This window comes from Zea mays, chromosome 3 (genome assembly GCF_902167145.1).
Source record: "Zea mays cultivar B73 chromosome 3, Zm-B73-REFERENCE-NAM-5.0, whole genome shotgun sequence".
NCBI classification, from domain to species: domain Eukaryota; kingdom Viridiplantae; phylum Streptophyta; class Magnoliopsida; order Poales; family Poaceae; genus Zea; species Zea mays.
Window position 1 is genome coordinate 10112587 of NC_050098.1, and position 144179 is coordinate 10256765.

General features: G+C 48.9%; 3 protein-coding genes and 1 non-coding gene across 7 annotated transcripts; 1 reads left to right on the plus strand and 3 right to left on the minus strand.

Moving 5' to 3' along the window:
- Positions 1-8637: 8637 nt before the first annotated feature.
- On the minus strand, positions 8638-11352 carry LOC100272367 (uncharacterized). Its single transcript, NM_001146849.1, is given in 5 exon segments — positions 8638-8941; positions 9045-9293; positions 9374-9596; positions 10759-10872; positions 10963-11352. Coding segments are annotated over 5 exon segments (885 nt in total). The 5' UTR covers positions 11130-11352; the 3' UTR covers positions 8638-8809.
- Positions 11353-15565: 4213 nt separating this feature from the next.
- Positions 15566-15704, minus strand: LOC111591210 (small nucleolar RNA Z247). Its single transcript, XR_004857451.1, has one exon. It is a non-coding gene; the product is annotated as a small nucleolar RNA Z247 (small nucleolar RNA).
- A 32915-nt stretch (positions 15705-48619) lies between these two features.
- On the minus strand, positions 48620-50823 carry LOC103649673 (serine/threonine-protein kinase STY13). Of its 2 annotated transcripts, XM_023301957.1 has the most exons (3): positions 49804-50823; positions 49076-49205; positions 48620-48990 (listed from the first exon to the last, which is right to left on the minus strand). In XM_023301957.1, the coding sequence occupies exons 1-3, from the start codon at positions 50034-50036 to the stop codon at positions 48781-48783; spliced, it is 573 nt and encodes a 190-aa protein (XP_023157725.1). In that variant the 5' UTR covers positions 50037-50823; the 3' UTR covers positions 48620-48780. The 2 variants fall into 2 exon arrangements, 1 of the variants encoding a protein (XP_023157725.1); XR_004857075.1 differs by lacking the exon at positions 49804-50823 and having other exon boundaries at positions 49118-49261.
- Positions 50824-51518: 695 nt separating this feature from the next.
- LOC100193293 (transaminase/ transferase) lies at positions 51519-99254 on the plus strand. Of its 3 annotated transcripts, none has more exons than XM_008673907.4 (10): positions 51519-51911; positions 52038-52153; positions 52251-52298; positions 52427-52555; positions 56106-56165; positions 56383-56539; positions 56821-56927; positions 57001-57059; positions 98085-98193; positions 98338-99253. In XM_008673907.4, the coding sequence occupies exons 2-10, from the start codon at positions 52091-52093 to the stop codon at positions 98788-98790; spliced, it is 1185 nt and encodes a 394-aa protein (XP_008672129.1). In that variant the 5' UTR covers positions 51519-51911; positions 52038-52090; the 3' UTR covers positions 98791-99253. The 3 variants fall into 3 exon arrangements, 2 of the variants coding, with proteins under 2 accessions (XP_008672129.1, NP_001131906.1); XR_563426.4 differs by having other exon boundaries at positions 51676-52153; positions 98338-99006; positions 99070-99254; NM_001138434.1 differs by having other exon boundaries at positions 51794-52153; positions 98338-99168.
- Positions 99255-144179: the final 44925 nt, after the last annotated feature.

The following is a 144179-nucleotide window of genomic DNA, read 5'->3' on the forward strand; positions in this document are numbered from 1 at the left end:
CCTCAACATGGCCGGAGCAGCCCGTTCTAACTCGGCTGTTATCTCTAAAACGCCGATGTTACCTTCAGTCGCTCGGCAGTTACCCCTAACACGCCGACATCGACTTCAGTCGCTCGGCAGTTATCTCTAAAACTCCGACGTCGTCTTCAGTCGCTCGGCAGTTATCTCTAAAACCCCGACATCGTCCTCAAGTCACTCGGCGTTACCTCTAAAACTTCGATGTCGTCCTCAAGTCACTCGGTGTTACCTCTAAAATGTCGACGTCAACTTTAGTCACTCGGCAGTTACCCCTAACACGCCGACATCGACTTCAGTCGCTCGACAGTTATCTCTAAAACTCCGACGTCGTCTTCAGTCGCTCGGCAGTTATCTCTAAAACTCCGACATCGTCCTCAAGTCACTCGACGTTACCTCTAAAACTCCGACGTCGTCCTCAAGTCACTCGGCGTTACCTCTAAAACGCCGACGTCGTCTTTAGTCGCTCGGCAGTTACCTCTAAAACTCCGACGTCGTCTTCAAGTCACTCGGCAGCTACCTCTAAAAGCGTCAATATGATGCCCGAGTTGTTTACTTACTATTCCAAGAGAATCAACTTCACAAATAAAGTGGGCGGAGGAATGATTCAAGAACTCTAAGTTATGCTACAAACATAACGGATAGAGAACATCATGGGCAATGAATATCATGGCAGAAATCAACTGATTACGAAGCAAAACAATCGGCACAGAGAAGGCAACGTCATTCTTCATTAAAGGGAAGTAACATTACTTACAAATCAACTCATTATGAGTTGATACTTCCCTACCACTACTACCACAACAACAACAACAACAACTACTACTACTACTACTACTACTACTACACTATACTACTCTACACTACTAAATACTACACCATTATTCTAACTATACTATACTAACATCTAAGGACTAGTGGCATCTAGCCACTGGCCCTGTTGCTGCCTCTGCCGCTGCCGCCCCTGTTGCTGCCCCTGCTGCTGCCGCCGTCGCCATCCTTGCTGCCGCCCCTGCCGCCGCCGTCACCGTCATCACCGCCGTCACCGTCATTGCCGTCACCGCCTTCGTCGTCGTCGTCGTCGTCGTCGCCATCGCCGCCACCGCCCTCGGACGAGTCCTCCTCGTCCGAGGAGTACTCCGACTCATCCGAGCCCTCGAGCCCGGAGCGCTCGACGGCCCGGATATAAGTCTAGACCTCCGCCGCAAGCCCCTGGGAGTTGTCTGAATCGTCAGACGACTCACGCAGAGGGATGGGAGCCGGAGACCCCTCGGACTCAGAGGAGAACTCCTCCTCTGAGTACTCCGAATCACCGAAGTCCTCTGATGGAGGAGTCGGCTCACGCTTGCGCTTGTTGTTCTTGCCCATGGTGGAAGCGCGAGAAGGAGAAGAAAGCAAGCAGAGGAGAACAGCAAGAGATGTGAAAAAACCAGAGAGGCAAAGACACTATTTATAGAAGAAGAAGGCAACCGCTCACCTCCAACCACGGTCACTGAACAGTCGCGAAGCATTCAATACACACTTCAACCCGTCTGAAGACACGTCAGGCGGCTAACGCCGTTTCACGCAACACAACACCCATTGAGACTCCAGTCAACCGCGCGGGCGATATGATTACACCCGCCGTCACATCACATTACCACTCAGAAGCAGCCGACTAAAACACTCAGCGTACCAAGCCGTCCCTTGCCCACACCCATTGGGGGGGACGTCCAGGAATTATCAGTATATTTTTCAAAACTGTCACATCCGTGCAGGGCATGCAATGAATACCTCAAGACAAAAATGAGATATCAGCAAGGACCAAAGGAAAGCCAAATATAGCCAGCAAAGTACAAAATCTGACCGACAGAAGCAACGTGAAGACTAGCCAGGGGACGTCCATCAAATGTCCAATCAGACGTAGAGCAAATAAATTGCACCACCTAGCAAGATATGGGTGGATCGCGAACTCGGCTGCAAAAGACAAAATACATGCTGACCTCTGAAGCATAATATTGATGACATAATGCTGACCTCTAAAGCATAATGTGGATGGCATCATGCCGACTTCTAAGGCAGAAAGGATAACCTTCAACAAAAAGACACAAAAGGAAGACCTTCGAGTGGATTATCCTCAAAAATCCACTCGAAGCTCGGGGGCTACACCCATTGGGTGCACCTTCGATGCACCCCATGGAATACCATTTCAAGCCAAGATAGTGCTGACTTCTAAGGCATAGAACAAGATTAAAAGACAAGGCTGGCCCTCAACCAAAGTACAAGAGTAAAATAAAAATAATTTCTGATGAAGACCTTCGAGCAGATTGTTTTCCAAAATCTACTCGAAGCTCGAGGGCTACACCCATTGGGTGCACCTCCGGTGCACCCAATGAAGTCCAGGGTCCCACAAAAAGAAATGTCGACCTCTAAGGCACAAACATGAAGCAAGGCTCAAGTCTACGAATGATCTAAGCAGAAGGAGACAGTAAAAAAATCATTTTTACCAGACTGCTTGGAAAGCACCTCTTATCATAAGTAAAGACTGCAAGCTGGACCTAGGATCTTTGGGCTGATTATCTCAAAATCAGCCCGAAGATCGGGGGCTTGTGGGGGACAGATATCCCCTGGGTCCACTGGAAGGGTAAAAGACCTCACGAGAGGCCCAAGGGCCCAATAAATCGTAAGGCCATTCCTTCGTGGGCCTGGGGAGGGACAATCAGTAAAGCAGGTTGAAGTAAGGCCGGATTGGTGCAAGCCCGGACGACCCACAGCGTTGAGCAAGCGACCACAACAAAGATCCGACTTTCCCGCGCTGGAGCCCCATGCAACGGAACCAGGCGAAGATAGGTCGGCAGAACCATAGGAAGATAGACTCAAACAGTTCACTATCTTTTAGGTGCAGATCCACATGTAATGCCCCACGGTCGGATATATAAGGCCTAGGGGGCACCCCTTCAGAACGATCGATCCCATTACTCAGCCACCCACCTTAACTCTCCACGTTCTCACTCTAGAGAGCTACCTTGTAACCCGTTACACAAAGCATACTCACCAGGACGTAGGGTGTTACGCATCTCTAAGCGACCCGAACCTGTAAACACTGTCCATTGTCCCTCGTGCATCTGGCACGAACCATTTTGCTACAGTCGGCGACACCGTCCTGCTCCTAAAAACAACTCGAGGGGCAACCCCGGGTGTGCGGTCGGACCCAAAACACCGAAAGCAGCGGTGCTCGTTGCCGAGGCGACCCGGGGCCACAGGCGTCGCGTCCCGCGTGCGCCCGTGTGGACCGAGGCTTCCCGCATGAATCGAGAAGTCGCGGCGCAATGCTCCGGGGGTACCCTTGCCTTCGGGAGGCAGAGCTCTCGGCCCATCGGACCGCGGCATCCTGCATGAGATTCTTGAGTTCTCCCTGGATACGCCGCCCCTCGGTAGTGGATGGCTCCGGCATCGCTCGAAGTAGTATTGCCGCTGCAGCCAGGTTCTGGTCGACCCCACTGGAAGCCGGGGGCAGCCTTGCCCTGGCATCGTCAGCGATACGGCGCTGGACGTCCTGGGCCTGATGACGCGCTTCTCCGGCAAGTGCTCGGCCTGCCCACTCCTGCTCGATGTTTTGTCGGAGCTGCACAAGTTGTCCTGCTTCCTCGTCGAGCTTGGCCTGCATCTCGCAGATTTGCTCGAGCTGTGTGTCCTGACCCCCCGCAGGGACTGGGACCACAGCTAGCTCCTGCAGGATGTCAACGCGAGGCGTAGGCCCAGGGGGATCATCGTCCTCCGGCATACCATGGTGGTTGCCTTCGTCGTGACCCCCTAGATCGACGTGGAAACATTCGCGACTTGGGCCACAACCTTCATCGTCAAGGCTGTGGCCATCATCGGAGCAATCGGAGAGGCAGTAGTCACATGCGGTCATGAAGTCTCGCATGGCGCTAGGATTACCGAGCCCAGAGAAATCCCAACCAGAGTCGGGCTCGTCGTCTTCCTCGGAGCCTGGGGGCCCGTAGGTCGAGACAGCCGTCAATCGGTCCCAGGTCAACCACATATGGTACCCCGGAAGGTTAGGATATGCCTTTATGAAAGCGCTCACCGAAGCGGGATCGCCTGGCGGATCGAAGCTGAATTTAAAAGGCACAGGGTGGAAAATGGATGGTACCTCTCGATCGATGGGCGGTGACGAAGTCGCATCAGGGACGGACTGCACCGTTATGTCAGGTACGAGGCTAACGCCCGGCAGGCTCTTCGCGAGTGTGCTGGCGTCATCTGTCCGCTTGGGGTTGGCGTGTTGCGGGGAAACGACGCTCGTCGTCGTCTCAGGCGCGAAGTCAACGCCCGACGTGTCCCCTGCTGGGGTGCCGGCGTCGTCGACTCGCTCGACAGCCGATGAGGTGTCGCCTCCTGCTTGGCCACGGTTGCCCCGCCACCTCCTCCTGCGGCGAGGAAGGCGACGGGACAAACCCGGATGCTGCTCTTCTGCCATGGGGGAAGACGTCACTGAGTCCGCCGCCGCCGGGCGGGCTGACGGCCGTCGTTGTCACTGTCGCGCTGCGGAGGAAGGAGTACCATGTCGTAGCTGCCGTCGAGGGACATGAACTCAAGACTCCCGAAATGGAGCAGCGTCCCGGGCTGAAGAGGTTGCTGGAGACTACCCATCTGGAACTTGACGGGAAGTTGTTCGTCAACACGTAGCAGGCCCCTACCTGGCGCGCCAACTGTCGGCGTTTCGACCCCGGGGGGGTCCCTGGACCGACGAGTAAATTGTCGCTGCGTGCCCCAGCCCAGATGGGTTGGCGCGAGACGGGACACGAAGGGGGAGAAAACCGCGGCTCCGTGTTATCCTGCGCCAGAGTGGGTGCGCTTGCAGTAGGGGTTACAAGCGTTCGCGAGGGAGAGAGGGAGTCCCGCGCGACCACCCTCCCGTATGAGGGCCCTGGCCCTTCCTTTTATAGATGCAAGGAGAGGGTCCAGGTGTACAATGGGGGTGTAGCAGTATGCTAACGTGTCCGGCAGAGAGGAGCCGGAGCCTTATGTACATGCCAACGTGGCTGTCGGAGAGGTGCTAAGGCCCTGTGTACGGGGTGTCGTGGCCGTCGGAGGAGCGCTTGAGCCCTGTAGAAGCACAGCTGTCGGGGTTGTCGGGACCTTGTTGATGTCTTCTTGCTTCCGTAAGGGGCTGAGAGCCACCGTCGTCATGGACGCACGCGGGGAGCCATCATTACTTGTTACCGGGGCGAGCCTGGATGGGACGCCGGTCTTGTTCCCCCGTAGCCTAAGCTAGCTAGGGGTAGGGTAATGATGTACCCCTTGCGGCGTGGTGGGTCCGAGTCCAAGGTCGGGCGAGGCAGAGACTCCTCCTGAGGCCGAGGTCGGGGTCGGGCGAGGACGCGATTCCGCCCGAGGTCGAGGTTGAGGCCGGGCCCTAGGGTCGGGCGAGGCGGAGACCACCTTCCGAGGTCGAGGTCGAGGCCGAGCCCTGGGGTCGGGCGAGGCGGAGTTCATCTTCCGAGGTTGAGGTCGAGGCCGAGCCCTGGGGTCGGGCGAGACGGAGTCCATCTTCCGAGGCCGAGGCGGGGGCCGAGCCCTGGGGTCGGGCGAGACGGAGACTTCTCCTGAGGCCGAGGCCCAAGGTCGGGCGAGGCGGAGCTTCCTGTGGCGCCTGAGGCTGGACTCGGCTGCTGTCAGCTTCACCCTGGCGGGTGGCACAACAGTCGGAGCGGGGCAGGCGACGCTGCTTTCCTGTCAGGTCGGTCAATGGAAAGGGCGAAGTGACTGCGGTCACTTCGGCCCTGTCGACTGAGGACCGCGCGTCAGGATAAGGTGTCAGGCGATCCTCGCATTGAATGCTCCTGCGATACAGTCGGTTGGTGAGGCGATCTGGCCAAGGTTGCTTCACTGCGAAGCCTGTCCGAGCTGGGCCTCGGGCGAGTCGAGGGAGTGCCCGTTGCTTGAGGGGGCCCTCGGGCGAGGCGTGAATCCGTCTGGGACTACTGTTCCCGCCCGAGGCTGGGCTCGGGCGAGGCGAGATCGCGTCCCTTGAGTAGACGAAACCTTGACCTGCATTGCGCCCATCAGCCTTTGCAGTTTGCGCTGTTGGTGATTACCAGCCGAGTTTAGGAGTGTTGGGGGTACCCCTAATTATGGTACCCGACAGTCTTATCCCTCATATCATCCAAAACGGATGTAGTTGTCTTCAATATGCTGATGATACTATTTTTCTTATTCAAGATTGTTTGGAAGGAGCCAGAAATCTCAAATTCATTCTGTGTTTGTTTGAAAGTATGTCTGGTTTGAAAATTAATTTTCACAAAAGTGAAATTTATTGTTTTGGAAAAGCCAAGGAAATTGAAGATATGTATGCAGATATTTTTACTTGTCCTATTGGTAATCTTCCCATGAAATATCTTGGTGTGCCAATCGATAATAAGCAAAAGTCTCTGGGTTCCCATGGTGGAGAAATTGGAAAAAGGCTTGCTGGGTGGCAGGGTAGATTTTTAAGTCTGGGTGGTAGACTGACTTTACTAAATAGTTGCCTTTCCAATGTTCCGCTTTATATGCTTTCGATATATCCTATTCCTAAATATGTTATTAGAAAAGTGGATATTTTAAGGAGACATCTTTTATGGCAAGGTGGTCATTAGTCAAAAAAATTTCATCTGGTTGATTGGGCTTTTGTGTGTTCCCCTAAAAATCAGGGAGGTTTAGGGGTTTTGAACCTTGAATTTATGAATGACTCCTTACTGACTAAATGGCTTTGGAATATTGAAAATTCAAAGGGTTTATGGAAAAAAATCATTGCAAGTAAGTATATTAAGGGAAAACCCCTTATTTCTGTCAATCAAAAACAAGGAGACTCTCATTTTTGGAAGAAGATTTTGAGTTTGAGAGATAACTTTTATAAATATTGTAAAAGTCTGGTGGGCAATGTATTGAATACTAGCTTTTGGAAGAGCAACTGGACAGGTAATCTGCCCTTGGCTGTCCAATTTCCTTCTTTATTTGACTTGGCTTATGACAAAGACATTTCTGTTAATAAGGTCTTGGAATCCAATTTTGATGCTCTCTCGTTTAGGAGAAGGATTATTGGTAACCTGAGGGTGTTATTTGAGGATATGTTGAGATGTTGTAACCATTTTTCCCTGTCTGATCAAGATGACAGGATTATTTGGAGTCTTGATAAGAAGGGTTTTTCGGTGAATTCTTTATATAAAAAGAAAGTGATGGATCAAGTTTCTGTTACTTACAAATTCTTGTGGAAATCCAAGTTGCCACAGAAAATCAAGAATTTTATCTGGTTGGTTGTGAGAAACAAAATTCTTACAAAAGATAATTTGAAAAATAGGAACTGGAAAGGTTCTCAAGAGTGTTTTTTCTGTGGTGGTGATGAGTCCATTGATCATTTATTCTTTCACTGTCCCATAGCGAGATACGTGTGGAGAGTGATCCAAGTGGCTTTAAACTTGGTAGAAATTCCAAGAAGTATCAGCAATCTATGTGATAGTTGGTTAAGTAAACCAAAAGATAAGATATCCAATCTTCTTCTGTTTGGCTGTGGTGCGGTATTCTGGGCAATTTGGCGTACAAGAAATGATTGGTGCTTTGGCAATAAAATTATGCTTGATCCTTCTAACGTTATTTTTCTTTGTTGCTTCTGGCTGGATTCCTGGGCTATTCGGCAGAGAGAGAGGGAACAAAAAATGGTGGTCCAAGGAAGCAAGTTAATCAGAAAGATAGCAAGTGAAGCGTTTGGCCGGGCGTATGGGTGGTGTCTGAGGGACAGGCGAATTTCTAGGTGAACAGGGTTGTGGCTCCTTGCGTATGAAAAAGTCTGTACTTTTGGTGTTACGATACACTAGTTTCTTTTGATGCGCCTGGCTATCATGAGTTGGTTTAAGTGGATGTAATAAGAAATACTTATGTTCCTGTTAGCAGGTCGAACTATGTCTTCTATCGCAGGCCTTTTACTTATCTAGGGTGATATTGTAAGGTGTCTGGGTAGAAGTCAGGCCTAGTAAGGGTTCTGTCGGACCGTATGATCGTGATGGTGGTCGATGTAATGAACTCTTTCCTATTTTCTATGAAATAGGGGGCTTCGCCCCCTTTTTAAAAAAACATGTACCATTATTGCCATAATGCACCATTTGTGATTATTCATATGTTTGTTCTTTTACAGCTACTCTCTCCGTTTCTAACTATAAGCAAATTATAAGTCGCTTTGAAATTATCTCTAAATGCATAGCAAAATTGATGTACCAAAAAAAAGTCAAACCGACTTATAAAAATAATTTGGAACAGTCAATGCGACTTGTTGTTATAATTTGGAACGGGGCGAGTAGTTCTTTCCGTTCTTAATCTGACGGGACCATTAGGCTCCAGCCATCTTTACATTATGGACTTGGCAATCATTTTTCCCTTTTATCTAACAGAAATGTATTAAAAAATATTTCACAAATTGATGAGCACCAAGACGATGACAACGAATATGTTCTTTGTAAGGGCACAGAAACAAATACGCTCACAGAGATAACATCACATGCATCACCTCTCCTGCAGTTAGGGAAAACAAGCGACGGAGGCATAGAGCAACGACTTCGAGACATCTTTAAGAGAGACATGAAATTTCTCTATTTTTACAAGATCTCATCTACTGTTGAAAACATTTTTTGTTAAAGGAGAACAATTGTTCATCTTCTGCTAGGTGTTCGAAAATGATTAATGCCACTGCTACACAATCTGCTGTTCTAATTCATCAATCAGGTTTCTCTGTGTCATCTAATGTGGACCTACCATGGCGCACCAATACTCGCCATAGCTAACCTCAGAAAATGTATGTGCAAGCCACCGCAGTAAGAGCAGTTGTCAAGAACACAGAGACTACATTGACCCCGTTGTTATCCAGTATGTTCATCCCTGAAATCCTTGTTACCGTTGGACCATCTACACCCACCACCTAAGCAAAACAAACATGACAGAACAGAGAATCAGCTTTCAAAACCAGAGGGGATAAGGATATGTAGACACTGGCAGATTTCAAACAGTTCAGGTTGTAATACCTTTTTGCGAACACTGCAGAACCCACTATACTGAACTGTTGCGCCCAAGAACGAATCGATCAAACTTCCACATAGGCCAGCAGCTGTAGCCAAGGGTATAGCCAGCAGCTGGTTCCAGAATACATCAGGAGCACACTGAGTGGTGAAGAATCCTATCAGCACAAATGCAAGCCCAATCGAGAATCCAGCTGCTGCTGCTGCCAGAAGCCCATCTATGGTTACACCACCATTGGTACCCTTCCGCACTCTCTGAACAAATCAAAAGTAAACAGTGAAAAATTACATGTTTGCTGATGATTTGTGCAATCAGAAAAAAGCCTTAACAGCACCTTGAATGTTGTGATAATTCGTGGCTCAGCTTTACTGAGAATGCCGAGCTCAGATGACCAAGTATCTCCATTGCAGCAAGCATAATGTCCGATAACACCACCAATAAGAGCAGTAACAAGAGTCGACTCTTTTGAATCCAAACACCTATCTGTCCCTCCGGTAACTGATGCTATCAAAACAACCAAGATACTTGCAATACCGCTATTTGACAAAACTTGCTTCCTGCCAATAAGAGTGGGTTGCACCTGCATTAGAAAGATTCAGAAGGGAACTTTCTGAAATCCAAACATATCCAGCTAAGCAATAATGAAAATATTTTTCAATATTAAAAAGCCCACAAAAACAGGCACAATGGTTGCATCTCATTTAAATCCACTGTCATGTGGGACCAAGTCTACCAGCAATGGCTCACGGCGTAGCGTCGCGCCCATGAACAAGGCTTGGTATAGGAAAAGTGAATTTAGGTTTAGCTTCTTGATTGGTAATCAATTGCAAGTACCGTATATGTAGTTTCCCTCTTTCTATCTCCATCATTACTGGTAGACTTGTTCCACAATCAACATGACATCCAGACCAAGAGCCTTTTATTTTCATAAAATGACTCTAATTCTGAAAAGGATGGATAAATATGGGTGGAGGATAATCTTACATCAAAATAGAAACTGTCCATTGTTTATTATTTTCTGTATTCTAGCAACTCTATGAATAAAAGTGAGCATAATGTAACAACCAATGGCATAGCTACTGAGCTAGAGAAAGTAGGCATGCCGGCAAAAATATTAATTACATCAGTGTACAGAAAGGCATACAGAACATCTTTTATTAGACAGTGGACATGATGTGTCCTTAACAGAAGAAAGGCAATTGAATTCAAATTGAGGGGCCTCATCCTTCCACTTATGAAAAGTTAGCTCATCTAGTCATTTTATGGCTGCACAATGCCATATAAAGCCCTTGGTTTCTCCTCTGACACAAAACTATAGGATCACTACCGGAAATAATCGAACAAAACTCCCACCAGATACTCTGATCTCGTCGAAAATTTCTACTGAGATATAAACTCTATCCCAACAAATCAACTCATTATTCTACTAAATAACCAGAATTGAAGTCATCTGAAGTCTGTAGAGAGCTAATGATGTAAACAATAAAAAAATCTCTAGAGAGCTAACAATGTAGACAATAAGTATAAAAAATCAATAATTATCCGATCTGCAGAACCTCAACCTATAACATCATTCACCAACATACAAAATCAAGTAACTTCAGACATAGTTTTCATGTGTTGCATAGATTTACCCCACCATCATACCCCAAACTGAGAAAAGGTATTCCATATCACTCTTGGTTATAAATTGGTAACAGAGGCAGCGATCTCGCTCACCAGTTACGCTGCCCGCCCTCCTTGAACTCGGGATCGAGAGCACGCTTCCTCGCCTCGCCGACCCTCGTCACCCGCGACGACGTGAAGAAGAACACCAGTAGCAGCCCCGCGAACCTGCACGTCCCAGACTCGAGATCTCGTCACGATTTCATGGGCGAGCCCTTCCACCGGAAAGGGAGAACTGAAAAGAGGCGGCTCTCCAACCTGTACCCGGCGACGGTATGAGCCACCATGGCGGGGACTCCGACGAACACGGCGCTGGAGTCGACAGACTTGCGCCGGACAGCGCGCGCCGCGATGGCGGCTCCCGCCGCCACCGCCACTGCCGCACGGATCCAGATGCCGCTACCGCCGCCGCCGCCGTGATCCATTGTGGCGACCAGGTATCGGGATCTTTTTTGAGTTCCCCACGGATGTCCCGTCCTTCCGTCCTTCGTGCCGGCGCGGCTGCAAGCTGAGGGAGCGAGGTGATCTGTCCGCGGCGTGGAGCAGCAGGACAGGCAGTGGAGAGGGGCGTCGCGAGGACCGATGGCGGCGGGGCGAGGAAGAGTAGTTAGCGGGGAGCAGCTACCGGCGAGCGACCAGAACGGTGGAGGGGACGGAGGCGGCAAAATCTCCGTTCTGTAGCGCTCCTCTGGGTTCTCGCGTGCAGAACACGGAGTCCGAACAAATTCTGTGCAAGGATGTAATCTAGATTCTAGAATTCTACATCCAACATTGTCCGATTTTTTTTATTTTATATTCTACTCTTCCACGTCACTCTCTAAAAGATCAAACTACAAAAACGTGAGAAGGTAAAAATATAAAAACACAAAAACATAAAAAGGATAGAAATACAAGAACGACAACTGTCATTGAATCTACATTGATGTTTTGCATGATTTAATTAGGTGCTTGCACTGAATAAGTAATCGCACCCATTTTGCTTTTTATTAAGCGCATAGTATTGTCTTTCCTGTTAGTTTGGCTCGATGCCTGCCCTTCAAGGGTCTTGTATTCTGTTTATATAGATGTACAGGGTACATAGTATGGTAACCATACAAGAGAATCAAGAAAAGGATCAGAGGCGTAGCTCTTCAGGAGAAAGAAAATCAGAGACGCAGCTCTTCAGGAGAGAGGAAATCTGCCCTTCTATCTATAGAATATATGCTATCATTTAACATCCCCCTCAATCTGGACATGGTGAAGCAATGTTCAGATTGCGTCGACATATACTGAATGGTGTAATGGTCAGGGGTTTAGTCATAACGTCCGCCACCTGATCCTTGGACGAAATGATGCGAACCTCAAGTTGTTTAGTAGCCACTCGTTCTCGGACAAAATGGTAATCTACTTCAACATGCTTTGATCGTCGATGAAATATGGGATTAGCACAGAGGTATGTCGCACCAATGTTATCACACCATAAAGTCGGAGCACGAGGCTGTGGAAGACCAAGTTCCCGGAGAAGGACTTGTAACCATATTACTTCAGCAGTGGCATCAGCAATAGCTTTGTACTCAGCTTCTGTACTAGAACGAGATACTGTTGGTTGTTTCCTAGAACTCCAAGAGATGAGATTTTTGCCAAAAAATATGGCAAAACCATCGGTGCTTCGTCGATCATCAGGATTACCTGCCCAATCAGCATCAGAGAAGGCACTGAGCAATGTTGATGACGACTTTGTAATACACATACCCATTTCAATCGTAGCAGTCAAGTATCGCAGAATTCGCTTAACAGCCATCCAATGTTCGAGTGTCGGTGAGGACATGAATTGGCAAACTCTATTGACGCAGAAAGAGATGTCCGGTCTAGTGAGGGAAAGGTACTGGAGCGCACCAACTACACTCCTGTACCTGGTAGCATCCTCGGGAGATAAGGGTTGACCTCCCACGAGCTTCAACGGTTCCGTCGGAGACATAGGAGTAGAGGTACCCTTACAGTTTCTCATGCCAGTTCGGGTCAGGAGGTCCTTTATGTACTTGCGCTGAGACAAAATAATGCCCTGTGAACTCTGGTTAACCTCTACACCAAGAAAATAACTCAAAGCACCAAGATCTTTCACTGCAAAATCTTGTCGAAGCTGTTGAAGGAGACGATCGGTGGCCACTGAAGACGAACTAATAATGATGATGTCGTCCACATATATGAGCATATATATTTGAATGCCTTGGTGATTAAAAATGAATAAGGATACATCAGCTTTGGATGGAGAAAACCCGAGGTCAATTAATTTGGAGCTGAGGCGTGAAAACCATGCACGCGGTGCTTGTTTGAGACCATAGAGTGCTTTATCCAATTTGCAGAGGTAATCTGGATGAGTGGAATCAATAAAACCGGGAGGTTGCTTCATGTAGACATCCTCATGGAGAACCCCATGGAGGAATGCATTTTGGATGTCAATTTGACAAATAGTCCAATTACGAGAGACTGCTAGAGAGAGCAGAAGCCTGACAATAGTAGGTTTAACAACTGGACTGAAAGTATCGTCATAATCAATACCATGTTGCTGTTTGAACCCTTTGGCAACAAGACGTGCTTTATAACGATCAATAGACCCATCAGATTTCTGTTTAATTCAAAAAACCCATTTACAATCAATAATATTGAGATTAGCATGAGGCGAGACAAGATGCCACGTCTTGTTTTTGATTAAAGCCTGAAATTCATCAATCATAGCCTGACGCCATAGAGGATGCTTCATAGCAGCAATATGTGATGTAGGCTCAATATCAGGGACAGAAACTGCAGAGTAAGTAATTGTTCCATCAGTGCGTACCTTAGGCTTGCATATATTTGACTTGAGCCTGGTGCCATACGGATGAGAGACAGGTGCTACCACTGATGGTTGAGACACAGAATCTGGTGTGATCTATTGTTCTGTATTGTGATCATCAGACAATGCATGTGCCTCAGAACAGAACTCAGTAGAGGGCAAGGATTGTTCGGTTGGCAGGTGAGTTTCATCTTGTATGAGCGATGTCTCCGGCATTCCCAAGACTGGCATAGGCAATAGTGGTGCAGCCGGAGAACCTGACAGGACGGGCGCAGCTGCATTTGGTGTGGGCTCAAAACCTGAAGTGGATGCGACAGGTACAGGTGCTGCTGGAGGAACCGAGTTTGCTGCAACCAGAGAGTTAGCAGGCCAGGATATATGCATATGATCACCTTCTAAAAATGAACTGCCACTATCTAAATGCAATTGACGCAAATTAGAGGAATTGCATGACGTGGGAATAGATGAAATCTGAGCAAAAGGAAATATATTTTCATCAAAGATAACATCTCGAGAAATATATATGCGACCGGAATCAGTGTCAAGGCATTTGTACCCTTTATGAGATGAACTATAACCCAGAAAAACACATTGTTTGGAACGAAAAGAAAGTTTATGTGTATTGTATGGGCGCAAGTGAGGCCAACAGGCACATCCAAAAATGCGAAGAAGGGAATAATTGGGTGGAGTTTTTAAAAGACGCTCTAGAGGACATTTGTGATCAATCACACGAGTTGGAAGTCGATTTATTAGATATGTGGCAGTAAGAAACGCCTCATCCCAAAATTTGATAGGCATATGAGCATGTGCAAGAAGGGCTAATCCAGTTTCCACAATGTGACGGTGTTTTCTTTCAGCGGAGCCATTTTGCTGGTGTGTGTGAGGACAAGAGACACGATGTGCAATGCCTAAGGATCGAAAAAAGGTGTTATGAATTCTTTGATATTCACCACCCCAATCATAGTGCACGCATTTGATTTTAGTGTCTAAAAGACGTTCTACATGAGCCTGAAATTGCAAAAAAAATGCGGGATGCATCAGATCTGTCATGCATAAGATAGATCCATGAAAATTTACTGAAATCATCAATGAAACTAATGTAATATTTATATCCACCAACAGATGTTGGAGCAGGGCCCCAAACATCAGAGAATACAAGTTCTAATGGAGATTCTGATCGATGGATAGCAGAAGTATATGGTAATTGGTGACTTTTGGCAAGCTGACATGCATTACAGACTTGCGAAACAGACTCTTTGGACCTCGGGATTTTATTGTGGTGGAGAATCGACTGCACTACTTGACTAGAGGGGTGACCTAGTCTTGCATGCCATTGTGTGGTGGTGGTGGCTCGACTCACTAAAGCCTGTTTGAGAACATCTGCATCTGATGGTGTGAGAGGGTAAAGGCCTCCCTCACAACGTCCGTCCAGAAGATGTTGCCGTGTCTTGCGATCCTTTATAGAAAAATGCCATGGATGATATTCAAAAAAGACATCATTATCACGAGAGAATTTGTGGACAGACAGTAGATTTTTAGCAATTTGAGGTACATGCAAAACGTTACGCAATGCAAGAGAACGAGTGGCAGTATTAATAGAAGAGTGACCAATGTGCAAAATAGGCAAACCTGCACCGTTGCCCACTTGAACTTGTTCACCACCATGATAACGTTCACGAAGAGCAAGCCGGTCAAGATCACTTGTAATATGATTCGTGGCGCCGGTATCACTGTACCAATTGGGATCAATCTTGTAGGAAGATGTGGCTGCCAACGCTGCAGAAGGGGGATCTTCATTATAGGATGCGTCCATGCGGTACCAGCAACGCACGGCAGTGTGTCCCTCTTTGCCACAAATCTGGCATGGAGGACGAGAGGGATTGCGACGATCACCTCTGGTGTCACCCGAACGGGGAAAGGGGCCACCGCGAGATCGACCGCGACCGCGGTCAGGACGACCACGAGAATGCGAGGAACCACCACGACCAGCATAATTAACAGAGGATCCAGTATGCAGCTGCATCTCAGCCTGATGCTGAGATTGACGGGCTTCAAAAACCATTAGGTATGCATAAACATCATCAAGAGATAGGGTCTCACACTTTGTGGTCATTGATGTAACAAAGGCATCATAGTCAGCACCAAGACCAGCAAGGAGATAGGCAATCACCTCATCGTCACGCAATGGAGCATCAGCAGCAGCCATCTCGATGGCAAGATTCTTGATTTTCGAAAATAATCAGCAGCAGACAAGCCATGCTTCTTGGTTGTGGCGAGTTCAACACGGATTTGAACCGTACGAGCTCTAGTGGATGAAGAGAACATCCGTTGAAGAATATCCCAGGCTTCTTTGGAGGTGTTGGCAGAGATCACGTCACGCAGAACGTCTTCAGTCATTGTTGAGAGAAGACCACTTAGAAGATGCTGATCTTGATCGCACCAACGGCCATAGTCTGGATTAGGAACTTGGTCAGCACCGGTCGCCGTCGAGGAGGCAATCATCTGGGCCGGTGCAGATGTGGATCCGTCGATGAAGCCAATGAGCTTCGCGCTTTGAAGATAGGGCATGAGTTGAGCACGCCAGAGAAGATAATTGCTCTTCGTGAGCCGAATCGTGACAGCATGGTGTAGCGGAATCAGTGCAGGGGAAGAAGTAGATAGCGTGGAGGACATGGTGGCTGGGGAGGAGGAGGAAGGAAGAGCAGCTGTTGTGGTTGACGTCTAAAATTTCGCTGGCTGAGATACCATGTTAGTTTGGCTCGATGCCTGCCCTGCAAGGGGCTTGTATTCTGTTTATATAGATGTACAGGGTACATGAGTATGGTAACCATACTAGAGAATCAAGGAAAGGATCAGAGGCGTAGCTCTTCAGGAGAAAGAAAATCAGAGACGCAACTCTTTAGGAGAGAGGAAATCTGCCCTTCTATCTATAGAATATATGCTATCATTTAACATTTCCAACCCTCCTGTAACAGTTCGGCCCACAATGCATTGACTTGCATTTTTATATGCAAAATCTCAGAAATAAGATGCAACCGAATATTGTGTACAATACATCAACATACTCTCTCAGACCCAAAATAGCACTCCATTGGTTCCAAAATAGTATTCGTTTTAACTATTAATTTTTATTCTATATTCAAATAAGTGATGATGAATTTAGAGACGTATATAAAACATATACATCAAATATTGCATGAATCCATTGATTATCTAAAACAAAATTTAATTTAGGACAAATGAAGTATTCGTTTTTTATGTGTACACATTCAAATAAAATAATGATAAATGTAGGCACATATATAAAATATATTGTTGACGTCGATCTGGCCGCCAAACAACAGAGGTGTACCGTCTGGCGATGCTCTCTGCGGAGACGCGAACGGTCCACGACACAGCGCTGGATGGTCCACGACCTAAACGAAGGAGCGAATCCTCCTATGCACGCTTCAGTACGGTCCGTGTCTAGGACTGGACTGTCCACGATGACGCAGAGGGTCTTCTTCAGTTGCGTCCCTGAGGGTGGGGCGGAGAGGCCACCGCCCCGGGCCCCCAATTACATAGGGTCCCGAACCTAGTTATACATTCAGTAATTACACTATCAGACACAATAGCTTAATAGTGAAACGTCGAATAATTAGTAGCCACAAAGCGTTCACAACCCGGTCGTATTTAAACATGTTAAAAGAACTTTTAAGATAATACTATAATATGTATCTTTTATTTATTTGTTGCTTGGTATAAATATTTTTAGATGTATCTTGAGCTTATATATTAGTACTATTTTTATATAACAATAGTTTGATGGGTCTCTATTTAAAATTTTCCCTGAGCCCATAAAACCTCCGGTCCGCCGCTGGTCTTCTTCTATGTGAAGAGCCTAGAACTCGACAGACCCACTGAAGCTGAATGTGCTCATCAAACGTTCAGCATCTGAACTGCCCGCCCAACCATGGAAAACATCCGCCCCCACCCTGAAAAACACCATAGTGACACTGAAATCAACATCCTGACGCTAGCGTTGGCATAATTCTAGAAAGGGGCGCATCATCACAACAGAGAATCGGGGGACTAACATGCATATCTTCTAGATTCAGTTGTTCCTCCAGCTGCCTCGCCGCGGCAAGTGTCATCATGCATATTGCATGCACATTGCTTTCTGCAGCAGACTGTCTTCAGGCATAGCCTGCAACATTTTCTGCAATAGCTTCCAATTATAAGTTGGAATACGTTATAATTTAAAACGGAGGGAGTAATATTCACTTACCGCGTGATTGGTTGATCACACGAGCCAGGCCACTCTCGCATCCAACCAATCATACCCTTACTCATTTCTCACACTCCCAGAGCTTAATGTTAAGCTACTCTCTGTTCTCCAGCTCCAATGGCATTGGTACTCGGAACTGTCTCTGTACACCTAATGTGCAGAAAAGGTGCCATTCAACAGCAGGAATTAGAGGCAGAAGCAGAAGAAGGTCCACTGAGAATGTGTTCAGCGGTTACCCCTAAATTTCTCCTCCTATATCCCACTCACGTGCCACGTCAGCGTTCTCTTCCCCCTATATCTCCACCCTGTACAGCGGTTCCCCCTAAATCCTGTGACACCCCAGTGTCACCTAGGGTTTCTCTCAAAGTGCTAACCCATGAACCATCATCTTATGTGAACCAAATTTAAGTATGAACATCAATTTGACTTAAGAATAAAGGATCCACCAAGCCTATACTTAGAAGTATCATGTTCAAAACAATTGGTTTTTTTCAAAAAGGCAAAATGTGCAACCCCAACAAAAACCCTAATTGAGCCCTCTGAGCAAAATCCAAGAGAATGGGGAAAGGGTATGAAAAATTTAAAATCATGGCTTGGGCCAATTATAAACATTGAAGTATATTTAATAAGCAACAATAAAGATTGAAGAAGCTTGGCCAAAATAATTCAAATAAAACCCCAAGCAAGCTTCTCATGTGGGGACTCAATAGGAAATTCTGAATTTTAGAATTCTGAATTTCAGACCTTGAGTCAAAGATCAAGCGTGTTCACCTTGATCCCTAACTCAAATCCTAATGGCCCCATTAACAAAAATGTGCCTAACTAACCCCTCTGTCGCATGCCAGAAGATGGCATTAGGACGCGAGACCTAGACGCGACAAAACCTTGGATTTGCCTCGGATTTGAGCAGGGAGACAAACCAGATTTCCGGGCTCCATATCTCTGCAATCAGTAGGCAAAATCCTATGACCCCCACACAAGATTGAAAGTTCCCTTTGACCCGGGAACAGGATCTGGATGTCGCCTAGAGGGGGGGGTGAATAGGCGAATAAAACTTATTACTTTAAAACTTAAATTCTTACTCTACTCGAAGACTTAGTACGCAGTGGAGTGAGAAGACTCTTCGAGTAGGTTGCAGCGGAATGGAAGATCATGTCTCAATATGTCCTGCACTTCAGATCAAGCTTATAGCACAAATAAGTATTGAAGTGCTGATATAAAAACGAGTAAGACAGAGAGTCAGGATAGAACAGAGCACACAGACGCAAGGGTTTATCCCGAGGTTCGGCCAAGCCTGAAATGCTTGCCTAGTCCTCGTTGGAGTTAGCCACACCTGGGCTTGGAGTCTATTTCAACTCCTTCCTCCGTTTGCTCAGATCTGTCAATATGACAGATAGAGCCTTTCACTATTGAGTGGGGTTACAACAGAACCGCGGCTGCTTACAAACTTCTTGGCAGCACCTCGGCAGAGTAACGATATGCTCAAGACCTTGCTCTAGCTCTTAGCAGCACTACTCCTCTCTCTAAAGGCTTATAGCTGTGCCTTCTACACAAACTATAGAGTTACACACAAGAGGGAGAGCGAGAATTGATTCGAGTGATGTCTACACTTGTTGGCTGCACTTGTGTATTGCTTGAGGCGCCTAGGGGTCCCTTTTATAGGCACAAGGGGCCTAGGAGCCGTTGGAAGCAAACCAGGAAGGCAAATCTTGTCTTCTGTCGGGTGGCGCACCGGACAGTCCGGTGCCCGATTTCTTTCCTTCTATGGCGAAGCCGACCGTTGCAGATGCGGGAGCCGTTGGCGCACCGGACATGTCCGGTGCACACCGGACAGTCCGGTGCCCCCATTTGACCGTTGGCTCGTCCACGTGTCACGCGCGGATTGCGCGGCCGACCGTTGCCCAAGCCGACCGTTGGCTCACCGGACAGTCCGGTGTACACCGGACAGTCCGGTGAATTATAGCCGATCGTCGCCAGACTTCTCCCGAGAGCGGCTTGTTCACTGGAGTTCAGCCTGGCGCACCGGACACTGTCCGGTGCACCACCGGACACTGTCCGGTGCACCACCGGACAGTCCGGTGTGCCAGACTGAGCTGCCTTGGCTGTACATAGCCAAGCCCTTTGCACCTCTCTTCTTTTCTTCTTCTTTCTGTTTCTAACACTTAGACAAGTATATTAGTCCACAAAACCAATGTACTAAGTATAGAAACATACCTTCTCTTAACCATTAAATCTATAGCATTCCACATGCTTGAGCTTTGATGTTGGACTCATAAATCATCAAGTTGGCTTGACTTGATCTAGATTGACATTTCTTAGCTCCAACATCCTGCAAAGGTCACATAGAACATCTCCAAACATAGGAACCACCCAAACTAAAGATCGACATGAACTTAGCTCTTTTGGGCTGCTTCCAGTTCTGGTTTTGACACTTGTTCTCCTTCTAGTGACCTTGATCTCCTTCTTAGAGCTTGATCTTGAGCCTTATGACTTACACCACATGACTGTAGCTTTTACCTCATTGGTTGTAAGTCACGTCCTTATGTAGTGATCCTTGATGTGTCGTAGCTGTTCTCAACTCGATCACCCTTGACTTTGCAAGCCTTCTTCTTCACCCTTGGCTTTGGGTTCCTCAGTCTCCTTGACCTTCTCCCGTGCACTTGGTACCTCGAAGCTCTTCTTGCCTCAGTCCTTGGCTTGATCAGTTGTCTCCGAGCTACTCACCCGAGTATCACTTTTGCAATGTCCATCTTACTTGTGATGTCCATCATGTATCCATAATCCAGTTCTTGGACCATCACATTTGTTCACTTGTGTTGAACCCTGTCAGCTTTACACTAAGCACCTGTTCAACACTTAACACACTTGTTAGTCCTTTAATTGAGTTGTCATCCAAACACCAAAACCACAAGAGAGCTTTCAAAGATCGATAGCTTGTAGGGAGGAGAAGAGGTTTTGTGCACTGACCAAGGCGAGAGCAGGCTTGGATGAGTGACCACACGCGCCAGAACTTGGGCAGAACGCACGGGCACACGTGTTCGACCCTGGTCGGCATGTCGGCGCTCGCCCAACCAACGCGCGCGCTCGCCCTGGCGTTCGGTCAAGTCCGCCGCACGCCCTTGCCCTCGACCGTGCCTGCCCGCGCCTATAAAGCCTCCCCGGGCGCGCCTCACTTCACCCCACGCTCACCATCACCGGCCAGCCACCCCTCCTTAGCTCCGACGAGCTCTTTTCCGCCCGCCATTACCGCCAGAGCTTCGGCCACAGTGGCCAGCCCACTTCAGTCGCCCTCAAGTCGCGCCAGTGCTTCGGTTAGCTCCGCCATAGGCCCGTGAAGCTCCCCAAGCCCTCGGACCCCGCAGAACTTCACCGGAAGCCCGAGATCACCCTCGCCGGACTTCGGTCGCCCGCCTGCACGCGTGGACCGAGCTCTCCGGTGAGCCATTCTTCAATTCCTCGTGCGCACACCTTCCTTAATCTCTGGTGAAGCTCTTTGACCCATTTGATTGGTCAATTTCGCCCTGGATAGGCCGGACTCCTCGCCGCCGACGAGCTCCCTCGCCTGCGCACGCGGACCGGCCAACTCCGACCACCCCCGACGGCGACCCGCACATCGTTGTGATCCCCGAGACCTCCCCTACGTCCTCGACCACCTCACCGGAGCAATCTCGCCGCCGGTAAGCCCCTCCACCCTTTCTTCCGCCGCGGGCACTGTTTAAGTTAAGAGAAGGACCTCGGGTTAGGATTAGAAGAACCCGGGGGGTTTTCTGCAATGTCAGTGTCTCATGTGAATAGTAGCCCAGGGACTGATTCGTGAGGAAAAACTTGAAACACCCGCCAGGGACCCTAGTGAAAATTAGTTTTCCATTTAATCAATTCTGTTAATCTTTTTAAATAACCAGAGAACTTAGGAAATCCATAACTTGATGAATTCTTATGCAAAAGTTGTCAAACTAATTTTGCTAGACCCTGAATAATATGAGCTATCATTTAAAAATAATGAACCTTATGCCTTCTGTTCTAATTTTTAGAGTTTAAAATTAAAAACATAAACTGACCAAACCTTGTTTAATTAAGGAAAATTAGTTTTTCTTCTGTGCTGAATCTAAGAAAATTTGTGGGTATTCAAACCTCATTTAGACACTGTTTAAAAATAGTAGGAACCCTAGTATTGAAGAATATAGTGTAAATATTCATTAAAAACCATTTCTGCCCAAAACCTAGGAAAATCAGAAAGGCATTAGAAATTAATGAACAGTGAGTGAAATTATTTTTCCTAGTTTGCTTAAGTAACAGAGAACCTAGGAAAAATAAAGAGACCTTTAGTTCAGATCAGTTTTAAAATAAAATGTTTTATTTAGCATTATTCCAACTGGAAATCAATTATTAGAATTACAAAACAGACCCAAAATTGGTAATAAAAATCCAGTGGACTTAAAACCACCAGAACCCCACTGCAAAAATAATGAACACCCTAGCCCATTATTTTAAGTAGGGTAAATAAGTGTAATATGATAATGAGTCATTTTCTAAATAAATCATGAATAACCCATAATAATGCAATAATGGGCAAATAAAATTTTGCTAGGTCAATAATGAGATAGGCCACCAGAGAAAAATGCAAACTCATTAAAAAGATGCAAAATAATACCTATTGCTAATATTTTATAAGAAAGGCCATTTAATCCAATTAATACATACCACCCCTTCCCTTAAGCAAAAAGATGCCAAACTTCAGAATGATTGCTCCTGCACAAAATAGAAGCTAAGAAAAATCAAAAGTCTGTTGTTTGATATTTTTCAAATATAGTAGTAGTAGAAAGCACCCCTTTGGATAGAAACTTGGGAAAACCCTAGTAAAATAACTAATAGGTAATAATGACTAGAAATTTGTGTCAAGTCATGTTATAGCACCTAAAAGCCAGCAAAAATAAGATTTAGAGGATTACCTACTTTTAATTAATAGTTGTAGTTCAAAGCACCCCTTCTGCCCTAAAACTTGGTAATTTTGTCCAGAGAAAACTATTCACTTTCTGATCCCCAAATTTTGAGACAGAGAATTATACACCAGTAATAAGCCACTGTAATTTTTATAGGATTTTTGAAATTTTATTAAAACAACTTGTAGTTCAAACCCACTCCAAAAACTTAAGGAGAATAAAGAAAAAGAAAGAAGAAATAAACCTCACTCCGATAAGTCCAACTTGAATTCTTGTCAAACTCACTAAGGCTAAAAAAAGAAAAAAGAATTTGATGGAACCCCAAAGAAAATAAACCTACCACTTACTTAGCTAAGTTTGACCCAATTTACCAAGTATACCACCCAAAGGTCTCACATAAGTAAGGTTTAACTCTATCTATTTTAAGTAGACCATACACCATCAAAGGTTGAAATTACTAAAGCACATATCATATCATGCATATATCTTACACATTGCATTCATTAGATTGTAATCTCGCCGACGGAGAGTACGTGCTCATCCCCGAGCAAGGATCTGTCCAAGAGGAGGACCAGGAGCAGGCTTCCGAGGCTGCTATCGAGGATCTCCCTCCAGCCCTAGCTGTTGAAGGCAAACCCCAGTTTATATGCATAACCATATTATTATATGCTACTTTACTACACTTAATGCTTGTAGGATTGAAATGTACACTTAAGTGTAGGAGTTGCTTGAAACCTCTAGTTGCATAAACTTAGGATTCCTTTTTGAGATGAATACTAGTATGCTAGGTCGAGTAGCTGCTTGCTAATCAGGATCTCGGTAGAAGTCGAGAGATTTTTCTAGCACTCGCGCGAGGTCAGGAATTGATTGTATTCATCTTGATAACGGGATCTATGTTAGTCTATGGACTTGGATCCAGGGAGGATGCCTTGACCATGAGACGAGAAAAAGAATTAAGGATTAATGTGTGGATACCTGAGTCAAGCTTTTGAACGTACTAAGCACATGCCGGGAAAAATGGTAACCGGTAAACCTAGTACCTGAGTGAAGCCGGGCGCGGACTTTATCCCTCATGTGACCTGAGACTGGATCTCCCATGCTAGCTATGGTGGGTACAAGTGCGGTCACTGCACGGCGGCAGCCGGGGTCAGTGGAGCATTGTATGCCAAGGCGGTGAGGCCTGGACGCGAACGAGGAATCGATGGGGACGGTTGTCATGTGTGGGGTCGGAGTACCCTGACATGCCGTGTGTTTAGGTTTACCTTGCAAGGATAAAACTCGATTCGAATCGTCTGCTTCTCGTAGCTAATGAGACTGCTTGACCCCTTGTACTGCATCGAGTAAGAAGTGAAATGAGGTTACATGAGATAACTTGTTGATTGAACTAAATGATTGTCACAATGAATGCTTAGAAGGAGCAAATCTAGCTAAGTTAATGATGATAGAAATTGAAAAGCTAAAAATTGATTTTAGAAACAGCTAGTGTTTTTGGCAAACCAAACCCCCTCAGCCAAACAGCTGCATAGTCTAGAGGTAGAGGAGTAGACTCCTCACACCGGGTAAGTCTAGCTGAGTATTAGTATACTCAGCCTTGCTTGTGGCATAATTTTTGCAGGTACCATTCAGGAAATGGTTGATGGTGTGACTTGGCCTACCACCCTGCCACCGGGTTGGACGGTCGAGTGGGATGCTGCTCCGGCAGGAGAGGAGCACGAGGAGTAGTGGGCTAGGCCTTGCCCATTTCCTCGATACCGACGACATCGATTATCCGCTGCATTTTATTTCGTGAACTCTTATTTGCTACTCAAAACTCCGATCTATGTAATAATTCAGCACTTAATTTGAGGTTTCCTGTTTTATTGTATTTCTTCTGTGACTCACCTTCGAGTGAGATTGTGGAATTTGATCCTGGTTAAGTGGCTCTATCAGACTAGATCTGAGGGACTGACGGGTTATCCCGATTTAAGTGTGTTACGGCCCCTGAGGCGTGACTTAGGCACTTAAGCTGGAATAATTCGGGTAGTTCCGCCACAGCTGGTATCGTAGCAAATTCCACCACAGAGAAGGACAATAAACCATGAATACCAATTTTCAAAATCTAAAACTTGCCTAGAAACTGCTAAGAATCGTCAGGACTAGACCGCTAGACCTAGGACGAAAGGCCTTAGGCATAGAGGGAGAAATAGGTGGCTAATTGAGCAGGCCTCGTGGGCCAGTACTTAGACTTCTTTTTAGGGATGCCCTAAGAGCACCCTATTGTTTGGAGAGGCAACGTTACTTCCAGCATGCATGCATTATAAACACAAAGAGGAATTAAAAACTTGAGCTAACCCACTTTCTTTAAAACCATCTGGGCTCTCTTTTTCTTTTTCCTTCCACCATAATTTTTACCTTTGATTCCCTTCCGCAGATGAATTCACCCACCCCCGCTAGTGGAGGAGACACTCGTTTCAGTTCTGACTTCCTTTCCCGCGACGGCTTTCCTTCCATCTTGTGGGAAGTGCTTAACTCCGCCGGTTACCCTACGCCCCCTTTGTACACGGTGCAGTTGTATGAGGAGCATCGGGTACCTCGTTGTTGGGTCTGGCTGACTTTGGAGGCTCATCCCCTTTAGCCGGGTTGGCGTTCTCTTGATTCTGAGACGATTGGACTCAGGACGGGCGACACCGTCGAATCAGCAGCCATGAAGACTCTGACAACTTTTTGTGGCTACCATCCCCTGGAGATGGTGATGCACCCCTTGGGACTCTTCCCTGCTGAGAAGAGAGATGATCCCATGTGGTGTAACCGCGTGAGCCATGTGAAGGATGTGTGGGCAATGTATCCTGACTTGGTTGGGAGGGTCACCGTTCAGTGCATGAGTACGTTGTACCGCCTTCAGGCCCTTCAGAGCGATGCTATGGCACACCTTGCTAACATCGCTCAGACCGCCAAGCTCAATCTCGACAGTCGGGAAGATTTTGTGGTCGATTTATCCACCGAGTTGGTAGAGACGGATCTGCAGGTGGAAAGGCTGAGCCAGTGCATTACCACCTTGGAGCAGCAAGTAAAGATCCGAGACAACACCATTGATGTCTTGGAGAACCAGCTTCACGATGTGCAGAGGGAACTCGAAGAAGCGAATGACCACCTGGACATGCACCACTTGGAGATGGAGGCCAATGAAGCCGGAAGCGAGGGAGAAGAGGCTCCTGAGGAGCTAGGACCAGCCCCTGGTGCCAATGGGACTACCTCCGCGATGCCTCCTTCACCCGTATCCAGTGTCGCTTCCACCGCTCAGGGTTAAACAGTCACTTCGACACTTTTAGGCGAATAGAAACCTATGCGAGCTTAGTTGATATCAGATTTTGGACTAGGCTTACGGGTACCTTCCCCTGATTGATGTAACCCTGTGAACTTTTGAAATCTGTGGGATGTTTATCACCATGTTATCTTCATTTCGAACCTAATATTATGACTATGGCATTTTTCCTTCCATATGAGATGATATCTTGTCGTTCGAAACTGTGAGTTGGGATAACAATGGCGGTAATCTCTGTTTTCAGATGGCAGCTAGGCAGCGTCACGGGCATAACGAGCAGGTTCCCCCGCCACCTCCTCCAGCTCCCACAGTGCAGGAGCTGATGGCCCAGCAGAATGAGATTCTACGACAGCTCTTGCAGCGCTAGCCCCACCCTCAGTAGCATGGTGGAGGCCAGCATCAGCGACCTCCGGCAATGGCAACTTACCAGGAGTTTCTGAGCACGCAGCCGCCCTTGTTCACCAAGGCAGAGGATCCGTTGGACGCCGACGTGTGGCTTCGCATCGTCGAGTCCAAGTTTCCCCTCCTCACGGGAGACTGCCCTGATGCTACCAAGACTCGCTTTGCCGTGCAGCAGCTTCGCGGATCTGCTCGGACTTGGTGGGACCACTTCCGTGCTATGCTCCCCGCTGATCGTGAGGTGTCTTAGGAGGAATTCAAGACTGCCTTCAGAGGACACCACATCCCAGCTGGCATTCTTGATCGGAAGCTGAATGAATTTTTGGCCCTTAATCAAGGAGCCCGCACAGTACTGCAGTATGCGCAAGCCTTCAACGACTTATGCCAGTATGCTGGGTACCATGCTGATTCAGATGAGAAGAAGAGAGACCGCTTCCGCAGGGGTCTTAATACCAAGCTGCGGGAACGACTCAACACTGTCCGAGCTGATAGCTTCAATGAGTTGGTCAACATGGCCATCTCCCAGGAGGACTGCATTGTAGCTCATCGGGCAGAGAAGAAGAGAAAGGCACCAATGGCAGCACCATCCGCTCAGACCCAGAGGTTCCGGATTGTTTCTCACAATCAGAGCAGGGGTTTCCAGTAGCAGGCAGGCAGATGGGTGATCAGGCCACCTCAGCAGCAGCAGCCGGCACCCAACCGCTTTCTAGCTCCCGCTCCAAGGAACAATCAGCCTCCGCAACAGCAGCAGTTCCGCCAGGGCAATGGGAACAAGTGTTTCACTTGTGGCAATGTGGGCCACTATACCAAGAATTGTCCCAAGAACCAGCAGAGGCAGATGCCAGCACCAAATCAAGACAAGGGAAGAAAGCAGAAGGTACAAGTCAGGCAAGGGAAGCTCAACTTCACTACTCTGGAGGAAGTACCTGAGGGAGCTCCTATCATGACCGGTATCTTTTCAGTTTATAATCAGCCTGCTTTAATTCTGTTTGATTCTGGTGCATCTCATAGTTTCATTAGCCAGAAGTTCAGTGCTAAATGTGAACTGCCATTCTCTCACTCAAAAGGGTCATTCATGATAGTCACTGAAAGGGAATTAGGCTTACACCTAGTTCCTAAATAATTTTGGTGGTTGAATTGCCCAACACAAATAATTGGACTGACTAGTTTGCCCAAGTGTATAGATTATACAGGTGTAAAAGGTTCACACTCAGCCAATAAAAAGACCAAGTTTTGGATTCAACAAAGGAGCAAAGGGGCAACCGAAGGCACCCCTGGTCTGGCGCACCGGACTGTCCGGTGCACCACCGGACATGTCCGGTGCACCAGGGGGACTCAGACTCAAACTCGCCACCTTCGGGAATTTCCAGAGGCACTCGCGCTATAATTCACCGGACTGTCCGGTGTACACCGGACAGTGTCCGGTGCGCCATGGAGAAGCGGCCTCAGGAACTCGCCAGCTTCGGGAAACTCCAACGGCTAGTCCGCTAAAATTCACCGGACTGTCCGGTGTGCACCGGACTGTCCGGTGCGACTCCAGTGCAACGGCTATCTCCGCGCCAACGGCTCTCTGCCGCGCATTTAATGCGCGCTCTGCGCGCGCAGAAGTCAGGTGCGCCCATACTGGCACACCGGACAGCAAACAGTACCTGTCCGGTGTGCACCGGACACCCAGGCGGGCCCACAAGTCGGAAGCTCCAACGGTCAGAATCCAACGACAGTGATGACGTGGCGGGGGCACCGGACATGTCCGGTGTGCACCGGACTGTCCGGTGCGCCATCGAGCAGACAGCCTCCCAACGGCCACTTTTGGTGGTTGGGGCTATAAATACCCCAACCACCCCACCATTCATTGCATCCAAGTTTTCACCTTCCAACCACCTTACAAGAGCTAGCTTTTATTGCAAGGCACACCAAAAGAGATCAAATCCTCTCCCAACTTCATTCAAAGCCCAAGTGACTAGAGAGAGAGTGATTTGTAGTGTTCATTTGAGCTCTTGCGCTTGGATCGCTTCTTTTTCGCATTCTTTCTTGTGATCAAACACTCACTTGTAATTGAGGCAAGAGACACCAATTGTGTGGTGGTCCTTGCGGGAAGTTTGATTCCCAAGTGATTTGAGAAGAGAAGCTCACTCGGTCCGAGGGACCGTTTGAGAGAGGGAAGGGTTGAAAGAGACTCGGCCTTTGTGGCCTCCTCAACGGGGAGTAGGTTTGAGAGAACCGAACCTCGGTAAAACAAATCCGCGTGTCTCACCTCTTTATTCGCTTGCGATTTGTTTTGCACCCTCTCTCGTGGACTCAATTATATTTCTAACGCTAACCCGGCTTGTAGTTGTGATTATTTTTGAGAATTTCAGCTTCGCCCTATTCACCCCCCCCCTCTAGGCGACTTTCAATTGGTCTCAGAGCCCGGTGCTTCATTAGAGCCTAACCGCTCGAAGTGATGTCGGGAGATCACGCCAAGAAGGAGATGGAGACCGGCGAAAAGCCCACTACAAGCCACGGGAGCACTTCATCGGAAGAGTCCCGCACCAAGAGGAAGGAGAAGAAGAAGATCTCCTCCAACAAAGGGAAGGAGAAGAAATCTTCTTCTCACCACAAAGAGAAGAAGGAAAAATCTTCTTCCCACAAGCCGCGTCGGAGTGGGGACAAGCACAAGAGGATGAGGAAAGTGGTCTACTACGAGACCGACACTTCATCAACATCGACCTCCGACTCCGATGCGCCCTCCGTCACTTCTAAGCGCCAAGAGCGCAAGAAGTATAGTAAGATCCCTCTACGCTACCCTCGCATTTCCAAACATACACCTTTACTTTCCGTCCCATTAGGCAAACCACCAACTTTTGATGGTGAAGATTACGCTAGGTGGAGCGATTTAATGCGATTTCATCTAACCTCGCTCCACAAAGGTATATGGGATGTTGTTGAGTTTGGTGCACAGGTACCGTCGGTAGGGGATGAGAACTATGATGAGGATGAGGTGGCCCAAATCGAGCACTTCAACTCTCAAGCAACAACAATACTCCTCGCCTCTCTAAGTAGAGAGGAGTATAACAAAGTACAAGGGTTGAAGAGCGCCAAGGAGATTTGGGATGTGCTCAAAACCGCGCACGAGGGAGACGAGCTCACTAAGATCACCAAGCGGGAAACGATCGAGGGGGAGCTCGGTCGGTTCCGGCTTCGCAAAGGGGAGGAGCCACAACACATGTACAACCGGCTCAAGACCTTGGTGAATCAAGTGCGCAACCTCGGGAGCGTAAAGTGGGATGACCACGAGATGGTTAAGGTTATTCTAAGATCTCTTATTTTCCTTAATCCTACTCAAGTTCAATTGATTCGTGGTAATCCTAGATATACTAAAATGACCCCCGAGGAAGTTATCGAGAATTTTGTGAGTTTTGAGTGCATGATCGAAGGCTCGAGGAAGATCAACGAGCTTGATGATGCCACCACATCCGAAGCTCAACCCGTTGCATTCAAGGCAACGGAGGAGAAGAAGGAGGAGTCTACACCAAGTCGACAACCAATAGACGCCTCCAAGCTCGACAATGAGGAAATGGCGCTCGTCATCAAGAGCTTCCGCCAAATCCTCAAGCAAAGGAGAGGGAAAGACTACAAGTCCCGCTCCAAGAAGGTTTGCTACAAATGTGGTAAGCCCGGTCACTTTATTGCTAAATGTCCATTATCAAGTGATAGTGACAGGGGCGACGACAAGAAGGGGAGAAGAAAGGAGAAGAAGAGGTACTACAAGAAGAAGGGCGGCGATGCCCATGTTTGTCGGGAGTGGGACTCCGACGAAAGCTCTAGCGACTCCTCCGACGACGAGGACGCCGCCAACATCGCCGTCACCAAGGGACTCCTCTTCCCCAACGTCGGCCACAAGTGCCTCATGGCAAAGGACGGCAAAAGGAAGAAGGTTAAATCCAACTCCTCCACCAAATATGAATCGTCTAGTGATGATAATGCTAGTGGTGAGGAAGATAATTTGCGTATCCTTTTTGCCAATCTTAACATGGAACAAAAAGAAAAATTAAATGAGCTAATTAGTGCCATCCATGAAAAGGATGATCTCTTGGACTCCCAAGAGGACTTCCTAATCAAGGAAAATAAGAAACATGTTAAGGTTAAAAATGCTTACGCTCTACAAGTTGAAAAATGTGAAAAATTGTCTAGTGAGCTAAGCACTTGCCATGAGATGATTGACAACCTTAGAAATGAAAATGCTAGTTTAAATGCTAAGGTTGATTCTCATGTTTGTAATGTTTCAATTCCCAATCCTAGAGATAATAATGATGATTTGCTTGCTAAGATTGAAGAATTAAACATTTCTCTTGCTAGCCTTAGATTAGAGAATGAAAATTTGATTGCTAAGGCTAAAGATTTTGATGTTTGCAAAGTTACAATTGCCGATCTTAGAGATAAAAATGATATACTTCGTGCTAAGAGTGTTGAACTTAATTCTTGCAAACCATCTACATCTACCATTGAGCATGTCACTATTTGTACTAGATGTAGAAATGTTGATATTGATGCTATTCATGATCATATGGCTTTAATTAAACAACAAAATGATCATATAGCAAAACTAGATGCTAAAATTGCCGAGCACAACTTAGAAAATGAGAAATTTAAATTTGCTCGTAGCATGCTTTATAATGGGAGACGCCCTGGCATTAAGGATGGCATTGGCTACCAAAGGGGAGACAATGTCAAACTTAGTGCCCCTCCTAAAAGATTGTCAAATTTTGTTAAGGGCAAGGCTCCCATGCCTCAGGATAACGAGGGTTACATTTTGTACCCTGTCGGTTATCCCGAGAGCAAAATTAGGAGAATTCACTCTAGGAAGTCTCACTCTGGCCCTAATCATGCTTTTATGTATAAGGATGAGACATCTAGCTCTAGGCAACCAACCCGTGCTAAGTTGCCTAAGAAGAAAACTCCTAATGCATCAAATGATCATGTTATTTCATTTAGAACTTTTGATGCTTCATATGTGCTTACTAACAAATCCGGCAAGGTAGTTGCCAAGTTTGTTGGGGGCAAACACAAGGGCTCTAAGACTTGTGTTTGGGTACCCAAAGTTCTTGTGTCTAATGCCAAAGGACCCAAAACCGTTTGGGTACCTAAAGTCAAGAACTAAAATTGTTTTGTAGGTTTATGCATCCGGGGGCTCAAGTTGGATACTCGACAGCGGGTGCACAAACCACATGACAGGGGAGAAGAAGATGTTCTCCTCCTTCGAGAAAAACCAAGATCCCCAACGAGCTATCACATTCGGGGATGGAAAACAAGGTTTGGTCAAAGGATTGGGTAAAATTGCTATATCACCTGACCATACTATTTCCAATGTTTTTCTTGTAGATTCTTTAGATTACAATTTGCTTTCCGTTTCACAATTATGTCAAATGGGCTACAACTGTCTATTTACTGATGTAGGTGTCACTGTCTTTAGAAGAAGTGATGATTCAATAGCATTTAAGGGTGTGTTGGAGGGTCAGCTATACTTGGTAGATTTTGATAGAGCTGAACTCGACACTTGCTTAATCGCTAAGACTAACATGGGTTGGCTCTGGCACCGCCGACTAGCCCATGTTGGAATGAAGAACCTTCATAAGCTTCTAAAGGGAGAACACATTTTAGGATTAACAAATGTTCATTTTGAGAAAGACAGGATTTGTAGCGCATGCCAGGCAGGGAAGCAAGTTGGTACCCATCATCCACACAAAAACATCATGACGACCGACAGGCCACTGGAGCTCCTACACATGGACCTATTCGGCCCGATTGCTTACATAAGCATCGGCGGGAGTAAGTACTGTCTAGTTATTGTGGATGATTATTCTCGCTTCACTTGGGTGTTCTTTTTGCAGGAAAAATCTCATACCCAAGAAACCTTAAAGGGATTCTTGAGACGGGCTCAAAATGAGTTCGGCTTAAGAATCAAGAAAATTAGAAGCGACAATGGGACGGAGTTCAAGAACTCTCAAATTGAAGGCTTCCTTGAGGAGGAGGGAATCAAGCATGAGTTCTCTTCTCCCTACACCCCTCAACAAAATGGTGTAGTGGAGAGGAAGAATCGAACTCTTTTGGACATGGCAAGGACCATGCTTGATGAGTACAAGACTTCGGATCGGTTTTGGGCCGAGGCGGTCAACACCGCTTGCTACGCCATCAACCGGTTATATCTTCACCGAATCCTCAAGAAGACATCCTATGAACTCCTAACCGGTAAAAAGCCCAATATTTCTTATTTTAGAGTCTTTGGTAGCAAATGTTTTATTCTGGTTAAAAGAGGTAGAAAATCTAAATTTGCTCCTAAGACTGTAGAAGGTTTTTTACTTGGTTATGACTCAAACACAAGGGCATATAGAGTCTTTAACAAGTCCACTGGACTAGTTGAAGTCTCATGTGACGTTGTGTTTGATGAGACTAACGGCTCTCAAGTAGAGCAAGTTGATCTTGATGAGATAGGTGAAGAACAGGCTCCATGCATAGCTCTAAGGAACATGTCTATTGGAGATGTGTGTCCTAAGGAATCCGAAGAGCCTCCACATGCACAAGATCAACCATCGTCCTCCACTCAAGCATCTCCACCAACTCAAAATGAGGATGACGCTCAAGTTGATGAAGTAGAAGATCAAGCAAATGAGCCACCTCAAGATGACGGCAATGATCAAGGGGGAGATGCAAATGATCAAGACAAGGAGGATGAAGAGCAAAGGCCGCCACACCCAAGAGTCCACCAAGCAATCCAACGAGATCACCCCGTCGACACCATTCTCGGCGACATTCATAAGGGGGTAACCACTCGATCTCGTGTTGCACATTTTTGTGAACATTACTCGTTTGTTTCCTCTATTGAGCCACACAGGGTGGAGGAAGCACTACAAGATTCGGATTGGGTGGTGGCTATGCAAGAGGAGCTCAACAATTTCACAAGGAACGAGGTATGGCACTTAGTTCCACGTCCTAACCAAAATGTTGTAGGAACCAAATGGGTCTTCCGCAACAAGCAAGATGAGCATGGTGTGGTGACAAGGAACAAAGCTCGACTTGTGGCCAAAGGATACTCCCAAGTCGAAGGTTTGGATTTCGGTGAAACCTATGCACCCGTAGCTAGGCTTGAGTCAATTCGCATATTATTAGCCTATGCTACTTACCATGACTTTAAGCTTTATCAAATGGACGTGAAAAGTGCTTTCCTCAATGGACCAATCAAGGAAGAGGTCTATGTTGAGCAACCTCCCGGCTTTGAAGATAGTAAGTACCCTAACCATGTCTATAAGCTCTCTAAGGCGCTTTATGGGCTCAAGCAAGCCCCAAGAGCATGGTATGAATGCCTTAGAGATTTCCTTATCGCTAATGGCTTCAAAGTCGGCAAGGCGGATCCTACTCTATTCACTAAAACTCTTGACAATGATTTGTTTGTATGCCAAATTTATGTTGATGATATCATATTTGGGTCTACTAACGAATCTACTTGTGAGGAATTTAGTAGGATCATGACACAGAAATTCGAGATGTCGATGATGGGGGAGTTAAAGTATTTCTTGGGATTTCAAGTGAAGCAACTCCAAGAGGGCACCTTCCTTAGCCAAACGAAGTATACTCAAGATATTCTAAGCAAGTTTGGGATGAAGGATGCCAAGCCCATCAAGACACCCATGGGAACCAATGGGCATCTCGACCTCGACACGGGAGGTAAGTCCGTGGATCAAAAGGAATACCGGTCGATGATTGGTTCATTGCTTTATTTATGTGCGTCTCGACCGGACATTATGCTTTCCGTTTGCATGTGTGCAAGATTCCAATCCGACCCTAAGGAATCCCACCTTACGGCCGTAAAACGAATCTTGAGATATTTGGCTTATACTCCTAAGTTTGGGCTTTGGTACCCTCGGGGATCCACTTTTGATTTAATTGGTTATTCGGATGCTGATTGGGCGGGGTGTAAGATTAATAGGAAGAGCACATCGGGGACTTGCCAGTTCTTGGGAAGATCCTTGGTGTCTTGGGCTTCAAAGAAGCAAAATTCGGTCGCTCTTTCCACCGCCGAAGCCGAGTACATTGCCGCAGGTCATTGTTGCGCGCAACTACTTTGGATGAGGCAAACCCTGCGGGACTACGGTTACAAATTAACCAAAGTCCCTTTGCTATGTGATAATGAGAGTGCAATCAAAATGGCCGACAATCCTGTCGAGCATAGCCGCACTAAACACATAGCCATCCGGTATCATTTTCTTAGGGATCACCAACAAAAGGGGGATATCGAGATTTCTTACATCAACACTAAAGATCAATTAGCCGATATCTTTACCAAGCCTCTTGATGAACAAACTTTTACCAAACTTAGGCATGAGCTCAATATTCTTGATTCACGCAACTTCTTTTGCTAGATTGCACACATAGCTCATTTATATACTTTTGATCATATCTCTTTTATATGCTATGACTAATGTGTTTTCAAGTCTATTTCAAACCAAGTCATAGGTATATTGAAAGGGAATTGGAGTCTTCGGCGAAGACAAGGCTTCCACTCCACTCTACTACTCATCCTTCGCCATCGCTCCAAGAAAAGGACCTTGTCTTTGGGGGAGAGAGTAAAAGCCCAAAGCAAAAGGACCGGACTTCGTCTTTGGTATAATCTTAACTCATTTACTTATGACCAAAGGGGAAGATAGTACTTAATGGGCTCTAATGATTCCGTTTTTGGCGATTCATGCCAAAGGGGGAGAAAGTATGAGCCCAAAGCAAAAGGACCGCACCACCACCAATTTCAAAAAAACTTAGTGCTTTCCAAGAGTATTTATCAATTGGTATCTTATTTGTTCAAAAGGAGAAGAAAATCAGTTTTTCAAAAATGTATATCAAAACCCTCTTGAACACTAAGAGGTGGATCTCCTTTAGGGGGAGTTTTGTTAAGTCAAAGGAAAAGCATTTGAAACAGGGGGAGAAAATTTCAAATCTTGAAAATGCTTTGCAAAATCTTACTCATTTACCCTTGACTATTTGCAAAAGAACTTTGAAAAAGATTTACAAAAGAATTTGCAAAACATGTGGTGCAAGCGTGGTCCAAAATGTTATATAAGAAAGAAACAATCCATGCATATCTAGTAAGTATTTATATTGGCTCAATTCCAAGCGACCATTGCACTTACATTGTACAAACTAGTTCAATTATGCATGTCTATACTTGCTTTGGTTTGTGTTGGCATCAATCACCAAAAAGGGGGAGATTGAAAGGGAATTAGGCTTACACCTAGTTCCTAAATAATTTTGGTGGTTGAATTGCCCAACACAAATAATTGGACTGACTAGTTTGCCCAAGTGTATAGATTATACAGGTGTAAAAGGTTCACACTCAGCCAATAAAAAGACCAAGTTTTGGATTCAACAAAGGAGCAAAGGGGCAACCGAAGGCACCCCTGGTCTGGCGCACCGGACTGTCCGGTGCACCACCGGACATGTCCGGTGCACCAGGGGGACTCAGACTCAAACTCGCCACCTTCGGGAATTTCCAGAGGCACTCGCGCTATAATTCCAGAGTGCGCCATGGAGAAGCGGCCTCAGGAACTCGCCAGCTTCGGGAAACTCCAACGGCTAGTCCGCTAAAATTCACCGGACTGTCCGGTGTGCACCGGACTGTCCGGTGCGACTCCAGTGCAACGGCTATCTCCGCGCCAACGGCTCTCTGCCGCGCATTTAATGCGCGCTCTGCGCGCGCAGAAGTCAGGCGCGCCCATACTGGCACACCGGACAGCAAACAGTACCTGTCCGGTGTGCACCGGACACCCAGGCGGGCCCACAAGTCGGAAGCTCCAACGGTTAGAATCCAACGGCAGTGATGACGTGGCGGGGGCACCGGACATGTCCGGTGTGCACCGGACTGTCCGGTGCGCCATCGAGCAGACAGCCTCCCAACGGCCACTTTTGGTGGTTGGGGCTATAAATACCCCAACCACCCCACCATTCATTGCATCCAAGTTTTCACCTTCCAACCACCTTACAAGAGCTAGCTTTTATTGCAAGGCACACCAAAAGAGATCAAATCCTCTCCCAACTTCATTCAAAGCCCAAGTGACTAGAGAGAGAGTGATTTGTAGTGTTCATTTGAGCTATTGCGCTTGGATCGCTTCTTTTTCGCATTCTTTCTTGTGATCAAACACTCACTTGTAATTGAGGCAAGAGACACCAATTGTGTGGTGGTCCTTGCGGGAAGTTTGATTCCCAAGTGATTTGAGAAGAGAAGCTCACTCGGTCCGAGGGACCGTTTGAGAGAGGGAAGGGTTGAAAGAGACCTGGCCTTTGTGGCCTCCTCAACGGGGAGTAGGTTTGAGAGAACCGAACCTCGGTAAAACAAATCCGCGTGTCTCACCTCTTTATTCGCTTGCGATTTGTTTTGCACCCTCTCTCGCGGACTCAATTATATTTCTAACGCTAACCCGGCTTGTAGTTGTGATTATTTTTGAGAATTTCAGCTTCGCCCTATTCACCCCCCCTCTAGGCGACTTTCAGTCACACCTGGGGGTAAAATTTCAACTAATCAATTAAACCAAAGTGTGCCTATTCAACTAGGGAGCCACATTGTCAAAATCACTCTTCTTGTGTTGGGTTTGGAAAATGTGGACATTATTCTGGGAGCTAATTGGATGACCTTGCACCAAGTTGTGCTTGATGTAGCCAACCGTACCGTGGAAGTTAATTCTCCGTTCTGTGGGAACTTCACCATAATTCTGCCCAGTCAGAGTTCTACTCAGTCATGTGCTTTCTCTATGACGGAGTTACCTCTGAAGAAGATCCCAGTGGTCTACGAGTATGCAGATGTCTTTCCTGATGAATTGCCAGGAATGCCACCGGACCGGGATATTGAATTTGCCATCGAGTTGCAACCGGGAACGGCACCAATTTCCAAGAGGCCCTACCGAATGCCACCCGCTGAGTTGGCAGAATTGAAAAAGCAATTGCAAGAGTTGCTGGATAAGGGATTTATTCGCCCAAGTACTTCGCCTTGGGGATGTCTAGCACTATTTGTAAAGAAGAAGGATGAAAGCTTGAGGCTGTGTATAGATTACCGCCCTCTTAATGCGGTAACTATCAAGAACAAGTATCCTTTGCCTCATATTGATGTTCTTTTTGACCAGTTGGTCGGGGCCAAGGTGTTTTCCAAAATAGACCTTCACTCTGTCTACCATCAGATCAAGATACGAGCAAGCGATATTCCGAAGACGGCATTCTCAACCAGATACGGGCTATATGAATTTTTGGTGATGTCATTCGGGCTGACAAATGCACCAGCATATTCCATGTATCTGATGAATTCTGTTTTCATGCCTGAATTGGACAAATTCGTAGTGGTTTTCATCGATGATATCTTGGTGTACTCAAGGAACGAAGAAGAACATGCCGGGCATTTGCATGTAGTGCTTCAACGTCTGCGAGAGCACCACCTTTATGCCAAGTTGTCCAAGTGTGATTTTTGGCTGAAGGAAATCAAATTCTTGGGTCACACTATCTCTCAGGCAGGAATAGCTGTTGATCCTGATAAAGTGCAAGAGGTGATGAACTGGAAGCCACCAACGACTGTCCGTCAGATTCGGAGTTTTCTGGGATTAGCTGGTTATTACCGAAGATTTATTCCGGATTTCTCTCGAATTGCGAAGCCTATAACTGAGTTGCTGAAGAAAGAAGCCAAGTTCGTTTGGAGTCAGAAGTGCGAAGATGCCTTCCATGCATTAAGGCAGCATCTGACCACAGCACCAGTGTTAGCGCAACCCGACAACAGCAAGCCTTTTGATGTATATTGTGATGCCTCTGGCACTGGACTAGGTTGTGTATTAATGCAAGACAACCGAGTCATTGCTTACGCCTCAAGAGCACTCAGGCCTCATGAGCAAAATTATCCCACTCATGACCTCGAGTTGGCAGCAATGGTTCATGCATTAAAAATGTGGAGGCACTATTTAATGGGGACCCACTGCAACATCTTCACTGATCATAAGAGCCTTAAGTACATCTTTACTCAGGCTGATCTCAACATGAGGCAGAGAAGATGGCTAGAGCTGATCAAGGATTATGACCTAGAGGTACATTATCACCTAGGAAAGGCCAATGTGGTAGCAGATACCTTGAGTCGGAAGTTGCAATGCAATTGTATTCTGATGGATTCTCGCATTAACACCTTGTGTGATGAGTTGAGCAAGATGCAAATAGAAGTGATTCCTTCTGGTTCGTTGTCTCACATTTCTGTTGAGCCAGATTTGCAAGACCAGATCATCATGGCCCAGCTCAGTGACAAGGGAGTGCAGATTATCAAGAAGAATCTCCATCAGAAGATTGAGAAGTATAGTTGTTTCCGCCAAGATGAAAAGGGTGTGTTATGGTTCAAAAGCAGATTGGTGATTCCTAAAAACCAGGACCTCAAGAGGAAAATTTTGGATGAGGCTCATCTCTCTAAATTCTCTATGCATCCGGGAAGCACCAAAATGTACCATGACCTGAAGCCTTTGTATTGTGGACCAGAATGAAGAGGGAGATAGCCCAGTATGTATTGGAATGTGACACCTGTCAGAGGGTAAAGGCAAGCCACTTGAAATCAGCCGGAGCTTTGCAACCCCTATCTATACCTTCATGGAAATGGGATGACATCAGCATGGATTTCATTGTGGGTCTGCCCAACACCTCTCGTCATCATGATTCGATTTGGGTTATTGTAGATCGACTGACGAAAGTGGCACATTTTCTTCCTGTGCACACCACTGATAAGGCTCAGAAGTATGCGGAATTGTATATTGACCGGATCGTGTGTTTGCATGGATTACCTCGAACCATTGTTTCTGACCGAGGAGCCCAATTTGTTGCCAGATTTTGGGAACAACTGCAGGAGTCTTTGGGAACTAAGCTAATCAGAAGTTCAGCTTACCACCCACAGACTGATGGTCAGACGGAAAGGGTAAACCAAATTCTAGAAGATATGCTGAGAGCTTGTGCGATCGATTGTGGCAAGAACTGGGATAAGCACCTCTCCTTGGCAGAGTTTGCTTATAACAACAGTTACCAATCCAGCCTAAAGATGGCACCCTTCGAAGCTCTCTATGGAAGAAGGTGCAGGACACCACTCAATTGGTCTCAACCTGGAGAAAGAGGAGTTTTTGGACCTGACTTAGTGACTGAAGCCGAAAGTAAGGTCAAACTAATCAGGAAGAATCTAGAAGCTGCTCAGGCCAGGCAGAAGAGTTACCATGATAGAAGAAGAAAACCTCTCCAGTTCGAGGTGGGAGATTTCGTGTACCTCAAGGTATCGCCCACCAAGGGAGTGCAGAGGTTTGGAATTAAAGGCAAGCTAGCCCCTCGTTACATTGGACCTTATGAGATCATCGAAGCATGTGGACCCGTGGCATATAAGTTGAAGTTACCTTCAAAAATGTCCACCATTCACAGTGTGTTCCATGTATTTCAGCTGAAGAAGTGTGTTCAATTGCCGACCGAGATCATAGCAGAGCCAGAATTGGAGATAGAACCAGATCTATCGTACCAAGAGTACCCTTCCAAGATTCTGGATTGCAAGGAAAGATCAACTCGGGCTAAATCGATCAAGATGTACAAGGTCCAGTGGAGTAATCACTCGGAGGAAGAAGCTACTTGGGAAACCGAGGAATTCTTGAGATCCAACTTCCCCGATTGCCTACCTAAGGAAGCTGGTACGTAATCACACCCAACCCCTCCTCCTGCCCTTCGAATCTAAATTCCAAAGATATAATCTTAATTCAGGATAAAGTAATCATGAAACAAATTTAAGAAGGACTTCCTTCTGAAGTTGCAAAGAGAATGACATTTGAAGAGCAAATTGCCCTAATAATAACAATAATCACCCACTTCCTGTAAGTCTCACCCTTCGCTTCACCCTGGGAGGACTCTGGCCCGAATCTCGGGACGAGATTCCTTTAAGGGGGGAAGGCTGTGACACCCCAGTGTCACCTAGGGTTTCTCTCAAAGTGCTAACCCATGAACCATCATCTTATGTGAACCAAATTGAAGTATGAACATCAATTTGACTTAAGAATAAAGGATCCACCAAGCCTATACTTAGAAGTATCATGTTCAAAATAATTGTTTTTTTCAAAAAGGCAAAATGTGCAACCCCAACAAAAACCCTAATTGAGCCCTCTGAGCAAAATCCAAGAGAATGGGGAAAAGGGTATGAAAAATTTAAAATCATGGCTTGGGTCAATTATAAACATTGAAGTATATTTAATAAGCAACAATAAAGGTTGAAGAAGCTTGGCCAAAATAATTCAAATAAAACCCCAAGCAAGCTTCTCATGTGAGGACTCAATAGGAAATTCTGAATTTCAGAATTCTGAATTTCAGACCTTGAGCCAAAGATCAAGCGTGTTCACCTTGATCCCTAACTCAAATCCTAATGGCCCATTAACAAAAACGTGCCTAACTAACCCCTTTGTCGCATGCCAGAAGATGGCATTGGGACGCGAGCCCTAGACGCAACAAAACCTTGGATTTGCCTCGGATTTGAGCAGGGAGACAAACCGGATTTCCGGGCTCCATATCTCTGCAATCAGTAGGCAAAATCCTATGACCCCCACACAAGATCGGTAGCTTGTAGGGAGGAGAAGAGGTTTTGTGCACTGACCAAGGCGAGAGCAGGCTCGGATGAGTGACCACACGCGCCAGAACTTGGGCAGAACGCACGGGCACACGTGTTCGACCCTGGTCGGCACGTCGGCGCTCGCCCAACCCGCGCGAGCGCTCGCCCCGGCGTTCGGTCAAGTCCGTCGCGCGCCCTTGCCCTCGACCGTGCCCACCCGCGCCTATAAAGCCTCCCCGGGCGCGCCTCACTTCATCCCACGCTCACCATCACCGGCCAGCCACCCCTCCTTAGCTCCAGCGAGCTCTTTTTCGCCCGCCATTGCCGCCAGAGCTTCGGCCACCGTGGCCAGCCCACTCCAGTCGCCCTCAAGTCGCGCCAGTGCTTCGGTTAGCTCCGCCATAGGCCCGTGAAGCTCCCCAAGCCCTCGGACCTGGCAGAACTTCACCGGAAGCCCGAGATCACCCTCGCCGGACTTCAGTCGCCCGCCTGCACGCGTGGACCGAGCTCTCCGGTGAGCCATTCTTCAATTCCTCGCGTGCACACCTTCCTTGATCCCTGGTGAAGCTCTCTGACCCGTTTGATTGGTCAATTTTGCCCTGGATAGGCCGGACTCCTCGCCACCGACGAGCTCCCCCGCCTGCGCACGCGGACCGGCCAACTCCGACCACCCCCGACGGCGACCCGCACATCGTTGTGATCCCCGAGACCTCCCCTACGTCCTCGACCACCTCACCGGAGCAATCTCGCCGCCGGTAAGCCCCTCCACCCTTTCTTCCGTCGCGGGCACTGTTTAAGTTAGGAGAAGGACCTCGGGTTAGGATTAGAAGAACCCGGGGGGTTTTCTGCAATATCAGTGTCTCATGTGAATAGTAGCCCAGGGACTGATTCGTGAGGAAAAACTTGAAACACCCGCCAGGGACCCCAGTGAAAAGTAGTTTTCCATTTAATCAATTTTGTTAATCTTTTTAAATAACCAGAGAACTTAGGAAATCCATAACTTGATGAATTCTTAAGCAAAAGTTGTCAAACTAATTTTGCTAGACCCTGAATAATATGAGCTATCATTTAAAAATAATGAACCTTATGCTTTCTGTTCTAATTTTTAGAGTTTAAAATTAAAAACAGAAACTGACCAAACCTTGTTTAATTAAGGAAAATTAGTTTTTCTTCTGTGCTGAACCTAAGAAAATTTGTGGGTATTCAAACCTCATTTAGACACTGTTTAAAAATAGTAGGAACCCCAGTATTGAAGAATATAGTGTAAATATTCATTAAAAACCATTTCTGCCCAAAACCTAGGAAAATCAGAAAGGCATTAGAAATTGATGAACAGTGAGTGAAATTATTTTTCCTAGTTTGCTTAAGTAACAGAGAACCTAGGAAAAATAAAGAGACCTTTAGCCCAGATCAGTTTTAAAATAAAATGTTTTATTTAGCATTATTCCAACTGGAAATCAATTATTAGAATTACAAAGCCAGACCCAAAATTGATAATAAAAATCCAGTGGACTTAAAACCACCAGAACCCCACTGCAAAAATAATGAACACCCTAGCCCATCATTTTAAGTAGGGTAAATAAGTGTAATATGATAATGAGTCATTTTCTAAATAAATCATGAATAACCCATAATAATGCAATAATGGGCAAATAAAATTTTGCTAGGTCAATAATGAGATAGGCCACGAGAGAAAAATGCAAACCCATTAAAAAGATGCAAAATAATACCTATTGCTAATATTTTATAAGAAAGACCGTTTAATCCAATTAATACATACCACCCCTTCCCTTAAGCAAAAAGATGCCAAACTTCAGAATAATTGCTCTTGCACAAAATAGAAGCTAAGAAAAATCAGAAGTCTGTTGTTTGATATTTTTCAAATATAGTAGTAGTAGAAAGCACCCCTTTGGCTAGAAACTTGGGAAAACCCTAGTAAAATAACTAATAGGTAATAATGACTAGAAATTTGTGTCAAGTCATGTTATAGCACCTAAAAGCCAGCAAAAATAAGTTTTAGAGGATTACCTACTTTTAATTAATAGTTGTAGTTCAAAGCACCCCTTCTGCCCTAAAACTTGGTAATTTTGTCGAGAGAAAACTATTCACTTTCTGATCCCCAAATTTTGAGACAGAGAATTATACACCAGTAATAAGTCACTTTAATTTTTACAGGATTTTTGAAATTTTATTAAAACAACTTGTAGTTCAAACTCACTCCAAAAACTTAAGGAGAATAAAGAAAAAGAAAGAAGAAATAAACCTCACTCCGATAAGTCCAACTTGAATTCTTGTCAAACTCACTAAGGCTAAAAAAGGAAAAAAGAATTCGGTGGAACCCCAAAGAAAATAAACCTACCACTTAGCTAAGTTTGACCCAATTTACCAAGTATACCACCCAAAGGTCTCACATAAGTAAGGTTTAACTCTATCTAACTTAAGTAGACCATACACCATCAAAGGTTGAAATTACTAAAGCACATATCATATCATGCATATATCTTACACATTGCATTCATTAGATTGTAATCTCGCTGACGGAGAGTACGTGCTCATCTCTGAGCAAGGATCTGTCCAAGAGGAGGACCAGGAGCATGCTTCCGAGGCTGCTATCGAGGATCTCCCTGCAGCCCTAGCTATTGAAGGCAAGCCCCGGTTTATATGCATAACCATATTATTATATGCTACTTTACTACACTTAATGCTTGTAGGATTGAAATGTGCACTTAAGTGTAGGAGTTGCTTGAAACCTCTAGTTGCATAAACTTAGGATTCCTTTTTGAGATGAATACTAGTATGCTAGGTTGAGTAGCTGCTTGCTAATCAGGATCTCGGTAGAAGTCGAGTGATTTTTCTAGCACTCGCGCGAGGTCAGGAATTGATTGTATTCATCTTGATAACGGGATCTATGTTAGTCTATGGACTTGGATCCAGGGAGGATGCCTTGACCATGAGACGGGAAAAAGAATTAAGGATTAATGTGTGGATACCTGAGTCAAGCTTTTGAACGTACTAAACACATGCCGAGAAAAATGGTAACCGGTAAACCTAGTACCTGAGTGAAGCCGGGCGCGAACTTTATCCCTCATGCGACCTGAGACTGGGTCTCCCATGCTAGCTATGGTGGGTACAAGTGCGGTCACTGCACGGCGGCAGCCGGGGTCAGTGGAGCATTGTATGCCAAGGCGGTGAGGCCTGGACGCGAACGGGGAATCGATGGGGACGGTTATCATGTGTGGGGTCGGAGTACCCTGACATGCCGTGTGTTTAGGTTTACCTTGCAAGGATAAAACTCGATTCGAATCGTCTGCTTCTCGCAGCTAATGAGACTGCTTGACCCCTTGTACTGCATCGAGTAAGAAGTGAAATGAGGTTACATGAGATAACTTGTTGATTGAACTAAATGATTGTCACCATGAATGCTTAGAAGGAGCAAATCTAGCTAAGTTAATGATGATAGAAATTTAAAAGCTAAAAATTGATTTTAGAAACAGCTAGTGCTTTTGGCAAACCAAACCCCCTCAGCCAAACAGCTGCATAGTCTAGAGGTAGAGGAGTAGACTCTTCACACCGGGTAAGTCTAGCTGAGTATTAGTATACTCAGCCTTGCTTGTGGCATAATTTTTGTAGGTACCATTCAAGAAATGGTTGATGGTGTGACTTGGCCTACCACCCTGCCACCGGGTCGGACGGTCGAGTGGGATGCTGCTCCGGCAGGAGAGGAGCACGAGGAGTAGTGGGCTAGGCCTTGCCCATTTCCTCGATACCGACGACATCGATTATCCGCTGCATTTTATTTCGTGAACTCTTATTTGCTACTCAAAACTCCGATCTATGTAGTAATTCAGCACTTAATTTGAGGTTTCCTGTTTTATTGTATTTCTTCTGTGACTCACCTTCGAGTGAGATTGTGGAATTTGATCCTGGTTAAGTGACTCTATCGGACTAGATCTGAGGGACTGACGGGTTATCCCGATTTAAGTGTGTGACGGCCCCTGAGGCGTGACTTAGGCACTTAAGCTGGAATAATTCGGATGGTTCCGCCACAAATCCTTCCCCTATACCCCACTATAATCATAAAATACCATTTTCCATACCTATTCACCATATATTATCAATTTTTCCCAACTAATAAATACTTCTGTGCACAGAAACCGAGCCAAGGGGGCCGGTTGTGGTACCGCTACATCTAGCGATGTACTATGCCAGACACCAGCATTTTCGCAGATAGGGGAGGAGCTAGGGACAAGCGATGTACGCTTTAGCGTCACCCTGTAGCCCCTACATGCACTAAGGGGAGGAGCTAGGGGCAAGCGTTGAAAGCAGTCTGACCTTGGTACCCGGAGCTATCTCTCTTCCGTGACCATGATGAATGGGATAGGAGAAAACTCTCTCTCCCTCTCACTCACTCACTCACTCACTCTCTCTCTCTCTCTCTCTCTCTCTCTCTCTCTCTCTATATATATATATATATATATATATATATATATATATATATATATATATATATATATATATATATATATATATATATATATATATATATATACACTTGTATCAAAACAACAGTTGATACTGGATGTTATGAGAAAATTTTTGAGTATGCTTCCCATAAAAAATACAGCTCGGTCACATCCGGATGCTATGTAAAAAAAATCTGAATATTCTTACAATCAAGAAGTACGGTCAGATCAAGTGCTAGAGGAAGTGAGAAGGTCACAGAGGACCCGTTAAAAATAGACCTCATATTTCTTTTTTCATCCCTTTATTGTTGTAGAAGGTCATGTGGCTTCGGACATATTTGTTTCAGTTTTTTTTTAGATTTTGTACTTCAGCTTTTGAACATCTTAAAAGCCAAACAACTCCTATAAACTAAAAGCCTAAAAGCTTACCAAGCTTACCATAGTGAGCTTCTATTTTTTTTAACTTTCGGAAGCTTTTTCATAATTGAACTGTCCAAAACCTGAGGTAAAAATCTCAAAAAAGCTAAACCAAGAGTTACAACATCGTTGTCTCTTGTTTTTTAATGGGAAAAAAATTCAAGAGTTAGACGTAAAAAAACATGTCACACGTATGCCATATCAGTAAAAAAAATATCTGTGGCTGGTATAGACCTTAAGGACCCAAAAAATCAATTTTGAAAATTCGTGTACTTGTAAAGTCGACATCCAAGTTTCGTGGAATTTGTATAAAATATGAGATACGAGGTTTCGCGATCCGAATCCACGCCCGACTGCTCGCACCGAATTTTTTGTATTCTAACTCATTTTATGAAAAATATTCACATCTAGACCCTTAGATGACTTAATTTCATTTTTAGACTATTTGATCGGTGTCGTCTTGGCACCACAGATTTTAGCACCGAGGTGCGTACTCCGCTGGCTAGAGAGGTCCACCGAGGTGCGTACTCCGCTGGCTATGGCTAGAGAGGTCCGGTGGATTGGTTGTGTAGTTGCTCTTAGGGCCAGGTAGCGTTGGCTGCGAATGCAGGGAGCCAGCTACAGAGGTCCCTCGGCTGCCGTCGTCGGCGGCGGCGCCAGCGAGGATGTCGGCGAAGGGCTGCTGGGCCTGGAGCAGCGCGAGGTGGTCCAGGTGGTACTGCTCGAAGAAGTCGTCCGTATCCTCTTCCATGAGCATGCGCGAGATGAAGGGGAGCACGAGGTCGTCATCGTCATCGTGCAGCTGCTGAGCGACATACCACATAGGCATATATCTCCGTAGTATCTAGTATGTGGTGATGAAAAAAAGAGCCATTAAAAGTTCTGAGACAACATCGTCATCTACAACCCATGTCGACATGGCGTAGAGTATGCGTCCCTTCCATCCTTCCAGGAGCCAATCACGATCCGTATCGATGACAAAGTCCCTGTGATACTGCTCCCTCACCTTCTCCCTCAACGCCCTCACGGTGTCCGAATCCAGCGGAAGCTGTCTGAGCCCCACCACCGGTTCCGCGCCTGCCATTCCCTGTACGTCTCAGGGTGCTCCACCCTGTCTGTGCCCTCGCAGGCGACGACGTTCAGGGCGCACCGCCTAAAGAATCCCTTGCTCGACCATGAAGTGCTGCCGGCTGTCGCGCGGAGCCGTGGTGTGTCCAGCATGTCGAACATGGCAGAGTAGAAGAAGAGCACCTCCCAGACCGCGTCACAAAGAACGGGGCGTCGTAGGACACGTTCATGACGTGGAGGATGAATGCGTCAGGTCGTGCCTAGCGGATGGCTCCGAGGACGATGTCTCTAGCGCTCGGGCTGTCTTTGACCGGAGATCGGCGCCATAATTTATGGTGCCGAGCTCGGCCACGTCAGCACCATGTCATCTTCTCTCGCCAGCGGAGCAAACACATCGGCGTCAACATCTATAGACGGTGAGCCGTATTATCTCGGCACCACAACCTATGACGCCGACCAAAGGATTCAAAAATAAGACTAAGTCATTCAAAAATCTAAATCTAAATATTTTTTTAAAAAAGAATTAAAATAAAAAAAATCGGGCGCTCGCACATCTAGCGAATGAACCAACTAGACTACAACTCGATCCGCATTTATTTAACTTTTTTGATTTGGTAACAACTAGTACTGCGGTGACAGGCGATTTGACTGTCATTTGGGTTACCAAATTCACGGGATCCATTTCCTGTTGTATAGTAAAAACATGATTTTAGGCGTGACCAATCCGGCCCGGCCGTGTCGACGACAATCGGTACCACGACTGGCTTGTTGGCCAACGATTTTGGGTGCCGTTTGGTTCACATATTTGTAACGTAATGGTTAACAGATAACGTTAAATCATGTTTGTTTTAGTTCAATCGTAATCAGATACCACACTAAAATTTGATACCAGCCTATTCAAATTTGTTACCGCCAGTAATCGAGCCGAAACCATTACCATTACCATTTGCGTTACATTTTTTGAACCAAACGGCACCTTGATTCATCCACGGACCACTATAGTTGCCGCAGCGGCACGCACCCACGCTGGCAGTAGTCGTGCTGCCCGCTAGGGCTTGTTCGGTTATTTTCAATTTATATGGATTGGAGGAGACTGATACGGATTGGAGGGAATTTTGATTTACTAGGGATTGAAACTCATTCAATTCCCTTCAATCCATATGAATTAGGATAGAACCGAATATGGCCTAATCTGTCCACACGTCCGATTAAATCACAAAAATATCAAACAACCGCGTGAGATGGGATTTTAAACTCACGCCCTCGTGATGCAAGGCACAAAACGCTATATGAAGGAGGCTAACGAGTAAAACTCTAGTGTGTTTGTTGTAAATAGCGAATATAAAATCTAAATATAAATATATTATGTTTTGTAAAATAAAAAATATAATCGTGTTGGATTAGACTGACACTGCAGGCTAAGACAGCGGCCTAAATACGGTACGACTCTCGGTCCGACACTATTAAATAAACCATGCTTCGGGCCAATCCATTAAATACGAACACGATCTATTTAACCATCTACTAGGTGAGTGACCGTGCGTTGCAACGGAACCGTATAAATATTGCATAAAAAGATATCAGTGCGTTGCAACGGAACCGTGAGGAAAACATTTATCGCTACAATTTGATCAAACGACAAGATATTGCGTCCCTCGGATGTTTATCGGAATAAACACATACAAAACAAGTATAAATATTGCATAAAAATAAAATACATGTAAACACTAACTGTTCAGATTGTAAACTCATACTTAAGGTGCTCGTGCTAAAGGATCAAAGCGTAGAATGCCAAAAGTCAATTAGCTTAAGCATCCTTACCAGGTTTCAGGTCGCTATGTATTATGCCATTGGCATGTAAATAGTCCAGTGCATGAGCTATGTCCACTACATAGCTTATTGCAGTGTGTGTATTTAGTTGGCTAGACCGGATGCTATGCAGGTAACTTTTCAGTGACATTCCTGGCAGTAGCTCACTAACGATCACCATCAATGGTTCTTTGCAAGCTCCAATAAACTGCAGGAGTGCATAAACGGTTGTGAGGTCCAAAAGAACTAACAATTTACGAATCACATAAGCTAGCATTAAGACCCGGAAGTATCTTGACAAGATTCTCATGTTTCACTTTACACATCATATTTACTTCGGATGAAACAGCCTTCAAGTGTTGTTTTTCTTCAGGGATACTGCCACGGTTAAGAACCTTTATCGCTACAATTTGATCACCGTACCTATTTGAAGCATACAAGAAAAACAGGATTACAGATATGACTTAAATGTTCTAAAGGGCAAATGATAGAAACTGGTGAATAAGAATAGAAAAAAATACAAAGTATTATGGCACAAGCTTCCTCATGTGAAGACAATGACATCTGAACTTGTGATGTTACCAACAGTCATCTATGACATATTAATATTTCTCTAGAGAGGAGATTATTGGAGGTATACTCTGTACTGCCATCACGACTAACATTTCCTCCAAGGTTCTCAAGGATCGCACAGCTCATAGCTAATGTTTTGACAAAAAACATCCTCCTGCCTGCTAAAATCTCAACAAAATATTGGAACTTTGGAAGCTTGAAGTGAGTACCAGGCATGAATCTGCTTGATACTATAACAGATGGAGGATTTGGGCACCCTGAGAAACTAATTAATTTAAAGCATACTAATAGCCATTTTTTGCAAGGGTCTGGTGCATAACACACATTTAATTCGAGACAACTAAAGCAGATACTTCAAAATCAGCCCAGTTGATAAAGTAGCTGTGGCTTGGAGCAAAGACATGTGAAAAAATAAGCACGGGTATGCACGTCTCAAATACATCTTTACTTCCCCTTGTAGACCTTGCCATGAGCTCCCTCCCCAATCTTGTCCCAAACGAACATCATCTTTGGATCAACAAGCAGCTTCCTATCAATCCACGATGCCGGCGCTGCGACATCCGAGCTCCGGGCAGGCGCCACTGAATCATCAGCGGTGACTTTGCTGGGCCACGACCGCCTGAACTCCTCGCTGCCGCTACTACTGCAGCTGTCCCGGCACACATCGCTGCCGCAACTCATCGTGTCTGACCGCACGCGACGCGCCACTAGAGCGGAGGAAACGACGTTGTCGGGGTCCACAAACTTGCAGGACAACCGAGGCAACGTCTGAGCTATTGATTGGGCGGCGAGCGAGGGGCAGGATCTGAGAGCGAAAGGATTTAGTGCGAGCGAGTGCTGTCGGTGGACTGTTAAAAATAACCAGCGACCTCGCCATGGATGGAAGGGGATCGCGGGGGCAACCGATTGAAGCCATGGATGCGGTAGCGGTGATTGCGCGATGGAATGCGCGAGCGGTGATTGCGCGATGGAAACCCTTGCGGCCTCGGGATGGAATGCGCTGGATGCGGGCTTGGCGGGATGGAAACCCTTGAGCGATGGAATGCGCTGGATGCGGCCGCGGGATGGAACCCTTGAGCGAGCGGTGATTGCGCGATGGAATGCGCTGGATGCGGCCGCGGGATGGAACCCTTGAGCGAGCGGCGGGATGGAAACCTTGGCGGCCTCGGGAAGCGGGCTTGGCGGCCGGGAGTGATGCGCCGGCGGGGCGGGGCGCTGCGGGAGTGATGCGCGGCCGGGAGTGATGCGGGGCGGGGCGAGGCGCTGCTGGGAACAGAGGACTCTGCCGCGGGCTGAGGATGGAATGCGCGGCGGGGCGGCGGGAATGGCGGCTGTGGCTTCGCGGAGCGTTCGTCCGTGGGCATGAGGGGAGAGGCAGAACGTGCACCGTGCGAAGTGGACGCCTACAGTGCTCACATAATAGTAGTAGAGATAGGCGCCACGCCGATGACGGGGACCAGCAGTGGCAAGGAAAGGGCCGTGCGTCTGCGGACGCCGATTGCAAAACCTCCTCGCCCGGTCGCCCCCGAAGGGTGCCCCATCGGACGCAGCCGAGCCGGGTCTCAGCGTGCACAAGCGCGGAGCGGCACGCGGCACGCGGCGTGAGCAGCCTGGGCACTTCCGGCCTCGTGCTTCTAAGTCGGGCCGCGATACAAATAAAGCGAGGCTCTCCTGTGTCCTCTACCAATCTACCAATCCCAACAGGTGCATTAAGTTTTGTCCTAAGATGTTACAATCTTATTTAATACTCTATCTCTTGAGTGATCTCTAAAAGTTAAATATAAAAAATACAAAAAACAGGCTCTTCACGAAAAACCGCCTCTACACGACACATATTATCTCTTGATCAAGAGAATCTAGATTGTACATGCCCTAGCAAAGTACTACGCTCAAATTTATAGCCTGTTCGATTAGCTTTAGTTTATACCGGATTCTACTGTCTCTATAGATTGCACCAGCAACAGTTCAAACTTATGGCTTTAATTCAAAACGAACAGCCACTTAGGGTTTAGGGTTTTAGAGTTTAGTAATGCTAAAGTTTTGTCTTCAGTCACCCACTTGTATGAAGCAGTTTCCTGTGCCAGCTCATACTCATGCACTGGATTTCGCAACAAAAACAATTTGATATTTGTCTATCAAACGCTTGCGTTTACTGGTAGTGCTGCCTATAGACGCTGAATCTGAAGAATCTCAATCGGCCGCGACATTTTGGCGATTTCTCCGCAGACGGACTGATGGCACATTACTTTTGCATTGAAAAAAAATGCTTTTTTTTTTGTCTCTTCACGCAGGCGCATCTGAGCCTGAATTCTTATCCACGCCGCAACGCCAAAAGAACAGAGAAATAGACAGACGGACACGATCAAAAGAGTGACAAGGAAAAGAGAGAGAAAAAGAGTAAACAACCCCCCTCGAACCTTTCAGTTTTCCCTGTCTGTCTTCACTTCATGTATCTTTGTTTAGAGACCTTGCCTTGTTGGGGCAGGGGACTTGGGACGACAGAGAGGGGAGGGCGGAGTTGGTGAGCGTGCTCGGGATCAGCGGGTGACCTCAGAGGTTGTTGCCTCGGGGGGCGGGGCAATTCTTTAGCACCCAATCTTCCAGATGTCTTTCGACTCGCTGCTGCTCTTTTGGTTGGTATCCTTGGATCTCTGACTCTAGACTGTTCCACGAAATCTCCAGTCCTTTCTTCCTCTTGGAGGAGGAGGGCTGCGGCCTGAGCAGGAGACGGAGACATGGGTAGCTTCGTTAAACTGGCGAGGAGGGCGGTGGAGACGGACGCGCCGGTCATGGTCAAGGTGACGAATTTCTCCCACCTCGTCAGAATCGCATCTTGGCTCTGAGTTTCTTGGTTTCTTTGGCGAGTTGTTCCTGATGACGTCCATTTTTTTTCAGATACAAGAACTGCTTCGAGGGGCCAAGGATGTCATGTCGCTTGCGCAGGTATCTGACCATAATTTGCTGGATTTGGTTGTGCAACGAGACTGTGTTTTGTGACGGTGATCTTAAGGTCAATGGCACAAACACAAAACGAGATATTTCCGAGAAATTAGTTTCCGTTCTGAATGCAGGGAGTTGTTTACTGGCAACCTCCTGAGTCAGCAATGGCTAAGGTCGAAAAAATAATTAGGGAACCAACGCTCAGTAAATATGGCTCTGATGATGGTCTTCCCGAGCTTCGAGAAGCACTTTTTGAAAAGGTAACTTCTTTTTATCTAGAATACATAATATGCTTTGTCCATACACTAAACCAAGAAGGCCATTGCCATTCGGAACTAAAGGTCCTGCTTCTAACCCACTACATTGTCACCAAATTTTAATGGAGATATTTGATCTCAACTCTGAGAGTCGCATCAGAATCTCAAGTGATTGATGCAATGTTTCAGAATTAATTTTGTAAAAAAAAGGTTCCAACAAGTCCTTTTGTTTTTTTTTTGACTGAAAAAAACAAGGGAAGCATCTAATTTTCTGAATGGGCAGTATGTTTCATAAAACTCTTTATTGTTTGACTCCTGGAATTTCGGATGAGAAAATTATGGAGCTAAGAGTTGCAAAGTCTCTCTGCCTTATTGTTTGTTTAACAGTTGAGGGCCTGTTTGGGTACACATGGCTAATTACTAGCTGTACTAAAAATTAGTTATGGTCGACTAGCTTTTTTTTGACGAAGGGGCAGAGCCCCCTATTTCATTAAGAAATAGGATAAGAGTCATTACATGAAGAACGATGAGCCGCAACCCATCGACAATAGAGAACCTAGTGATGCTAGCAACCTTACACTATCAAACTAGACAAGCAAGGATCAACAACCACTAAACTCTATCCATACACGACCAGAGTTTTTAAGCAAGGCTTATTACAACGACTTAAGATAAAAGCGTAGCAACGAGGCTAACAAACCAGTTTTAACTAGTTCACCAAAAGAACAACCTAGAATTAAGCGTCAGCCAACCACAGATATGAGCCAAAATCGCCATTCATCCAGAAATGCGACGATCTCTCGGACACCACCCAAACGTCCGACACATCACTTCACTTACTATCTTTCTGATTAGCCTGCTTCCTTGGACCACCATCTTTTTTTCCTTCTCTCTCTGACGAATAGCCTAAGAATCCAACCAAAAGCAACAGAGAAATATTATGTTAGCAGGATCAAGGAGAATTTTATCACCAAAAAACCAATCATTTCTGGTTCTCCAAATAGCCCAAAAAACAGCTCCACAACCAAATATCATTAAATTGGAGATTCTGTCTTTAGATCTGTTCAACCATCTGTCACATAACTCCGCAATGCTTTTTGGAATGAAATCAAGATTTAAGGCAATTTGAATCACTCTCCACACAAATCTAGCAATGGAACATTTAAAAAACAAATGTTCAATCGATTTAAGACCCCCACAAAAACAACACGCACTAGAACCATGCCAATTTCTTTTTTTTCAGATTATCTTTTGTAAGAATTTTATTCCTTACAACCAGCCAGATGAAGTCTTTGATTTTTTGTGGTAACTTAGATTTCCACAAGAACCTGTAAGGAACAGCCACCTAATCAATCGTATTTTTCTTATATAAAGAATTAACAGAGAAGCCTTTGTTGCCAATACACCACCTCACTCTGTCCTCTTGAACTGACAGATTATGATGAGCACACAAATCAACTAAATCCTCATATAACACTTGAAGATTACCCACCATTCTTCTTCTAAAGGATAGAGCAGCAAAATTCGAGGTCAAGACCTTATTTACCGAAATATCCTTATCAAGAGCCAAGTCAAACAGAACAGGGAAATTATCTGCCAAAGAATAATCACCTATCCAAAGATTCTTCCAGAAACTAGTTTTACAACCATTACCAACAACAACTTTACAATATTTAAAGAAAACTTCTCTGAGACTTAGAAGTTTTTTCCAAAACTGAGAGTCATTCTGTCTTTGCTTAACCGAGATAAGAGGTTTTCCCTTAATATATTTTTTCGTAATTATCTTTTGCCATAAACCATTTGAGTTTTCAATATTCCAAAGCCATTTCGTCAACAAGACGTCATTCATATAATCCAGATTCAAAATCCCTAAGCCACCTTGACTTTTAGGCGTGCAGACAGAATTCCAGTTAACCAGATGTTTTTTTTTGATTGCGAACCTTCTTGCCATAAAAGTCTCTTCCTGTACAAATCCAGTTTCCTAATAATGGATTTAGGAGCCGGATAAATCGATAACATGTAAAGAGGAACATTAGAAAGGCAACTATTTAATAACGTCAATCTACCCCCCAAGCTTAAAAATCTTCCTTGCCAACCTGCAAGCCTTTTATCCATCTTTTCCATCATAGGACACCAAAGAGACTTACTGATTTTTTTGTTATCAATTGGGACACCAAGATATTTCATCGGAAGATGCCCCACAGGACAAGTAAAAATATCAGCATACACATTTTCAAACTCTTTAGCATCCCCTAAGCAGAAAATTTCACTTTTGTGAAAATTAATTTTCAACCCAGACATGTGCTCGAAAAGACAAAGAATAAATTTAAGATTTCTAGCACCTCCAAACAATCTTGAATTAAGAAAATAGTATGATCAGCATATTGAAGACAACAACAACCATTTTGTATAATATGAGGAATTAAACCACGGATCAGACCTCTTTCTTGAGCTTTCTGAATAATACAAGCCAAGCCATCTGCAACAAGATTGAACAAAAGAGGCGAGAAAGGATCTCCCTGTCTAACACTTTTATGAGTAGAAAAATAAGGGCCCACAACATTATTAGTTTTGATGGCAACTTTACCACCTCTGACAGTTCTCATAACCCAATCACACCATATATCACCAAAACCTTTTTTTTCCATCATGTAATGAAGAAATTGCCAATTCACTTTATCACAAGCTTTTTTAAAGTCACTTTTGAGAACCACACCACTTTGTTTTTTCTGTCTCACTTCATGAAGAATTTCATTAAGGGAAACCACACCATCCGTAATGTACCTCCCTTTAATAAAACCATATTGATACTCACTAATCACTTTAGTAATGCAGATAGCCAGTCTATTAGTCAAAACTTTGGTAATGATCTTATAACAGACATGCAAGAGATAGATAGGTCTGAAATTTTTCATTTCAACAGGGTTATCCACTTTAGGTAAAAGAGTCACTAACCCAAAGTTAAGTCTTTTAATATCAAGCAAACCTTCATAAAAATCCTTGAATAAATTTCACAGATCAATATGAATAAGATCCCAAAAATCTTGAAAAAATTCTGCTGGAAAACCATCAGGACCAGGGGCGCTGTTGTGTTTTAGACCAAACACAACCTTCTTAATTTCCTCAATAGTAAAAGGGCCAGTGAGCAAAGCTCGATCCTCATCATTTAATTTATTCATATGTAAATTCGACATATTTATACTAGAAGGAACAGAAGGACCAAAGAGGTTATGGTCGACTAGCTAGTTGGCTAATAACTGTTGAAGACTTGGCTAAAAAAATAGCCCTCCTGTTTGGATGCATTAGAGCTAATTTTAGCTAGCTATTGATTAACCCTTGTACCCAAACAGGCCCTAATATTAAATCGTGAGATGCTTTAGGTGCCCTAACCATTAGCCTAAATGCTCCACATTGCATTAGAATTCATTCCACTGTTTTGTAACTTATTGGGCTAAGATTTTTATTGGTCTTTGGAGCACCAATCTATAAAAATTCGTACTGCATTGCAAGCATCTTGTATATCTTTCCTGATATTTACTGTGTTTTTTTGCAGTTACGCAGAGAGAATAAGCTTACTAAGTCATCAGTTATGGTCACTGCTGGTGCAAATCAAGTAAAAACTTCTCATCCAGTGTGTTATATGTTCTCTATTTGCCTTGTAAAGTTTTCAAACTGGACTTTATGTTTCTCAATTTACATATGTTTTTTTACTGGGAAATCAATTTACTTATGTTGATTACTTCTTTGGGGGCACACTCTTCCTTTCCTGTTTTACTCCTGAACCTTGATCTTGTCTTATTATCTGGTCTTTTCTTACATTGATTTTTCAGGCTTTTGTGAACTTGGTCCTCACTCTTTGTGATGCCGGTGATTCTGTTGTCATGTTTGCACCATATTATTTCAATGCCTACATGTCATTCCAGATGACAGGTGTTACTGACATATTAGTTGGTGGTTCTGATCCCAAGACACTTCATCCTGATGTTGGTAAGATGACTCTCCTCTTCTTCCTGTTGCATTGGAAAAATTGGTGAGATGTCTTATATCAGTCTGCTCTAAGAAATTTGTTCTACTCAGTGCTGATTCAAGAACATCTGCTTCATTGGGACATGTTCAATTTCCCTTACAAGTCTACATTATCTTTTAGCTGATGAGAAGGATATGCTTTTGTAAAATGCAACACGTCTAGTATAAGAAATTATGCATTGACCGTAATTGATATCATTTCATTTTGGAAGCATACATTACAATTATGTCTAAAACTGCAGATTGGTTGGAGAAGGTTCTGAAAGAAAATGACCCTATCCCTAAACTTGTTACCGTTGTGAATCCGGGTAACCCCTCTGGAGCTTTTATTCCCAGGCCTATGCTTGAGGTCATTTCTCTCCACGAACACTTGTGTTTGGAATCACTATTCAATATTTTCTAATATTGCATTGTCATTCCAGAGGATTTCAGATCTGTGCAAAAACGCTGGTGCATGGCTTGTGGTTGACAATACCTATGAGTAAGTCAATACTGTAAAGCAATAATTTTTCAAAAGCAGTAATATAGTATTTCGTGGTACCTGTTAGAAAGAACTGAGAAGAGCCGTGAATTACGGTTGTAGTAGGGACAGATCATATAAGCCATTAGAACTCTACTCCCTCCTCTTGAAACAGTATCAAAATGAAAGCCACTCTGGTGGCGTACACAGGTAGGAGTTCTAGGATACATCTTAGCTGTTTCCACAAGGACAGGAAAGCCAGAAGATTGTGCCCATAGGAGGCTCAGAAAGTTGTGGTCATGCATAGATATGTTGTGTCAGGATATGTCGAATCCAGTTATCTTGTGCTTGGTTTTTTTGATTTGCGATAAGTTCTCTTATTCAAACTCATCTCAGCTTCTAAGCCTTTAGAAATCCGATTTGAGGTCTAAATTGGTGATGCAGGGTTTATGTTTGCCTGAAAGAGTCAGGAGTTCAGGTCCATGTTGAGGAACTAATGATTAATAAGGGCTAGTTTGACAACCATATTTTTCAAGAGATTTTATTTTCCTAAGTAAAATTAGTTCATTTTCTCTTTGGAAAAAGGAATCCCTTGAAAAATGAAGTTGTCAAACTAGTCCAACAACTCTATTTTTCCAAGGAATTTTTATTTTACAAGAGAAAATGAACTAATTTTCCTTAGAAAATAAAAATCTCTTAGGTCCCGTTTGTTTCGTTGGAATTGAATTCCATTTTAATAATTATGATTTAGACAAAACTAATTAAGTTCATATATTTATATATGTAATATATTTGTATATTATCTTAAATCATATGAGAGAGATAATTATATACTACATTTATGTTATAGCGGCGCAAGTAGAAGAGTGTACTATAAGTTGTACATCAGAAAAATAGCATGTAAATCTATATATTCAATTTCCATCTCTCACCCCATGAATTTGAGATAGTCTTATATGATAACTTTGAAAAGTGGTGGAATGTTATATTCTAAAAAAATAACTTATTCCATTAGTAAAATTTTAATTCCTCAAAATGAAAGAAAACAAATGGAACCTTAGAAAAATGAGGTTACTAAACTAGTCCTAAAAGGACATTTCCCCGCTTTAAAGAAACATATCATAAGTTTTTTTTTGTCGTGGAGCTGCGATTAGCCAACCGCGTTTGAAAGTGGTAGCATAAAGAATGGAGTCCAAACATGTCTAACTTTTGCTCCCTGCAAACCAATTCTGCTCCTTATTGTAGTTTAGGGGTGTTTGGTTTATAGGGATTTGTCGGGGACCATAATTAAGGGTACCCTCAAGACTCCTAATTCTCAGCTGGTAACCCCCATCAGCATAAAGCTGCAAAGGCCTGATGGGTGCGATTAAGTCAGGGATCAGTCCGTTCGAGCGACTCGATCACGCCTCGCCCGAGCCTAGCCTCGGACAAGGGCAGCCGACCCCAGAGGGTTTCCGTCTCGCCCGAGGCCCCCCTCCAACGGCAGACACATCTCCGGCTCGCCCGAGGCCCTGCCTTCGCTAAGAAGCAACCCTGACTAAATCGCCGCACCGACCGACCGAACCGCAGGAGCATTTAATGCAAAGTGGCCTGACATCTTTATCCTGACGCGCGCCCTCCGGCAGAGCCGAAGTGACCGCCGTCACTTCGCCGCTCCACTGACCGGTCTGACAGAAGGACAGCGCCGCCTGCGCCACTCCGACTACAGTGCCACTCGACAGAGTGAGACTGACAGGCAGTCAGGCCCTGCCAAAGGCACCATAGGAAGCTCCGCTCCGCCCGACCCAGGGCTCGGACTCGGGCTAAGTCCCGGAAGACGACGAACTCTACTCCGCCCGACCCAGGGCTCGGACTCGGGCTCAGCCCCAGAAGACGGCGAACTCCGCTCCGCCCGACCCAGGGCTCGGACTCGGGCTAAGACCCGGAAGACGGCGAACTCTGCTCCGCCCAACCCAGGGCTCGGATTCGGGCTCAGCCCCAGAAGACGACGAACTTCGCTCCGCCCGACCCCAGGGCTCGGACTCCGCCCTGGCCTCTGCCGACGACCTCCGCCTCGCCCGACCCAGGGGCTCGGACTCGGCCTCGGCCATGGAAGACAGACTCGACCTCGGCTTCAGAGGAGCCTCCACATCGCCCAGCCTAGGGCGCAGGCCAGCCACGTCAACGGGAAGCGCCATCATCACCCTACCCCAAGCTGACTCGGGCCGCAGGGAACAAGACCGGTGTCCCATCTGGCCAGCTCCGCCAGATAGGCAATGATGGCGCCCCGCACGCTCTGTGACGACGGCGGCTCCCAGCTCTCTTACGGAAGCAGGTGGACGTCAACAAGGACTCGACCGCTCCAACAGCTGTCCCTCCGCCAGGCACCGTCGCTCCTCCGACGGCCACGACATCACACCAGCAGGGTGCCAAGATCTCTCCGGCTGCCACATTGGCATGTAGTTAGGGCGTCAGCTCTCCCCCGCTAGACACGTAGCACTCTGCTACACCCCCATTGTACACCTGGATCCTCTCCTTACGCCTATAAAAGGAAGGACCAGGGCCCTCCTAGAGAGGGTTGGCCGCGCGGGGACGAGGACGGGACAGACGCTCTCTTGGGGCCGCTCGCTTCCCTCTCCCGCGTGGACGCTTGTAACCCCCTACTGCAAGCGCACCCGACCTGGGCGCGGGACGAACACGAAGGCCGCGGGATTCCCACCTCTCTCACGCCGGACTCCGGCCGCCTCGCTCTCTCCCCCCTTTGTGCTCGCCCACGCGCTCGACCCATCTGGGCTGGGGCACGCGACACTCACTCGTCGGCCTGAGGGACCCCCGGTCTCGAAACGCCGACAGTTGGCGCGCCAGGTAGGGGCCTGCTGCGTGTTGACGAACAGCTTCCCGTCAAGCTCCAGATGGGCAGTCTCCAGCAACCTCTCCAACCCGGGATGGTGCTCTGTTTCGGGAGCCTTGAGTTCATGTCCTTCGATGGCAGCTACGACATGATACTCCTTCCACCGCCGCGCGACAACGACAATGGCGGCCGACAGCCCGCCCTCCGGCGGCGGAATCGACGACGTCTTCCCCGCGTGGTGGAAGAACGACTTTCGAGCTCGCCCCGTCCTCTCCCCCGCCAACGGAGGAGGAGGCGGGGCAACCAAGGCCAAGCAGGAGGCCGCGCCTCGTCGGCTGTCGAGCGAGTCGACGTCCCTAGCCCCCCAACGGGGGGCGCGTCGGGCGTCAACCTCGCGTTTGAGACGAAGGCGAGCGCCGTCTCCCCGCCACACGCCAAACCCGAGCAAGTGGACGACGCCAGCGCGCTTGCGAAAAGCTTGCAGGACGTCGCCCTCGTACCTGAGGCGACGGTGCAGTCAGTCATCGACGTGACTTCATCGCCGCTTGACGACCAAAAGGTACCGACCGATTCCCATCCTACGTCATTTGGACTCAGCCTCAACCCGCCTAGCGACCTTGCTTTGGCGGGCACTCTCGTAGAGGCGAGTTCAAACCCTCTGGGGTTTCGCATGCGGTCGCCTTGGGACCAGTTGACGGACGTCTCGACCTACGGGCCCTCTGGGTCCGAGGAAGACGATGATCCCAACATCTGTTGAGATTTCTCTGGATTTGGCAACCCCAGTGCCATGCGGGACTTCATGACCGCATGCGACTACTGCCTCTCCGACTGTTCCGACGGTAGCCGCAGCCTCGACGACGAGGACTGCGGCCCAAGCCGCGAATGTTTCCACGTCGAGCTAGGGGGTCCCTCCGAAGGCAATCATCTCGGCATGCCAGAGGACGGCGATCTCCCTAGGCCGGTGCCTCGCGCTGACATCCCGCGGGAGCTAGCTGTGGTCCCCGTTCCGGCGGGGGGTTACGACCCACAGCTCGAGCAAGTCCGCGGGGCGCAGGCCAGGCTCGACGAGGGAGCAGGAGCGCTTGAGCCGATCCGCCGGGACGTCGGGCAGGTATGGGCGGGCCAACCCCCGGCCGGAGAAATACGTCACCTGCCCCAGGGTCTCCAGCACCGCGTCGCCGATGACGTCAGGGTCAGGCCACCACCCGCATCCAGTGGGGTCGGTCAGAACCTGGCCGCAGCAGCGATGCTCCTCCGCGCGATGCCGGAGCCATCAACCACTGAGGGTCGGCGAATCCAGGGGGAGCTCAAGAATCTCCTGGAAGGCGCCGCGGTCCGACGGGCCGAGAGCACTGCCTCCCGAAGGCAAGGATACCCCTCGGAACCTCATGCCGCGACTTCCCGATTCATGCGGGAAGCCTCGGTCTATACCGGGCGCACGCGCAACACCGCGCCTGCGGCCCCGGGCCGCCTCGGCAACAAGCACCATCATCGCGACCGTCGGGCTCACCTCGACGAAAGGGTGCGCCGAGGCTATCACCCCAGGCGTGGGGGGCGCTACGACAGCGGGGAGGATCGGAGTCCCTCGCCCGAACCACCCGGTCCGCAGGCCTTCAGCCGGGCCATCCGACGGGCGCCGTTCCCGACCCGGTTCCGACCCCCGACTACTATCACAAAGTACTCGGGGGAGACGAGACCGGAACTGTGGCTCGCGGACTACCGCCTGGCCTGCCAACTGGGTGGAACGGACGACGACAACCTCATCATCCGCAACCTCCCCCTGTTCCTCTCCGACACCGCTCGCGCCTGGTTGGAGCACCTGCCTCCGGGGCAGATCTCCAACTGGGATGACTTGGTTCAAGCCTTCGCCGGAAATTTCCAGGGCACGTACGTGCGCCCCGGGAATTCCTGGGACCTCCGAAGCTGCCAGCAGCAGCCGGGAGAGTCTCTCCGGGACTACATCCGGCGATTCTCGAAGCAGCGCACCGAGCTGCCCAACATCACCGACTCAGATGTCATCGGCGCGTTCCTTGCCGGCACCACCTGCCGCGACCTGGTGAGCAAGTTGGGTCGCAAGACCCCCACCAGGGCGAGCGAGCTGATGGACACCGCCACCAAGTTCGCCTCTGGCCAGGAGGCGGTCGAGGCTATCTTCCGAAAGGACAAGCAGCCCCAGGGCCGTCCATCGGAAGATGCTCCCGAGGCGTCTACTCCGCGCGGCGCCAAGAAGAAAGACAAGAAGAAGTCGCAAGCGAAACGCGACGCCGCCGACGCGGACCTTGTCGCCGCCGCCGAGTACAAGAACCCTCGGAAGCCCCCCGGAGGTGCCAACCTCTTCGACAAGATGCTCAAAGAGCCGTGCCCCTATCATCAGGGGCCCGTCAAGCACACCCTGGAGGAGTGCGTCATGCTTCGGCGCCACTTCCACAGGGCCGGGCCACCCGCGGAGGGTGGCAGGGCCAGCGACGACGACAAGAAGGAAGATCACCAAGCAGGAGAGTTCCCCGAGGTCCGCGACTGCTTCATGATCTATGGCGGGCATGCGGCGAATGCCTCGGCTCGGCATCGCAAGCAAGAGCGCCGGGAGGTCTGCTCGGTGAAGGTGGCGGCGCCAGTCTACCTAGACTGGTCCGACAAGCCCATCACCTTCGACCAAGCCGACCACCCCGACCACGTGTCGAGCCCGGGGAAATACCCGCTCGTCGTCGACCCCGTCGTCGGCGACGTCAGGCTCACCAAGGTCCTTATGGACGGGGGCAACAGCCTCAACATCATCTACGCCGAGACCCTCGGGCTCCTGCGCGTCGATCTGTCCTCCGTCCGAGCAGGCGCTGCGCCCTTCCACGGGATCATTCCCGGGAAGCGCGTCCAGCCCCTCGGACGACTCGACCTCCCCGTCTGCTTCGGAACTCCCTCCAACTTCCGAAGGGAGACCCTGACGTTCGAGGTGGTCGGGTTCCGAGGAACCTACCACGCGGTACTGGGGAGGCCATGCTACGCGAAGTTCATGGCCGTCCCCAACTACACCTACTTGAAGCTCAAGATGCCGGGCCCCAACGGGGTCATCACCGTCGGCCCCACGTACAAACACGCGTTCGAATGCGACGTGGAGTGCGTGGAGTACACCGAGGCCCTCGCCGAGTCCGAGGCCCTCATCGCCGACCTGGAAAGCCTCTTCAAAGAGGTGCCAGACGTGAAGCGTCATGCCGGCAACTTCGAGCCAGTGCAGACGGTTAAGGCCGTCCCCCTCGACCCCAGTGGCGACACCTCCAAGCCGATCCGGATCGGTTCCGGGCTCGACCCCAAATAGGAAGCAGTGCTCGTCGACTTTCTCCGCGCGAACGCCGACGTCTTCGCGTGGAGTCCCTCGGACATGCCCGGCATACCGAGGGATGTCGCCGAGCACTCGCTGGATATTCGGGCCGGAGCCCGACCCGTCAAGCAGCCTCTGCACCGATTCGACGAGGAGAAGCGCAGAGCGATACGCGAGGAGATCCACAAGCTAATGGCGGCAGGGTTCATCAAAGAGGTATTCCATCCCGAATGACTTGCCAACCCTGTGCTTGTGAGAAAGAAAGGTGGGAAATGGCGGATGTGTGTAGACTACACTGGTCTCAACAAAGCATGTCCGAAGGTTCCCTACCCTCTGCCTCGCATCGATCAAATCGTGGATTCCACTGCTGGGTGCGAAACCCTGTCTTTCCTCGATGCCTGCTCAGGGTATCATCAAATCAGGATGAAAGAGTCCGACCAGCTCGCTGTCGGTGTTTTGGGTCCGACCGCACACCCGGGGTTGCCCCTCAAGGTGTTTTTAGGAGTAGGACGGTGTCAACGACTGTAGCAAAATGGTTCGTGCCGATCGCACGAGGGACAATGGACAAGATTTGCAGGTTCGGGCCGCTTAGAGATGCGTAACACCCTACGTCCTGATGAGTATTTGAGTGCGGTTACAAGAGGGCTCTCTGGAACTGAGGCACAGAGAGTTTACGTGAGTGGCTAAGTAAAGTAGGGTCGATCGTTCTGAAGGGGTGCCCCCTAGGCCTTATATACTCGACTGTGGGGCAGTACACGTGGATATGATAGCTACAAGTAGCTGAAAGATAGTAAACCTCTTGAGTTTATCCCTACGTAACCCTTGCCGACTTATCCTCGCATGGCTCTGTTGCATGGGGGCTTCAGCGCGGGAAAGTCGGGTCTCTGTTGCGATTTACTCGTTCGACGTTGTGGGCCGTCCGGGTTTGCTCCAATCCAGTCTTACGTCTTCTCCGCTTCGTTGATTGTCTTTCCCCCGGCCCACGAAAGAACGACCTTACGATTTATTGGGCCTTTGGGCCTTTCGTGAGGTCTTTTATCTCTTTAGTGGACCCAGGGGATATCTATCCCCCACAAGCCCCCGATCTTTGGGTTGATTTAGAGGTAATCAACTCAAAGATCCAAGGTCCGAAAAATGACTTCCTGCTGTCTTCTCTTGCTCCGATCACTCGTTCGACCAAAGTTTAGTTTTGTGCTTGTGCCTTAGAGGTCGGCATTTTGAATTGTAGGATTCTGGACTTCATTGGGTGCACCGGAGGTGCACCCAATGGGTGTAGCCCCCGACCTTTGAGTAGATTTTAGAAGATAATCTACTCGAAGGTCTTCCCCAAAGATTATCTCCATTCACGCTCCTGCATCTCGGTTGAGAATTGGTCTTTTCAATCTTGTCCCACGCCTTAGAAGTCGGCGCTATATCGGTTTAGAATGATAATCCATGAGGTGCACCGGAGGTGCACCCAATGGGTGTAGTCCCCGACCTTCAAATGGATTTTTTAAGGATAATCCATTCGAATGTCTTCCTTTTGCTTGTAAAAATTGGCATGAAGCTAATCGCATTATGCTTTGGAGGTCAGCATTATGTCATCAATATTTTGCTGCAGAGGTCAGCATATATTTTGTCTTTAGCAGCCGAGTTTGCAATCCATCCATATCTTGCTAGGTAGTGCAATTTATTTGCTTCTGCAACTGATTGGACGTTTGATGGACGTTCTCTGTCTAGTCTTCACGTCGCTTCTGTCGGCCATATTTTGTACTTCGCTGGCTATATTTGGCTTTCCTCTGATCCTTACTGATATCTCATTTTTGTCTTGAGGTATTCACTGCGTGCCCTGCACAGATGTGACCGTTTTGAAAAATATACTGATAATTCCTGGGCGTCCCCCCCCAATGGGTGTGGGCAAGGGACGGCTTGGTACGCTGAGTGTTTTATCCGGCTGCTTCTGAGTAGTAATGTGATGGGACGGCGGGTGTAATCATATCCTTTGCGCTGTTGACTGGAGTCCCAATGGGTGTAGTGTTGCATGAAACGGCGTCAGCCGCCTGACGTGTCTTCAGACGAGTGGAAGTGCTTATTGAATGCTTTGCGACTGTTCAGTGACCGCGGTTGGAGGTGAGCGGTTGTCTTTCCCTTCTATAAATAACGCCCTTGCTCCTCTGGTTTTTTCACATCTCTTCGCTGTTCTTTACTGCATCCTTCTCTTCTCTCCCGTCTGCTTCCGCCATGGGCAAGAGTAACAAACGCAAGCGCGAGCCGACTCCTCCGTCTGAGGACTTCGGCGACTCGGAATACTCGGAGGAGGAGTTCTCCTCCGAGTCCGAGGGGTCTCCGGCTCCCGTCTCTCCCCCGGTGTCGTCTGATGATTCAGACGACTCCCAGGGGATTGCCGCGGAAGTCTGGACTTACATCCGGGCCGTCGAGCGCTCCGGGCTCGAGGGCTCGGATGAGTCGGAGTACTCCTCGGATGAGGAGGACTCGGACGACGGCGAGGATGAGGATGACGACGACGACGACAGCGACGACGACGACGGTGGCGACGGCGATGGTGACGGCAGCGGCAGCGGCGGGGGCAGCAGCGGCGGCGACGGGAGCAAGGGCAGCACCAGAGGCGGCAGCAGCAAGGGCAGCACCAGGGGCGGCGGCGGTGGCAGCAGCAGCAAGGCCAGTGGCTAAACGCCACTGGTCTTTAGATATTAGTGTAGTGTAGTTAGAATAACGTAGTAGTAATGTAGAGTAGTACAGTGTAGTATAGTAGTAGTAGTAATGTAATGTAGTAATAGTAGGGAAGCATCAACTCGCAAAGAGTTGATTTGTAAGCTTATTGTCTTCCCTTAATGAAAGAATGACGTTGGCTTCTTCTTGATGACTCGCTTTGCTTGATTATGAAACTGATTCTTTTGAGATAGTAGATGAATAACTTGGGCATCACATTGACGCTTCCAGAAGTAGCTGCCGAATAATCTTGTAGTCTATGTCGACGTTTTAGAAATAATGCCGAGCGACTGAACGCTAGATCAGCATTTTAGAGGCAACGCCGAGTGATTCAAGGTCGCCGTCGGCATTTTAGAAGTAATGCCGAGCGATTGAACACGAGATCAGCATTTTAGAAGCAACACCGAGTGATTGAAGGTCGGCGTCGACATTTTAGAAGCAATGCCGAGCGATTGAACACGAGATCAGCGTTTTAGAGGCAACGCCGAGTGATTGAAGGTCGGCGTCGACATTTTAGAAGCAATGCCGAGCGATTGAACACGAGATCAGCGTTTTAGAGGCAACGCCGAGTAATTGAAGGTCGCCGTCGGCATTTTAGAAGTAATGCCGAGCGATTGAACACGAGATCAGCGTTTTAGAGGCAACGCCGAGTGACTGGAGGTCGCCGTCGGCATTTTAAAAGTAATGCCGAGCGATTGCATATGAAATCAGCGTTTTAGAGTCAACGTCGAGTGATGAAGGTCGGCGTCGGCATTTTAGAAGTAATGCCGAGCGATAGAATACGAGTTCAGCGTTTTAGAGGTAACGCCGAGTAATAGCCGGTCGCGCGAGTTATTTTGAGGATAATAACCGAGTGATGAAATGGCACGTCGGCTTTCTCGGAAATAACTGCCAGACGCCCACGTGGCATGCTGAGGTTTCGGGAATAACCGCCGGGTGATGACTGGGCACTTTTTGAAGCGGTATCTGGCTCAAGAATATCCCATAAGAGTTGCGCTTTTAGCCGCCTTTGCTTTCCGTGCCCTAGTTCTTGCATTTCCGCATCTGAATCTTCTCTGCCACTTGCCTCCTACTCCGTTCGCCAGTGAGAAGCAAGATGGCGCCCAAGAGAAAAACTGCGAACTCGTCTGCTGCGGTGATCCCCGCAATCGACCCCAACAGTCAGTTACCCTTCGCAGGTAACCACATGTCTGTTATTTCCGAAGCTGAGCTTCTCTGCCTCGTCTCCATCGGGGTTCTTCCTCCGCGAGAACTCTGTTCTTGGCGGATTTGCCACGGGACTACTGTCCCAACCGAAGATACCCACGAGTCAGTAGTTTACGCTCCTTTTCTTCTCCGCGGCCTCGGCCTTCCCATCTCTCCTTTTTTCCGTGGCCTCCTTGATTTCTATCATATCAACTTGACTCATTTGAACCCTAATTCCATTCTCCAAATCTCCATTTTCGTTCACCTGTGCGAAGCCTACCTCGGTGTGCTGCCGCATTTCGGTTTGTGGAAGTATCTGTATCATTGTCGCCCTGGGATGGCCGGGGGGCAACACCAGCTGGTCGGAGGTGCCAGTTTGGAGATGCGCCGTGGGCGGAAGACCGAGTATCTTGAGATTCCCCTCAAAGATAGCATTAAAGGGTGGCGTCTGGAGTGGTTTATAGTTGATAATTATGGAAATTCTCTCCCCTCCCGGTCAGGAAGACAGCCAGACGTTCGCACTCCGAGTTGGACTGAGTCTCCCACAGATCAGGAAGTGGCCGAGGCAGGTGTGTTGCTTACTGAAGTCGGATTACTAAAAGAGAGAGGTCTGACTGCCGAAGCTGTGGTCACTGATTTTGTTTTCAAGAACATTCAGCCACTGAAAGACAGGGCCTATCCGGCATATCTGTATCGAGGGCTGGCCGACTCAACCCGGGTTACCAATAGGAGAATTCCTTCTGTTGACTTGGTAAGCCGACTTGAAATGATCCTCAGGGGTAAAGTTTCAAATGTTGGTGCTCCAGTGGCATACTCGGCTTGGAACCTACCTCCTCCCAAAGCTTTCACTCTTTTTGTGTCAAATCCGCCTGTGATTGATAGCAATTTGGGCCTTAGAGTGCGACCTTCTGCTGAAGAAGTCAGTACTTTGGTTGCTTCGCTCGGGGCGATTCCTGATGATGAACGGCAGGTTTATTTTGAAGTGCCTCTGAACCCTAGTGATGCAGACATAAATGACATGCTTGATCTGTTAGCTGAGGATTCGTCCGATGCTGCTCCTGATGGCACGTTGGTAGTAGTGCCCCTTCCAGAGGTTGATACAACTTTGGATGTCCCGAAACCTGTCAGTACTCGCCCGAGACGCCCTAGCCGAACCAGTCAGCCCGAGCCTTCCGCTGATGAGCAAAAGAAGAAGAGAAGACGCCTCCGGCGAGTATCCAGTTTTGATGAGGACGCCGGTACCTTAGCTCCTGCTGCTGAAGAAGTGCCTGCAACTGGTCTTACTGACACTGATCCCGATGGGTGTGCCCAAACTGTTGCTGATCCCAATGGGTGTGCTTCTTGCGTTGCCGCTGTGGAGGATGAAGACGAAGAAGATGAAGCTCCCTTAACTCGGAAAAACAGTCGGCAGTTCATCGCCAGCGGTGGAAGTAGTGGAGTTCCTTCTCCTGCTTTGTCTGCCCTTATTGGTCTGCAAGAACTGTCCATGGCCAACTTTGATCAAACTCTAGAGGATATGGTCACAGAGGATTTGCTATCAGAGCCTGTGGATGTTGATGCAACAGAGACTTGTGCCGCCGTGCCCGATGCTGGGTTGAGGTCATCCCGTGCCTCGTCGACCTTAGAGCATGATCTCGAGGGTCGGGATGCTGAATTGGATTGTTCCGGTCCCATGGAAGTAGCTGAAGGCCCGTCAACCTTAGAGGTGGTTACGGCAGAGAGCTTGGACCCCTTGAATAGTGCTGACACGCGCTCAGCCCCCGAGGATGTCGCTGGGGAAGACTTAGCTTGGGTGAAGAGTGTAAGCCACTGCCCAGCCCCCGAGGGTGTTGCCGGGGATGATCCGGCTCAAGTGGGCAGTGCCAACTGTGACCCAGCCCCCGAGGGTATCCGAGCAAGGTCTCCTTCCTGCACTTCCATGGATGTTCATGCGGGTTCACCTCCACACTCTGGCGGTATAGTGGTGGCCCAAACTCTGGATCAGGGGGTCGCTTTAGAGGGCAGCATCCCCACTGGTCTGGCGTTAGGCTTTGTTGAATGTATTGAGCTCGTTCCTGCTGGTCCGCTGCAAGCTGCTTCGGGTGGTGGTCTGGCACCTGGCTATCAGCTGATTTCTCCTGACTTAGGAATCCCTTCGTTCTTTTCCAACCTCCAGGTACTGTGCTGTACTTTAGCTTGTTCTTTACGTTGCATGAATTTTTGTCATTATGCTCATCCGCTCTTCTCATCAGGCTTTGGTGGATGGGATGGCCAGCCAGCTGAGATCGCAGGGTGCTTCCATCCCAGAAGTGGCTTCATCTCTTGAGCGTTGGAATCCGATGTCGCTTCATCGTCGTGTATCCGAGTTGGAGGCAACTAATGCTGGTTAGTGCTCTTCTTCTTCCTTGCCTTTATTCGTGGATTGTTTTACCTTCTGACCTCATTTCGTTTGATTACCTCTTGATAGGAATGACTCGGCAGATTGCAGTTCTTGAGGAAAAACATTCCCGAGATCAAGCTGAGATGGCTCAACGGTGTGCTGACTTCGAGGAGAAGTATTCTCAAAGCCAGACTGAACTGAATCAGGTCTCCGCTGCTTTGGATGACGCCAACGCTCTGAGTTCTTCTCTTCATGCTCGGCTTGACTCTGAAAAGGTAACTTACAATACCGTGCTTCGCCTTATTACATGCTTGGATTCTGAATGAGTTGATTTTTGTTTGTAGGAAGAAAAACGTATCCTTGCTGCCTCTCGCGACAATCTGGACAGATTGTATCGAGACTCTAGCAACTCGCTAACCATCTTGGAGAGGAGCCACCGTTTTACGATGGAAGAACTGGACAATCAGCGTCGCAGGCTGCAAGAATCTGCAGACGAAGTGACCCGCCTCACGCAATTGATATCAGCAAAAGATGCCACCATCAAGGGACTCCGAGCTTCTAAGAAATCCATTGGTCAGGAGTTAGAAGCTGCTCAGCTGGCTGCTAGAGTTGCCGAAGAAACTGCTGTCACTCTCAAAGCTCAGCGTGATAAAGCCCTGGACAAGGCTATTCGGGCAGGACGAATCTTGATGAGAAGACCCGGCGTGGTTGTCTCTGAAGACATAAGAGCCGATGTGAATGCTGCCCCCGATTCTTCGAATCGCCCTTCTTCGTCAGTCGTTCCTGAGAAAGACATTGGAAAATAGAGAAACATTTCGCGTGCTATGAGCGCGCGGTTAGCATGATCAAGTACTCGTTAGGGGCTATCAGCTTATCATTCGAATGACATGATCACAGAATTTGTTAATTTGCAAATTTGTGGTACGCTGCATGATGATTATGAAGTTTGTTTTCGGGATATGGAAGTCATCCCCTGAGCTGCGTAAGCACGAGTAAGCTGCACCGGCTTGAGCCATCACTGACTTTAGCCGATAGCTCCGTTAGTAGGGTATAGTGGTCACCCTGGGTTAAGTAAGTGTGAGCATGTTGCACCGCCTTAAGTCGTTGCCGACTTAAGTCGATTGCTCCGTTCGTAGGGCATAGTGGTCACCCTAAGTTAAGTAAGCGTGAGCATGTCGCACCGCCTTAAGTCGTTGCCGACTTAAGTCGATTGCTCCGTTTATAGGGCATAGTGGTCACCCTAAGTTAAGTAAGCGTGAGCATGTCGCACCGCCTTAAGTCGTTGCCGACTTAAGTCGATTGCTCCGTTTGTAGGGCATAGTGGTCACCCTAAGTTAAGTAAGCGTGAGCATGTCGCACCGCCTTAAGTCGTTGCCGACTTAAGTCGATTGCTCCGTTTGTAGGGCATAGTGGTCACCCCGAGTTAAGTAAGAATGCAAGTCAATCGTAAACGAGCCGAGTATCTTTGAAATCTCTCTTTATTGATGACGTATTTCCATTTTACAGAATACATGGTCGCCCCAGCTGTTTTGAAATGCAGCTAGGGGTAAAACTTTCTGAGGTGCTCTATGTTCCAGGAGTTCCCAACTTCTGTGCCATCCATCTGGGTGAGGCGATACGATCCGGGCCGAGTGACCTCTGCTACTATGAAAGGCCCTTCCCATAAGGGTGATAACTTGTGTCGTCCCTCCCCCGTTAGAATTCGGCGGAGGACGAGGTCTCCTATCGAAAAGAAACGTTGCCGCACAGCCTTGTCATGATAGCGCCTTAGAGTCTGCTGGTACCGTGCTGATTGGATTACTGCATTCAGTCGTTCTTCCTCAAGTACATCAATATCCTCCAGCCTGGTGGCCTCGGCTTCTGCTATGCTTTCGAAAATCAATCTTGGCGCCCCAAACTTGAGATCAGCAGGTAGCACTGCCTCCGACCCATAGACCATGAAGAAAGGAGTGTTTCCATGCAGGGCTCGGCTAGATTGGGTTCTCAGGCTCCAAACAACATAAGGCAGTTCTCTTATCCATTTTCCTGCGAATTTTTCATTCTTATCGAAGACCCTTTTCCTGAGTGCCTCCAATATCATTCCGTTGGCTCGCTCAACCTGCCCGTTGGCTCTTGAATGTGCTACAGATGCGTACTTGATCTTAATGCTTTTTTGCTCGCAGAAGTCAAAGAATTCTGAACTGGTGAAGTTGGATCCCAAGTCAGTGATGATACTGTTTGGTATCCCGAATCTGAATATTATGCTTTGTATGAATTCTACGGCTTTAGCAGAGGTTAAAGAAGCAATGGGCTGGAACTCTATCCATTTAGTGAATTTGTCGATCGCCACCAATACATGGGTATATCCTCCTTGGGCTTTCTTGAAAGGCACAATCATATCCAGTCCCCAGCATGCGAAAGGCCAAGTTACTGGTATAGTCTGTAGCTGCTGTGCTGGCATGTGCTGTTGCTTTGACAGGTATTGACAAGCTTCGCACCTCTGAACTAACTCGGCTGCATCGTTCTTCGCTGTCGGCCAATAGAATCCTGACCTGAAAACCTTCCCGACTAGTGTTTTGGATGCTGCATGAATTCCACATTGCCCTGCATGGACCTCCTCCAGAAGTTGCTTCCCAGTGGACGGGAGAACACACTTCATGAGGATGCCTGATGCGCCCCTTCTGTACAATATCTCCCCAATGAGTGTATAGTGAGCCGACTGCCTGGCAATGCGCTCTGCCGAGTTCTTGTCGTCTGGTTCTTCTTCATTCTTTATATACTTAATGATCGTCTTTCTCCAGTCATCAGAGTCTGACTCGGGTTGATCTATGATGTTGCACTCTTCTGTTTGATCCATTGATGTACTCGGCTGCCAGATTTCTTGCACGAAGACTCCGGGTGGGACCTGAGTTCGACCGGATCCGAGCTTGGACAGTACATCGGCTGCCGTGTTCCGATCTCTTTCTACATGATGAAATTCCATACCCTCGAATTTATCTTCCAGCTTTCGGACGGCAGCGCAGTATTTTCTCATTGAATCACTTGAACAATCCCATTCTTTGTTTATCTGGCTGATGACTACCAGAGAATCTCCATATACCATCAATCTTTTGACGCCCAGTGATATGGCGATGTTTAATCCGTGTATCAAGGCTTCATACTCGGCTGCATTGTTAGAGGCCGGGAATAGCAACTGGAGAGCGTACCTGAGGTGCTCGCCTCCAGGTGCGGTGAAGAGAATCCCTGCTCCTGCTCCCTGCAGCTTCAGCGAGCCATCAAAATACATTCGCCATACTTCTGCCGTTTCTAGATTGTCTGGTACTTGCTGTTCTGTCCATTCTGATACGAAATCAACCAGTGCTTGAGTTTTGATGGCGGTGCGAGGTCGGAACTCGATATCGTGGGATCCCAGCTCGCAAGCCCACTTGGCTATTCGGCCAATGGTTTCCTTGTTGTGAAGAATGTCCCCTATCGGAAAACCAGTGACTACTATGACTTTGTGGTCATCAAAGTAGTGACGCAGCTTGCGGGCAGTTAGAAGTACTGCATATAATAACTTCTGAACCTGAGGATACTTTTTCTTCGAGGGGCCTAGAACTTCACTGATGAAGTAAACAGGATGTTGCACTGGGTAGGCATGCCATTCTTCTACTCGCTCGACTACCAACGCAGTGCTTACCACGTGAGTCGTGCAAGAGATATACAGCAACAAATCTTCAGCCGGTTGAGTCGGCGTAGCTCGCCGGGGTGGTTTCAGTACTGGTGGTGTTGTCAAGAATTTCTTCAGTGCGTCTAGAGCGTCTTGTGCTTCTGAAGTCCATTGAAACTTATCCACCTTCTTGAGTAGCTTGTAAAATGGCAAACCTTTTTCTCCCAGCCTGGATATAAATCTGCTCAGAGCTGCCATGCATCCGGTGAGTCGTTGAACCTTCTTTTGTGACCGAGGAGCTTCCATCTTCATGATAGCTTCAATTTTATCTGGATTAGCTTCAATTCCCTGGTGGCTGACGATAAACCCGAGCAACTTTCCTGCTGGTACCCCGAAAACACATTTTTCAGGATTGAGCTTCCATCTATATCTTCTCAGGCTGTTGAAAACCAGCTGTAAATCTTCGATGAAGTCTTCCGAATTCTCTGTTTTGATCACCACATCATCTACGTAAGCCTCCACACGCTTGCCCCAGTGATCGACTAAGCATGTTTGAATGGCTCTCTGATAAGTCGCTCCAGCGTTTTTGAGGCCGAACGACATGAAGGTATAACAGAAAACACCAAACGGAGTGATGAACGCCGTTTTTTTCTCGTCTTCCTTTGCCAAACTAATCTGATGATACCCGGAGTAGCAATCTAAGAAAGACAACACAGAACACCCAGCGGTGGAATCCACCACCTGATCTATCCTCGGGAGCCCGAAGGGATCCTTCGGACAGTGTTTGTTGAGATCAGTATAGTCGACGCACATGCGCCAATCCACTTTATTCTTTTTGAGTACAAGAACAGAGTTGGCTAACCACTCGGGGTGTAATACCTCTCTAATAAATCCAGCCGCGACCAAGCGAGCTAACTCGGCACGAATGGCCTCTCTCTTGTCGGGCGTGAAACGACGTAGCTTTTGCCGGATCGGCCTCGCCTGGGGATAGACCTTCAATTTGTGCTCGGCCAGTTCTCTTGGGACTCCCGGCATATCCGCAGGTTGCCATGCGAATACGTCTCGGTTATCTTGCAGGAACTGGACGAGCGCGCTTTCCTATTTGTCGTTCAAGCTGGAGCTGATGATGGCCGTCTTGCGCTCATCAGCGAACCCCAGGTTGATTCGCTTGGTCTCTTCAGTCGGCCGCATAGAGGCCACGACCTGGGCTTCGTTCGCCGGCACTGCGAGGTTCTCCTCAGGCTTAGAGTTCGCCAGCGTAGGAGGAACCGTTGACGGCTTGGTGGTGAGGGCTGCTTGGATGGCCACTCGGAAACATTCTGCGGCGCCTTGGAAGTCGGCGCGCACAGTTATGATTCCTTGCGGTCCTGGCATCTTCAGTACCATGTATATATAGTGCGGAATGGCCATGAATTTGGCCAGTCCCGGCCTCCCGATGATGGCGTTGTACCCGCAGTCGAAGTTCGCCACCTCGAACCTCAGGAACTCGGTTCTGTAATTCTCCGGAGTTCCGAAGGTGACCGGCATGTAGATGTGGCCCAGCGGGTATTCCCCTTCCGTCGGCACGATGCCAAAGAAAGGAGTGTCCGACTCATGGAGCTCTTTGAGGTGAACTCCCAAGCCTTGAAGTGTCCGGGGGAAAGTGACGTTGATGCTGCTCCCCCCGTCCACTAGCACCTTCTTTACCCGGCTTTGTCGGATCACCGGATCGACGAGAAGCGGGTATTTGCCTGGATGGTCGAAGTTGAGCCATTGATCCTCCCGAGTGAAAGTAATCGGGTGCTCCGACCACCGGTATGGGGCGGGAGGACCGGTGGCCGCCACCAGTATCTGGCGGTCGTTGAGCTTTTGTTGTCTTTTGTTCTCCTGCGACCCATGTCCGCCGAAGATGACGTTGACCTCCCTGTCAACGCGCGGGAAAGCTCCTCCTCTCCCCTCCTCCGGCTGATGGGGCTGTCGCGGTTCATCTGGTCCTCCCCTCGGCGGAGGAGGCGGTAGAGGTTGGAAGGGTCGGCCGTGCCCGACGGAGTGCTTGAAGTCTTGGCAGTTACGAAGAGTGTGGCGCATGTCCTTGTGGTACGGGCACTGGGCGTCGAGGATGTCGTCCAGCGTGCGCTCGCCTCCACGAGGTCCTCCTCGGGCGCGAGAGGCGGGTGGTCCGGCGGCGTGTACTTCTTCACGAGGCCTCTTCTCCCAACGTTTGTCGGGTGGTTGATTCGCGTCACGTCGCGGTGCTGCCGGTGCAGGCTTTGCTCCTCCAATGAGATCCTGGGCCCGCTCGTCGGCGGTGATGTAGAGGTCGGCTTCCCGGAACAGCTCCTCGGAGGTAGTTGGTGCTTTTTGTAGTATGGCTCGGACGAAAGCCGAGTCATTGGATCCTCTGTAGAAGTCCTCGATCACGGCCGCCTCCGTGACCTCGGGGATACGGTTTCTCATGGTCTGGAACCTTTTGAGGTATGACCGGAGAGTCTCGTCTCCCCGGCGCTTGATGGATTTGAGGTCCCATGGTTGCGCTGGTTTGTCGGAGAGGGACTGGAAGTTGGCGGTGAAACGTCGACTGAAGTCTCCCCAGTCGTCGATGCAGTGTCGGGGTAGATGTCGTAGCCACTGCAGCGCGTCTTGCCCAAGGACAATGGGCAGATACGCGGTCATGACGTCTTCAGATGCCCCGGCAGCCCGAGCAGCGGTGGTGTAGACGGCTAGCCAACCCCCTGGATCCTGCTTAGGTTCATATTTGTCGACATTGGATACCTTGAAGTTGGGAGGCCATTGGATGGCCCTAAGGCGCGGAGTAAGAGCGGATACTCCGCACGTGTCCTCCTGCCGTCGGGGACGATGTCTGTCCCGGGGAGGGGAGTGGTGGTGGTGGTTCCTCGACCGTCCCCGGGTGGTACCGCCAGTTGAGGCTGTTGCCGACTCAGTCCTGGTGGGCTGGCTTTGAGTCGGGAAGCCGTGATCTCGGTCATACTCCTCCCGACGGCGAATTTCGTTTTCATGCCGCCGTTCGCGCGAAGCATTGATAGAGCTTCGCGCGTCTCGACGACTGTTGATGGCGTGTCGCAAATCGTTCGGTGGGTGAGCGAGCGGTAGAAGATGGTTGGCCGCCTGAGCGAACAGGCGTCGGTATCCCTCGGCGTCGGGAGTCTGAGGAAGTCCGTCAGCTATCCGAGCTAGAACGCCTCCGACTTCGCTCGGCGTGTTCATAGCTCGGGCGAAGTCGGGGTTCAGGTTGCGCCCGAAGAGCGGATTCTCCCGGCGTTGCCTTGCATCTTGCTCGGCTTGCTCCTGAGTCCGTCGGCGATCGCGTCGTCGGGAGTTCCTTCGTTCCCTGAAGACGCGTTCTTCCGGAGTTTCTCCTATCTCCGAGACCTCGTCTCGCGAGACAGGCTGCTCCGGATCCCGTTCTCCGGCCGCGTGATGTCGTCGAACGTTCCTGCGTCGGTTCCTCCGTCGGCGGGATTCTCGTTGAGGTGGTTCTTCTCCAGGCGCGGTCGGTTCGTCGTCAGAGACGGCGGGCGACTCCACTCTCCCGATGAAGAGGACGTCGGGGTAGAATGGTGCTGCTGTCGTGGTGACTTTCTTTCCGTTCTCCTTTGAGGCCAGAGGAACGGAAAGAACGACTTGCCTTTCCCTGGTCTCCTTCTTCCTCGCGATCCGTGTCCATTCTTTCGTCGGGGAAGTAGACAGCGGAGTCTTCCGGGTCAGCGAGCTTCCAGCTCCAGCCTTCCCGGAGATAATCTTTTTCCGAAGAGCCGGAGGTAGCGTCTTTCCAGCATTTTCGGAGTTTGTTGGAGGAGACTTCTTTTCCGGCAGATCTGCGAGGCGGTGTAGAATTCCCTCTTCATCCGCTACAGATGAGATTGTCCCGAAGCAGAATACAGATCCGGGACGCACGGTGATCTTGCTGTAGAAGGTGACGGCCATTGAGCTAGCTTGGATCGTCGACACACCCCCTACCTGGCGCGCCAGCTGTCGGTGTTTTGGGTCCGACCGCACACCCGGGGTTGCCCCTCAAGGTGTTTTTAAGAGTAGGACGGTGTCAACGACTGTAGCAAAATGGTTCGTGCCGATCGCACGAGGGACAATGAACAAGATTTGCAGGTTCGGGCCGCTTAGAGATGCGTAACACCCTACGTCCTGATGAGTATTTGAGTGCGGTTACAAGAGGGCTCTCTGGAACTGAGGCACAGAGAGTTTACGTGAGTGGCTAAGTAAAGTAGGGTCGATCGTTCTGAAGGGGTGCCCCCTAGGCCTTATATACTCGACCGTGGGGCAGTACACGTGGATATGATAGCTACAAGTAGCTGAAAGATAGTAAACCTCTTGAGTTTATCCCTACGTAACCCTTGCCGACTTATCCTCGCATGGCTCTGTTGCATGGGGGCTTCAGCGCGGGAAAGTCGGGTCTCTGTTGCGATTTACTCGTTCGACGTTGTGGGCCGTCCGGGTTTGCTCCAATCCAGTCTTACGTCTTCTCCGCTTCGTTGATTGTCTTTCCCCAGGCCCACGAAAGAACGACCTTACGATTTATTGGGCCTTTGGGCCTTTCGTGAGGTCTTTTATCTCTTTAGTGGACCCAGGGGATATCTATCCCCCACACTCGCGACTTCTTTCATCACACCCTTCGGCATGTACTGCTATGTCACTATGCCGTTCGGTTTGAGGAATGCGGGTGCGACGTACCAGCGGTGCATGAACCATGTGTTCGGCGAACACATTGGCCGCACGGTCGAGGCCTACGTCGATGACATCGTAGTCAAGACGGGGAAGGCCTCCGACCTCCTTTCCGACCTTGAAGTGACATTCCGATGTCTCAAGGCGAAAGGCGTCAAGCTCAATCCCGAGAAGTGTGTCTTCGGAGTGCCCCGGGGCATGCTCTTGGGGTTCATCGTCTCCGAGCGGGGCATCGAAGCCAACCCGGAGAAGATCGCAGCCATCACCAGCATGGGGCCCATCAAGGACTTAAAAGGCGTACAGAGGGTCATGGGATGTCTCGCGGCCCTGAGCCGCTTCATCTCACGCCTCGGCGAAAGAGGTCTGCCTCTGTACCGCCTCTTAAGGAAGGCCGAGTGCTTCGCTTGGACCCCTGAGGCCGAGGAAGCTCTCGGGAACCTGAAGGCGCTCCTCACAAAGGCGCCTATCTTGGTGCCTCCAGCTGACGGAGAAGCCCTCTTGGTCTACGTCGCCGCGACCACCCAGGTGGTTAGCGCCGCGATTGTGGTCGAGAGGCAAGAAGAGGGGCATGCATTGCCCGTTCAGAGGCCAGTCTACTTCGTCAGCGAGGTACTGTCCGAAACCAAGATCCGCTACCCACAAGTTCAGAAGCTGCTGTATGCTGTGATCCTGACGAGGCGGAAGTTGCGACACTACTTCGAGTCTCATCCGGTAACTGTGGTGTCATCCTTCCCCCTGGGGGAGATCATCCAGTGCCGAGAGGCCTCAGGCAGGATCGCAAAGTGGGCAGTGGAAATCATGGGCGAGACAATCTCGTTCGCCCCTCGGAGGGCCATCAAGTCCCAGGTCTTGGCGGACTCCGTAGCCGAATGGGTCGACACCCAGCTACCGACGGCTCCGATCCAACCGGAGCTCTGGACCATGTTTTTCGACGGGTCGCTGATGAAGACGGGAGCCGGCGCGGGCCTCCTCTTCATCTCGCCCCTCGGGAAGCACCTACGATACGTGCTACGCCTCCATTTCCCGGCGTCCAACAATGTGGCTGAGTACGAGGCTCTGGTCAACGGGTTGCGGATCGCCATCGAGCTAGGGGTCCGACGCCTCGACGCTCGCGGTGACTCGCAGCTCGTCATCGACCAAGTCATGAAGAACTCCCACTGCCGTGACCCGAAGATGGAGGCCTACTGCGATGAGGTTCGGCGCCTGGAAGACAAGTTCTACGGGCTCGAGCTCAACCACATCGCTCGGCGTTACAACGAGACTGCGGACGAGCTGGCAAAAATAGCCTCGGGGCGAACAACGGTTCCCCCGGACGTCTTCTCCCGGGATCTGCATCAGCCCTCCGTCAAGATCGACGACTCGCCCGAGCCCGAGGCGCCCTCGGCTCGGCTTGAGGCGCCCTCGGTTCAGCCCGAGGTACCCTCGGCCTCCGAGGGCGAGGCACTGCGCATCGAGGAGGAGCGGAGCGGGGCCACGCCTGATCGAAATTGGCAGACCCCGTACCTGCAATATCTCCGTCAAGGAGAGCTACCCCTCGACCGAGCCGAGGCTCGGCGGGTAGCACGACGCGCCAAGTCATTCGTCTTGCTGGGCGATGAGAAGGAGCTCTACCACCGCAGTCCCTCAGGCATCCTCCAGCGATGCATCTCCGTCGCCGAAGGTCAGGAACTCCTCCAAGAGATACACTCGGGGGCTTGCGGCCATCACGCAGCGCCTCGAGCCCTTGTCGGGAATGCTTTCCGGCAAGGCTTCTACTGGCCAACGGCGGTGGCGGACGCCACTAGAATTGTCCGCACCTGCGAAGGGTGTCAATTCTATGCGAAGCAGACCCACCTGCCTGCTCAGGCTCTGCAGACGATACCCATCACCTGGCCCTTTGCTGTGTGGGGTCTGGACCTCGTCGGCCCCTTGCAGAAGGCGCCCGGGGGCTATACGCACCTGCTGGTCGCCATCGACAAATTCTCCAAGTGGGTCGAGGTCCGACCTCTGAACAGCATCAGGTCCGAGCAGGCGGTGGCGTTCTTCACCAACATCATCCATCGCTTCGGGGTCCCGAACTCCATCATCACCGACAACGATACCCAGTTCACCGGCAGAAAATTCTTGGATTTCTGCGAGAATCACCACATCCGGGTGGACTGGGCTGCCGTGGCTCATCCCATGTCGAATGGGCAAGTAGAGCGTGCCAACGGCATGATTCTACAAGGGCTCAAGCCTCGGATCTACAACGATCTCAACAAGTTCGGCAAGCGGTGGATGAAGGAACTCCCCTCGGTGGTCTAGAGCCTGAGGACAACGCCGAGCCGAGCCACGGGTTTCACGCCGTTCTTCCTGGTCTACGGGGCCGAGGCCGTCTTGCCCACTGACCTGGAATACGGCTCCCCGAGGACGAGGGCCTACGACGATCAAAGCAACCAAGCTAGCCGAGAAGACTCGCTGGACCAGCTGGAAGAGGCTCGGGACAAGGCCTTACTACACTCGGCGCGGTACCAGCAGTCCCTGCGACGCTACCACGCCCGAGGGGTCCGGCCCCGAGACCTCCAGGTGGGCGACCTGATGCTTCGACTGCGGTAAGACGCCCGAGGGAGGCACAAGCTCACGCCCCCCTGGGAGGGGCCATTCGTCATCGCCAAAGTTCTGAAGCCCGGAACGTACAAGCTGGCCAACAGCCAAGGCGAGGTCTACGACAACGCTTGGAACATCCAACAGCTACGTCGCTTCTACCCTTAAGATGTTTTCAAGTTATTCATATACCTCGCACCCACGCAAAGTTTAGTCATCAAGGAAGGGTCGGCCTCGCCTCGGCAAAGCCCGACCCTCCCTCGGGGGCTAAAAGGGGGGGAACCCCCTCTGCGTTGAAATTTTCCTCGAAAAAAAGATCTCTTCTGCCAGAATATCTTTTGTGCTTTTTGACTACTTCGAAAAGTGGATCCTGAAAACGACGGAGTACACGTAAGCAGCCAAGGCTGACCGAGCCGAGGGACTCCTACGCCTCCGGGATACGGATACCTCACTCATCACCTTCTGCGAGAAGTAACTCACGTTCGGATAAAGTGACTCCGCGGACCGAACAAGTCTTTACGTTCGGAAGCTCTTCTGCCGAAGCGATCCTTCGAGCCTTATCGACTGAGTCGGTGATAGGGCCTCATGGACGGGTAAAGGTGCGCGTAAGCGGCAAGGCCGACCGAGCCGAGGGACTCCTACGCCTCCGGGATACGGATACCTCACTCGTCACCTTCCGCGAGAAGCAACTCTCGCCCGCACAAACATCCCTGTTACCGACAAAAAAGTCCAGATACTCGAAACAAGAGGAAAGGAGACGCAGCTTTACAACACAGCGAGGGTGTGTATTCTGGCCTCGGCGGCCGCAGAAGGCACACGCTACAAGACACTCTGATCCTGCAGGCTCGGGTCTTGGCGCTGGAAGGGGGCAGCAGCACCCTCGGCATCGACGACACCTTCGGCGAGATCCGACCTAGCCTCGGACGGCGACGCGGTCTGAGGATCTCCGCTCTGGAGGACGACGTCATCATCACGCCCGGGCAATCGCTGCCAGGGACTTCTCCGGGAATCCGGCCCGAGCAGGCGGCTCGGCCGGTTACCCCTGGGGCCTCGGCCAACCATCTTCCAAGGGCGCCAGCCCGACCCGAGGCCTCGGCTGATCGACTCCGGCGTCGGTCCCGCTGACGGACAACCCAGCTAGGCTCCGGCCAACCAGGTTTCATTTTCGAGCCAACTCCGCCTCTGTTCATGCTGATACCGCTACCCCTGGCCTCGGCTCGTCGAAGAGCGGCCAAGGGGTCCCTTTAACTAAGCTAGAGGAGCCTCAGACAACAAGGCCGACCGAGCCGAGGGACTCCTACGCCTCCGGGATACGGATACCTCACTCGTCACCTTGACACGGGGCGACTCATGCTTGGTGAAGCGGTTCAGATAATCAACAGGCGAGTCTTAGTGCTCGAAAATGAGGAAAAAACACGGCTCCGTGCCAAAATTACATACATGTTCAGGCCCCGAAAGCCGTAATGAACAAAACACTGGCATTCGAAGTGCCATTACAAACGGAACTCTGGTTCCCCCCTCCGCAGGTACGAACAACCCCACTCGATTGGGGTGGGCCTGCGGAGCAACAGAAGACTGACGAGCGGCACGCCGCCGCCCGCCCTGACTACGACGACAACGACCCCCGCTCCGGATGGCCGAGCTGCAGCAGCGCAGGCCTCAGGGTGGGTGCTGCTGCGATCTTGCCCTCGCCCACGTCGACGCTCGAGGGGTGAGGACAAGTACGAAGGACCGGAGGCCCGAAGCGCGGATGGTGGCGGTGATCCCGTCGGCGATGGGGACTTCTCGAGCCGCCTCCGCCTCGGCACCGACGGCAGGGGCCATCGGCTCTCCGGCAGATCCCCACTCAAATCCTCCCGGACGAGTGGGGTACCGGCCTCCGCGTGAAGGCGCCATCCCGGTGCAAAGGCAGGACCACCCCAGAACACGAACGCCGCCCTAGCAGCGCGCGGCATCTGGGGCGGTCCTCCCGTGCGCACGGCGCGGCAGCCGCCCCCCCGGCAGAAGGGGCCGCTGGGAGCCAAGTCGACGCACCCGACACGCTGGAGGTGGCGACGTCCGCCGTCGCCCAGCCCCGCGTTGTCGAAGTCCGTGCCGCCCGCAGGGCCAGTGAGCGCCCTCTCCTTCGAACACCGCGGGAGAGGTCCCACGAACCCGCGCGGGAGGTAGAGCGCCGGCTCAGCCCGGCCCCCACCCCAGCGAGGATGATGAACATCCTTGAAGCTGAGGGTGGGACCAAGATCACAGCCCGACTTACTTCTCCCCACCCAGGAGCTGGTGTTCACCGTCTCGGGTGACCGCCGGCGGGGGGGTACAGCCGGGCTGGCTGATGAAAATCCTTGAAACCGAACGATGGCTGAAAGGTACCAACTCCCACGGAGTTGCGTTCCTCCAACGATAAGGCCAAAAGACGGCGGGCATCCCCCATCCGGGGGCTTGGAAGGTGGAAAGACGCGATGCATAAGGAAGGGAGAAGACATGGTCGCCTTCCGAAAGGGATCGCCCTCCTTTTAAAGGCCACTCTCCCTGCTTGCGCCTCCAACCGTCACAGGCTGAGTCTTCTCCAACACGCTCCAAGGTCCTCCCCTGCGGCGCGGGGGCTGGGTCCCACATGTCATGCAAACCGGCTCGGAGCAGAAGACGCCAAACCGCCGCGCGTGGTGCACACAACTGCCCAGCGGTTACAAGTGACCCTCCACTTTTGCCCAAACCAACGGGCGAAACAGGCGGGCAGCCATGCAGGCGGCATGCAACCGCGCCAAGTGGACCCGCTTCTCCGACCCTCGACACGCCAGCGTGGAGGCCCAGGCCCACGCGTCACGCAACCCGCGCGCCGGATGCTGCATGCAAGCAACTGCACCGCCACTTGCGCCACCACCGCGCCTCCTCGATTGCGGAACCAGTACCGCGACTCGAGGCGACCCAGCGCACGACCCAGCGGCGCCAGCCTGACGCGGCGGTCAAACGCGGCCAAAAGTGGGCCGGCAGTAATGGCGGTGGCAGGCGGGCGGGAGCAGCGGTCACGTCGTCAGCCAGGCTCACATCCCATTCGGGGGCAGCAAGAGAACCCCCTCTCACGGCGTGAAGACGGCGCGCCCGTGATCCGTTCCTCGAGCGGCTCGCGCACGCGCAACGGCCGCCCCGCCAACCACTCGCCCCGTCGCATTAACTCCGCGGCAGGACAGGCGGCGCTTCTGGCAGGAGAAGCGGGCAACGCTTCGCCTTCGCCGAAATAACCGCGCCAAAAAAGGTACGCCGCGTCGTTTCGATTCCGTATCCTTTTCGTTTTTTCCTCTTTCTCTATCTCTTGCAACAGGGACCGCGAAAGGGGGATACCCCGAAAAGGATCCTTCCCCGTGAAGGAACCAGGCTCCGAGCCTCCTTACTGATCAGAGGTTCGAAGGCTGGCCCCCCGAAGGGTTCAACAGCCGCCTCAGATCGCGTGGGCCCTACACCCACTACTGGTCAGAGGTTCGAAGGTCGGCCCCCCGAAGGGTTCCACGGCCGCCTCAGGCTACCCGGGCTCCGCGCCCATTACTGATCAGGGGTTCGAAGGCTGGCCCCCGAAGGGTTCACAGTCGCCTCAGACACCGAGCGAGGGATGACCAGGGGTACGTTCGATACATAACCGAGGCTCGGGCTGCGCTCCCGAGGTACCCTAGGACATTTCCGAGACCAGCGGGAGCGATCTTGTAACGGAATCCCATCGGAGGGAGGCATCGAGCCCTCGGACCCCGTCGCCAGGGGACCGGGTCCGGCAGATCACCCGCAGGTACTTTTGGACGTGCCTCTGGGCCCCTAGCCGACCCCTAACGAACGGGGCACGAACGTCCACTCGGATTACCCGCTTGCAGCTCACCGGAGACACCATGTTCGGTGCCCATCGAGGGTAACATGGCGCTTTCCCCCCCTCCTCCTTGCGGAAAGGCGACGTAGGGGCGTATGTAAAAAAGCCGAGTCTGTCCCTGATCGCCCTCTCGCCCTGTGCAGAGGCTCGGGGGCTGCTCTCGCATACCCGGCTCCGGCCAAATCGTTGACAGCGTCAACATACCAGCCCGAGAACTTGGGCCCCGACCGTACACCCGGGCTACGGCCAGTTCGCATGAGGGAACAACCAGACCAGCCGAAGCGTTACGCAAGGCATTAAGACCTCGAAGGAGTGAAACCACTCCTCCGAGGCCTCGGGGGCTACACCCGGCGGGTGCGCTCGCGCGCACCCACCGGAACAAAATGCAACCGAGAAAGGCTGGTCCCCTTGCAAAAAAGTGCGACGAAAGCCTCCAAGCGAGTGTTAACACTCCCTTCGAGGCTCGGGGGCTACTGTCGGGGACCATAATTAGGGGTACCCTCAAGACTCCTAATTCTCAGCTGGTAACCCCCATCAGCATAAAGCTGCAAAGGCCTGATGGGTGCGATTAAGTCAGGGATCAGTCCGTTCGAGCGACTCGATCACGCCTCGCCCGAGCCTAGCCTCGGACAAGGGCAGCCGACCCCAGAGGGTTTCCGTCTCGCCCGAGGCCCCCCTCCAACGGCAGACACATCTCCGGCTCGCCCGAGGCCCTGCCTTCGCTAAGAAGCAACCCTGACTAAATCGCCGCACCGACCGACCGAATCGCAGGAGCATTTAATGCAAAGGTGGCCTGACATCTTTATCCTGACGCGCGCCCTCCGGCAGAGCCGAAGTGACCGCCGTCACTTCGCCGCTCCACTGACCGGTCTGACAGAAGGACAGCGCCGCCTGCGCCACTCCGACTACAGTGCCACTCGACAGAGTGAGACTGACAGGCAGTCAGGCCCTGCCAAAGGCACCATAGGAAGCTCCGCTCCGCCCGACCCAGGGCTCGGACTCGTGCTAAGTCCCGGAAGACGACGAACTCTGCTCCGCCCGACCCAGGGCTCGGACTCGGGCTCAGCCCCAGAAGACGGCGAACTCCGCTCCGCCCGACCTAGGGCTCGGACTCGGGCTAAGACCCGGAAGACGGCGAACTCTGCTCCGCCCAACCCAGGGCTCGGACTCGGGCTCAGCCCCAGAAGACGACGAACTTCGCTCCGCCCGACCCCAGGGCTCGGACTCCGCCCTGGCCTCTGCCGACGACCTCCGCCTCGCCCGACCCAGGGGCTCGGACTCGGCCTCGGCCATGGAAGACAGACTCGACCTCGGCTTCGGAGGAGCCTCCACATCGCCCAGTGTCACACCCGGTTTTAGAAGGCAAACCGAATGCGAACCATGTACGTGCCAGGTTCAGTTATTCACGTACACAGCAGTTACATAATATGGACATCATCACACAGTGCTCAAAATAGTATTAATAAGGGAAATAGTCGATTACATCATACGTCTGAGACGTCCATATAGTTCTTACAATAAATCAAAGTGCGGAAAAGAAACGTAGATAACGCGGCCTTCACAGGCAGCCGACTGGGGGTTGCCGCTAACCCACACCTAGAACTCGTCGTAATCTTGGAACTCCTGGAAGTCTCCTTCCACAGCTTCATCTTCGCCTGAGCAGTGGTTGCAATGCTGACAACCTGGGGGGGGGTTTGGTGTGTAGAGCAAGGGTGAGTACACATCAACATACTCAGCAAGTATCCTGTTTGGCTGTAGTGGACTAGCTTTATGTGGGGATAAGTCAAGCAGTTGCTTTTAGTTGGTCAGATCATTACTTACTAGTAGAAAGCCAAGTTTTAGCATTAACCCAAGTTATTAACCCGATGTACCCTTTCCAAACGGAAAGAATACCGCTTACCAGAACCATAGTCATAACCAGAACCATCGATCTCATAACCACCTGTAAACCAAAAGGTCTCTTATCAAGTACCACTAATCACTGGAGCTCCCTTGGCCGCTCATAACCGTGAGCACGGCTGATATATCAGTTTCATAACACTCTGCAGAGGTTGTGCACTTTACCCACAAGCCGTGATTCCCTCTTGCCTCGGGCCGATCAAACCCTTAAACACTACCAAGGTGAATAGGCAGGGTTTCACTACGTAGCCTTTACAAAGATTCCTCGGGGCTGTAGCCACCCGTTAGGTTTCCTAAATGCACTGCACTCCTCCCCAAGGGGCGAACCCAAACTTGGCAGAGCGAGCCGCATACACCGAGCCCCATTGACGGCACGACGGCTAAGTGAACTACACCCCGGATCCTCTAATTATTCAGCTAAGGGCACCCCATTCCACCCTCATGGTTGCACTGTTTTCCCGGGCGGTCATCCATAGAACAGGTCCTTACGGAGAGGCACTCGAGAAACCGCTCGAGCCCCCTTGAATACCACAAGTACAACATCATAATAAGAGAAGGGAAAACAGCGTATCATAGATAATCTCATCATGTTCATTGATTAGAGTTGAGCAATAGCATAAAGCTAAACAGTAATAATCCAACCCAAATAGGTAAACAAGGACATGGATAACAAAAGCTAGTCAATCCTTAGGTATAAAGGTGTAATGCGGGAGGTGAATTAAATAATGAATAGGACAGAGATAGGTCAAATGACACTTGCCTCCACCAACCGACTGCTGCTCAGGGGCTTCTCCTGCGAATTCCTCGGGCTCTTCGACCGGATCATTCTCTATGCGAGCGCAAACATACATACATCCATCCACATATTTAATACAAAAGAACAGTACACCATACAAGGGAACAAATAAAGTGAGTATGCATCAAGTATGACATTCGATATCGCATTTGTTATGGTTAGAAAGAAACGGGAAAAGGTCTCGCAGGGGGTTAAATCTTATGCACTAACGATCAATTACAATTGGTTCTTAACAAAAGAATTCTGTTACATATACACTAATGGAAACCTAATCATTTTAAGTTGATCAACATTGCACGAGGTAAACAATTAACTACATGAATCAACTAGCATAACGGAATTTTAAATTAAACTTCCTATTTCAATGGCATGAACAATGATTAGCTTACCTAAAATAAAATAGCTATGATCACAGAAAGTAAATAAAATAAAATAAAAAAATAAAAAAAAAACAGAGGGGGGGCGGTTGAACCGGCCGGCTGGGCGGCCGAGCACGCAGGGGCGAGGGCGCGGCCGGGCGGGCGGCCAGGCGGGCGGCCGGGCGGGGCCAGGGGCGCGCCGGCTGGGGGGCACGACCGGGCGGCCGGGCGAGGAGAGAGGAGGGGGAGGGGAGAGGGAGGGAGGAGGGAGAGAGGGAGGAGGGCTCACCGGCGTTGGGGAGCGACGGCGAGGGGCGGCCGGCAGGGGGCGGCGGCGGCTTAGGGCAGGGGCGGCGCTAGGGCAGGGGGCGGGTAGGGGCGGCGGCTAGGGAGAGAATGAGAGAGGGGAAAAAAATGAGAGGGAGAGGGAGAGGGTTTGGGGAAAAAGGGGAGGTGGGGGGGCGGCATGGGCCTATTGGGCCCAAGGGGGGGGCGCCAGGGGCGGCTGGGCCGGCCGGGGTCGGCCCACGGCGCGGGAGAGAGAGAAAAAGAGGAGAGAAAAAGAGAGAGAAAAAAAAGAAAGAAAAGATCTTCTCCTCATTTTCGAAATCCGATCTTTCTACATGAATGCAATTGCGCTTTCAAAGCAATCAAAAGAAATGAAAGGTTCGGCATGGTGCATCAAACAACATAAAGTATTTAGGGTTTTTCTTACACGGGAAATCCAAACCGAATCCCGCTAGAACTTTGGAAAAGGTCAAGGTTTAGCGAAGGGAAAAAGAAAAAGAAAAGGTAACGCCCGAATTTTGGCGAGTAAAGAAAAGAAAAAAAATTCAACTGCAAAATTCGGGGCGTTACAAACCTATCCCCCTTAAAAGAATCTCGCCCTCGAGATTCAGGGCTGGCTAGCAAAGAGCTCTGGGTACTTGGCCACTAGATCATCTTCACGCTCCCAGGTTGCTTCTTCCTCAGAGTGGTGATTCCATCTGACTTTGCACATTCTGATGGTCTTCCTCCGGGTGACTCTATCTGCAATCTCAAGGATCTGAGCTGGCTTCTCAACGTAGGTCAAGTCCTCCTGGACTTCCAGACCTTCCACTGGCAACTGCTCTTCTCGCACACGCAAGCACTTCTTCAACTGAGACACATGAAAGACATTATGCACAGCAGACAAATTCTCGGGCAAACTGAGCTGATAGGCCACTTCTCCTCGTCTTGCAAGAATCTGATACGGACCAATGTAGCGAGGTGCTAGTTTGCCTTTCACTCCGAATCTTCTGACTCCTCTGATCGGTGACACTTTCAGATAGACAAAGTCTCCGGCTTCAAAACTCAGCTCTCTTCTTCTTGTGTCTGCATAGCTTCGCTGCCTCGATTGCGCTATCTTCAGATTCTCTCGGACCATCTTGATGTTCTCTTCGGCTTCAAGCAAAATGTCTGGCCCAAACACTTGCTTTTCTCCAGGCTGATCCCATTGCAACGGAGTTCTACAACTCCTTCCATAAAGCGCTTGAAACGGTGACATCTTCAAACTGGCCTGATAACTGTTGTTATAGGAAAACTCTGCATAAGGCAATCGCTTATCCCATCCGGACCGATCTTGCAACACACAGGCTCTCAACATATCTTCGAGAATTTGATTGGTCCTTTCAGTCTGACCATCTGTCTGCGGGTGATAAGCTGAACTGAAATTCAGATGTGTGCCCAAGGCTTCATGCAACTGCTGCCAGAAATGAGAGGTGAACTGCGTTCCTCTGTCTGACACTATCTTCTTTGGCACACCATGAAGACAAACGATCCGAGACATGTACAACTCTGCCAATACTGCACTGTTGTAGCTGGTCTTGACAGGTATGAAGTGGGCTGACTTGGTCAAACGGTCCACCACTACCCAAATAGAATCGTAGCCGGCTCGAGTGCGAGGCAATCCGACTATGAAATCCATACCAATTTCATCCCATTTCCACTGAGGGATCTGCAACGGTTGCAACAATCCAGCAGGTCTCTGGTGCTCTGCCTTAATTCTTCGGCAACTATCACACATAGCCACATGCTCTGCGATTTCCCTTTTCATTCCGCACCACCAGAATTTCTTCTTCAGATCCTGATACATCTTCTCACTACCAGGGTGAATCGAATAGGCTGTCTCATGAGCTTCCTTAAGAATCAACTCACGAATGGACTGGACATTGGGAACACACAAGCGGTCTTTGAACCATATCACGCCTTCTGCATCCTCTCGAAAATCTTTGCTTTTGCCTTCTAGAATCAGTCGCCGAATCTCACTGATCTTTTCATCATTCTTCTGCGCTTCTTTGATTTCGCGCTCCAAGGTAGGTTCCAACTCAACTGTGACTCCTCGCGAATTGTTCAGAAATCCGAGACTCAACCTGTCAAACTCTTTGGCCAACTCATAAGGCATCGGACGAGCGACCATCAGATTGACTTGACTTTTTCTGCTCAAAGCATCTGCCACTACGTTTGCTTTGCCTGGATGGTAATGAATCTCCAACTCATAGTCTTTGATCAACTCTAACCATCTTCGTTGCCTCATGTTCAACTCTGACTGAGTGAATATGTACTTCAGACTCTTGTGGTCTGTGTAAACATCACATTTCTGTCCATACAGATAGTGCCTCCATGTCTTCAGTGCGTGAACCACTGCTGCCAACTCTAGATCATGGATTGGGTAATTTTTCTCATGAACCTTCAGCTGTCGGGACGAGTAAGCCACAACTCTTCCCTCTTGCATCAACACACATCCCAAACCTGTGTAACAAGCATCACAATACACCAAAAAGGGCTTGTGCACATCAGGCAAGACTAGGACAGGCGCTGTAGTCAATTTTTCTTTCAGCGCTTCAAAGGCCTCTTGGCATTTCTGGGTCCACTTGAACTCAACCTTGTTGCCTAGCAACACTGTCATAGGTTTCGCAATCTTCGAAAACCCTTCAATGAATCGCCGATAATATCCGGCCATTCCAATGAAGCTCTTGATTCCTCTAGCATCTGTTGGCGCTTTCCAGTTCAAAATGTTCGCCACTTTCTTCGGATCCACAGCCAATCCTTCCCTGTTGATTATGTGACCCAAGAACAGGACTTCACTGATCCAGAACTCACACTTGCTCAACTTTGCGTACAACTGGTGCTCTCGCAATCTCTGCAACACCATCCTCAAATGATCTGCATGCTCTTCTTCGCTATGAGAGTAAACTAGAATATCATCAATGAATACCACCACAAACTTATCAAGGTAATCCATGAATACACTGTTCATCAAGTTCATGAAGAATGCTGGCGCATTGGTTAAACCAAAAGGCATCACTGTGAACTCATACAACCCATACTTGGAAATGAATGCCGTCTTCGGAATGTCCGAAGGTCGGATCCTGAGCTGATGATAACCTGACCTCAGATCAATCTTAGAGAACACACTGGCTCCTCTCAACTGGTCGAACAGATCTTCTATTCTGGGCAAGGGATACTTGTTCTTGATCGTGACCTCATTCAAAGCTCGGTAATCGATACACATCCTTTTGGTGCCATCTTTCTTCTCCACAAATAGGACAGGGGCGGCCCAAGGCGAGGTGCTTGGCCGAATGTAACCTTTCTCTGACAGCTCATCAATTTGCTTCTTAAGCTCAACCAATTCTGGTCCAGATATTCTGTAAGCTCTCTTAAAGATGGGGGCGGTTCCAGGAAGAAGCTCTATAGCAAACTCAACTTTCCGCTCTGGTGGCATACCCGGTAAATCCTTTGGAAACACATCTGGGAACTCGGACACAACCTTGATACTCTCAATTGGGTCTGCTTCACTGCTATCAACGGTCATCTGATAACAACTTCCTTTCTTTGGCTCAGGCGGGACTAGCTCGGTCACCACTTCCTCTCCTAGTGGAGACACCAACTTGATGGTCCTTTTATCACAACTGATAACTGCCTAATACTTATCTAGCCAATTCATCCCTAGGATGACATCTATTCCCTGAGTACCCATTACTATAAGGTTGGCGGGAAACGCTATCCCCCTTATTTTCACACTTATATTCAAACAAATGCTATCGGCTCGAATTCTATCACCGGCTGAGTCAATTTGAATGGGGGTTGACATGGTAGTAATTGGAAGATTATGTGCTTCTACCCATGATGCAGTAATGAAAGAATGCGTTGCTCCAGTATCAAATAACACTTCTGCAATATGGGAGTCGACTGGGAACATACCTACTATCATGCCGGGGGTCTCCTGAACTGCTTCATCCTCCAAGTGGTTCAGCCTTCCATGATTATAGCGCGGCTGAGAGCGATTGCCTGCTCCAGGCTGAGGCACATTCTGCTTCGCTGGGGCATTGGGGCCTGACTGCTGCTGGGCTGCCTTCTTCGGACATTGCATCACCCAGTGGCCTTGCTCTCCACAGTGGAAACATGCCTTGTTTCCAACCTGAGCTGGTGCTGCCTGACTGTTCTGCTGATTTGCTCGGGCAGGAAGACGAGGTGCTTGCTGATTCTGCTTCTGAAACTGACCTCCTGACTGATTGCTCTGACGGTTCTGGTACTGATGCTGAGGATACTGCCTTTGAAACTGCTGATGCTGCTGAGGTGGACGCTGGTTCTGCCTGAACTGCTGAGGTTGATTGCCTGAGAAACGAGGACGACTGCTGCTTCCAGGCTGGGGTCCACTGATCTTGCGCTTACGATCTTCCATCTCCTTGCGCTTTCTCTCCGTCATGATTGCTCTATCAATCAGGTGCTGGAATGTCGGGAAGGTGTGATTCATCAGTTGGTACTGCAGAGGGTCGACCAAGCCTCTCAGAAAACGGTATTGTCGCTTGGCGTCGGTGTTGACATCTTCAGGAGCATAGCGAGACAATTGCAGAAACTTGTCCCGGTACTCACTGACAGACAATGGCCCTTGCTTGAGGGCCAGGAACTCCTCCTTCTTCACTGTCATCAGACCTGCAGGAACATGGTACTGACGAAAGCTACCTCTGAATTCTTCCCAGGTGATGGTGTCGGGATGGGCATGGGTGGCGAGGTAAGACTCCCACCATGACTGGGCTGCTCCTCTCAACAGACGGGGACCATACAAAACTTTCTCCCTGTCATCGCACTGAGCGGTATGCAACTCCCGCTCCACAGTGCGCAGCCAATCTTCAGCATTCATAGGGTCAGAAGAATGAGCGAACGTTGGTGGATGACCTCTCATGAATTCAGCACGCTTGTCTCTGGGCATCTGAGGCATCTGAGGCTGAGGTGGTGCTTGCTGCTGCTGCTGAATGGCGGCCAAAGTCTGACCGATGGCTTGAACTGCCTGAGTCTGCATCAGAAACATCTGCTCGATGGACATCGGGGGCGGGGGTGGCAGCTGCTGCTGCTGGGGCGCCTCCTCCTGTTGAGCGGCTCGCTCCTGCTGAGCACGCCTTCCTCCTCTGCGCCTATTCTCTGACATCTGCAGAATGCAACCACACATCAGAACTGATCTGACAAATCTTGCAGCATAAGGAAAGAGAATAGAATTCTTCAACAGCACTGAACAGATGAGCATCTTCACTGATCTCCAACACAGACCACACAGCTTCTCAGATAGAAAGGAAAGTGGAATAAAAGGGATTTCCCAACTATATAACTAACTCCATTAACATAATATGTAAACCAAAATGCAGGGGATACCCACACTCTGGTGACAATCATTACAAAGATCCAAACCAAACATAGTTCATCATGACAAACATAAATGCACAGGATATAGCAAACTACCCTGTCTAACTAAGACTAACTAAAGCGAGGCTAACGCTAAGACTGAAGCTTCTATGTATATATATTTCGTATTAATTACAAGATCCAACTCTAACGATCTATGGTTCTAGAGTTATCTTGGTCTTGCAGGCGGGATTGCCATAAGACTGGTGTCCACGCTGAGGTGAGCGGTACGGGTGCTGAATCCCGACGGGAGCGGGGGAACCACCATCCAAGTGACGACGTTCCGCGCGCTCAGCCCGCAACTGGGCGATCTCAGCACGAGCCCTACTCAGCTCGTCTAATGCATGGTCCAGCTCCGTGTTTAGCACGGCGGCTAGGTTGACTGTGCTGCTCAACCTAGGATTGCCCTCACCGACAGGTGAGACAATCACGCCTCCTGTGCTGCCAGATGGACGGCGGGGGTAATACTTCAGGTCAAGACCGTCAGCTGCCCCACCGAAAACCGAGCAGTAGTGCGAAAGCGCACGCCGTGCAGCATCTTGCATGGCTGCCTCAGCTGAGTCCCGCTCAGAGATAGAATAGTGCTCTGAGCAGGCCTCCGCACCCTAGAGACTGTCCTCCGGGCAGCGCACCAAGCAAGTCGCCTCCCAGCGGTCCGGGTAGACCCCGCGACTATGCTGGTAGACCACACAGCGGTACTCGACGGACCAAGTATGCCGGTCAAATGCCCGACGTAGCAGGGTGTCGAGCGCATCGTGGAAGTGACACCCGCGAGCAGCGTCGCGAGTGATGGGTCGAGCAACCCATCCTTCCGGCTCAAGGTTAGCAGAGAAGTCGGTGTCGTGGCTCGAGCTGTCGTCGCCATCTCCGTCGTCTGGGTCTCCTCCAGCAGCTACTCCAGAAGCTAGGGCGCCCAGTGGTGATGCAGGGGGCGGCTCCAGAGGAAGCACAGGGGAGCAGCTCCTCACAGACTCTATCTCCTGGTGGAGCGAGAAGGAAGAGCTCTGCTGCTCCTGTCGTCGACGCTCCTGCTCCTCACGCAGGCGGTGGTGTAGTCTCTCCAAGTGGCTGGACTGTCCGGCCACGGGACGGCGAAGCGGACGCTCAGCAAGGCGGGAGGGTAAGAAGGGGATGACTGACTTTCGTGCAGTGTGTCTAAGTCGAGCCATCTACAAAAGACATCGCAAGCAAAAGGGTAAGAACAGAATTAATATGACCAGCAAGTAATGAATCATAAATAGATGAAGGATTAGAATAAAACATGATTTTCAGCAAGGTATAATATATAGTAGAACATAGGTTTGGTCGGTATGACCAACTTTTGAAGGGATATCAAAGTCAAGGCAGAGACAGAGGTCTATAGTCCTTAGAACGGCCATTCTACTCTAGGTTAGCGGTCCTACAGTCAGCACGGCTTTGATACCACTTATGTCACACCCAGTTTTAGAAGGCAAACCGAATGCGAACCATGTACGTGCCAGGATCAGTTATTCACGTACACAGCAGTTACATAATATGGACATCATCACACAGTGCTCAAAATAGTATTAATAAGGGAAATAGTCGATTACATCATACGTCTGAGACGTCCATATAGTTCTTACAATAAATCAAAGTGCGGAAAAGAAACGTAGATAACGCGGCCTTCACAGGCAGCCGACTGGGGGTTGCCGCTAACCCACACCTAGAACTCGTCGTAATCTTGGAACTCCTGGAAGTCTCCTTCCACAGCTTCATCTTCGCCTGAGCAGTGGTTGCAATGCTGACAACCTGGGGGGGGTTTGGTGTGTAGAGCAAGGGTGAGTACACATCAACATACTCAGCAAGTATCCTGTTTGGCTGTAGTGGACTAGCTTTATGTGGGGATAAGTCAAGCAGTTGCTTTTAGTTGGTCAGATCATTACTTACTAGTAGAAAGCCAAGTTTTAGCATTAACCCAAGTTATTAACCCGATGTACCCTTTCCAAACGGAAAGAATACCGCTTACCAGAACCATAGTCATAACCAGAACCATCGATCTCATAACCACCTGTAAACCAAAAGGTCTCTTATCAAGTACCACTAATCACTGGAGCTCCCTTGGCCGCTCATAACCGTGAGCACGGCTGATATATCAGTTTCATAACACTCTGCAGAGATTGTGCACTTTACCCACAAGCCGTGATTCCCTCTTGCCTCGGGCCGATCAAACCCTTAAACACTACCAAGGTGAATAGGCAGGGTTTCACTACGTAGCCTTTACAAAGATTCCCCGGGGCTGTAGCCACCCGTTAGGTTTCCTAAATGCACCGCACTCCTCCCCAAGGGGCGAACCCAAACTTGGCAGAGCGAGCCGCATACACCGAGCCCCATTGACGGCACGACGGCTAAGTGAACTACACCCCGGATCCTCTAATTATTCAGCTAAGGGCACCCCATTCCACCCTCATGGTTGCACTGTTTTCCCGGGCGGTCATCCATAGAACAGGTCCTTACGGAGAGGCACTCGAGAAACCGCTCGAGCCCCCTTGAATACCACAAGTACAACATCATAATAAGAGAAGGGAAAACAGCGTATCATAGATAATCTCATCATGTTCATTGATTAGAGTTGAGCAATAGCATAAAGCTAAACAGTAATAATCCAACCCAAATAGGTAAACAAGGACATGGATAACAAAAGCTAGTCAATCCTTAGGTATAAAGGTGTAATGCGGGAGGTGAATTAAATAATGAATAGGACAGAGATAGGTCAAAGGACACTTGCCTCCACCAACCGACTGCTGCTCAGGGGCTTCTCCTGCGAATTCCTCGGGCTCTTCGACCGGATCGTTCTCTATGCGAGCGCAAACATACATCCATCCATCCACATATTTAATACAAAAGAACAGTACACCATACAAGGGAACAAATAAAGTGAGTATGCATCAAGTATGACATTCGATATCGCATTTGTTATGGTTAGAAAGAAACGGGAAAAGGTCTCGCAGGGGGTTAAATCTTATGCACTAACGATCAATTACAATTGGTTCTTAACAAAAGAATTCTGTTACATATACACTAATGGAAACCTAATCATTTTAAGTTGATCAACATTGCACGAGGTAAACAATTAACTACATGAATCAACTAGCATAACGGAATTTTAAATTAAACTTCCTATTTCAATGGCATGAACAATGATTAGCTTACCTAAAATAAAATAGCTATGATCACAGAAAGTAAATAAAATAAAATAAAAAAAATAAAAAAAACAGAGGGGGGGGGGCGGTTGAACCGGCCCTAGGGGCGGTTGAACCGGCCGGCTGGGCGGCCGAGCACGCAGGGGCGGGGGCGCGGCCGGGCGGGCGGCCAGGCGGGCGGCCGGGCGGGGCCAGGGGCGCGCCGGCTGGGGGGCACGACCGGGCGGCCGGGCGAGGAGAGAGGAGGGGGAGGGGAGAGGGAGGGAGGAGGGAGAGAGGGAGGAGGGCTCACCGGCGTTGGGGAGCGACGGCGAGGGGCGGCCGGCAGGGGGCGGCGGCGGCTTAGGGCAGGGGCGGCGCTAGGGCAGGGGGCGGGTAGGGGCGGCGGCTAGGGAGAGAATGAGAGAGGGGAAAAAATGAGAGGGAGAGGGAGAGGGTTTGGGGAAAAAGGGGAGGTGGGGGGGGCGGCATGGGCCTATTGGGCCCAAGGGGGGGGCGCCAGGGGCGGCTGGGCCGGCCGGGGTCGGCCCACGGCGCGGGAGAGAGAGAAAAAGAGGAGAGAAAAAGAGAGAGAGAAAAAAGAAAGAAAAGATCTTCTCCTCATTTTCGAAATCCGATCTTTCTACATGAATGCAATTGCGCTTTCAAAGCAATCAAAAGAAATGCAAGGTTCGGCATGGTGCATCAAACAACATAAAGTATTTAGGGTTTCTTACACGGGAAATCCAAACCGAATCCCGCTAGAACTTTGGAAAAGGTCAAGGTTTAGCGAAGGGAAAAAGAAAAAGAAAAGGTAACGCCCGAATTTTGGCGAGTAAAGAAAAGAAAAAAAATTCAACTGCAAAATTCGGGGCGTTACACCTAGCCTAGGGCGCAGGCCAGCCACGTCAACGGGAAGCGCCATCATCACCCTACCCCAAGCTGACTCGGGCCGCAGGGAACAAGACCGGTGTCCCATCTGGCCAGCTCCGCCAGATAGGCAATGATGGCGCCCCGCACGCTCTGTGACGACGGCGGCTCCCAGCTCTCTTACGGAAGCAGGTGGACGTCAGCAAGGACTCGACCGCTCCAACAGCTGTCCCTCCGCCAGGCACCGTCGCTCCTCCGACGGCCGCGACATCACACCAGCAGGGTGCCAAGATCTCTCCGGCTGCCACATTGGCATGTACTTAGGGCGTCAGCTCTCCCCCGCTAGACACGTAGCACTCTGCTACACCCCCATTGTACACCTGGATCCTCTCCTTACGCCTATAAAAGGAAGGACCAGGGCCCTCCTAGAGAGGGTTGGCCGCGCGGGGACGAGGACGGGACAGGCGCTCTCTTGGGGCCGCTCGCTTCCCTCTCCCGCGTGGACGCTTGTAACCCCCTACTGCAAGCGCACCCGACCTGGGCGCGGGACGAACACGAAGGCCGCGGGATTCCCACCTCTCTCACGCCGGACTCCGGCCGCCTCGCTCTCTCCCCCCTTTGTGCTCGCCCACGCGCTCGACCCATCTGGGCTGGGGCACGCGGCACTCACTCGTCGGCCTGAGGGACCCCCGGTCTCGAAACGCCGACAGGATTAATTTTCAGCCCCTCCATTTTAGGGTTCGTTTGGTTCCTATCCTATTTGGTTATAGAGACTAAAAGTATTCAGAACCCATTAAATTAATCATAAGAGGATTAAAATATCATTTAACATTTTTCCGTCATTAGGGGCAAAAAGTGGAATTTATATGGTTTAGTCACTTTTAGTCACACCTTGAGGGAATAAGAGACTAAAACAGTTTAGTCCCACCCGTTTGGCAATTTAGAGACTAAATGGTATTAAAATGGAGGGACTAATCTTTAGTGCCTCAAACCAAATGGGGCCTTAGTTTCTAAACTGCCAAATACGGAAATTAAAATAGAGTTTTAGTTTTCCGTATTCGATAATTTAGGGATTAAAATGGAATATAATTGATGGACTAAAAATTTAGTTATGGTCTTCAGTATTTGAGCTTTGTAAGGCTTGATGCTTAGGTCGGTTTTCCTGTGTCTTTTTGCAGATACTTTATGTATGATGGAATGAAGCACTATTGCTTAGAAGGCACTCATATTGTCAACCTCTTCTCATTCTCAAAGGCTTATGGAATGATGGGGTGGCGTGTAGGATACGTGAGTGCATCACACTCTTCTTTTATGATTTCCTTATGCTTTACCACCCTGGTGCGGTGGTGCCTACCGACTTTTTTTTTCTTGCTGCTGCTGCTGCTAATTGCCACTGTACTAGTTTAGTCATACATGAACCGTCTGCTGCAGATCGCTTTTCCAAACGAAGTCGATGGCTTCCACGACCAGCTCCTCAAAGTGCAGGACAACATACCCATCTGCGCCTCCATCATCGGGCAGCGCCTGGCGCTCTACTCGCTGGAGGCCGGCCCCGAGTGGATCAAAGAAAGGGTGAGAGACCTGGTGAAAAACCGCGCGCTGCTCGTGGACGCGCTGTCCCCGCTCGGTGACGACAACGTCAGGGGCGGGCAGGGCGCCATCTACCTGTGGGCGAAGCTCCCGGACACCTGCTCCGACGATTTCGAGGTCGTCAGGTGGCTCGCGAACAGGCACGGCGTCGCCGTGATCCCTGGCAGCGCCAGCGGAGGCCCCGGGCACATCCGCATCTCCTTCGGAGGGCTCAAGGAGGAAGACACCAGGCTGGCCGCTGAGAGGCTACGGCGCGGCTTGCAGGAACTGGTGGCTGATGGAACGGTACAGTAACGGCTCCATTGGTGTAGGTAAAAAGCACAGCATTGTAGTTTTACACAACGACTCCGATTTTCCAATGGCATAACTCCGCCGGGATTGATTCGAGAGAAGAACTGGACCTTGTTATGAAGACTGCATTGTTCGGACGAGAGCTGGGACAGAATAAAAGGCATCCGGTCTGCAGTCATCTTTGTTATAAAATATGAGTACTACATATTATAATCAGCAGTAAGTATTTGTTTCTGTTTGGTTTTCAGTTATCTATATTACTGATGGCACCCATTTGTACAGAATCAAAAGCATAAGCAAGAAAGTCCTGACGTACGGAGCTGCCTGTTAGGCCGTTTCCAACAGTGGACCTAAAGTTTACCTCAAAGCACTTTTTACATTGTTCTGCATTGTACTGTTTATAGAGTGGAATTTGAATATAAGTACAAGGATAAATAAACTGCTCGACCTCTTGGTCTCTTCTTTATTAAGGGTTGTTTGGTTTTTTGACTAATTTTTAGTCCATTCATTTTATTTTAATTCCTAAATTACTAAATTAGTTTCCGTATTCAATAATTTATACACTAAAATAGAATAAAACGTAAGAACTAAAAGTTAGTTCCTAGAAACCAAACACTCAAAAAAAAGTAAAACTTCTGCCAGTATGTTAAAAAAAGGAGAAGACATAAAAGCGACCGCGGAGAGAAGTTTGGAGAGAAGTTTTGAGACGGACGTGTGCACATAGGGTGGGCAAAATAAAATCAAAACTGAAAAACTGAACCAAACAGAATAAACCAAAAAATTCAGGTTTTCTTTGAATTTTGGTTTTCGGTTCTGTTTTTATTTTTCTATAATTCGGTTATCGGTTTCGGTTTTCAATCTATGGAAACCGAAGAAACCGAGCAGTCTTTCAGCCTTTGGCCCTAAGAGCATCTCCAATAGTTATATAAATTTAGCACTCTATATTATAGATTTAGGAAGTTGCTAAATCACTTTAAAGAGTACAAAAATGTGTGTTTCAACAGTTCTCTATTTATTAGTTGCTAATTTTTAAAATTGTCCATGTCAACAAAAAAGTGAGTATGCTTTCTATTTTTAATGGAGCTAGCACATCAACAACCTTCCATAATGTCTTGGAAGGTCGAAGTTGTCGATGGAAGACCAAAAGGTCGCGACGACGATATGAAGACAACATATGGCACTGGAGATAGATTTGTGGTCAATGTGACGGTGGAATGACACAAAACGGTGGCTGAAATATGGTTTTCGCGATGGATTTAAAACCAACATTGATTTAGGGAGTCCCAACGAGGTTCGTATATGTAGGGATAAAATTGGGTTTTGTTGGGAGTTTGTAAATTTAAGGAACCACTTTACATAACTGTTGGAGAAGAGTTTTCCACGAAAACTTCTTAAATTCATATTTAGTGAGTTGTTTACATAACTATTGGAGATGCTTTTATGCTTTGCCGCTTTAGGCCTTCACACTTTAGCCGGAAAAAAATATTTGCATCCTGGATGCAAAAAATCTTTTTACATCCCCTCACATCCACTACCTGGTGGTCCATAAAAATAGAAGAAAAAACAAATTATTAAAAGGTTTAGTTGCAAAATCAATCTATTTTTTTTTACCTACAAGTGATAGATATGAGGGATTGTAAAAGAGGATGCTTGCATCCGGAATTTATAGAATTTTTTCCCTTTAGCCAATGTCTAGCCTCAACTATGCACTAACTCACTGGCCCAGGTAAGGCTCAGCAACCAGCAATCCAGCATCCAGCTGCAAGCCCAATGCAGTGGCCCAACACGACCACATCAGACACGACCACGCAGGAGGCAGCCCCACAGCCGAAGACAGATGGCAACGAGAAACTCGGTTTTATCGTACCAAATCCGTACCGTAAAAAATATACATCTATTAAAAAATCCATACATATGATGGGTTTGAAATTTTGCTCAAACTCGTATCTATCAGGTAAGCGGGTACCCACGGATTACCCGCGGGTTTCATCTCCAATATACTTGTTCTTCTCATAATCAATAAGTATCGTAATGATTAATGAGATCATGGTCCAAAACTTATGTGATGAACAACGAGTTTATGATTTAATATAAAAATTATTAGTAGAGATAATGAAATACAAATAATAAGTTGTATAATTAAGTGACCTTGCATTAAGTTATCTATCCACCACGTATATAACGCTAATAAAAACTATAATGGCAAGCAAGCAACACTCTCACCAACTACTTATATATTCACAATTTGATAAAAATTAGGAAGTAAACATGGAGGTAACAAGTTTATTGTTTGTTTATAAAATAAAATAAAAATATGCGCCAGGTTTGATCGGGTTTAAAAAACCCACTAGTTCACGGGTTTGGTTACTATATGAACAAACCTGTACTCATAAACCTGTCGAGTATAAATTTATGACCATTAGCAAATCTATAAGTATAAAAATTGACCCAAACCCGTATTCTAATGAGGTAAAAAACCATCAGGTTTCAGGAATCCATTGTCATCTCTTGCCGACCAGGGGCGGATGCACGCCCAGGGACACCAGGGCATCGGCCCGGGGCCTGGCCCAACTAGCTACATTAGGCCCATATAGGAAATGAATAGTTTTTTCCTGTGAACTCCATCTCTCCGTGGTTCAGTCCGCCAGCCGTCAAACCTCAAGCCGTCAAGCGCCAAGTGAAACCCTCGTACCTCAGCTCGGCGGCCGTGCAGCACGCCGCCTTCTTGCTCAGCTCAGCGCTCCGAGCTCCGGCGACCGGCGTCGGCGCGTCGCCCACGGGCCACGGGCCACAGGTCCACAGCTCAGCTGCCGCAGTGCCAGGCTGCCAGCCACGGCTCAGCTGGGAGCTGCCGCAGCCCGCACTCCCGCAGTGCCTGCTCGCTGCTGCTCGGCAGTCGGCACGGTCGCACGGCGGCGGGCGGCGGCCAGTGCTCGCCGCCATCTCCGGTGACTCGCCCCCCTCTGGCCATCCCCCACCGCGGCGAGCCAGCGACCGACGCTCTCAGGCTCTTAGCCTCCTCAAGTCTGTCGCCGCCCAGCAGAACAGAGAGCCAGAGAAGGTAGTATATGGTGTTAAATTATTAATTGTGTTCAATAAAATTATGATGAAGTTGTGAAGATATTTATTTATGTTATTGTGTGCAGAATATTGTGTTGTTTAGATTAGAGGATGAAGAGGAATAGAACATTGAGGTCATTTTTTTCTCCGGCAATAACACCTGTTACGGTTACGCCACCACCATCACAAGAAAATGCCAACATCAATATTGAACAATCGATAGAAACCAATGGTAGTAATGTGCACAATGATGTCCCTAATGAAATGAGTATAGATCCTCCAGTTGAAGAAACCACACCTACTCTCAATGAAAGTGGAGTGTTATTGTTTGATGCTGCAGAAATTGTTTCTGATCCAGGGCTTAGAAAACCAATTGAGGAATATCACATAAACATTAGAGATGCCATTAGAAGAGAATATTTGTTAAGAGGTCCATGTCAACCAATTGGTCATGTATATCCAAAAAAGACACAGAGTGGCCGAGAAAGAAACTTTCGTGATGCATGGTTTCAAAAATATCCTTGGTTGGAATATAGTGTTAGCAAAGATGCAACTTTCTGTTTTTATTGCTATCTTTTCAAACAACCAAGGCCTGATAATTTTGGTGTGGAAGGTTTCACAAACAAAGGGGTTAGTAATTGGAAAAATGCGACCCAAATATTTGCCGAGCATGTTGGTAAAGTGGATAGCTTGCATAATAAAGCTAGAAAACATTGTGAGGATTTTAGAAATCAAAGGCAAAGTGTGCGACATGTGATATCGACTGGATCAACAAAGCAAGAAGAGGCATATTTGGGTCGTCTCACTGTTGTGCTGGCTGTTGTGAGATTTCTTTTATTGCAAGCTCTTGCTTTTCGTGGTCATGATGAGTCTTACACATCTTCCAATAAAGGAAATTATCTTGAATTGATGGATTGGTTGAAAAAGAGGGACAAAGATGCCAAAAACTTACTTGACAATGCTCCCGGAAATAATTTACTGACTTCACCAACAATACAAAAGGAGTTGTGTGAGGCTTGTGCAAAACAGACTACTAAAGCCATCTTGGATGATATTGGGGATAAAAAGTTCTCTATTCTTGTTGATGAGTCTAGAGATGCATCTATCAAAGAGCAAATGGCAGTTGTTGTGAGGTTAGTTGCTATCTTGCTACTTTATTTGTTGACATCTGTTTTATATTAATTAATGTGGCACCACTTACTATTGTTGTCCTTATGTTGACACAGATACGTTGATAGCAAAGGGCTTGTGATTGAGAGATTTCTTGGCATTGAGCATGTTCTTGACACAACATCAATGGCACTAAAGAGAGCTTTGGATGCTATGCTTAATGATCATGGTTTATCTATCCATAATATAAGAGGGCAAGGGTATGATGGCGCATCTAATATGAGAGGTGAATTCCATGGGCTACAAAGACTGGTATTAGATGAAAATTCCTATGCCTTTTATATTCACTGCTTTGCCCACCAGTTGCAGTTAGTGGTTGTTTCAGTTGCGAAGTGTTGTTCTTCTATCATGGATTTTTTTAACTACACAACTTTGATTATTAACACTGTTAATGCATCCTGTAAGAGGCATGACCAATTGGCCCAAGAACATCATGATAATCTAGTGAAAGGATTAGAGAACGAAGAAATTTTTTCTGGAAGAGGGAAAAATCAAGAAACAAATCTTACAAGACCTGGAGATACTCGTTGGGGATCACATCATAAAACTTTGTGTCGTTTACAACTCATGTGGCAAGCCGTGTTGGAAGTGTTAGAGAATATATGTGATGATGGCCCTACGTCATCAACCAAAACATGTGCTGCAGGATTGATAAAACAAATGGAGAGTTTTGAATTTGTGCTCATTATGCATATTATGATTCAATTGTTGGGTAAGACTAATGATTTGTCACAATGCTTGCAAAAGAAGGACCAAAATATAGTTCGTGCTGTATCATTGATTGAAGTTACATTGCAGAAAGTTATTAACTTTAGAGAACATGGTTGGGAGGATCTATTTGAAGAGACAAAAGCATTTTGTCTCAAGCATAATATTATAGTGCCAAATATGTTGGATACAATTGCAGCTAGGGGTCGCTCGAGGGGTCGTGGAGGCCAGCTAGTGACTTACCAACATCATTTTCATCATGAGATATATAATGTGGTACTTGACCAACTTATTGTGGAATTAAACAATCGCTTTGGTGAAAGATCTACAGAACTATTGAAATGCTTTGCCTGTCTTGATCCTAGAAATTCTTTCGCCAACTTTGATATAGATAAGTTGGTTCAGCTTGCCAAACTATATGTTGCTGACTTCTTCCCATATGATTTGATTTGCTTGAGGGAGCAACTTGAGACATTCATTGTTGAAGTGAGAGGTGATCCAGAATGGTCAAGTTGTACTGATATTGGTATGATTGCACAATTGATGGTTAAAAGTGGAAAGCATGGTGACTTACAGTTGGTGTATCGTCTCATTGAGTTGGTGTTAGTATTGCCGGTGGCAACAACATCTGTAGAAAGGGCATTTTCTGCTATGAGTATTATCAAAACTGAGTTGCGGAATAAGATGGCTGATGATTGGCTAAATCACCGCATGGTGTGTTATATTGAGAGGGATATATTTACAACTATTGAAGATGAAAAGATATTAAAACATTTTCAAGATATGAGGACCCACAGAATTAATCTACCTCGTTCTAGTGGTATTTACAAAATCGTTGTTCTAAATTTGCTTTACATTACTATACTATAGTTGCTGATTTCTTTTTCATGCCTCTAATTTGTGCTTTTATATTTTTTCAGTGGCTTCCAACTCTGTACTTGAAACAATTGTTGAATAATGAAGATATTTGCTTCATGATGGCGCCAATTATATGTTATCTATCTGTAAGTTAAATTTTATTGTACCTTTGCACTATGTTATATTTTGTTATCCTTTTCTTAATTAAGTTTGGCCCGGGGCTTGGGTAAATCCTAGATCCGCCACTGTTGCCGACCACACTCCACAAAGACGCACGCGCAGTTTAATAATGTTTCTGTAATTAACCGAATTGGTTCGGTTCCTATTTTTTCTACATTTATTTCGGCTATTGTTTTTCAGAAACCGAAATTTTTAAAAACCTTATAAACCAAACTGAATTAACCTAATAAACTGAATGCGCACCGCCTACACTGTACAGTGTAAAAAGCGGCGCATCAATGCTGAGTAGGCGTACGTCCAAACGTGGCAGCGTGCGCGCGATAACGACGACCCCTGCATCCGCGCGCGGAAAAGAGACGCCGCACGAGAAGAAAAGGCGGAGAGGAAAAAAGAAAACCCCACAGGAAATGCTCAACGGCAACATGATACGAGTAGGCAAAGCAGACCAACAGATCGTACGGCGTTCCTTTTTTTTTTGGAGGCAGGGATGCTCCGTTCCGTTCTTTTTCGTGTGGTCAGTGGGCCGGCCGGTCCGTTCCGTTGATGCCGAGTGAGGAGTAAATGGCTGCAGGAGAAAGCTGGTGAAGCAACAACGCTGCATTCAATTCAGCATCGATTACTAGTAGTAGTAATATTGCAATCAAGATGGGGCTTTCTTGGTCGGGCGTCACGTCATGGCGTTTGTTTGCTCCAATTTCAGGGCAAAATATGAGTGGCCAGATGTCCATCCGGCCGTCCTGCACGGCACCGATATATGGCAGCCACGGTTTGACGGGGCTGGGATGAAAAAGGAAACTCATAATTTAATACAACACACATAATATTAATGGTTAGATGATGATTAACTAGTAGGACAATAATATAAGATAAATAGATACATAGAGACAACACTACATTGTTATTTGTTTGCTAGTGGTGTATATAGAGACTACTCCCTCCGGTGCAGTAAAAGAAGTCATCCTGCGCGTGACCGAGTGTGCACAAAAAGAAGTCATAGCGCGCGTAGGTCTGGGATTTGGACGTTGTTGCCCCTAGTAATTGCACAAAAAAAGATGTATTTAAGAGGAATCGAACTTGAGACCTCCAGTCTAGAATGCTTTAGAGCTACTGCAGCAACCAATCAAGCCTGATTGTTTTAGTGACGTTAATGCACCCATATCCCTATTTAATAGGGGCAAACAGGGAAAACTCTATGATAATTAATCACTCCTTGGTATGCACAATCATGTCCTAAACGACTACCTTTACTGCACTGGAGGGAGTATATTGTTTAAGTCTTTAGACCAATTGTCATTGAGGAGAGCCAGTGGATAGAATGACTTCTTGTGCTATAATTTGTCATCTAATAATATGAGGCTTTAGCTAATGCACTAATGCATTTTGGGGTTGAGGATGATCCTGGATTTCTCAAATACGTGTTCAACCTGGACAAAAACGGAATCCCGCAAAATCGGTGAGGATAGACTCTCTCTCTCGTTTCCGTCCTATTTGCAGAATTTTCCTCAAATTATAAAACAGACAAGTCAAATGTCAAAAACGGCATAGATTGTGTTTACCCGTCCGTTTCCAACCCTAGATCTAGGGGGCATGTGTCGTGCCTCAAAAAACCACACGCTTCATTGGCGGCTTGGATAGATATTATATATATACTTTTTTCGAACGGCCCCTAAAAAGCACGATAAATTAACATGCAGTGTTAGCCTATAGTAGATGATATTATGAAACATCATAATCATTCATAAAACCAAAGTTCCACAAATTTATTCACTTCACATCCACTATGTCTACAAAATCATATCCACAAGTTGATATTATCATATTCTCGCATTCACAGCCACCAGGGGTGGATTAAGGATCTGATCACACAACGAGCCAGCTATTAAATCTATTGTTCTTCCAATACATTTTAGTCTAAAGACAACAAATATAAGTAGGAACATATGGATTAATCCCTAGGCCACGGGCTCAGTGGATCGAGGCTTGTATCCGCCCAGCCACTTATCATAAATTTACACTCACAGGTCACAAAATCACAGAATCAACAAAGAACTTAAGCAACAAAACCAATAGAGAAGACATACAACAGAAAATTTAATAATTGAGTTGTCTTATGTAATGCTCTTATTTAAAATCTTTATAGGTAAAACTCAGACTTATGATAAATCTTATAAAGAAAAAAGAGTGCAACCACCTTATAAATTAAGACTTATAAACCATTGTTTAACACATAAACAAGTCTCACAACTTCACAATCACAAACTCTCGATCTTAGTCACTCATGGATCATTCACTAACTCAGACTTCACACACAGTCCTTCAGTCCCACTAAGCACAACTGACAACAGCTTCATCTTCACCAAGATACAAGTTTTTGAATGAGTCTTCAAGCTCTTTGTTCACAACCATATTTGTTATCTTGTTTCTCCTAACCTTTAGTCCTTGTTGTAGATCAATATCTCCACAAATTTGGCTAACAATCATCATCGTCGCACTTTAACTACCCTGACAATCAAGCTAAAACAAGATTCTAAAGAGATGGTAGGCACAAGAACTAATCGTCAATTCATGCTTATAGAGATAAGCCCTTCTTTCTGATGTTTAAGCAAATGGCCAATGCCACCAAAAGATCTAGCAATCAATTCATGCTTATAGAATTTGCAGACAACGAATCAACGATAGTCCAAACATGTTTACCATTCACAACCTCAAACACCTTATCAAAGTTGGCTCATATACCAGATCGAGGATGCTTACCAATGAATGAAGTACCATATGTCATGTTGGAGCTGACAAGTGTCCCTGTCTCCATTGTTGCTCCTTCAACATTGTTGTCTAGATTGATTTGATCCAAACAAAATCGTTGCCAATGTCGATACCAAACAAGGCAATGACATCTCATGGACGTCGCCATCATTTTTGGTGACAACCTTGTCACTTTGTGGTCTTCGTTACGGATTAGTGGTTAGACGACATTGTCATCCTCCATGGCGTCCACGATCGTGGAGGGCTCATCTCTAAAAGCATTCTTCAACAGTGTGAGTGGCCATTGTGCCTATTCTACGCTAGAGCATGAGGATGAGGCATCGACTACTAGCCAACAAAGACGAGAGAGAGATATTAGAGAGAGAAAGAGAGAGATCTAGGGTTAGGGTTTGAGTACCTACATAAGAGAAGCTAGATGTCTGAGAAGACAAGGGCCACCTAGAGAAATGAGAACAATGAACATATTATAAAATACAACAAGCAATGAAGGAGGGATGGATGGGGACACGAAGTCACAAACTCACATAGTTCACCGAGAGGGGAGAGCAAAAAAGGAGATGGTAAGAGGGGACACAGTGAGATATGGGGGAGTAGGGCCATTCAAATTGAACAAGTTGAGATCATTCAACTATTGGTTGCTCACCTTTTTAAGATTCCTCCATGCAATTTTTAGAATTTTTGCAACTAACTTCACTTCTGCACCTAAACTCTTTGCTTGGGTTAAAGACAGTTAGGTTTTGTCTTCTCTCGGTATGCAACATCTTAAGCATGCTAAGTTGCGGATGAAGAAATACACTATAAGAATCCTTCCAAGCAGCATTTCTAGGTCGGGGATATGTTTTTTTCCAGAAGCGACAAACATATGTGCGACCTTCGCTTGCTCATTATGCAAATCAAAAGCTCACTTTTAGTATTTCAAGTCTTATCAGATTAGGGATAATTAAAGTGGGACAAGCTATTTATAAGTTGGAGATTCCTTCTTCCTTGTCCATTTACTAGATATCCTGCTTCCTTGTCCATTCACCGGATCCCCCATGTTTCTCAGTCAGGTGTCCTAGAAACAGGTGGCTGGTTATGTCCGCGATGGCATTGATCTCTTGCACATTACTAAAAGTGTCTTACTGTAAAAACCTTTGGTACATCATGGCTTGTCTCCATATCACCAAGTATTGTCAAGTGCAACATCTGGAGGTTGTGCAGCAACAATTCTCATTTGCACCTATTGCTAGATTCATACACTTAAAGACTCGCGCAACACCATTCATCACCTAGGAACAAGCAATTTACTAGTGTCTGTATACGAGCATGCGGCAACGCATTCATCACCTAGGGTGATAAACTAGAGGTACACTTGAATCGTCCCTCTGCTTGATTATGATCAACCCCCTGGCTTAGCCACGCCCCCGTTAACCTCGCTCACTAGTCCTCCGACCCGTGTCAGTGCCTTCCCGCTCTCCCGATGTCAACTCCCCCAGTGCACCGACCTGCCCTAGTAGCCGTCTCCCGTCCTTGTCTCATCACCTTGAATCGATGATCTAGAATGTCTAAAGTAAACCTTGAATGGCCGAATATTTTTTTTTTGTTGCATGTAGAAATAAACTTTGAATGGGTGAAGAACCTCAAATGACTAAGTGTACGTTGAAGTAAATCTTGAACGATTGAATATTTGATCAGCTCCATTAATCGCGCGTGGTTGCTCCAGTTGGTTCTGGTTAATTATATTAGTTTCCTGCTGGACTGGTTTAGTGGAGTATGAGTTCCAGTCCATCACCCATTCACTCTGGTGACGATTAGAATCTCCAGGAGTCCTGGTCTTAGTTAGGCCCTGTTCCAATCCTATGAGATAAACTTTAGCAGCTTTTTTAGCTACTTTTAGCTATTTGGTGATCTAAACAGTAGAGCTAATAGTGATGTGATAAAGTTTAGCTCCTATTATCTCATAAGCTGCTTAAAGGGTGCTAAAATGAGCTAAATGTGGGCTAGAGAGACCATTTTCCACCCCTTACCCTCCAACCCCTTCTCTCTCTGCATTTTGTTTCTGTCCACAGCGGCCACCATTTTTTCAACACCGCGGCCACCTATTGCAGCTGCCTACCTCCACCGCTTTTGCCTTTGATGAGACACACAATTGAGTAGGACCAAATCTCTCCACCGTATCCCTCTCTCTCCGCATCCACATGCATCCTCCACCGTCGTTCCTCATCTGCTGCCATTCCGCATCCGCAGGCATCTTTCACATCTGCAGCTGTTCCTCATCTCCCCATGGACGACTTTTAGATTTGAGCTACCATTCTAGCCGCCAACGTTCCAGCGCATCAGCCTTCAGATCTGAGTGATGAGAGCACCTAGAGGGGGGGGTGAATAGGTGATCCTGTAAAAACTTAAAACTTATAGCCACAAAACTTGGTTAAGTGTTAGAGAGATAATACCAAGTGACTATAAGGCAAGCTCTTGCGAATCACAACAATCACACAAAAAGCAATCACAAGAGACACGCGAGTTATCCCGTGGTTCGACAAGTACAACGCTTGTCTACCTCCACGTTGTGGCGTCCCAATGGATGAGGGTTGCACTCAACCCCTTTCAAGTGATCCAATGATCAACTTGAATACCATAGTGTTTTTCTCTCATTCACTATATCCCGTTTGTGAGGAATCTCCACAACCTGGAGCCTCTCGCCCTTACAATTGATGATAACAAAGAAGCACGGATGTAAGGAAGGGAAAAGCATCACACACAAGACTCAAAGCAAGAGACAAACACGCACACTAGTCACAACTTGAGCTCTAAGTTCACACACGGAGTTCTCAACTCAAGATGAGCTCAAATTGCTATCACAACGAATCAAATGCGCTAGAATGAAGTCTTGGTGCTTAGAGATGATCAAAGAATGCTTGGTGTACTCCTCCATGCGCCTAGGGTCCCTTTTATAGCCCCAAGGCAGCTAGGAGCCGTTGGAAGCAATCTAGGAAGGCAATTCTTGCCTAATGTCGGGTGGCGCACCGGACAGTCCGGTGCACCACCGGACATCCACTGTTCACTGTCCGGTGTAGATTGCTTTCCTAAATTGGCGCAGCCGACCATTGAAGATTTGGAGCCGTTGGCGCACCGGACACTGTCCGGTGCACCCTGCCGACCGTTGGCGCGCCCACGCGTCACGCGTGGATTGCGCGGCCGACCGTTGGCTCGACCGACCGTTGGCTCACCAGACAGTCTGGTGCACCACCGGACAGTCCGGTGATTTTTAGTCGTACGCTGTTGACTGTTTCCCGAGAGCGGCGACTTTGCCGCAGACAACTCACCGGACAGTCCGGTGCACCACCGGACAGTCCGATGATTTATAGCCGTATGCCGCCGTCGAGACCCGAGAGAAGACTGTTCATCGGGACTGGTACTAGCACATCAGACACTGTCCGGTGCACCACCGGACAGTCCGATGCACCCAGACCGAGCAGCCTTTTGGCTGTACATAGCGAACTTTTCTTCAAAACGATTTCTCCTGTTTCTAGCACTCAGACATAATACATTAGTCTTCAAAACAATGTACTAAGTCTAGAAACATACCTTTAATCTTGATTTGCACTTTTTGAGTCTTTGGCACAAATATCACTCAAAGCATTTATGTGTAGCACTTAATCACCAAAATCTTATAGAAATGGCCCAAGGGCACATTTCCCTTTCAATCTCCCCCTTTTTGGTGATTTATGCCAACACAACAACAAGCAACTAAAAGAAGTGCAACATCAATGCAAATGAGAACAAAAATTTTGTTTTTGATTCAAATTTGGCATATTTGGATCATTCTTTGCCACCACTTGGTTTGTTTTTGCAAATCAAACTCAATTTCCTATCTCTAAGTCAAATTCACTTGTTGAGGCATAGAGAGAGGTATTCCAAGAGAAATTGATCAAAGATTCAAAAACTCCCCCTTTTTCCCATAATCAAACATTCTCCCCACAAGAGACCAACTTTTGACAATAAGAGACAATAAGAGTATTTTGATAAAACAAAAGCTCTAACTCTACTATTTTCAAAATTCTCAAGTGGTAGCTGATCCATTTGCTTTGGCCTTAATTTCTCCCCCTTTAGCATTAAGCACCAAAACGGGATCATTATTGGCCCCTAAACCCCATTGCCTCACCAAAATCTTCAATTAAGAGTAAAAAGGCAATAAGAGCACAGAGATGAACTTGGAGTAAATTACCCTCTCATCGGAGTGCAGTGGAAGTCTTGCATGGTCCAAGTTCACCTTTTCCCTTTCAATCACCTTTGAGACTAAATTAAGAAAACTCAAGCACACGGTTAGTCTTAAAGGGTCAAGTTGCAGCATTTCTCCCCCTAAATATGTGCACCATTCACACATGGACTTGTGAGGTCCGGGGATCCCTTGCACAACTTGAGCACCATAAATAAGCAATAAAATGCATGAAGGAACATGATCAAAGGCATAAAACACATGTATGCTCTAGATCAATCCAAGTTATGCGAATCTAAGACATTTAGCTCACTACGCAGCCTGCAAAAGGTCTTCTCATCTAGAGGCTTGGTAAAGATATCGGTTAGCTGGTTCTCGGTGCTAACATAAAACACTTCGATATCTCCCTTTTGCTGGTGGTCTCTCAAAAAGTGATGCCGGATGTCTATGTGCTTTGTGCGGCCTTGTTCAACAGGATTGTCCGCCATGCGGATTGCACTCTCATTGTCACATAGGAGTGGGACTTTGCTCAGATTGTAGCCAAAGTCCCGGAGGGTTTGCCTCATCCAGAGTAGTTGCGTGCAACACTATCCTGCGGCAACGTACTCGGCATCAGCGGTGGATAGGGCAACGTAGGTTTGTTTCTTAGAACTCCAAGACACCAGGGACCTTCCTAGGAATTGGCACGTCCCTAATGTACTCTTCCTATCGACCTTACATCCAGCATAATCGGAGTCTGAATATCCAATTAAGTCAAAGGTAGATCGCTTTGGATATCAGATCTCGAAGCAAGGTGTAGCAATTAAATATCTAAGGATTCGCTTAACGGCCACAAGGTGACACTCCCTTGGGTCGGATTGAAATCTAGCACACATGCATACGCTAAGCATAATATCCGATCTACTAGCACATAAATAAAGTAAAGACCCTATCATAGACCGGTATGCCTTTTGATCAACAGACTTACCTCCTTTGTTGAGGTCGACATGTCCATCGGTTCCCATTGGAGTCTTTGCGGGCTTGGCGTCCTTCATCCCAAACCGCTTGAGCAAGTCTTCCGTGTACTTCATTTGAGAGATGAAGGTGCCGTCCTTGAGTTGCTTCACTTGGAACCCAAGGAAGTAGTTCAAATCGCCCATCATCGACATCTCGAATTTCTGAGTCATCACCCTGCTAAACTCTTCACAAAACTTTTGGTTAGTAGAACCAAATATTATGTCATCGACATAAATTTGGCACACAAATAGATCGCCATCACAAGTCTTAGTAAAAAGAGTTGGATCGGCTTTCCCAACCTTGAAAGCATTAGCAATTAAAAAGTCTCTAAGGCATTCATACCATGCTCTTGGGGCTTGCTTAAGTCCATAGAGCGCCTTAGAGAGCTTACACACATGGTCAGGGTACCGTTCATCCTCAAAGCCAGGGGGTTGCTCCACGTACACCTCCTCCTTGATTGGCCCATTGGGGAAAACGCTCTTCACGTCCATTTGGAACAACCTGAAAGAATGGTGAGCAGCATAGGCTAACAAAATACGAATTGACTCGAGCCTAGCCACAGGAGCAAAAGTCTCCTCAAAGTCCAAACCTGCGACTTGGGCATAACCTTTTGCCACAAGTCGAGCCTTGTTCCTTATCACCACCCCGTGCTCGTCCTGTTTGTTGCGAAACACCCACTTGGTTCCCACAACGTTTTGCTTGGGACATGGCACCAGTGTCCAAACTTCATTTCGCTTGAAGTTGTTGAGCTCTTCCTGTATGGCCAACACCCAGTCCGGATCTAGCAAGGCCTCTTCTACCCTGAAAGGCTCAATAGAAGAGACAAAAGAGTAATGCTCACAAAAATTAGCTAATCTAGAGCGAGTGGTTACTCCCTTTCTTATGTCACCCAAAATCTGGTCGACGGGATGATTCCTTTGAATCGTCGCTCGAACTTGAGTTGGAGGGGCCCGTGGTACTTCTTCCTCCTCAACTTGGTCTCCTTGTGCTCCCCCTTGATCACACGCCTCCTCTTGAGGAACCTGTTCACCATCTTGAGTTGGGGGGTGCACCATTGTTGAAGAAGAAGGTTGATCTTGCTCCTTGTGTTCCTGTGGTCGCACATCTCCAATTGCCATGGTGTGAATTGTGTCCGTTGGAACAGCATCCTCATCTACATCATCAAGATCAACTTGCTCTCTTGGAGAGCCATTAGTTTCATCAAATACAACGTCGCTAGAGACTTCAACCAAACCCGATGATTTGTTGAAGACTCTATACGCCTTTGTATTTGAGTCATAACCTAACAAAAACCCTTCTACAGCTTTGGGAGCAAATTTTAAATTCCTACCTTTCTTCACTAGAATGTAGCATTTACTCCCAAAAACTCGAAAATATGAAACGTTGGGTTTGTTACCGTTTAATAGTTCGTATGACGTCTTCTTGAGGAGGCGATGAAGGTAGACCCGGTTTATGGCGTGGCAAGCTGTGTTCACAGCTTCCGACCAAAACCGCTCGGGCATCTTGAATTCTCCAAGCATCGTCCTCGCCATGTCTATAAGTGTCCTGTTCTTCCTCTCTACCACACCGTTTGGCTGTGGTGTGTAGGGAGCGGAGAACTCGTGCTTGATTCCTTCCTCCTCAAGAAACTCCTCCACTTGAAGGTTCTTGAATTCGGACCCGTTGTCGCTTCTATTCTTTTTCACTTTGAGCTCAAATTCGTTTTGAGCTCGCCTTAGAAAGCGCTTGAGGGTCCCTTGGGTTTCTGATTTATCCTGCAAAAAGAATACCCAAGTGAAGCGGGAAAAATCATCAACAACAACAAGACCATACTTACTTTCCCCGATGTTAAGGTAGGCGACGGGTCCGAAGAGGTCCATATGCAGTAGCTCCAGAGGTCTTGATGTAGTCATCGCATTCTTGTTGTGATGAGCGCTTCCCACCTGTTTACCTGCTTGACAAGCTGCACAAGGTCTATCTTTTTCGAAAAACACATTTGTTAGACCTAACACATGTTCTCCCTTCAGAAGTTTGTGAAGGTTCTTCATCCTAACATGTTCTAGACGGCGATGCCATAGGCAGCCCATGCTAGTCTTAGCAATTAAGCATGCATCTAGGCCGACCTCCTCCTTCGAAAAATCAACTAAATAGAGTTTGTCGTCTAGTACTGTCGGCGTTTCGACCCCGGGGGGTCCCTGGACCAACGAGTAAATTGTTGCTGCATGTCCCAGCCTAGATGGGTCGGCGCGAGACGGAGACACAAGGGGGGGGGGGGAACAGTGAGGGGAAACCCGCGGCCTCGTGTTGTCCTGCGCCCAGGGCAGATGCGCTTGCAGTAGGGGGTTACAAGCGCTCGTGAGGGAGAGAGAGAGACAGGGGGCATTAGGCTGCCCGTTCTCCCGCGCGGCCACCTCCTTCGTATGAGAGCCCTGGACCTTCCTTTTATAGATGTAAGGAGAGGGTCCAGGTGTACAACGGGGGGTGTAGCAGTGTGCTAACGTGTCTAGCAGAGAGGAGCTAGAGCCCTATGTACGTGCCAACGTGGCTGTCAGAGAGGTGTTGGAGCCCTGTTCATGTGGCGTCGTGGCCGTCGGAGGAGTGCTTGAGCCCTGTAGAAGCACAGCTGTCGGGGCTGTCGGATCCTTGCTGACGTATCCTTGCTTACGTAGGGGGCTTAGAACCATCGTTGTCATGGAGCACGCGGGGTGCCATCATTACTTGTTTTACCGGGGCGAGCCAGATGGGACGCCGGTCTTGTTCCCCGTAGCCTGGGCTAGCTAGGGGTAGGGTAATGATGGCCTCCCCTTGTGGCATGGTCGGCCCGAGCGAGGTGGTGACTCCTTCGAGGTCGAGGTCGAGTCCGAGCCCTGGGGTCGGGCGAGGCGGAGACCTTCTTCCGAAGTCGAGGTCGAGTCCGAGCCCTGGGGTCGGGCAAGGCGGAGACCGTCTTCCGGAGTCGAGGTCGAGTCCGAGCCTGGGGGTCGGGCGAGGCGGAGATCGTCGTCCGAGTTGAGGTCGAGTCCGAGCCCGGGGGTCGGGCGAGGCGGAGATTCCTATGGCGCCCGAGGCTGGGCTTGGTTGCTGTCAGCCTCACCCTGGCGGGTGGCACAGCAGTCGGAGCAGCACAGGCGGCGCTGTTTTCCTGTCAGGTTAGTCAGTGGAGGGGCGAAGTGACTGCGGTCACTTCGGCGTTGTCGACTGGAAAGCACGCGTCAGGATAAGATGTCAGACGATCCTTGCATTGAATGCTCCTGCGATCTGGTCGGCGATCGAGGCGATCTGGCCAAGGTTGTTTCTCTGTGAAGCCTACTCGAGCTGGGCCTCAGGCGAGTCGAAGGTGCGCCCGTTGCTTGAGGAGACCCTCGGGCGAGGCGTGAATCTGCCTTGGTCTTCCGTTCCTGCCCGAGGCTGGGCTCGAGCGAGGCGAGACCGAGTCCCTTGAGTGGGCAGAGCCTTAACCAGAATTGCGCCCATCAGGCCTTTGTAGCTTTGTGCTGATGGGGGTTACCAGCTGAGATTAGGAGCCTTGGGGGTACCCCTAATTACGGTCCCCGACAGTAGCCCCCGAGCCTCAAAGGGAGTGTGGGTACTCGCTTGGAGGCTTTGTCGCACTTTTTTGCAAGGGGACCGGCCTTTCTTGGTTGCATTTTGTTCCGGTGGGTGCGCGCGAGCGCACCCGCCGGGTGTAGCCCTCGAGGCCTCGGAGCAGTGGTTTGACTCCTTCGAGGTCTTAATGCCTTTCGTGATGGCTCGGCCGGTCTGGTCGTTCCCTCATGCAAACTGGTCGTTGCCCGGGTGCATAGTCAGGTTCCGAGTTCTCGGGCTGGTATGTTGACGCTGTCAATGGTTTGGCCGGAGCCGGGTTTGCGAGAGCAGCCCCCGAGCCTCTTCACAGGGCGAGAGGACGGTCAAGGGCAGACTCGGCTTTTTTTCATACGCCCCTGTGTCGCCTTTCCGCAAGGAGGAGGGGGGAAAGCGCCATGTTGCCCTCGGCGGGCGCCGAACATGGTGTCTCCAGTGAGCTGCTAACGGGTGATCCGAGTGGACGCACGTGCCCCGTTCGATAAGGGTCGGCTAGTGGCCCAGAGGCGCGCTCCAAAAGTACCTGCAGGTGATTTGCCGGACCCGGTCCCGTTCGATAGGGTCCAAGGGCTCGAGGTCTTCCTCTGATGGGATTCCGTTACAGAATCGTTCCTGCTGGTCTCGGAAATGTCCTAGGGTACCTCGAGAGCGTAGCCCGAGCCTTGGTTATGTATCGAACGTACCCAGAGTCATCCCTCACTCTGCGTGCTCTGGGGCGACTGTCGAACCCGTCGGGATGCCAGCCTACGAACCCCTGATCAGTAGTGGGCGCGGAGCCCGAGTGGCCTGAGGCGGCTATCGAACCCTTCTGAGGGGCCAGCCTTCGAACCTCTGACCAGCAGTGGGCGCGGAGCCCGAGTGCTTTGAGGCGGCTGTCGAACCCTTCCGAGGGGCCAGCCTTCGAACCTCTGATCAGTAGGGGGCTCAGGGCCCGCTTCCTTCGCGGAGAAGGATCCCTTTCGGAGTATCCCCTTTCCTGGTCCCTGTAGCAAGAGAGAGAAAGGGGAAGAGGAAAAGGATACGAAATTGAACGACGTGGCGCACCTTTTTTGACGCGGTCATTATGGCGGAGGTGAAGCGTCGCCCGCTTCGCCTGTCAAAGGTGTCGCCTGTCCTGCTGCAGAGTTAATGCGACGGGACGAGTGATTCGCGGGGCAGCCATTGCGTATGCGCGAGCCGTTCGAGGAACGGGTGTTTCGCCTTCGAATTTTGGATTTCGCGGCGGGTTCGGTGTGCCAGCAAGCCGTTTTATGTGGGCGCTCCTGCATCACTATGGGGTGGAGCTGCACAACCTTAGCCCCAACTCCATCGTGCAAGCGGCCATCTTCATGGCGGTTTGCGAAGGATATTTCATATTTGGGGATTGCCCCCCACTGGGATCTGTGGACTCATCTCTTCTCCGCGGAGCCCTTTGCCTCGGCGACGGGGGAGAAGGGAGTCTGCATGGCGGTGCGGGCCGGTGGCTGCATCCTTCAGTTGAGGCAGGCGCGTGCGCAGCGCTACATCCCTGCCATCCTTGTGTCTTCGAACAAGGGGTGGCAGCGCAGGTGGTTTTACCTCCGGAATGACGACGAGGGGCTCTCGTTGTTTTCTCAACGAGTGTGACTGCCGCCGGTAGCCATTGGCGCTATGGGGCCCCGCGCGAGAGGCAGAAGAATCTCCAGCCCCTTCTGGAGGCCTTGGAGAAGCTGCGAGAGGGAGGGCTCACTGCCGCGGGGGTGGTTGCCGCCATCCATCGCCGGAGGGTGCTCCCCTTAATGGAGCAACGACTGCTACTTTCGGAGATGACGCCCGGGGTCGGCTTGGAGGGTTCACAGATGTCCTCGGTCCCCCTCCCCGCCGATGACCTCCACAAGCGGGTGGCCGGTACGGTAGGGAAGCTAGACACCAGCGCCCTCACCCAGCTCCCGATGCGTCCTGAGTGCGGGTGCATGCTCCGGGTGAGTGTCCGCTCCTTCTTCTTTCTTGTGTCGGATTGCCCCTGGTTCTCACAGTCGAGACCTTTCGTTCGCCTCCAGGAGCTGGGGCCTCACAAGCCTTCCCTGCCACTTGTCCCGGAGGACGCGGTGGACCAAGCCGCGCGGAGGGTTGCTACGGAGAGGAAGAAGGAGAAGAAAGACGCGAAGAAGGCTCAGGCCCGCGAGCGGATGCGGGCTCGGGACGCCTTGGAGAAGCGTTGTCGGCGGCAGGAGAGGGATGGGCTCCTAAGGGAGCCGTCGCTAGAGACGCCTGATGATGACGACGACGACGATGATGATGAAGACGACGACATGGCCGCCCGCCTTGGCCTCGGCCCGAATCTGAGGCTGGGCCAGGGGTCGTCGAGCCAGCCCCCGAGTGGGCCGACACTGTCGGTATCCGGGGCGGGGGCGTCAGGGTCCCGACCCGAAGAACAGGGGCAGGCCGAGGGGGTACTTGACCCCTTGGCCCAGGTAGCTGAGGTGACCCCGGGGAGTCAGGTCGTCCCACCTGCGCCCCTAGAGCCGTTGTCCGTGCCGACAGCAGAGGAGGCCGATCCTCTGGTTGCCGTGTCCGCGCCTAGGCGGACCGTCCCTTCGACGCCCTGGGCGCCCGAGGCAGGATGGTGCCGAAGCCGGCAGCGGGGCAAACCTTGGTGGCGCCCGCGGAGGCCGAGGCTCGAGGGGCCTCCCCGCAGGCACGATTGGTCGTGGCCCGGAGTGGGTAAGTATCTGGGGGCACTTCTGTCCCGACGCCTTCTTCATGTGCCCTGATCTTGCTTTTCCCTTTCTTCCTAGCAAACGGAGGCACGGTTTGACCGTTTTGGCTCCCCGAAAAGCCCTCAAGACGGTGTCAGCTTCTGTAGCTGGTGTCGCACCGGGCCTCGGCGGCCGGCTGGCCTCTGCACAAGGTGCCCCCGAGCAGGGGGTTCAGGCGGCACAAGTTGCCGTGGGGCGAGCTCCCGAGGCTGACCCCTCCGTCGAGGCAGCCATCGAGACGAGGGAGACTGCCAGCGCGGCCGCGACTTTGAGCCCACCAGTCGTGTTGCCGGTGCTGGCACCGGCTTCTACCGAGGCTGTAGCTGCTCCAGCTGTGATGCCACCCACCACCGCCGATGCTGAGATGGCCGAGGCGCCGCTACTCGAGGCCAGCGATCGGAAACCTGTCCCCTTAGCCAAGGAGGTTCCCTACGCGCCGACTACAGGGGGTGCCGATGCCTTGGAGAAGGGGGCGCAGAACCGCGGCCCGTCCTAGGGAGGGGCGACCTCGTCCTTGCGCAGCGAGGTCCCAGCGAGCGGCGTCGGCCGCTCCAGTTCTAGGCCCGTGGTGCTTCGAAACCCCTCTTCGTTCTTGACGATGAGAGAGAGGAGCAGTCTTGGGGCGAGCTTCGCGAGCGTGCCGAGGCAACGGTGGGGTCGCTTCGGTCGACCTTGGAGGTCCTTTCTAGGGACGTTCCCAGGATCCTCCAGGTAAGGATTTCAGGCATACCTTTCACGTGACCAAGGCATTCTTTATGACATCCCACTTCCCTTCCTCAGGATCTGACGAATCTGAGCGCCGCCAAGTCATCGTTCATTCACCGCGAGGCCGACATCTAGGGTTCGCTGCGGTTTCTGAGGGCCGCGCTTGCCAAGGCTACCGAGCGCCTCTCCCAACGAAGCGCCAAGGCGGCGGACCTCCGTTTGCTCCGTGACGAGATGGGGGAAGAGGCAGCGGCGGGACGCGCAGAGGCGCGGCGGTGACAGTCGGAGCTTGGCCAGGCCATCGGTGAGCGGGATCAGTCTCGGGGTCGGGCCGCCGAGGCTAAAAGCCGGGCTGAGGCCCTTGGGGGCCAGTTAGTCAAGGCGTCTGCTCGGGCCGGAGCCCTTGCGGCGGACCTGGCCATGGCCATCGGGTCTGCTCAGTCCGCCCAAGCCACAGCCTCGGAGCAGCGGATCCGTGCGAAAGGTATGTCTTGGCTGTTTTGAGGTTTTGATTTAGCTTCACTCTTTAGCTTGTGTTTGAAGACATCTGCTTTGGCTGTTTGCAGAGCTTGAGTTTGCCCTCAGTGAGTCCGCCAAGGCACTTGCCCAGGCGATTGAGCTGAAGGAGGCCGACCGCGCGGCCATGTCCGAGGCTATCTCGGCCTTTTGCCAGATCTTTGGCCTTGACGACGTCCCCTCAGGAAGCTCCCCTCAGAGTCGCCTGCAGGCCTTGGGCAACCACGCGCGTGGCCGACTCCGTGAGGTGCTGCATCACGGTGTTAGGCGGGCCTTCGCCGTGCTCGCTTCCCACTATGATGTGGATCTGGAGCGGGTCAGCAAGGGGTATTGCCTTCCCGATGAAGACGAAGCTGCCCTGGCTGAAGTTTAGAGGCTTGACGCGGCCGCCGCGGGCCTGAGCGCGGTGCTGGCGTCCACTTTCGAGGTGGAGATCCTTCCGCCTGTGCCGCCGTCCGAGGCTGGGGCGGGTCTTGCCGAGGGTGGAGACGGCGCAGAGGTCGGAGATGAAGCCGAGGGTGCCGCTCCTCCCCCGGGCGATGCTTGATTTTGCCGGGGCAGTTTGCTTTGAACATGTGTGTGTCTTTTGCGGCCGCCGAGGCCTGAACACTTTGTCTACGTGATATAAAGCTGTGTCTTTTTCCTCCTGTTTCGCGTACCCAGACTTGTTCGTCAATAGCAGGATCGTTTACCCAAGTAAGAGTTATTTTTCGCGGTAGGTGACGAGTGAGGTATCCGTATCCCGAAGGCGTAGGAGTCCCACAGCTCGGTCGGCCTTGCCGCTTACATTCACTCTTATTCATTTCTTAGGGTTCTGTCACTGACATGGCCGGGAGACACGAAAGTCGTTTTGGCGGAAGACTTTTTCCGAAGAAAATTTTGACGCAGAGGGGGTTCCCCCCTTCTAGCCCCCGAGGGAGGGTCGGGCTTTGCCGAGGCAAGGCTGACCTTTCCTTGAAGATTAGACTTTGCTTGTGTATGTAAACGAGGTACATGAACGACTTGAAAATATCTTAAGGGTAGAAGCGACGTAGCTGTCGGATGTTCCAAGCGTTGCTGTAGACCTCGCCTTGACTGTTGGCCAGCTTGTATGTTCTGGGCTTCAGAATCTTGGCGATGATGAACGGCCCTTCCCAGGGAGGTGTGAGCTTGTGGCGCCCTTGGGCGTCTTGTCGTAGCCGAAGCACCAAGTCGCCCACCTAGAGGTCTCGGGACCGAACCCCTCGGGCGTGGTAGCGTCGCAGGGACTGCTAATACCGCGCTGAGTGTAGTAAGGCCATGTCCCGAGCCTCTTCCAGCTGGTCCAGTGAGTCTTCTCGGTTGGTTCGATTGCTTCGATCATCGTACGCCCTCGTCCTCGGGGAACCATATTCTAAGTCTGTGGGCAGGATAGCCTCGGCCCCATAGACTAGAAAGAACGGTGTGAAGCCCGTGGCTCGGCTTGCCGTTGTCCTCAGACTCCAGACCACCGAGGGGAGTTCCTTCATCCATCGCCTGCCGAACTTGTTGAGGTCGTTGTAGATCCTCGGCTTGAGCCCCTGTAGAATCATGCCGTTGGCTCGCTCTACCTGCCCATTTGTAATGGGGTGAGCTACGGCGGCCCAGTCCACCCGGATGTGGTGGTCCTCACAGAAGTCCAGGAACTTTCTTCCAGTGAACTGGGTGCCGTTGTCGGTGATGATGGAGTTCAGGACCCCGAAGCGATGGATGATGTTGGTGAAGAACGCCACCGCCTGTTCGGACCTGATGCTGTTTAGGGGTTGGACCTCAATCCACTTGGAGAATTTGTCGATGGCGACCAGCAGGTGCGTGAAGCCCCCGGGTGCCTTCTGCAAGGGACCGACGAGGTCCAGACCCCACACAGCAAACGACCAGGTGATGGGTATTGTTTGCAGAGCCTGAGCGGGCAGGTGGGTCTGCTTTGCGTAGAATTGACACCCTTGGCAGGTGCGTACAATCCTAGTGGCGTCGGCCACCGCGGTCGGCCAGTAGAAACCCTATCGGAAGGCGTTTCCCACGAGGGCCCGAGGTGCTGCGTGGTGACCGCAAGCCCCCGAGTGTATTTCTTGCAGTAACTCTTGACCTTCGGCGATGGATATGCATCGTTGGAGGATGCCTGAGGGGTTGCGGTGGTAGAGCTCTTTTTTGTCACCCAGCAAGACGAACGACTTGGCGCGCCGCGCCAGTTGCTGAGCTTCGGCTCTGTCGAGGGGTAGCTCTCCTTGGTGGAGATATTGCAGGTATGGGGTCTGCCAGTCTCGATTAGGCGTGACCCTGTTCCGCTCTTCCTCGACGCGCAGTGCCTCACCCTCGGGGGCCAAGGGTGCCTCGGGCGGGACCGAGGCTGCCTCGGGCTGGGCCGAGGGTGCCTCGGGCAGAGCTGAGGTCTTCTTGGGCTCGGGCGTGTCGTCGGTCTTGATGGAGGGTTGATGTAGGTCTCGGGAGAAGACGTCCGGAGGAACCGTTGTCCGCCCCGAGGCTATCTTAGCTAGCTCGTCCGCAGTCTCGTTGTATCGTCGAGCGACGTGGTTGAGCTCGAGCCCGTAGAACTTGTCCTCCAGGCGCCGAACCTCGTCGCAGTAGGCTTCCATCTCCGGGTCGCGGCAGTGGGAGTTCTTCATGACTTGGTCGATGACAAGCTGCGAGTCACCCCGAGCGTCAAGGCGTCGGACCCCTAGCTCGATGGCGATGCACAACCCGTTAACCAGAGCCTCGTACTCGGCCATGTTGTTGGACGCCGGGAAATGGAGGCGCAGCACGTAGCGGAGGTGCTTCCCGAGGGGTGAGATGAAGAGCAGGCCCGCGCCCGCTCCTGTTTTCATCAGCGACCCGTCGAAAAACATGGTACAGAGTTTCGTTTGGATCGGAGCTGCTGGAAGCTGGGTGTCGACCCATTCAGCCACAAAGTCCGCCAAGACTTGGGACTTGATGGCCTTCCGAGGGGCGAACATGATTGTCTCACCCATGATCTCCACCGCCCACTTTGCAACCCTACCCGAGGCCTCTCGGCATTGGATGATCTCCCCCAGGGGGAAGGATGACACCACAGTCACCGGATGAGACTCGAAGTAGTGTCGCAACTTTCGCCGTGTCAGAATCACCGCGTACAGCAGCTTCTGAATTTGCGGGTAGCGGATCTTGGTCTCGGACAGTACCTCACTGATGAAGTAAACCGGCCTCTGGACGGGCAGTGCGTGCCCTTCTTCTCGTCTCTCGACCACGATCGCGGCGCTGACCACCTGAGTGGTGGCGGCGACGTAGATCAAGAGGGTTTCTCCGGTAGTGGGGGGCACCAGGATGGGCGCGCTTGTAAGGAGCGCCTTCAAGTTTCTGAGGGCTTCCTCGGCCTCGGGGGTCCAAGTAAAGCGCTCGGTCTTCCTTAAGAGGCGATACAGAGGCAGGCCTCTTTCGCCGAGGCGTGAGATGAAGCGGCTCAAAGCCGCAAGGCATCCCATGACCCTCTGTACTCCTTTCAAGTCCTTGATAGGCCCCATGTTGGTGACGGCCGTGATTTTCTCCGGGTTGGCCTTGATGCCCCGCTCGGAGACGATGAAACCCAAGAGCATGCCTCGGGGGACTCCGAAGACACACTTCTCGGGATTGAGTCTTACGCCTTTCACTTTGAGACACTTGAATGTCGTTTCAAGGTTAGAGAGGAGGTCGGAGGCTTTCCTCGTCTTGACTACGATGTCATCGACGTAGGCCTCGACCGTTCGACCAATGTGTTCTCCGAACACGTGGTTCATGCACCTTTGGTATGTCGCACCCGCATTCCTCAAACCGAATGGCGTGGTAACGTAGCAGTACATGCCAAAGGGTGTGATGAAAGAAGTCGCGAGCTGGTCGGACTCTTTCATCCTGATTTGGTGATACCCTGAGTAGGCATCGAGGAAAGACAGGGTTTCTGAAAGGGAATTAGGCTTACACATAGTTTCTAAATAATTTTGGTGGTTGAATTGCCCAACACAAATAATTGGACTAACTAGTTTGCTCTAGTGTACAAGTTATACAGGTGCCAAAGGTTCACACTTAGCCAATAAAAAGACCAAGTATTGGGTTCAACAAAAGAGCAAAGGGGCAACCGAAGGCACCTCTGGTCTGGCGCACCGGACTATCCGGTGTGCCACCGGACAGTGTCCGGTGTACACCGGACATGTCCGGTGCACCAGAGGACTCCAACTCAAACTCATCACCTTCGGGAAAATCCAGAGGCAACTCCACTATAATTCACCGGACTGTCCGGTGTACATCGGACAGTGTCTGGTGCTCCAAGAAAGAGCGGCCTCACGAACTCGCCTGCTTCGGGAAACTGGAACGGCTGCTCCGCTATAATTCACCGGACATGTCCGGTGTACACCGGACTGTTCGGTGTAACTGTGGGGCAACGACTACTTCGCGCCAACGGTCACCTGCAACAGCAATTAATGCGCGCCAGAGCGCGCAGAAGTCAGGCACGCGCGTAGCGGCGCACCGGACACTCTACAGTACATGTCCGGTGCGCCACCGGACATCTAGGCGGGCCCAGCAGTCAGAGCTCCAACGGTCAGAACCCTAACGGTCGGGTGACGTGGCTGGCGCACCGGACATGTCCGGTGTGCACCGGACTGTCCGGTGCACCATGCGACAGACAGCTTTCACCAACGGCTAGATTTTGGTTGGTGGCTATATATACCACCCCAACCGGCCACTTCAAGGTGTGGGAGCCCAAGCAACATTCCAAGTCATCTAGTTGACATACTCAAGCCCTCCCAACCACATATATTCATTGATCCATCCTATACACAAGATTTAGACCACTACAACCAACACAAGTGCCACAAAAGAGAGAGCAAGCAAAAGAGAGCTACTCATTTGAGTTTAGCACTAGTGCCTTGTGAGATTCATCGAGAGATAGTGTGTGCTTCATCTTTGTGCTCAATTGCGCGTGGAGTTTTGACTCCCATTGAACTTCCTCCAAAGTTTTGGAGGCTTGTAAAAGCTAGCAAGAGACACCAAAGTGTGTGGTGGTCCTTGCGGGATCGAGAGTGATCCTTGAGAAGAAGAAGAGCTCGCCGATCCTTGTGTGATCGGGGGAGAGAGGGAAAGGGTTGAAAAAGACCCGTCCTTAAGTGGACTCCTCAACGGGGACTAGGCCTTCGAGGGCCGAACCTCGGTAAAACAAATCACCTGTGTCCATTGTGTTTATTGTTTGTGATTTGTTTGTTTTCTCGTATTCTAAGTTTTTCTTGCTTCATTCTTTGCCAATATCATTTGGTGTTGCTTCAAGTTAAATTCTCATTTAGTGAAGCAACACGTTGCAAGAAAGAACTTAACCTAGTGCTCTTCTCATCTAAGGCTTCTTGCTTTGTTATTCTATAACTTATTAATTGTATTGATTTATCACTCCCGCATTATTTAGCAATACTCTTTTCAAGCAAGAACTTAGTTTGTATACTCCTAATTTTTGTATATCTTGTTCTAACCACTAATCAAGGGATCTAGTTGGGGGATAAAGTTTTAATTTTCAGGTTTCGCCTATCCACCCCCCCCCCTCTAGGCGACTTTCAATTGGTATCAGAGCTAGGCACTTCATCTTGAGTCTAACAACTCGAAGTGATGGCTCGTAAAAGATCCCAAAAGAACAAGAAGACCCAGGAGACCAAGGAGGTAACTCTTGAGATATTACTTTCCGATTGTTCTAATTATGATTCATGGTCTACTAGAGTAATAAATGCTTTTAGAGCGGTAGATCCTCAATTAGAACAAATTTTAGTCAAGAGTATTATTCCTCCTAACTATGCTAGGGAAAATGCCTCCGAAGAAGATTTAAGATGTATACGGTTAAATTATCTAGCTTATGACATCTTAAGTAAATCCCTTAGCAAAGAAGATTATCATGCCTTCATAATAAAATATGACAAACCCATTTGTGATGTGCATGATATTTGGACTAGAATTAAAAGCAAATTTAATAAGTCCAAACATGGTAGTTCTTTTTGTGCTTCTACTTCCTTTGGTCTTTGTGATACTAACCCTTGCAAGGAAGAACAAGAAAATGATCGATGGAGACCAAACGATGAATCCACCTCTCCAAAAGGTTTGTCTTCCCATTTCAATTCCCACATGTGTTGTGTGGCTAATACAAATGATAGCGGAAGCACAAATGAGGATGAGGAGGAAGAAAGAAGCTTTGTGCAACTCTACGCTCGCCTAAGCCAAGAAGATAAGGCGGTCATGCTCAAACTTGTAGAAAGAGCGAGAGAGCAAGGCGAAGCTCGTCAAAGGCTAGAAAGTATTCTCTCCATGAAGATGCAACACTTTGACGAGTTGACTAAAGAACATGAGGAGCTAAAGTGCTCTCATGTTGATTTGGTCCAAAGGTATGAAACTATTTCAATTGAGCAAGATAACGCTTTACATTGTATCACTCAATTAGTAAATAGGAATATCTTGCTTAAGGACCAAGTAGAAAAGCTAAAAATTGAAAATCTAGCTTTTCAAGATAAATATGATATGCTCCTATGCTCTCATGAAAATCTTAGAGATGATCATATCATATTAAACATTGCTCATGAGGTTGTGATAGAAAACTTAAAATCCCAACAACCTCACTCATGCACATGTATTCAAATTGATATTATATTATCATGTGCTAATGCTTGTTGTCCGTCAACAAGCAAATCTTCCTTTGAGCTAGAAGTTGCAGGAACAAATGATGATTCATATCAAAAGCTCAAAGAAGAAAATGAGAGGCTAAAAATGAGCTTGACACAACTAAAAGGGAAGTGCATTGCTCAACCTTCTCAAGATAACCGTGATCACATGGTGAAGAAGCTTGAGACGGGAACAACCGTGGCATGCACTACATCCCTTGAAGAAAATGTCAAGGAATTGAGGATTGCCAAGAGGAAGAAACAAAAGATGAATTTCAACACCTCCTACAAAAGCCTCAACCACGCCTCCACAAAAGGTAACATCCAAGGTAATGATCAAGCCACACTTCACATTAAGAGGTGTAGTGAATGCTTTGAAGAGGGGCACTTGATTAGGTCATGTCCCTACATTAAAAATGGCTTGATTATTAACAAGGATGATAGACTTTGTTTTAAATGCTCCAAGAAGGGACACTTACTTAGATCTTGTCCCCATTTAAAACAGAAAGGCATAGGGTTAGAAAAGGAAGTTTTTACTAACCATGTAGCAAGAAACAAACAAGGAAAGAAGAAATCTTCAAGACTTCAAAAACGTCTATGCTACACATGCCGGAAAAAGGGACATCAATGCAAGGATTGTCCCATTGGTAACAATCCCACTTCTAGCTTGTCAATTAATTCTCATGTAACTAGGCAACCCAAAATTGCAACTTGTGCTAGAAAGGTAATGAGGTTACCAAGCGCTAACACAAAGGACTTTTGGGTTCCTAGATCTTTGTTTACTAACCGTGATGGACCCATCAAGCGATGGGTACCAAAATATGCTTGACAAGCTTTGCAGGAAAAAGAGATGATATGAAGCCTTGGGGTGCTTGAGAGAGTCCATTCGATTCTTATCAACTCAAGCTATCAATCTTCAATGATCTATATACATGATTGACCCAAGGAAGTGAAGAGATATCATGTGCGAAAAGTCAAGACCTACAACATAGAGGAAAGTCAAAGGATGGTAACTTCTATGCTTTTAAATATCTTCAAATTTATATTACCATTCTTTGAAGAAATTTCCTCTCATATGGTAGATTGCAAATTCATCATTTCCATTCTATAGCAATCTACATGCTTTAAAATATTGCAAGTATCTCATGGCATGTTTTTCACTAAGTGTTTTATTATTGCCATGATTCTAGATATAGGGAGATATTTCATATTCTTAAAAGGATGAGGTGTCATGTAAGGAATTCTAATCCTTAGGACACTTATAAAAGGAAAACTCTCTCTATAACTAGAATAGTGAGACTATTGAGTTTATTTAAGTAACCCAAGTAGTCTCACTTGTAGAGAATATGTTTCTCTTTGGAGATGCGTAATTTAACTTAAATAGAAAAGTCAATCCAATGATTTATGTTGTTTTGCTTCTTGCTTATATTGGATATGATTCTTCTACGTTTATCGCTCTCCATGTCTTGAATTAGATTTATTCCCATAATCTTAAAAGAACTTACTATGCTTGTTCCATATGTTAAAGCATTCTTCAAGGAATAATCTAGTTCATGTTATAAAGTTTCCATGCCTTAGTAATCCACTATTCATTCCTTATCAAAATGACTACAAAAAGGGAAACTAGTGCTTGTGTTGCTATTAACATTTCTCTTAAGCTTACTTATGAATATCTACAAAAGAGAAAGTACACAAGCCTCATGGGTTGTTCTTCACCCAAAAGAAGAAAGGTGGAAGCAAAGGTATGGGAACTCATCTTCTTAATCAAATTTAATTCCCATCTCAATGGCCATTTAATCTAAATTATCATATTCTGCCCTTGTGAGGAATAGATTCTCTATTGAACTCAAATCAACTAGATGTGCATTCAAATCTCATTTTTTTAATGCTCATGTCCATTAGAATCTATTTAATGCCTTTGCGATATTATCATATTGATTTGCTTCCAAGTAATGATTAACTAACTTCAATATGATAAAGTAAAATCTCCAATGATTATTAAAATGCTTCAAAGGTGCTCACTCATATTTCTCAAATGAAATGCACTAATGTTAAGGATTTTACTTCATGTCTGTGTGACTTATGAATGATGAACTGTCTATATTTTCTATCTAAAGAGATCATCTTTCATCATATACTCCCTTGTGCTATTAACATCTTTCTTGAGTATTTTCAATAAGTTTGAAAGGAAAAAGAAACAACTACAAAGGGAGGATTCTCAAATGAAAGAGGAGGACATCAAGAACAACACCACCTACTTGGATAGTAAGATCTACAAAACAATCAATGGTGTGGTTGTGAGTATTCTGAACCCTTTCATAATGAGAATGCTAGGCTTAAGTTGTATATTGCAAAATTTTATAAGCCTTGATCAAGATGTATAATGCTTCTCCCTACACATCTCTAAATTAAATGCATCTATTCATCTCATTCAAATTGTTGATGCATATCTCTAGGGGGAGTCTCTTTCTATATCTTGATTATGTTGAGACTATTACTTAGTAATTTCATATAGTCTCATGCATGAGAATGAGTTTCTCATGAAGTATTCTACTTTTTCAAATCATTATCTTTCACTCTAAAGTAGCATATTTGCTGGATTCTCCTACTCTAAGCTTAATTGACAATTTATTGTGTATATTGTTCTTTTGATCACATATGTTATTTGTTTGATCATTGAATGACTTCAATCAACAATCATGCTTCTTAGTGTCGTATATACTATCAATCAATATCTCTCTTGATATGCACTAAGTTAAAAGGAGAATTCATGATACATTTATGCAACTTGTGATCCATTTGATATATGCTAACAATAACTTGAAAAGATCACTAGTTGTAGAACTCTCTCTTGTGCAAAATATTTCCATATATTGTCATTAAGAATAGGTCTTAAGCATCTAAGACTAAGGACAAAGCACAATGAAGAGAGCGTCCCTATGTAAAGGTACAAAAAGGTAAAACTATCTCCTTTCATTTAAACTTGTACCTAAATCTTCCTTTTCTATACTCTCTTTACATATCTTGTTTAAAAGGAAGAGAAAGCATGTCCATGCATATCCCTGCTTCATACCTAGTTTAATTTCCCAAAATTCATTCCTACTTCAATGCATCTTTGTTGAAACTAGATGAAGTGATTTAATTGTCAAAGAGCTTAAAGCTTAACCTTGTAACGAGGATAAGCTGTCTTTGTTCCAAAGGTGGATGGTCCTTAAGCCTCTTTGAAATCCTTAAGGGAAAATGCTTGAAATGTTTACAACATGCTTTCATAAGTGCATAAACTGTCATGAGCATCACACTTATACTATGACACAATGCACTTCACATTCCGTATAATATAGATATGTTCTCATTAACCTAATTATGTGCAATTGGCATTTAAGGCCAAAATATATGTTTCTCTCCATGCACATATTTAGGGGGAGCAATCTATGTTATATAGAATTATGATCATGCTTAATTTGACATATCCTTTTGATCATATCTCTTTTATGTCTATGACTAATGTGTTTTCAAGTATATTCTCATGCTTAGTCATAGGATTGAAAGGAAAATGGAGTATTCGACAAAGACGACGCTTCCACTCAACTCCATCGGTATTATCCACTCTTTGCCGGTATTCCGCATAGTTCTTCACTTTGGTATAATCTTCACTCATATCTCTATTTCAATTGAATATTTCAATTGTTTGCCAAAGGGGGAGAGAAAGAAAAGGGCCTATATTTCATTCTAAGTATCCGTTTTTGGCGTTTCATGCCAAAGGGGGAGAAAGTATTGGCCCAAAGCAAAAGGACCGCACCAAAGCAAAAGGACCGCACCACCACCCCAATTTTAAAATTAATGATTTTCAATTGGTAAATTTCAAATTGGTATCTCTTTATGTTCTAAAGGGGGAGAAAGTAGTTCTTTCAAAATTGATATCTTAAAACCCTCTTGAACACTAAGAGGAGAATTTATTTGAGGGGGAGTTTTGTTTTAGTCAAAGGAAAAGCATTTGAAACAGGGGGAGAAAATTTCAAATCTTGAAAATGCTTCACAAAATCTTATTCATTTACCTTTGACTATTTGCAAAAGAACTTTGAAAAGGATTTACAAAAGAATTTGCAAAAACAAAACATGTGGTGCAAGCGTGGTCCAAAATGTTAAAAATGAAGAAACAATCCATGCCTATCTTGTAAGTATTTATATTGGCTCAACTCCAAGCAACCTTTGCACTTACATTATGCAAACTAGTTCAATTATGCACTTCTATATTTGCTTTGATTTGTGTTGGCATCAATCACCAAAAAGGGGGAGATTGAAAGGGAATTAGGCTTACACATAGTTTCTAAATATTTTTGGTGGTTGAATTGCCCAACACAAATAATTGGACTAACTAGTTTCCTCTAGTGTACAAGTTATACAGGTGCCAAAGGTTCACACTTAGCCAATAAAAAGACCAAGTATTGGGTTCAACAAAAGAGCAAAGGGGCAACCGAAGGCACCTCTGGTCTGGCGCACCGGACTATCCGGTGTGCCACCGGACAGTGTCCGGTGTACACCGGACATGTCCGGTGCACCAGAGGACTCCAACTCAAACTCATCACCTTCGGGAAAATCCAGAGGCAACTCCACTATAATTCACCGGACTGTCCGGTGTACACCGGACAGTGTCCGGTGCTCCAAGGAAGAGCGGCCTCACGAACTCGCCTGCTTCGGGAAACTGGAACGGCTGCTCCGCTATAATTCACCGGACATGTCCGGTGTACACCGGACTGTCCGGTGTAACTGTGGGGCAACGGCTACTTCGCGCCAACGGTCACCTGCAACAGCAATTAATGTGCGCCAGAGCGCGCAGAAGTCAGGCACGCGCGTAGCGGCGCACCGGACACTCTACAGTACATGTCCGGTGCGCCACCGGACATCTAGGCGGGCCCAGCAGTCAGAGCTCCAACGGTCAGAACCCTAACGGTCGGGTGACGTGGCTGGCGCACCGAACATGTCCGGTGTGCACCGGACTGTCCGGTGCACCATGCGACAGACAGCTTTCACCAACGGCTAGATTTTGGTTGGTGGCTATATATACCACCCCAACCGGCCACTTCAAGGTGTGGGAGCCCAAGCAACATTCCAAGTCATCTAGTTGACATACTCAAGCCCTCCCAACCACATATATTCATTGATCCATCCTATACACAAGATTTAGACCACTACAACCAACACAAGTGCCACAAAAGAGAGAGCAAGCAAAAGAGAGCTACTCATTTGAGTTTAGCACTAGTGCCTTGTGAGATTCATCGAGAGATAGTGTGTGCTTCATCTTTGTGCTCAATTGCGCGTGGAGTTTTGACTCCCATTGAACTTCCTCCAAAGTTTTGGAGGCTTGTAAAAGCTAGCAAGAGACACCAAAGTGTGTGGTGGTCCTTGCGGGATCGAGAGTGATCCTTGAGAAGAAGAAGAGCTCGCCGATCCTTGTGTGATCGGGGGAGAGAGGGAAAGGGTTGAAAAAGACCCGTCCTTAAGTGGACTCCTCAACGGGGACTAGGCCTTCGAGGGCCGAACCTCGGTAAAACAAATCACCTGTGTCCATTGTGTTTATTGCTTGTGATTTGTTTGTTTTCTCGTATTCTAAGTTTTTCTTGCTTCATTCTTTGCCAATATCATTTGGTGTTGCTTCAAGTTAAATTCTCATTTAGTGAAGCAACACGTTGCAAGAAAGAACTTGACCTAGTGCTCTTCTCATCTAAGGCTTCTTGCTTTGTTATTCTATAACTTATTAATTGTATTGATTTATCACTCCCGCATTATTTAGCAATACTCTTTTCAAGCAAGAACTTAGTTTGTATACTCCTAATTTTTGTATATCTTGTTCTAACCACTAATCAAGGGATCTAGTTGGGGGATAAAGTTTTAATTTTCAGGTTTCGCCTATCCACCCCCCCTCTAGGCGACTTTCATTTTCGCACCCAGCAGTGGAATCCACGATTTGATCGATGCGAGGCAGAGGGTAGGGAACTTTCGGACATGCTTTGTTTAGACCGGTGTAGTCTACACACATCCGCCATTTTCCTCATTTCTTTTTCACAAGCACAGGGTTGGCTAACCATTCGGGATGGAATAACTCTTTGATGAACCCTGCAGCCATTAGCTTGTGGATCTCCTCGCCTATGTCTCTGCGCTTTTCTTCGTCGAATCGGCGCAGAGGCTGCTTCACGGGTCGGGCTCCAGCTCGGATATCCAGTGAGTGCTCAGCGACTTCCCTCGGTATGCCCGACATGTCCGAGGGACTCCACGCAAAAACCTCGACGTTTGCGCGGAGAAAGACGACGAGCACTGCTTCCTATTTGGGGTCGATCTCGGAGCCGATCCGGATCTGCTTGGAGGCGTCGTTGCTGGGGTCGAGAGGGATAGACTTAACCGCCTCTGCTGGTTCGAAGTTGTCGGCGTGGCGCTTCGCATGGCACCTCCTTGGAGAGGGTTTCCATGTCGGCGATGAGGGCCTCGGATTTGGCGAGGGTCTCGGCGTACTCCACGCACTCCACGTCGCATTCGTACGCGTGTCGGTACGTGGGGCCGACGGTGATGACCCCGTTGGGGCCTGACATCTTGAGCTTGAGGTAGGTGTAGTTGGGGACGGCCATGAACTTGGCGTAACATGGTCTCCCCAGCACTGCGTGGTAGGTTCCTCGGAACCTGACCACCTCGAACGTGAGGGTTTCCTTTCGGAAGTTGGACGGAGTCCCGAAGCAGACGGGCAGATCGAGTTGTCCAAGGGGCTGGACGCGCTTCCCAGGAATGATCCCATGAAAGGGCGCCGCGCCGGCCTGGATCGAGGACAGATCGATCTGCAGGAGCCCGAGGGTGTCGGCGTAGATGATGTTGAGGCTGCTGCCTCCATCCATGAGGACCTTGGTAAGCCTGACGTTGCCAATGACGTGATCAACAACGAGCGGGTACTTCCCCGGGCTCGGCATGCGGTCGGGGTGGTCGTCTTGGTCGAAGGTGATGGGCTTGTCGGACCAGTCTAGATAGACTGGTGCCGCCACCTTTATCGAGCAGACCTCTCGGCACTCTTGCTTGCGGTGCCGAGCCGAGGCGTTTGCCACCCACCCACCGTAGATCATGAAGCAGTCATGCACATCGGGGAACTCCTCTGCCTTGTGAGCTTCCCTCTTGTCATCATCGGGGGCCCTGCCACCTTCCGCCGGTGGCCCGGCCTTGTGGAACTAGCGCCGAAGCATGACGCACTCCTCAAGGGTGTGCTTGACGGGACCCTGGTGATAGGGGCACGACTCCTTGAGCATCTTGTCGAACAAGTTGGCGCCTCCGGGAGGTTTCCGAGGGTTCTTGTGCTCAGCGGCGGCGACAAGGTCTGCGTCGGAGGCGTCGCATTTCGCTTGCGACTTCTTCTTGCCCTTCTTCCTCGTGCCGCACTGAGCGGACGCTTCGGGGGCGTCATCTAGCTGGCGCCCCTGAGGCTGCTTGTCCTTCCGGAAGATGGCCTCGACCGCCTCCTGGCCAGAGGCGAACTTGGTGGCGATGTCCATCAGCTCGCTCGCCCTGGTGGGAGTCTTGTGACCCAACTTGCTCACCAGGTCGCGGCAAGTGGTGCCTGCGAGGAACGCACCGATGACATCGAAGTCGGTGACGTTGGGCAGCTCGGTGCGCTGCTTCGAAAATCGCCAGATGTAGTCCCGCAGGGATTCTCCCGGCTGCTGGCGGCAGCTTCAGAGATCCCAGGAGTTCCCAGGGCGCACGTATGTGCACTGGAAGTTGCCGGCGAAGGCTTTGACCAGGTCGTCCCAGTTGGAGATCTGCACAGGAGGCAGATGCTCCAGCCAGGCTCGGGCGGCGTCGGAGAGGAACATGGGGAGGTTGCGGATGATGAGGTTGTCATTGTCCGTTCCACCCAGCTGGCAGGCCAGCCGGTAGTCTGCGAGCCACAGTTCAAGCCTCGTTTCCCCTGAGTACTTGGTGATGGTAGTCGGGCCCGGAACTAGGTCGGGAACGGTGCCCGTCGTATGGCCCGGCTGAAAGCTTGCGGACCGGGTGGTTCGGGCGAAGGGCTCCGATCCTCCCCGCTGTCGTAGCGTCCCCCACGCCTGGGGTGGTAGCCTCGGCGCACCCTCTCGTCGAGGTGGGCTTGACGGTCGTGGCGATGGTGCTCGTTGCCGAGGCGGCCTGGGGCCGCAGGCGCTGTGTCCCACGTGCGCCCGGTGTGGACCGAGGCCTCCCGCATGAATCGGGAAGTTGCGGCACGATGCTCTGTGGGTATCCCTGCCTTCGGGAGGCAGAGCTTTCGGCCCGTCGGACCGCGGCATCCTCCAGGAGATTCATGAGTTCTCCCTGGATACGCCGCCCCTCAGTGGTGGATGGTTCTGGCATCGCTCGGAGCAGTATTGCTGCTGCTGCCAGGTTCTGGCCGACCCCACTGGAAGTCGGGGCAGCCTTGCCCTGGCATCGTCGGCGATACGACGCTGGACATCCTGGGCCAGATGACACACTTCTCCGGCCGGTGCTCAGCCTGCCCGCTCCTGCCCGATGTTCTGCCGGAGCTGCACAAGTTGTCCTGCTTCCTCGTCGAGCCTAGCCTGCATCTCACGGATTTGCTCGAGCTGTGTGTCCTGACCCCTCGCAGGGACTGGGACCATAGCTAGCTCCCGAAGGATGTCAACGCGAGGCGCAGGCCTAGAGGGATCACCGTCCTCCGGCATACCAAGGTGGTTGCCTTCGTCGAGACCCTCTAGATCGACGTGGAAACATTCGTGACTTGGGCCACAGTCCTCGTCGCCGAGGCTGTGGCTATCATCGGAGCAATCGGAGAGTCAGTAGTCACATGCGGTCATGAAGTCCCGCATGGCTCTAGAGTTACCGTGCCCGGAGAAATCCTAACCAGAGTCGGGCTCGTCGTCTTCCTTGGAACCCGGGGGCCCGTAGGTCGAGACGGACGTCAATCTGTCCCAGGTTGACCACATATGGTACCCCGGGAGGTTTGGATATGCCTTTATGAAAGTGTCCACCGAAGCGGGGTCGCTTGGTGGGTCGAAGCTGAATCTAAAAGGCACTGGATGGGAAACGGACGGTACCTCTTGATTAACGGACGGTGACGGAGTCATGTCGGGGACAGACTGCACCGTTATCTCAGGTACAAGGCTGACGCCCAGCAAGTCCTGCGCGAGCGTGCTGGCGTCGCCCGTCGTATGCTTGGGGTTGGCGTGTTGTGGGGAAACGACGCTCGTCTTCGTCTCAGGCGCGAGGTCAACGCCCAACGTATCCCCTGTTGGGGTGCCGATGTCGTCGACTCGCTCGACAGTCGACGAGGTGCCGCCTCCTGCTTGGCCATGCCTGCCCTGTCTCTTCCTCTGTCGGCGGGGAAGGTGACAGGACAGACCCGGATGTCGCTCTTCCGCCATGTGGGGAAGACGTCGCCGATTCCGCCGCCGGCGGGCGGGCTGACGGCCGCCATTGTCGTTGTCGCGCGGCGAAGGAAAGAGTATCATGTCATAGCTGCCGTCGAGGGACATGAACTCGAGACTCCCGAAACGGAGCTTCGTCCCGAGTTGAAGAGGTTGCTGGAGACTCCCCATCTGGAGCTTGATGCGAAGCTGTTCGTCAACACGCAGCAGGCCCCTACCTGGCGCGCCAACTGTCGGCGTTTCGACCCCGGGGAGTCCCTAGACCGACGAGTAAATTGTCGCTGCGTGTCCCAGCCCAGATGGGTCGGCGCGAGACGGAGACACAAGGGGGGGAAAACAGTGAGGGGAAACCCGCGGTCTCGTGTTGTCCTGCGCCCAGGGCGGATGCGCTTGCAGTAGGGGGTTACAAGCGCTCGCAAGGGGGAGAGAGAGACAGGGGCGTTAGGCTGCCCGTTCTCCCACGCGGCCACCTCCTTCGTATGAGAGCCCTGGACCTTCCTTTTATAGACGTAAGGAGAGGGTCCAGGTGTACAACGGGGGGTGTAGCAGTGTGCTAACGTGTCTAGCAGAGAGGAGCTAGAGCCCTATGTACGTGCCGACGTGGCTGTCGGAGAGGTGTTGGAGCCCTGTTCATGTGGCGTCGTGGCCGTCGGAGGAGTGCTTGAGCCCTGTAGAAGCACAGCTGTCGGGGCTGTCGGATCCTTGATGACGTATCCTTGCTTCCGTAGGGGGCTGAGAACCACTGTTGTCATGGAGCACGCGGGGTGCCATCATTACTTGTTTTACCGGGGCGAGCCAGATGGGACACCGGTCTTGTTTCCCGTAGCCTGGGCTAGCTAGGGGTAGGGTAATGATGGCCTCCCCTTGTGGCGTGGTCGGCCCGAGCGAGGTGGTGACTCCTCCGAGGTCGAGGTCGAGTCCGAGCCCTGGGGTCGGGCGAGGCGGAGACCTTCTTCCGAAGTCGAGGTCGAGTCCGAGCCCTGGGGTCGGGCGAGGTGGAGACCGTCTTCCAAAGTCGAGGTCGAGTCTGAGCCCTGGGGTCGGGCGAGGCGGAGATCGTCGTCTGAGGCGAGGTCGAGTCCGAGCCCAAGGGTCGAGCGAGGCGGAGATCATCGTCCGAGTTGAGGTCGAGTCCGAGCCCGGGGGTCGGGCGAGGCGGAGATTCCTATGGCGCCCAAGGCTGGGCTTGGTTGCTGTCAGCCTCACCCTGGCGGGTGGCACAGCAGTCGGAGCAGCGCAGGCGGCGCTGTTTTCCTGTCAGGTCAGTCAGTGGAGGGGCGAAGTGACTGCGGTCACTTCAGCCTTGTCGACTGGAAAGCGCGCGTCAGGATAAGATGTCAAGCGATCCTTGCATTGAATGCTCCTGCGATCCGGTCGGCGGGCGAGGCGATGTGGCCAAGGTTTCTTCTCTGTGAAGCCTACTCGAGCTGGGCCTCAGGCGAGTCGAAGGTGCGCCCGTTGCTTGAGGAGACCCTCGGGCGAGGTGTGAATCTTCCTTGGTCTTCTGTTCCTGCCCGAGGCTGGGCTCGGGCGAGGCGAGATCGAGTCCCTTGAGTGGGCGGAGCCTTAACCGGAATTGCGCCCATCAGGCCTTTGCAGCTTTGTGCTGATGGGGGTTACCAGCTAAGATTAGGAGCCTTGGGGGTACCCCTAATTACGGTCCCCGACAAGTACACCCTTAGAAGCCAATGAACCATCACTCCTTCTAAAGACAAACACATCTACATTGGTAAATAAGCAATTGTAACCCATATTACATAATTGACTAACGGACAACAAGTTATACCCGAGCGATTCAACTAAAAACACATTAGATATGGAATGCTCGGATGAAATAGCTATCTTTCCTAGTCCTTTAACCTTGCCCTGATTCCCATCACCGAATATGATTGAGTCTTGGGAATCTTTGTTCTTGACGTAGGAGGTGAACATCTTCTTCTCCCCCGTCATGTGGTTTGTGCATCCGTTGTCGATAATCCAGCTTGAGCCCCCGGATGCATAAACCTGCAAGGCAAATTAGGATTGGGTTTTAGGTACCCAACTCTTGTTGGGTCCTACAAGGTTAGTAACAATAGCCTTAGGGACCCAAATGCAAGTTTTATCTCCCTTGCATTTTGCCCCCAATTTCCTAGCAACCACTTTCTTATTTTTACATGAAAGTACAAAATCAGTGTTGCAGGCATGAAAAACAGTAGCAGATTTATTTTGCATTTTCTTAGGTACATGATGAACAACATTGTTCCTAGGCATATTTCTACCATGCACAAAGGAAGAACTTGAACCAAACATGGCATGTGAATCATAAGCATTAAAACTCCTATTAGGATGAGCATTCCTAGAAAATTTTCTATCATAAGTAAATGCATGATTCTTTTGACTACTACTAGCCATAGGAGGCTTCCCTTTTTCCTTGTTGAAAATGGGAGCCCTTTGGCTTGTTAAGCTCTTGGCTTCCCTCTTAAAGCCAAGCCCATCCTTAATTGAGGGGTGTCTACCAACAGTGTAGGCATCCCTAGCAAATTTTAGTTTATCAAAGTCATTTTTGCTAGTCTTAAGTTGGGCATTAATACTAGCCACTTCATCATTTAATCTAGTAATGGAAATTAAATGTTCACTACAAGCATCAACATTAAAATCCTTACACCTATTGCAAATCACAACATGCTCTACACAAGAATTAGATTTATTTGCTACTTCTAGCTTAGCATTTAAATCATCATTAATACTCCTTAAGCTAGCCACAGTCTCATGACAAGTAGATAATTCACAAGAAAGCATTTCATTCCTTTTAACTTCTAAAGCAAGAGACTTTTGCACATTTACAAATTTATCATGATCTTCATATAAAAGATCCTCTTGCTTTTCTAAAAGTCTGTTCTTTTCATTGAGAGCATCAATCAATTTATTGATCTTTTCTACTTTTGCTCTATCTAATCCTTTGAACAGGCTAGTGTAATCAATTTCATCATCACTAGAGTCATCATCACTAGAAGTAGAGTACTTAGGAGTTTCTCTAGTGTTTACCTTCTTTTTTTTGCCATTAGACAAGTATGGCGCTCGTTGGGGAAGAGCGACGACTTGTTGAAGGCTGAGGCAGCGGGTCCTTTATCGTCGGAGTCAGACGAAGAGCAATCCGAATCCCACTCCTTGCCGAGGTGAGCCTCGCCCTTTGCCTTCTTGTAAGACTTCTTTTTCTCCCTCTTCTCGCCTTTTTCTTATCCCTGGTCACTATCATTATCGGGACAGTTAGCAATAAAGTGACCAGTCTTACCACATTTGAAGCAGGAGCGCTTTCCCTTCGTCTTGCTCTTGTTGGGATGCTCCTTGCGACCCTTTAGCGCCGTCTTGAAGCGCTTAATGATGAGGGCTATTTCTTCCTCGTTAAGCCCAGCCGCCTCAACTTGCGCCACCTTGCTAGGTAGCGCCTCCCTGCTACTTGTTGCTTTGAGAGCAACGATTTGAGGCTCGTGGATCGGCATTGGGTCATTCAATGCCTCATCAACATATCTTGCCTCCTTAATCATCATTCGTCCGCTTACAAACTTTCCGAGTATTTCCTCGGGCGTCATCTTGGTGTACCTAGGATTTTCACGAATAGAGTTTACAAGATGAGGATCAAGGATAGTGAAGGACCTTAGCATAAGCCGGACAACGTCGTGGTCCGTCCATCTCGTGCTTCCATAGCTCCTGATTTTGTTGACTAGGGTCTTGAGCCTATTGTACATTTGGGTTGGCTCCTCCCCTTGATCATTGCGAACCTTCCCAGTTCGCCCTCCACCAACTCCATCTTGGTGATCATGGTGGCGTCGTTCCCCTCATGCGAGATCTTGAGGGTGTCCCAAATCTGCTTGGCGTTATCCAAGCCGCTCACCTTATGGTATTCTTCCCTGCACAAGGATGCTAATAGAACCGTGGTAGCTTGTGTATTTTTGTGAATTTGTTCATTGATAAACATGGGATTATCCGTACTATCAAATTGCATTCCATTTTCTACTATCTCCCATATACTTGGATGAAGAGAGAACAAATGGCTACGCATTTTGTGACTCCAAAATCCGTAGTCCTCTCCATCAAAGTGCGGAGGTTTCCCAAGTGGAATTGAAAGTAAATGAGCATTGGAGTTAGACGGAATACGAGAATAATCAAAAGAAAAGTTTGAGTTAACCGCTTTCTTTTTCTCGTCGTAGTCGTCGTCTCTTTGGGAAGAAGAGGACTCGTCGCTGTCGTAGTAGACTATCTTCTTGATGCGCCTCTTCTTCTTCCCGTCCTTCTTCTTGTGACTCGAGCCAGAGTCAGTGGGCTTATCGTCTCTTGGCTCGTTGAAGACGGATTCCTTCTCCTTATCATTGACCATCATCCCCTTTCCCTTAGGATCCATCTCTTCGGGCGATTAGTCCCTTTCGTGAAGAGAATGGCTCCGATACCAATTGAGAGCACCTAGAGGGGGGTGAATAGGTGATCCTGTAAAAACTTAAAACTTATAGCCACAAAACTTGGTTAAGTGTTAGAGAGATAATACCAAGTGACTATAAGGCAAGCTCTTGCGAATCACAACAATCACACAAAAAGCAATCACAAGAGACACGCGAGTTATCCCGTGGTTCGACAAGTACAACACTTGTCTACCTCCACGTTGTGGCGTCCCAATGGACGAGGGTTGCACTCAGCCCCTTTCAGGTGATCCAATGATCAACTTGAATACCACAGTGTTTTTCTCTCTTTCACTATATCCCGTTTGCGAGTAATCTCCACAATCTGGAGCCTCTCGCCCTTACAATTGATGATAACAAAGAAGCACTGATATAAGGGAGGGAAAAGCAACACACACAAGACTCAAAGCAAGAGACAAACACGCACACTAGTCACAACTTGAGCTCTAAGTTCACACACGGAGTTCTCAACTCAAGATGAGCTCAAATTGCTATCACAACGAATCAAATGCGCTAGAATGAAGTCTTGGTGCTTAGAGATGATCAAAGAATGCTTGGTGTACTCCTCCATGCGCCTAGGGTCCCTTTTATAGCCCCAAGGCAGCTAGGAGCCGTTGGAAGCAATATGGGAAGGCAATTCTTGCCTTCTGTCGGGTGGCGCACCGGACAGTCCGATGCACCACCGGACATCCACTGTTTACTGTCCGGTGCAGATTGCTTTCCTAAATTGGCGTAGCCGACCGTTAAAGATTTGGAGCCGTTGGCGCACCGGACACTGTCCGGTGCATACCGGACAGTCCGGTGCCCCCTGCCGATCGTTGGCGTGCCCACGCGTCACGCGCGGATTGCGCGGCCGACCGTTGGCTCACCGGACAGTCCGGTGCACCACCGGACAGTCCGGTGATTTTTAGCCGTACGCTGTTGACTGTTTCCCAAGAGCGGCGACTTCGCCGCAGACGACTCACCGGACAGTCCGGTGCACCACCGGACAGTCCGGTGATTTATAGCCGTATGCTGTCGTCGAGACCCGAGAGAAGACTGTTCATTAGGACTGGTTCTGGCACACCGGACACTGTCCGGTGCACCACCGGACAATCCGGTGCACCCAGACCGAGTAGCCTTTTGGCTGTACATAGCCAACTTTTCTTCAAAACGATTTCTCATGTTTCTAGCACTCAAACATAATACATTAGTCTTCAAAACAATGTACTAAGTCTAGAAACATACCTTTAATCTTGATTTGCACTTCTTGAGTCTTTGGCACAAATATCACTCAAAGCATTTGTGTGTAGCACTTAATCACCAAAATCTTATAGAAATGGCCCAAGGGCACATTTCCCTTTCAAGTGAGCACACTCTGTTCCCCATGGATGGCTTTGGTGATGATGGGTTTGGTGATGATGGCTTGAGGGATCTGTTCCCATGGTTGGATCGGACTGTCCACCTCGGTGGATACGACTTCTTCTCCCAAAGCGAGTCAAGCGTCCCCCATGGTGATCCCCATGGCTTTCAGGCACTGGATCTCAATTCACAGGTGCAAGAGTTCCCAGATCTGTCGATGTATACAGGTATCATCGAAGGCAGTGGCACTCGAGTCACTGGAGGAGGGCGAGCCTTTAGTGCTGCCGGATTGCGCGCTCCATGCTAGGGCACCCGTGGAGGAGGGCGGACCGTGAGTGCCATCGGGTTGCGCGCGCCTCGCAACAGCACCCGAGGAGGAGGCCATGGTCGATCCATGTCCGCTAGGGCTGACAGCGGGGGAGCTCATGGAGGAACCATGGCCGTGGGTGCTGCTGGCGGCACTAGTTCGTGTGGATCTATGGTCTCCGGTGTTTTAGGCCGTGGCAGCCGATCCATGTCTGCTAGTGCTACAAGCGTTGGAGGCGTGGGTCGTGGTGGTCGACAGGTAGCGACGAGTGGCGGGGCTCAAGATGTTGTGGGAGAAGAAACCATCAACCTTGATGGCGAACAAGAAGGCGGTGACGAAGGTTTTGCACCAGACCCCAAGGTAATCATGCAAGGATGTATGTTTTCATATTTGCTAAATGATGTTGCATGGTATTTAGTACTGAAATTAGATGCTATTATTGTGTTTCCAACACTAGATGAAAAATTCCAAGGCAAATTGGTCAGAACCCAATACCAAGGTTTTTTGTGAGTTGTGGGTAGAACAAATTAGAGCTAGAAATTGTTGCAAAGGGACAATGTCAAGAAGAGGTTATAACATATTGGCAGATAAGTATTACATTAGTACTGGTCTTAAGCATGACAAGACTCACCTCAAGAACAGAAGAGATCAACTAAAGGGTCTCTATGGCTTCTGGTTGCAATTGAATAAGCGATCTGGGTTGGGGAAAAATCCCGATGGCACTGTTGATGCACCTGACTGGTGGTGGAAGCAAAACGCAAAGGTATAGTACCAATTCAGTTTCCTGCCATTTGGTTTGTGTATATGGAATCCTCACTTCATATTTCTTATTGTCCTTTTTCAGACTCCAGAATGGAAGAAGCTAAAATATGGTTCACCAGGCTACATAGATGAGATAGAGGAAATGTTCCAGGATATTGTTGTAGATGGGTCCAGCTCCTACATTCTAGGGCAAGAATTTGACGAACAAGGCACAACAGAAGTTGATGAAGTCGAAGATAAGGCAACGCAAGGCATGGAGGATGAGCTCAGTCCCATGAGTACTAGCACTCGTAAGTGGTTAAGTAGCACTAGATCGACTGCTTCAAGTCCTGGTAAGAAAGCAAAGACCCCCATGGTAAAGATGATGAAGGAATGGGTGGACAGATGGTCAAATGTTGAAGCAGAAAATTCCAAGGTCTTGATGCAAGTTCTGGAAGAGAAGAAACTAGCTCAAGAAGAGAAGAAACAAGCTAAGTAAGACAATAGACAAGCTAAGGAAGCGATGAAGCAAGCTATGGAAGAGATGAAGCAAGCTAAGGAGCAAGCTCTGGCTGCTAAAATTAAGATGTGCCAGGATATGGCCTTAGAGTACGGGGCATCTCCTGACAGCATAGAGTTTTTTGCATGTGCTACAATAGTTAGGGATGAATACAATCGTGAGTTCTTTTGCAATATACCAACTCCAGAAGCAATGCTGGTTTTCTTGAAGAGATGGTGCCAGATGAATAATATGTATTAGTGCATTTTCAACATATTTGTTCAAGAGATGGTGCTAGTTGAATAACGTGGCAGTCTGAGACTATGTGATTACTATGATTATTGTGGTTGTTACTATGATATTACTAATGATTATTTTTGTATCTTCTAAAATAGGATGGTGATTCTAATGGGAGTTCATTAATTGAATCTTCGTCTGAGAGTTCATCAACTAACAGTTCAAGTGATGGTTTAATTGAGACCTTGTTACTTCAGAGTCGAAAGAGAAACCGACAGATGATGATGATGGTCTCCTTTATTGGTATGTACTCTGCCAATTACATGTGTAAAGCTCCAAGGAGGACAACCACTATTACTGGTTTTCAATGGGTTCAAGAAA

Bases quoted from the DNA above. Each gene is read 5' to 3' on its own strand.
- LOC103649673 (XM_023301957.1), bottom strand. From the start codon at position 50,036: ATGAGTTGCGGCAGCGATGTGTGCCGGGACAGCTGCAGTAGTAGCGGC. The intron at 49,206-49,803 runs GTAAAGATGTAT...TGCTTCAAATAG, and splicing joins GGCAAGGTCTACAAGGGGAA to GTACGGTGATCAAATTGTAG. The intron at 48,991-49,075 runs ATACTTCCGGGT...GCACTCCTGCAG, and splicing joins AACATGAGAATCTTGTCAAG to TTTATTGGAGCTTGCAAAGA.
- LOC100193293 (XM_008673907.4), top strand. From the start codon at position 52,091: ATGGGTAGCTTCGTTAAACTGGCGAGGAGGGCGGTGGAGACGGACGCG. The intron at 56,540-56,820 runs GTAAGATGACTC...CTAAAACTGCAG, and splicing joins GACACTTCATCCTGATGTTG to ATTGGTTGGAGAAGGTTCTG. The intron at 98,194-98,337 runs GTGAGTGCATCA...CGTCTGCTGCAG, and splicing joins TGGGGTGGCGTGTAGGATAC to ATCGCTTTTCCAAACGAAGT.